The following is a 134273-nucleotide window of genomic DNA, read 5'->3' on the forward strand; positions in this document are numbered from 1 at the left end:
ATTTTTATTTATTTATGATAGTCACACACACACACACACACACACACACACACACAGAGGGAGAAGCAGGCTCCATGCACCAGGAGCCCAACGTGGGATTCGATCCCGGGTCTCCAGGATCGTGCCCTGGGCCAAAGGCAGGCGCTAAACCGCTGCGCCACCCAGGGATCCCCAGAAACATGTAATTGAAGCCAGGGACTTTCTGAACAGCTCAGAGTATTTCAAGCAGACCATGCTAGAGTAGGGATCCACGGCCCTGCTGGGTTTAGTGAAGCCCCACCACCAGCTCCTCTTGGGATGCAGAGCCCTTTCACAATTCCATTCATAATAATGCCTCCCATTTATTGAATACTTTCTGCACACCAGGGCCTGTGTAAAATACTCTATATACATGATGTCTTTCCTGTCCCACAACAGTCCTGCGAAGTATCATCTATTGTTTATAATTCTACAGAGGAGCTGAAAGCTTGTGGAAATGAAGCTCATTCAATTCCATGTGTTCTCAGGCTGGCTCCTTCTGGGTGATAGGCATCTGGTAAGACCAGTGAAGCCTATATGCATGACACCGTTGGCACACAGCTTTTGCCATAAAATGGGTCCTCTGATCCTGGTAATGGATTGAGTATTCTTTAAACTTTTGGATAGTAATGCTTGCAGACACACTATGGGTAAGAAATACAACCGGTGTTTGGAGTACATAACAATTCCAATGAGGATGAATCACTGCCTTCTCCAAAGTGGAAGGGGGCTGATATAATTGATCTGCCACCAAGTGGCTGGCTGTTGTTCTCTCTGACCTATGTTGCAATACTGAAGCCTACTGCCGGCTGGTTGGCTATATATTGGCAGTTGCTAGATTAACTTTGGTGAGAGGGGGTCAAGTTGCAGTGTCCCCTCATAGCCTCCATCTTTGCTACCATGGCCACTCTTTTATGAATCCTTCACAAAGCAATAGAGTTGCTAAGTTAGAGCCTGGTTGACATCCACAATACAGGACAAATGACCATCTGGCTGGACAAACTCCTCTGCAGTAGGTAGTCTCTGGTAAGTCTTTTTTTTTGTTTTGTTTTGTTTTTTAAAGATTTATTTATTTATTTGTTAATTATTTAATCATTTATTTATGAGAGACACACAGAGAGAGAGGCAGAGACATAGAGGGAGAAGCAGGCTTCCTGTGGGGAGCCTGATGTGGGACTCCATCCCGGAACTATGGGAGTGTCCCTCTGGTGAGTGTTAACATGAGACACAAAGATCCTCATGCCTAATGCCTACTCCTACCTATGCTCCCTACCCAGATATGCTTTTCTTTAAAATTCACATCTTTCTCTTTCCAAGCCATTTGCCACTTTTAGGAATTAGTGTCTGTCTACACCTCAGTTCATCTCTTGCAAAAGGAGACAAGAGAGCTCGCTGCTCATGGTTCTGCGCCTGAGAGGGTTTACCACTGCCCAAGGCTACCCAACTGGGGCTATAGTAGAGTAGTCCATTTCCAGCTAGTGCCAAAATATCATACTGACCTGTCTGTGAAATGGATTTGACTCCTTTCCTTTTTTATAAATCGATTGAGGGGAATCCTTCATGAGACCATAGGTATGAGTTACAGGAGTGATGTCAGATCAACAGAGATACAATGGGAGTCTGAGCTTCCTGTTCATTTACTTCTGCCTTCTGAATCCTGTGGGTCCAGCCCTGAATATAATACTTCCATCATATTGGATTGCTGCTATTCCTGTCTAATAACATCTAGCTTAAGACATTTAAGTCACCTGGTATCTGGTGGTCACAGTAGGACCTAGTTTCACATCAGGACTTTTTTGTTTATTTTTTATTTTTTTTAAATTTTTAAAATTTATGAGAGAGAGAGAGAGAGAGAGAGAGAGAGAGAGAGGCAGAGACACAGGCAGAGGGAGAAGCAGGCTCCATGCACCGGGGCCCCGACGTGGGATTCGATCCCGGGTCCCCAGGATTGCGCCCTGGGCCAAAGGCAGGCGCCAAACCGCTGCGCCACCCAGGGATCCCAGGACTTTTTTGTTTAAATGGACCATGGTTGGGATCCTTGGGTGGCTCAGCGGTTTAGCACCTCCCTTTGGCCCAGGGCATGATCCTGGAGTCTCGGGATCGAGTCCCACACCAGGCTCCCTCCATGGGGCCTGCTTCTCCCTCTGCCTGTCTCTCTCTGTCTCTCTCTCTCATTAATAAATAAAATCTTTAAAAAAAATGGACCATGGTGAGTATATCCTTGCTGTAGATCTCAGGGGTCCTCACTGAAACTCTCCTTTTTGAGCTTCCATAGGCTCCCTACAGAAACTTTATCCATCACAGATACCTCCAGCCACATTGTATCTTCAGGATCATTTCATCCACCGGATTTGGGCTAAACTCCATCTATTACCTGACCTCCATTAGTCCCTACTCTAACCAGAAAGCTGTCAGTATTTTGTGTCTCTTACTTTCTGTGTCAGCTCAGACTCCATGTCTTTAACAGTCTATGAAAATCTTGAATAGTCTTCTCTTTCCAATGCACAGTTACCCAAGCAAATGTCAGCAGATCCCTTTGGGGAAGGATTGGAGGGACATTTACTACTTGTAGCGATGATAGCATTCACTGCAGAGTTGTTCCTTAATGGGGCATGGCCCCTCCTGTTTTCAAGTGTTCTGGTTATGTGAACTTAGATCTAGGATCTGGATGAGAGATTGTGATTTTTCCATTTGCAGCAGCTAATGTCAGTCTTCTGCTTATCACCTCTGAGTTTTTTTTAATATAAAAATTGAGAGGAGCAACTGGCTGGCTTAATCTATAGAGCATGTGACTCTTGATCCCAGGGTTATAAGTTCAAGCCCCATATTGGGTATAGATGTTACTTAAAAATAAAATCTTTTAGGCTTTTTAAAAATTTTTTTTAATTTTTTTAAAGATTTATTTTATTTATTTATTTTAGAGAGAAAGAGAGAGAGCATGCTGTCCATGAGAGTAGAGGGAGGGAGAGAGGGAGAAAATCTCAAGCAGATTCCACATTGAGTGTACAGCCCGATATGGGACTTGATCTTACAACCCTGAGATCTTGACCTGAGTTGAAATCAACAGTTAGATACTTAACTGACTGAGCCATTCAGATGCTAGCAAAATAAAATCTTTTAAATAAATAAAAATGAAGATTACCCTGTCAGCTGTCCATCCATCCCATCCCCATAGACAACTTGCCATAGATCCATCCCTGGAGATCAAGGCACCCTCATTGTCACTTTGGCCTTGCTGCCCTTGACAGTAATCATACTCACCTGGCCTTGGATGCCACCTCTGCCATTCTGGAATCTCAACATTACTATTGATATTAGGGATCCCAGTTCCATGGCGGCATCTCTTACTCTTCATCTCAGCCTACCAAAGACAGACACCACTGAGCTACCCAGAGATGCTGATGCCCCCTTTCTCAGTGAACCCTTTATTGCCTTAGTAAAGAGAGTCCTCTGGGCTCTCTTAGAGAACATAGTCAGGGGCTGAGTTTTTGGATTTTACATTCCCACCTCCTTGAACTTTCTGACCTCTTCTTAAATAGTCTACTATGGAAGTTCTAGCATCTTGTAGGTCACCATCCTGCTTTAAGGAACCATCCTTGCAAACTATTAAGACCATATTTCAATTATTTATTGCTGAATAACAACCTCCCATGCTTAAAGGCTTAAAGCAACAGCAATTTATTATTTCTCACAATTCTGCAGTCTGGGTTAGACTTAGTTGGATGTCCGTATGCTTCATGTGGTATTTACAGGTATTTGTAGAAGAAATGTCTAAGATGTCCTTTCCACTTACACAAATGGCACTTCAGCTGGGATGGATAGAATACTTGGGGATTGGTCAATAATCTCTCTCTCTCTCTCTCAGATTTCTTTATTTATGAGAGAGAGAGAGAGAGAGAGAGAGAGAAGGAAGGAAGGAAGGAAGGAAGGAAGGAAGGAAGGAAGGAAGGAAGGAAGGGCAGAGGGAGAGGGAGAGAGAATCCCAAGCAGACTCCGTGCTGAACATGGAGCCAATGTGGGGCTTGATCTCACAACCACGAGATCATGATCTGAGCTGAAACCAAGAGTTGGACATGGATGCTTAACCAACTGTACCATGCAGGTTCCCCAGTCATCTTTCTTAATATGGTGTGTCCACATGGCTAATTTATACTTTTTCAAAGGATGAGGAAGTGCCAGCTTCTTATATGGTGGCTGGCTTCCAAGAGGGAGGAAATGGAAGTTTCCTCTTTTTGAAGTTTAGATCTGAAACTGGAACAGTGTCACTTCTATCATATTCTGTTAGTTAAGGCAAGTCACAAGGCCAGTCTAGACTCAAGGAGAAGAGGAAAACAGACTCCCATCTCTTGATGTGAAGAGTGGCACGTATATAAGGGAAGGGAAAGAATTGATGGTGATCATCTTTGGAAACTGTCTACCAGAGATGAGAGCTAGCCATCCTGGAAAGAATATTGGAGACTATGAGGTGTCTGGCTGGCCCAGTTGGTGGAGCATGCAACTCTTGATCTCAGGATTATGGCTTTGAGCCCTGCATTGTGTGTAGAGATTACTTAAAAATAAAATGTTAAGAAAAATATTGAAGTCTGAGCTATGGGACAGTGGTCCATGATGACATGATCCCTATTAGCTGGTCTTATATTCTGCGATGGCTGCCCCCTCACTGCCATGTCTAAAACCAAAATCTCTCCCACATATATTAGCTAGGTCTTTTGATTCCTTTGCTGTGTACCTTGTTTTTCCCAGGTAAGGACTAAAATTTTCCTACTCAGGACTTGCCAGAAACTGACCCTGGTTATTTGAGGAGGTGATGGGAGTAGGTCTTGAGGAGAATAAATATCATCTTATGAGGCACAGGCTTCATGTGAGATTATTTCACGTCTCTAGAGAAAGAGAAATTGTTCTTTCTTGGCAAGAGGGCAGGGAAACCACCCAGGAAAACAGGAGAATTTATGAGGTAAAGATTCTTAGGTTTGTCTTCCCTAATGCCCCTATTCCAGGTCTCAGGGTCCTACTCTTTCCCTGTCAGGACCTTGATTTTGACATAGGAGATCTACTAAAGTTGCACATTAAAATTTTATTTATTTATTTATTTATTTATTTATTTATTTATTTATTTATTTATTTATTTATTTTAGAGAGCATGAGTGGCGGGGAGGGGCAAAAGCAGAAGCAGACTCCCCACTAAGCAGGGAGCCCGATGCCAGGCTCCATTCCAAGACCCTGGGATTATGAACCAAGCTGAAGGCAAATACTTCACTGACTGAGCCACCTAAGAGCCCCTAAAGTTGCACGTTTAGAATCCTTTGCAACTGTGCCACTTATAACCAGCCTGATCTTGGATGTGGTTTGTTTTGTTCTGTTCTGTTTTTTACCTAGTCTTCCCTTCACCACAAGAGAAAGCTTTCATAATTGCGATGCCAACTGAAGGCCAAGGTTATTATCACTCCACTTGCTACCATCAATGAGATTCCTTATTGCTTTCACATAAGTGAGAAAAACAACCACAGAATCACATACACTGAAGGTCTGTTTTCTAGGACTTCTTCTGGTACTGAATGTCAGCCTATGTTCCCTGGAAAACGGAGCCGGTATCTAAGGTTGTATGCTAATGCTTTCTTGGGAGTTACAATCTCCAAAGCCAGGGGAAAAAAGAAATGAAACATAGAAGGAAAGAAGGAAATACAAGCTAGTGCATTACTTAGCTGGCCAGAGTCCCACAAATCTCAAAGCCAGTCTCTCAGTCACATGGGATCTCTTCAAAGAGGTTGCATAGAGCCACTATGTCTTAGAATAGTCTGTAAGAAGGTAAGAGGGAAGAAGGTGAGGAATTTATCTCTCAGCAATTTTTCACTGTCTGGTCTCAGGGTCACCAACAGGGTCTTAACAGTCTGCACTTTGGAATTGTGTGAATTCATTCCACTGGGCTGTTTCTGGGCAAGCCAGAGCCTTTATGGGTCCAGTTGGGTCAGACATGAGTGCCAAAGCTTCTGTGCTTACCACTATAGCAGGCTTCATTGAGTTCATGCCAAAGACTAGCATTTGCCTCCTGATAATGCCGAGGCAACCAGTAACATTTGGAGACAGGAAAAGATATAAACTGCCGGGAGACATCTAAACTGAGTCTGGGACAGTGAGAATAAAGACTGGCATTAACTTAGAGTGAGATGGAAAGCTACTGGAAGGATTTGAGCAGAGCGACATATCTGACAAGTTTTAGCAGGATTACTCTGCCTACCCAGGGGTCAATTGTGAAAGTCCGGGTATATCAGTCAGGGTTCTATCAGAGAAGCAGAACCATTAGGGACAATATAAAATTAGGGATTTGTTAAGGTGTCTAACCTTATACAATTATGAGGGCTGGTTAATCTGATTATGCAGGTTGTTGCTTGTGTATCTGGTGTTGGGCTAGAAGTTAACAAGGAAGTTTTGAAAGTTCTCTTTCTTTTTAAAAAATATTTTATTAGGGATCCCTGGGTGGCGCAGTGGTTTGGCGCCTGCCTTTGACCCGGGGCGCGATCCTGGAGACCCGGGATCGAATCCCACATCGGGCTCTCGGTGCATGGAGCCTGCTTCTCCCTCTGCCTGTGTCTCTGCCTCTCTCTCTCTCTCTGTGTGACTATCATAAATAAAAAAATAATAATAAAATAAAATCTTAAAAAAAAATATTTTATTAAAAAATATTTTATTTATTTATTCATGAGATACACAGAGAGAGAGAGGCAGATACATAGGCAGAGGGAGAAGCAGGCTCCCCGCTAGGAACCCAATGTGGGACTCGATCCTGGATCCCAGGATCAAGACCTGAGCTGAAGGCAGACGCTCAACTGCTGAGCCATCCAGGTGTCCCGAAAGATGAGTGTTCTGAAAGATGGCCATGAAGTGATGGATGTCAAGGTCAAATTGGACCCCTGAAGATGAGCTGGAACCCATGAGGACAAACTAGATTTCCTGTTGGTCTCTCCACCTTCAAGCCTCCAATTGTGATGACCAACAATAGAAACTGATGCCCTTCATAGACACATACTTAACCCTGGGGTTGGAGAAGAAGAAGGCGGAGAACTGGGGGTTGCGGAGGAGCTGCTGCCTTATACCAACCAGGGGAGCCAGCATATTAGTGAAAACATTCATGAGCTGCAGCAGCATCTGACCCTGTATCAGTCTTCCAGGAGTAGGCCTGACTACAGCCTCACTTCTTTTTTTTTTTTTTTAAGATTTTATTTATTTATTCATGAGACACACACACACACACACACACACACACACACACACAAGTGGAGACACAGAGAGAGGGAGAAGCAGGCTCCCTGCAGGGACTCCTGGGGGACTCCATCCCAAGTCTCTAGGATCACACCCTGGGCGGAAGGTGGGGCTGAACCGCTAAGCCACCCAGGCTGCCCTACAGCCTCACTTCTGCCTCCAAATCCTGCTTGAGTCTTCCTCTGTGGCAAATTCTCACCCAAAACTACACAAGAAATGGAATTCTGGGAAACATAGTTCCAACTTAGCTAAGTTGACAAAATATAAATTCCACCACATCAGGTAGGAAATTAGAGTAGCTTGAACCAGAGTATTGGCAACAGGGATGGGAGAAGTACTTGAAATCTGGAGGTATCAGGAATCCATGGGTGGCTCAGTGGTTTAGCACCTGCCTTTGGCCCAGGGCGCGATCCTGGAGACCCGGGATCGAATCCCACGTCGGGCTCCCGGTGCATGGAGCCTGCTTCTCCCTCCTCCTGTGTCTCTGCCTCTCTCTCTATGTCTATAATAAATAAATAAATAAATAAATAAATAAATAAATAAATAAATAAATCTTAAAAAAAAAAGAAATCTGGAGGTATCTTGAATATCCCTCATTATCCGAATCTGTTTGCTTGGAGCTTGGGTGGTGAGTTTTTTTTTTTTTTTTAAGATTTTATTTATTTACTCATGAGACACACACACACACACACACACACAGAGAGAGAGAGAGAGAGAGAGAGAGAGAGAGTGGCAGAGACACAGGCAGAGGGAGGAGCAGGCTCCATGCAGGGAGCCCGACGTGGGACTGGATCCCAGGTCTCCAGGATCACGCCCTGGGCCCAAGGCAGCGCTAAACCGCTGAGCCACCTGGGCTGCCCTGGGTGGTGAGTTCTGATGCAAAAGCAGCATGTGTTGAGCAAAAAGCAAATGCCTACCACTCACATCTACAGACCCTGGGACAAAGGTGTAAACAGAGCTGCACCTATTACATGTAAATATTTAAAAACTCTAAATGAAGACATAACTTACCATTTTTTTTAAATTTTTATTTATTTATGATAGTCACAGAGAGAGAGAGAGAGGCAGAGACACAGGCAGAGGGAGAAGCAGGCTCCATGCACCGGGAGCCCGACGTGGGATTCGATCCCGGGTCTCCAGGATCGCGCCCTGGGCCAAAGGCAGGCGCTAAACCACTGCGCCACCCAGGGATCCCTAACTTACCATTTTTTAAAAGACTTTATTTATTTATCCACGACAGACACAGAGAGAAAGAGAGAGGCAGAGGGAGAAGCAGGCTCCATGCAGGGAGCCCGACGTGGGACTTGATCCCAGGTCTCCAGGATCACGCTCCAGGACGAAGGCAGCGCTAAACCATTGGGCTACCAGGGCTGCCCTAACTTACCATTTAAAATATATTCTAGCTTGGAGTGCCTAGGTGGCTCAGTTGATTGGGCTTTTGGGTCTTGATCTAGGGTAGTGGGTTCAAGTCCCACATTGGGCTCTCTATTGGGCATGGAACCTACTTAAAACTAAATAAATAAATAATAAAAATAAAGTATATTCTATCTTTATACCTTAAATTTACCTTAATAATGACAAAACAAAAGATATGTGTAGGCCTATAGCTTTTATATGACCCAAAGTCTATCAGAATTAATGCTTTTTATTATCAGTCTACATATCTGTGTCTTAGTGATGGACTGGGAATATTTGGATAAGAAATAAAAGAAAATATATAAATAATTAATACTTTATTATTATATGTTTATTCCATATAAAAGAGAGGGAAAAAAGGGCTAGCCTGTAACTCACAGCTAGACCATGTTATTGAACATAAATGATCTCACAAAATACCAATCTCAAATGTTACACTGAGACCATGATAAAATAAGACAAAACAAGGCCACTTTATATTTTATCTTAGCCCAGACAACAACAAGGTCACTGTGCCTCCCTCAAAATATGAAGCTACCCTTTCCTCCTTAGCTAAAATGAATGACTGCTACTTCTCAACAATTAGTTTTATCTTTGTGTGAGGCTCATTTCCCTATGGATAAGATTTATGTATTGAGATTCCTAATCATAGTATTGCCCTTGCTTTCTGACATCCAGAAAGTGAGAGCAATCCCTCACTATCTTAGACTTTCTCCTGTCATTCAATCCTAGTCCAGATCCTATAAAAGGCTGTTTGTAACACCCATGATTCCCAGTGTGTCTATTTTCCCTCACCACAAAGGATAATAAATCCAATTTGTTTATCTATAGTTTTTTTCTGGTGGTCTTTGGTTAAAGAGCATTAACACACACATACACACTCACACACAAAAGAGCATTAACACACCTAGAACATGTTTTTCTTGACTTTTTTCAACAAAATTACTAACCTTTCTTTTCCTTTTTTAAAAAAGTTTTTATTTAAATTCCATTTAGTTGACATACAGTGTAGTTGCACTGCTTGTGCTTATGCTCAGCTTCTGGAAATCCCCTTGTGGCCTTTCCTATTCTGTTAGCCCTTATAGGTGGCTCTGAAGGTGTGTCTGTTAATCCTGGGAGGGGAGGAGTGTGGTCAGCATCTGCTTTATACCTCCTCCAAAATGCCTAACTGCTTAACATTAGTTTCAGGTGTACAATACAGTGATTCAGCCCTTCCATTTGACATCTGGTGCTCGTCACAAGTGCATCCCAATCTTTCTTTTTTTTTTTTTTAAATATGCTAGCATTTTTAAAAAGATTTTATTTATGTATTCATGAGAGACACACACACACACACAGAGAGAGAGAGAGAGAGAGAGGCAGAGACACAAGCAGAGGGAGAAGCAGGCTCCATGCAAGGAGCCCGATGTGAGACTCGATCCCAGGTCTCCAGGATCAGTCCCTGGGCTGAAGGCAGCGCTAAACCGCTGAGCCACTGGGGCTGCCCCCAATATTTCTTTTTTAAGTTTTATTTATTTATTTGAGAGAGAGAGAGAGCGCATGAGCAAAGGGGCAGAGGGAGAAGCAGACTCCCTACTCTCCAAAATATTTAAATCATCTATTAAAATAATCTATTAAAAATAAAAATCATCTAAAAAAGCAAACTATACACATTAATATAACATTTAAAAGGAAAATTTAAGGGGCACCTGGGTGACTTAGTAGTTGAACGTCTGCCTTTGGCTCAGGTTGCGATCCCAGGGTCCTGGGATAAGTCCCACATCAGGCTCCTGGCAGGGATCCTGCTTCTCCCTCTGCCTATGTCTCTGTCTTTCTCTGCGCTCTCACGAATAAATAAATAAAATCCTAAAAATAAATAAAATAAAACTTTCTGATATTTTAGTGTTCAATATCCATCTAAAAGCCAATAAAAAGAATTGGTACTGGGCAGTCCCGGTGGCTCAGCGGTTTAGCGCCCCCTTCAGCCCAGGGCCTGATCCTGGAGACTTGGGATCAAGTCCCACCTCAGGCTCCCTGCATGGAGCCTGCTTCTCCCTCTGCCTGTGTCTCTGCCTCTCTCTCTCTCTCTCTCTCTCTCTCTCTCTCTCTGTCTCATGAATAAATAAATAAAATCTTAAAAAAAAAAGAATTGGTACTATGCTTCACACATGTTACATCGAGATCTATGCATACTCAGATGAGTAATAAGATTTGTTCAATTGGAAAACATCCCTCAGCTGCCATGTGTGACTGTTGTGAATGCCGAGGTAATTTATGAGTATCTCCGGTTTGGAATTGAAATTGGAAGAGAAACAAGAAAATGGACACTGGGCACTACTGGAAAATGATACTTTGTTGTGCCATAATTTATTATATTCATGCTATCAGAGAGGAAAGTTTTGGCTAGGCAATTAATTTGTCTGTTCTCTTGCCTAAGCTCTATCTTTCAGTCTTCCACAGACTCTAAAGCAGTGTCTGTTCTCTGATGTTGCAGTGACACAACCTATAAACCTTTATAGCAATCAACACAATTCACTTTTGTTTTGGGAACACAGGACACAAGATTTTGGAAGCATTCCCTGGGGCCTGAATGGTGCTGGTCCTAGATGTTTATGATTTCAGGTTGTGCTGTGCCAGGGCTGAGCTTCAGATCCTGAGCCATGGAAGCATTCATGTGTTCCTTATCTGGTTTGTGTTTGTGATATGCAGGGTTCTCTAAAACACAGGGCTTAGATCTAAGGATGGTAGTAGTAGTAAGGTCTTGGATTTTGAAGGATATTCCAAAAATGTTATTTGTGGAGGCACCTGGGTAGCTCAGTGGTTCAGTGTCTGCCTTTGGCTCAGGGCATGATCCCGGGGTCCTGGGATCGAGTTCCACATCAGGCTCCCCATGGGGAGCTCCCCTGCCTGTGTCTGTCTCTCATGAATGAATAAAAAAATCTTTACAAAAATTAGAACTAATCAATAGTATTTATAGACAGATCAGATGTGATATATGAGAGAAAGTGAGGGATGACACCAAGACTTTTGAGCCAAACAACTGGGAAAATGGAACTGTTGTTAACTGAAGGTGAGGACTGCAGAGGGAACTGGACATTTTTTGGAGATACCAAGTTTGAGATGTTTATCAGACATCCAAATAGAGATGTTAAGTTCAGGGGAGAGGCCAGACTAGAGATAATTTCAAAGTCATCAGTGGTTAAAAGCCAAGAGTTACATGAGACCTCATAGGATGAATGAAGAAAGAAAAAAAGTCCAAGGGCTTTTTATATTCCCTGCCAGTTGTACCCCACATGAACTAGCCTCAACCATGCAGACTGTGGAGCAACTCACTAGAAGTCTGGGTGCCTGGATGACAACATGGATCACAGCCACCAGTTGACCTAGAACATTAGTCCTTAGACCATTATTGTTAGTTTCAGCTGCTGTAACAGAATACCATAGACTGGGTGGCTTTTAAACAACAGAAATATATTTCCCCAGTTACGTAAACTGGAGAGTCCAAGATCAAGGTACCTGCAGATTTGGGGTCAGGTGAACCAGCTTCCTGGTTGCTCTGCTCTCTTCCCCCTGTGTCCTCACTTGGTGGATGGGGAAGGGAGTTCTCTAGGACCCTTTTTTTTTTTTTTTTTTTTTAACCAGGGCATTAATTCCATTCATGGGCCTAAGCCCTAATGAACTAATCGTGTCTCAGAGCCTTCACCTCCAAATACTGTCACGCTCGGGGTTAGGTTTCAACACGTGAATTTTGGGAGGACATAAACATAGTCCATTGCAATTATATTATTTTTAAAATTTTTATTTATTTATTCATGAGAGACACAGAGAGAGACAGAGACATAGGCAGAGGGAGAAGGAGTCTCCATGCAAGGAGCCCAATGTAGGACTCAACCCCAGAACCCCAGGATCACACCTTGAGCCGAAGGTAGACACTCAACCGCTGAGCCACCCAGGCGTCCCCACTGCAAATATATATATATTTTAAGATTTTATTTATTTATTTATTTATTTATTTATTTATTTATCTATCTATCTATCTATCTATCTATTTATTTATTTATGAGAGAGAGAGAGAGAGAGAGAGAGAGAGAGAGAGAGAGTCAGAGACATAGGCAGAGGGAGAAGCAGGCTCCATGCAGGGAGCCCAATGTGGCACTTGATCCCAGGACTCCGGGATCATGCCCTGAGCCAAAGGCAGACAGACACTCAACCACTTAGCCACCTAGGCGCCCCCCCTACTGCAATTATATTAGAGGAAAGTAGACATCTAGCTTAGTCAACCCACTTTATAATTGTTCATTCTTGTTACAGCAGCCAAGTCTTACCCTAGATGGCAAAGCTCATGGAAGTCCCTGCATCCAACACAGTCCAGGAGCAGTAGACAGGAATGGTTGAAAGGAATGTGGCTCCTTATGCTGGAGAGTGGCATAGGGAGCAGTAGAACATTGTCTCCAATCTCCTTGAGCAAAGCAGCTATGGTACATATTCCTGGCAGACATGAAGATGCCTTGTGGTCTAGATGAGGAGGACATGGCAGCGAGCCACATGGACAAATGACTTGACACCAGATGGGAAAGAGGACGTCAGTATGGACAGATGACAAAGACCAGATAATCCTTACCCTGCTCCATTCCACCTGTGCTTGTGGCTCAAAAAGTTCCCAGAATTTATTTATTTAAAATTGTATTTATTTATTCATGAGAGACACAGAGAGAAGGCAGAGACATAGGCAGAGGGAGAAGCAAATTCCCCACAGGGAGCCCAGTATGGGACTCCATCCTGGATCTGGGATCATGACCTGAGCCGAAGGCAGGCGCCCAACCGCTGAGCCACCCAGGCATCCCCCCCCTTTTTAAAAAAGATTTTATTTATTTATTCATGAGATACACAGAGAAGTTCCCAGAATTTAGATGCAGCCCCTGGGGAATGTGTGGGGCAGACTCTACATTATACCTGCCGCTACTGTTCATGGCCATCTTTCAACTTGTACGCTGGATCCCATTCCCCATTTGTTTACTCAAAAGCTTTGTTCCTTCAACTTTCTCCTGCATCATCAAGTTTCCCCTTTACTGTAATAGCCCCCACTGAAGAAAAGAAAAAGATAAATCTTCCCTTGCCTCTCATAGCCTTTTAAAATTATCCTTTGTTGTTGTGTTCCAAATCCTCTAAATGCTTCTCTATAGTCATTGACTCCACTTCCTCACCTCCCATTCTCTCTATTTTTTTTTCTCCTGTTCCATCTGTCCTCAGCCTCTCTCCATCAGGGTTTTCCTCCTGCAAGCCCAGTGCAACCACTCTTGTCAGGGTTACCAAACATCCATCCTGCCAAGGCTCTTAGCAGCCTTTACTGATGATGATGACTTTTTTTTTTCTTAAAGTTTGCTTATTTATTTATTCAAGCAATCTCTACAGTCAACAGGGGGCTTGAACTCAAAACCCTGAGATTGAGTCATGTGCTCTTCCAATCGAGCTAGCCAGGGGCCCCAAATGGTCACTTCTTTCTTGAAGACCTTTCTTTACTTGGCTTCTGAGATCCAACACTCTCCTGAGTTTCTTCCTAACCTCACTGACTGTACCTTCTAGTTTCATTTGCTGGATTACCACCTCTCCCTTCTCCATCCCATCCTTCATTTGGGTGCCTGTTCATGTGCCACTTCCTCAGGGAAGTCTTCCCTGATCACTCCATCTAAAATAGAGCCTTTACCAATATTCTCTCTCCCTTTTCCCTGCTTCATTTTTATCTGAGCACTTAGCATCACCTGAGATTATATTATACATTTGTTTACTCATATATCACGTGTCTCTCCAATCCTTAAAATGGAAGCTTCATGACAGCAGGGACTTAGTTATATTTATTGCTGTACTTTTTAAGAGTAATCTCCATGCCCAGCATGGGGCTCAAACTCACGACTTCAAGATCAAGAGTTGCGTCCTCAAAATAAAATAAAATAAAATAAAAAGAGTTGTGTCCTCTACCGAATGAACCAGCCAGGTGCCCCTTGTCTATGTACTTTTAAGGCCTAGCACTGTGCCTGATACTTACTAGATTGTCAATGCATGTCTATTGGATAAATAGTATAGAGAGTAAATCCAGTTATATGTCAATATATCTCAATAAGGTCAGAAAAATAATTTAAGCCAGAAAAAATGTTTTTTTTAAAAAAAATTACAGTTTTTTAAAATTTTTATTTATTTATGATAGTCACACACACAGAGAGAGAGGCAGAGACAAAGGCAGAGGGAGAAGCAGGCTCCATGCACCGGGAGCCCGACGTGGGACTCGATCCCGGGTCTCCAGGATCGCGCCCTGGGCCAAAGGCAGGCACTAAACTGCTGCGCCACCCAGGGATCCCCAAATTACAGTTTTTTAAAAAAATTTCATTTCAGAATTTGTGGACCAAGAAGTCATACCTGCAATAGATGCTAGTTCTAATTTTTGTCAACTCCCCCATCTCCACCTCAGATGTACACCATTCTCCTTAACATGAAGATTTTCTGGAGATTGTGACTAGGAGGTAAGCGGTCAACTGGGAGAGCTGATCCAGTTGAAGCTAAGTAAGCCCTCTCTGGACTTCCATGGTCCCCTAGGCACAGCACAATTTATTCATCCACTATTTTGTCAAGAGTTATTTCCTTCTTTCTCCCTTTCCTTTTGATACTATGAACAATATTGCTAGAAAATTGTCTTCTCCTTCTGCTCCCTCAGGGGCACACCCTGCTGCTGCCAAAGACACACGGAAGACTCGATAAGGGAAGAGGGACAAGTTTTGACAGGGCAGACATTCAGCAAACACAGGTGTGTGTCCAGGTCAGTTCAGGAAACATTCATTACTGTCCTCACTTCAGTCTCCCAGTGGCTGATGACACTATTGATTAATGTCTCTAGCTTTTCTCTTGGCTTCTGTGAAATCACTCTCTCCTCTCTGCACTCTCTGGCTCATGGCTGCTCTGCAGGCATCTTCTCCTGAGCAGACCTCTGTGTTGGATGGACTTTCTCTTGACTCAGGAGGGGGAGCACTGCTCTCCTCTTCCTATGGGCTTCCAAGGTAACATCATCCAGTTTTAAGGCATTAAATAGTATATGTGTGTGTGTGTATCACACACACACACACACACACACATATATATATACTGATAACATGCCTCAAACTCTATTTGTCCCAGACCTCTTCTATAAGACATATAAAAACTATAGAATGTCTCCCCCTGGATGTCCCATAGGAATCTAGAACTTAATACAGGCGAACCTTGGGGATATTGCCAGTTTGGTCCCAGATCTCCACTATAAAGTGAATATCACAATAAAGTGACTCAATATTATTGTCTATATTCCCTATGCTGTGCCTTTCATCCCCATGACTTATTTATAACTGGAAGTTTGTACCTTTTAATTCCCCTCACCTATGTTGCCCATTCTCCCAACCCCTTCCCCTCTGGCAACCATCAGTTTGTTCTCTGTATTTATGATTCTGTTTCTGTTTGTTTGTTCATTTGTTTTGTTTTTCAGATTCCACATATAGGTGAAATCATATGGCATTTGTCTTTCTCTGTCTAACTTATTTTACTTATGTGTTAATAGCTGCTGACCAATCAGGATAGTGGGTGCTGAAGGTTGAGTGGCTGTGGCAATTTCCAAAACAATGAAGTTTGCCACATCAATTGCCTCTTCCTGTCACAAATGATTTCTCTGGAACATACGATGGTATTTGATAGCATTTTACTCACAGCAGAACTTCTTTCAAAATTAGAGTCATCTGGGATGCCTGGGTGGCTTAGCAGTTGAGCGTCTGCCTTTGGCTCGGGCCGTAATCCTGGGGTCTGGGATTGGGTCCTGCACTGGGTTCCCTGCATGGAGCCTGCTTCTCCCTCTGCCTGTGTCTCTGCCTCTGTCTGTGTCTTGTGAATAAATAAATAAAATCTTTTTAAAAAATTGGAGTCGTTTCTTTCAAACCTTGCCACTGCTTTATCAACCCAGTTTATGTGCTATTCTAAATTCTTTGTGTCATTTCAACAGTCTTCGCAGCAAGAGTAGATTCTATCTCAAGAGACCACTTTCTTTGGTCATCCATAAGAAGCAACCTGTCCAAGTTGGAACATGAGGTTGTGGCCATTCTTTCATCTCCACTTGCTGTGAACACCACATCTGCAGCTACTTCCCCCAATGAAGTCTTGAACCCCTCACAGTCATCCATGAAGGTGGGAATCAACTTTTTCTAAACTCCTATCAACGTTGATACTTTGACCTCTTTCCATGAATCACAAATGTTTTTAATGACATAGAGAGGTGAATCCTTTCCTTTTCACAGATCCACCAGAGGAATCACTCGATGGCAGCTTTGACCTTAAGAAATGTATTTCTTAAATAATAACACCTAAAAGTTGAAATTACTCCTTGATCCATGGGCTGAAGCATGGATGATGTGTTAGCATGCATGAAAGCAACATTAATCTTGATGTGGTACATCTCCATTAGAGCTCTTGGGTAACCAGGTGGGTTGTCAATCAGCAGTAATATTTTGAAAGGAATCTTTTTTTCTGAGCAGATTTCAAGAGTGGGCTTAAAATATTCAGTAAACCACATTGTAAACTGGCATCCTTTCATCTAGGCTTTGTTTTTGCATTTATAGAGCACAGGCAGAGTAGATTTGGCATAGTTTTTAAGGATTTTTGGAATGGAAATGAGCATTGGTTTCAACTTAAAGTCAACAGCTTGCATTAGCCCCTAAAACAAGAGAGTCAGCCTGTTCTCTGAAGCTTCAAAGCCAGGCATTGACTTCTCCTCTCTAGCTATGAAAGTCCTGAATGGCATCTGCTTCCAGTAGAAGGCTGTTTCATCTACACTGAACAACTTGTTGTTTAGTGTAGCCACCTTCACCAATTATCTGAGCTAGATCTTCTGGATAACTTGCTGCAGCTTCTACATCACCACTTGTTGCTTCACTATGCATTTGTATGCTATGGAAATGGCTTCCTTCCTTAAATCTCATGAACAAACTCAGCTAGCTTCTGACTTCCCTCTCTCACCTTCACAGAGAGTTAGGGCCTTGCTTTGCATTAGGCTTTCACTTAAAGGAATGGTGTGGCTGGTTTGATCTTTTATCCAGACCACTTGAACTTTTTCTAGCAATAAGGCTATTTTGCTTTCTTATTATTCATGTGTTCACTGGAGTAGCTATATTAATTTCCTTTAATAACTGAACTTTTGGGCAGCCTGGGTGGCTCAGCAGTTTAGCACTGCCTTCGGCCCAGGGCTTGATCCGGGAGACCCAGGATCGAGTCCCATGTCAGGCTCCCTGCATGGAGCCTGCTTCTCCCTCTCCTGTGTCTCTGCCTCTCTCTCTCTCTCTCTCTCTGTGTCTCTCATGAATAAATAAAATCTTTGGAAAAAAAAAAGAACTGAACTTTTCCTTTGTATTCACAACTTGGCTAACTGACACAAGAGGCCTAGCTTTCAGCCTATTTCAGTTTTTGACATGCCTTTCTCACTAAGCTCAGTCATTTTTAGCTTTTGATTTAAAGTGAGAGACATTTGGCTCTTCCTTTCACTTGAACATTTAAAGGCCATTGGAGGGTTATATATTGGTCTAATTCCAATAATTTTCCCTGTGTCTCATGGAACAGGGCGGCCTGAGAAGAAGGAGAGGGAACAGCCGGTTCATAAGCAGTCAGAACACACATTTATTGGGACACCTGGGTAGCTCAGTTGGTTAAGCATCTAACTCTTGATCTCAGCTCAAGTCTTGATCTCAGAGTCACAACTTCAAGTCGCATGTTGGGCTCCACACTGGATGTGGAGCTTACTTTAAAAAAACACACATGCATTTACCAATCAAGTTCATCCTCTTATATGAGTGTGGCTTGTGGCAGCCAAAACAATTACAATAATAACATGAAAGATCACTGATCACAGGCCACCATAACAAATATAATAATGAAAAGATTTGAAATATTGCAAGAATTACCAAAATATGAAGAGATAAGAAGTAAACAAATATTGTTCGAAAAATGTTGCATACAGACTTGCTTGATGCAGTATTGCCATAAACTTTCAATTTGTAAACATGCAATACCTGCAAAGTGCAATAAAGCCAAGCTCAATAAAATGATGCATGCCTGTATGTCAAAAATAAAACACTTGATTTTGTCTCCAAAACCTGTTATCTTTTACTGGAAATGAAACCATCATTCACATAACTAGGTATTTTGATCATAATTTTTTCCTTTCTCTTACTGCCTCCTAAATCCAATCCATCCCTAAATTCTGTTGACTCTCTTTCTAGAATATATCTTGACTCTACTTCTCTCACTGCAACATTTTAATTGTGACCTCTCACCTGGAAGAGGTAGCCTCCTCACCAGTCTCTGTGCTTTTATGCTGGTCCCCTACAGTCTATTTTCCTCATAGTAGCCAGACAAATCTTAAAAATACAAATCTGTCACTTATCTGCTTAAGACTGCCAATGACTTCTTTCCCATTATACTACATACATTGTACTTTGAAAAAAAATCCATATCCATAACAGAGTCTACAGATTCTACACATCTGGCCCCAGCCAACCCCTCCCGACTCCTCTCTTCTTGCCTTTGTCCCACTAAGCTCTAGCTATAGTGACTTCTTCTTCATTCTTGTACATGCCTAGCTCTATTCTACCTCAAGTTCTTCACTTTTCCCTCTGCCCAGAACATTCTTGGCTAAGTCGTATGGCTAAGTTCTTCTTGATCTTCACGTCTTGGCAGCTCCTCAGAAAATTATGCCATGACCTTCTCTATCCAGGTGACTCCCTTTACCTTTTCCCCTACCTCAACATTGTTAACCCTGCAATATGTCTCATCATTCATGGTCCTTGCTATTTGGCTGTCCCTGTCATCAGACTTTTGTCTTCACAAGTGCAGGATTCACATTGTGCATCCCCAATGCCTAAGCCAGAGCCTGGTATATAGTGAATACTGAATAAAGATCTGCTGAAAGAATGGATTAGTTCACCTACACTACTCGGTAAAGAGGATACAGAAATGACCTAGGTATGGTCCTTATATTCCATAATGCTATAGTCCGATGGGCAAAAAATGTATAAATAGGCAATTAGAAAGCTGGTGAAGTAATACACTAGAAATCAGAACTAGAACACAGAGAGGCCTATATGTAAGTGAGTAGAAGGGATGCTATATTTACATGACCCAAGGCACCAGGATCTCTCTAATAAGAAACACAGTTTTTTTTTTCCTTCTTCTTTTTAAAGATTTTATTTATTCACGAGAGACATAGAGAGGCAGAGACACAGGCAGAGGGAGAAGCAGGCTCCATGCAGGGAGCCCGATGCAAGACTCAATCCTGGGCCGAAGGCAGGTGCTAAACCACTGAGCCACCCAGGGATCCCCATTTTTTTCTTCTAAAAATAAACATTTGTGATCTCTGGGTGGTGCAGCGGTTTCGCGCCTGCCTTTGGCCCAGGGCGCGATCCTGGAGATCCGGGATCGAATCCCACGTCGGGCTCCCGGTGCATGGAGCCTGCTTCTCCCTCTGCCTCTGTCTCTGCCTCTCTCTCTCTCTGTGACTATCATAAATAAATAAATTTAAAAAAATTTCTTTAAAAAAATAAATAAAAATAAACATTTACCTTGTGTACCAAGTTCCATGTATGGTTTGGTTTTTACTGTTTCTTGTTTATTTTGCTTGTGTTTAATATGCCCAGAGTAATACAGCTTCTAAGCGATAGAGCTGGGATCCAAAGCCATGCAGTCTAGCTATCAAACCTACATTCTTCTTTTTTTAATGATTTGAGATGAAATTCACATAATATAAAATCAACCATTTTAAAGTGAACAATTCGGTGGCAGTTAGTACATTCACAATGTCATGCAACCACTACCTCTAATTCCAAAATATTTCCATCACTCCAAAGTAAAATCCCTTACTTTTTTTAATTTTTCAATTTTTAAAAAGATTTATTCATGAGAGACACAGAGCGAGAGAGGCAGAGACAGACGCAGAGGGAGAACCAGGCTTCAGGCAGGGAACCGGAAGTGGGACTCGATTTGGGGACCACTGGTTCACGCTTGGAGCTGAAGGTAGATGTTCAAGGCTGAGCCACCCAGGCATCCCCCTTACTTATTTTTAAAAGATTTTATTTATTTATTTGACAGAGAGAGAACTAGCACAAGCAGGGGGAAGCTGCAGAGGGAGCAGACTCTGCTGAGCAGGGAGACTGATGTGGGACTCCATCCTAGGACCCTGGGAATAACCAACTGAGCCATCCAGGCACCCCTAAAGCCCTTTACTTACATACGTTCCCCTCATTACCCTCCATGTACTGTTTTTGATTCTCATAATGATCCAGTTGTACAACTGAGGAAAGTGAGGGTCTGAGAAGTTCAGTGAGAAGTCCAAGGTCACACAGCTAGTAAACGTGGAGTGTTGATTTTGAACCTTAGTTTTCTGACCCTAGAGCCTAAACCTTTGATTAACACACATCTTTGGGCAAACCCCCAAGAAGAGGGCTGGATTTGGGTTTCAGAGGTAAATTTTGTTGGGGCAGGGATTAGAAACTCTAAGCCCGTCCTCAATTGTAAAGAACACACGTTGAAGTAATACTGCAATTAGTACTGTATAGGTGGTTAGCAGAACCCAAAACAATCTAAGCCCAAGAGCAGTTATAGGGTAGGGACTTGGAAAGGTCAGCACTGCAGGAAACTTTGCCAAAGTCTCAAGAACAGGAAGTTCATAATTCCTTGGGCAGCCCCTATAAGTGCGAAGCTGAGAGCCGAAGAGAGGCGGCGGAGGAGCCAGGAGGGTGCGGCTTGCTTTGGGGTGGGGGTGGAGTCGGCGTCAGCCAGGAAACCTCAGGTGATTGTTTTGCAGGAGAAGCTGGGAGAACACAAGGTAGGAAACAGGTCTCAGGCCAAATATATCCCACTCTGAGAGAGGCCACCAGAGCAGGAAGACTGAGGGGTGGAGGGCCTCGCCTTAGTATTCTCCTACTTCGTCCTGGAGGGGCTGTCATCACTCTAGCGGCCCTCTTCCTCAAGATAGGGGTCCTCTCTCTGGAGCTTCCCCTTTCCTCTCTGGAGGTCAAGGATCCTCGAATTCTCCTTTTTAGGGATCTCCGACAGAGAGCACACTTCTTATATTGTCTCTCATGGTTTCCTCTTCTTCCTCCCTGTGTGTTCTCTTTACAAGACCCCCACCCACACACACACCTTTTTCAGGCTCGGGATCTTGCCCGAGTTCTAGTTCAACAATGCCCAGCTTTCCGCCCAACCGCACCCCTCCGACTCCCAGAAGGCAGCTCCATGGAAACCAAAACATCACAACTCCGCGGAGGTATCGCGAGAGGCGCGATTGCGACCGCGACCGGGGGGAGGCGGGGCGAGGGCGGGAACAAAGAGCGAGGTGGGCGGAGCCTGGGCGCTTCCGAGGTCCCGGGCGGGAGAAGGTACCTCCTAGTGGCGCCCCCGCGTGACTGCGCTTTACATAATCGAGGCCGCGCGCGTCAGAAGTGGCGTACTCCAGTCCCGACCCAATCAGGGTTGTCATAACCTCTCTGTTCCGCCCCTTCGTGCTTGATGGACGTCGAGGTGAACCAGTGACCGGGCGAAGAGCGCCGCCGCGCCCGCCCTGATCCGCCCGCACTCGCCGGCCCGCCCGCCTGCCGCAGCCGCAGCCTGCCGCCGCCGCCGCCGCCGCCAGCTTGTCCCTCAGACTGTCAGATAAAGCGGCGCGCCGGGCCGGCTGGGCGGTGAGCGCGGCCCGGGCGGGACATGGCGGCGCTCTACGCCTGCACCAAGTGCCACCAGCGCTTCCCCTTCGAGGCGCTGTCTCAGGGGCAGCAGCTGTGCAAGGTGCGCGGGCTGGGGCGGCGGCCGGGAACTGGGACGCTGGAGGCGCGGCCCGGAGCCCCCTGTTCTGCGGGGCCGTTCGGCGGGGTCCCCCGGGCAGGGCGTGGCAGGCCCGCCTAGCTGAGGCGCCTCACCCGCTCCGCTGGGGGCCAGTGGGGCACGTGGGGACTCCCGGGCCCCCGCGGCCGGCGTGTCCGGCTGCTTAGCAACCGCGAGGGGATTGTTCTCGGACCCCTTGAGGTCCCGAGAGCGGACAGCGGGTCCCCTGCTCGCCCCCGACCAGCCGCACCGAGATCCATCCTGGGCTGGCTTCGCCGCCGCTGGTTGCAGACCGAGGGACCCCCTACCCCGCCGGGGACTGAACTCCAGAGTTGGGTGCTGCCTGGGAGGAGAGTCTCCCAACTCGGGCGCCTCGCGGGCACTTTCCAGCCAGTCTCAGAGTTGGAGGTGGCGAGGCTTTATAGAAAAGCCCCACAGCGAAGCGTACAAAGCAAAAGGATTTTTCAGCATCCAGTTGGTGACCTTCGCCCCTGGCCCTAACCAACTACTCTTCAGTTTTTATTCCTGAAGGTCCAAGTTCTTTTTATCGTTTGAGTTGCTTCATCCTGCTTTGCCTATTTAATAGAAGTGCTGTGAGGCGACAGTTTAAAGTCACCAACCCGGCCTGAGAGTGATTTTGAGATAGTCCCAGATAATCCAGAGTTTGTGACTCTGATGGGGTAACTCATCACTGTATATCACTATTGCCTCAAATGGCCATGATTTTGTCACTGTTTACCCTGTAGGAGAGCTCAGATTTTATGAGCTCAGATTTTATATGATCAAAATATATATTATATATATATGTATGTATATATATATATATGGCTTTTTTAGGCCATATATATATATTTGAAATATATATATTGATTTTAAGGAACTTTGTTATAGGTAAGAAATAATGATTTTAATTTAACATTTTCATTTCACAAGTGAACCTGTTCAAAAAATCAAACAGTGCAAGTGGCAGAACCACAACTAGAATCTGGGGCTTCTGATTTCTTGTCTGAGGCTTATTCATACATACTTTTGTTTTATAGTTTATGACTAGTTCCATATAAATTCTCAATTCTCACATCAGTGCAGCCTAGTAATGCCAATATGACAGAAGAGAAAAATAAGGCCCAGAAAGTTCAAGTGACTCACTCAAGCACAGTGGATATGCTGGGAATAGTACCTAGGTCTTCTGCCTCCTACTGAAGGCTGTTGCCATTTCTGACTGCCTTTTAAAATTATATCCTCATTTCATTTCAGGAATGTCGGATTGCACACCCTGTTGTGAAGTGCACCTACTGTAGAACTGAGTACCAGCAAGAGAGGTACAGTTTTTGTTGACCATGAAGATGTTAGTTAATAGGCTTTTTCCTCTTAAAATCTGTAATTAGCTGCTTTTCAGTGGACAGATCTGTAATTGATTGCATTATACACAGATTCTGCAGTTTTTCATTATAACACATTGACAAATACAATATACACATGTTGTTCCCTAGTTCTCCATTGATTGCTTAAATTTTTAAAGTTATCTTTTTTCAGATCCTTGATCATTTTACATTGTATATATAATCTTTATGACACTAAGAAACCACAACAGTAAAATATGAGTCTCCTGTTTCAGTATGTTTATATTCAGAGCTCCAAGAATTTATAAGCCAAAAGAAGATACTTTTGGAAATGTGACAATTTTTTTAAATATTTTATTTATTTATTCATGAGAGACACAGAAGGAGAGAGGAAGAGACTTAGGCAGAGGGAGAAGCAGGCTCCATGCAGGGAGCCTGATGTGGGACTCGATCCCAGAACCAAAGGCAGAGGTTCAACCACTGAGCCACCCAGGCGTCCCAGAAATGTGACAATTGTGATAAAAGGGTTTGTGAGCCCTAGTCACACTTGAAACTCATTTGCCTGATGTAAATCTCATTTTTAAAAATGTGAAAAACATTTAGGTGTGAGTAAACTCAAATCTGTGGAAGACTTTCAATAGCAGCAAAGTAATTTATTGGCACAGTAAGTTCTGTGGGACTGTAGATAATAGTTCCTTAACTCAGGGTGAGACCTATTTGCTGGCTCACACATAGACCTAGAAACCTAGTTTTAATCAGTCTTATTTCAGTTCCAGGAACATTTTCCCCAACATTTTATTATGGATGTTTTCATTTTTTTTTTTTAATTCTATAGCCAATCCAACTACCTATTTTTTTTTAAATATTTTATTTATTTATTCATAGAGACAGAGAGAGAGAGGCAGAGACACAGGCAGAGGGAGAAGCAGGCATCATACAGAGAGCCTGACATGAGACTCGATCCAGGGTCTCCAGGATCATGCCCTGGGCTGCAGGCGGCGCTAAACTGCTGCACCACCGGGGCTACCCTTATGGATGTTTTCAAACCAGAAAAGGTTGAAAGAATTAGAGAGTAAACACTCATATACTCACCACTTAGATTCTACAATTTACATTTACTGTATTTGTATCTACACATCAGTGTATTAACTTGTTTATGATGCATTTTAAAGTTGTGGACATCAGTATATTTGATCCTAAACAGTTAAGCATGCATATCACTAATGAAGTCTGATATTTGTTTATAGTTCTTTATTTTTTTAGAGGTAAAATTTGCACACAGTGAAATGCTCAAATCTTGAGTACATCATTTGATGAGTTCTGCAAACAGTATACATCTGTATAACCCCAAACCCTTTCAAATGTAGAATATTACCGTCACCCTCAGAGAGTCTTCTCATCCCTCATCCCACTCAATCCCTACCCTTCTTGCCTTCCCCATACAACTACGGTTCTGATTTTCCTTTCCACCATAGATCAGTTTTACCTGTTCTAGCACTTCATAGAAATGGAAACATACAGGACCTACTTTAGCAGCATACTCTAGAAGTTTTAGATTTTACATTTGGGTCTATGATCCATATTGAATTAATTTTTGGGTGTGGGGTGTGACGTGAAGTTTAACCATTAATTCACACCACATTTAAAAATTGATTGAAGGGATCCCTGGGTGGCGCAGCGGTTTGGCGCCTGCCTTTGGCCCAGGGCGCGTTCCTGGAGATCCGGGATCGAATCCCACGTCGGGCTTCCGGTGCATGGAGCCTGCTTCTCCCTCTGCCTGTGTCTCTGCCTCTCTCTCTGTGTGACTATCATAAATAAATAAAAATTAAAAAAAAAATTTGATTGAAGAAGAGGGCACCTGGCTGGGTCAGTTGGTGGAGCATGCAACTCTTAATCTACAGGTTGTAAGTTTGAGCCCCATCTTGGGTATAGAGATTACTTTAAAAAATTAAATTAAAAAAATGGATTCAAGATGGATCATATAAATAGTTTTTGTTTTGTTTTTTTTTTTAGATTTCAGGAGTGTGTGTGTGTATGTGTGTGTGTGTATATATATCCCACTTCTTCAGTAATAAATGTAAGTATAAACCAAAATGTTCAACATCACAGAATCACTGAAGTGAATCTTCTTTCTAAAAGAGCGTCCTTTAGGGGCACCTGGGTGGCTCAGTTGGTTAAGCATCTGACTTCGGCTCAGGTCATGATCCCAGGTCCTGGGATGGAGCCCTGCATCATGCTCCCTGCTCAGTGGGGAGTCTTCCCCTCCCTCTGCTTATGCTCGCTCGCTATCTCTCTCTCTCTTTCACTCACATGCTCTCTTTCTCTCAAATAGATAGTGAAATATTTATTGAATAAATAATGAAATATTTTTTTAAAAAGTTTCCTTTAAATACACTGCACTTCTTGTACTGCCTGCTTTTTTTTTAAGATTTATTTAATTTTTTTTTTAAATTTATTTATGGGGATCCCTGGGTGGCGCAGCGGTTTGGCGCCTGCCTTTGGCCCAGGGCGCGATCCTGGAGATCGAGTCCCACATTGGGCTCCCGGTGCATGGAGCCTGCTTCTCCCTCTGCCTGTGTCTCTGCTTCTCTCTCTCTCTCTGTATGACTATCATAAATAAATTTTATTTATTTATTTTTATTTATTTATGATAGTCAGAGAGAGAGAGAGAGCCTGATGTGGGACTCGATCCCGGGTCTCCAGGATCATGCCCTGGGCCGAAGGCGGCGCTAAACCGCTGAGCCACCCGGGCTGTCCCATAACTCACCATTTTAATGAAAGTCTCATTTTATCTGAGCTAATAAAATTAATAACCTGGATAATTAATAAAAGAGTTAGTGGCCAGATACTCAACCTTCAGTTAACCAAGTATCCAGACCACATATCTCCTTGGCACTTAGCAATGAGTAAATTCTGTGGGCTTAAGGAGGAATCAGTTTTCAGATGTTGTAAGTAAAACAAGTTTTTTCTTATAAAAGCCTCTTTTTTAAAAAAAAAGTGTCTCTTTTTTCCTTAACAGTAAAACCAATACAATATGCAAGAAATGTGCTCAGAATGTGCAGTTATATGGAACGGTAAGTAGGGTTTCTCTGTACTGAACAATGAATACTCAGGCCTCTTGGAACCTTACATTCTGTGTAATGTAATTATCATATCTTTAGTAGAACTGGTTATGGGTAAATATTTTCTCAGAGTTTATTTAGTGTTTGAGCTTATAAGCTTAGCTAATACTTCAAATTGAGTTGTTCTGTGTTTATAGTCATGATGGCAAGATTGTCATCATAATTTTCTTTGAGAGCTTCAGTAATCAGTATGAAAAGAAGAGTCCAAAGATGGATCTTACAATGTGACCTCTTTGTTTGGTAGCAGTTGACTATTCATTTTGATGAATGCATTTTTTTTCGTCTCTCAGTGTTCGGGTTCTGGGTACTATGTCCTTCCAGGCATTCTCCTAACCTATAATAAAATGATAATGGCAAAATAGCCTTTTGAGAAATTTGGAAGCACATGCTGATTTCTTCAAAGCATGGGTTCTGTTGAGTTTCTTATAGAAGTCCCAGTGTATACACTAATGGTATTTTGTTATTTTTTTGTTTGTTTTAAAATCAATAGCTGTGCAGAAAAACACTTTAAATAGTGTTAGAAATTTGACTGGTCTAGAAGGAAATGTATGAAGTTGGGAATACATTTTTACAGTGACTAATGAACTGTGTAATAGGAATTATTGCTTTTAAAAATGCACTCATATTTTATAATGTACTTAGTTGACCTTTTTTTCTCTTTAAGCCCAAACCTTGTCAGTACTGCAACATAATTGCAGCATTTATTGGCAACAAATGCCAGCGATGCACGAATTCAGAGAAGAAGTATGGACCACCATATTCATGTGAACAGTGTAAGCAACAGTGTGCATTTGACAGGAAAGATGATAGAAAGAAGGTAAATCTCTGTTTCTGTTGATTTTTTTTTTTTGGTCTTTCAGAGAAATTAAGGTGAGTCACTTGTGTCAAACAGCGGTGCCTGTTGGGCTCAGTTGGTGGAACATGATTCTGGATCTTGGGATTATGGGTTGGAGCCCCATGTTGGGTGTAAAGATTTCTTAAAAATAAAATCTTTAAAAAGGGGGTTGGGGTACCTGGGTGACTTAGTTGAGCATCTGGCTCTTAATCTCAGCTCAGGTCTTGATCTCAGGGTTATGAGTTCAAGCCCCATGTTAGGTTCCATGCTGGATGTGGAGCCTACTTAAAGCCTACTTAAAAAAAAAAAGAAAAAAAGGGATCCCTGGGTGGCGCAGTGGTTTAGCGCCTGCCTTTGGCCCAGGGCGCAATCCTGGAGACCCGGGATCGAATCCCACGTCGGGCTCCCGGTGCATGGAGCCTGCTTCTCCCTCTGCCTGTGTCTCTGCCTCTCTCTCTCTGTGTGTGTGACTATCATAAATAAAAATTAAAAAAAAAAAGACCTATAATAGAGAATTCTCAGTTCTTCTAGGTTTTATTGACCTTGAAGATCTTCAGCCTTTGTTTTCTTCATTTACAAAATGTGGACAATTATATTCTTTTTTTAAAAAAAAATTTAAATTCTTTATATTTTTATAAAATATCTATGTCTATGTTTAAGTATTTATTTAAGTAATTTCTGCATCCAAGGTGGGGCTTGAATTTATGACCTTGAGATCAATAGTTGCATGTTCTTTTGACTGAGCCATCCAGGCACCCCTGGGCCATTATATTCTAATATTTTGTAAGTTAGTATTTCATAAGAATCTAAATTACAGTGGTCAATATCCCATATAAGTGAAGTGGTGATTCACAAAATTTTATTTAATTCTATAAAGGAGAGATTGTGACTTAAGCAAGATACATTACCAGTTTCACTATATGACTCTTTAAATGTTTCTATTTGTTGAAGTTAAAAATCACAAGATGACATAGAGGAGAGCCCTATGTGGAGTGATGATATGTTGGTAGAATAAAAGTGATATAGATTTGTTCTGTTAAAAACCCTCCAGTGGCTTCCAGTTGCACTTAGAATAAAACCCAAACCTCTTTCCTGGCCTGCATGGCCCACACCTGCCTCTCAGTTTCATCTGACATCACACCTCCCACCCCTTGCCTATTTCGGCCACACTGACTATCTTTCAGCCCTTCAGGTGTGCCAGTGTCATTCCCACCTTTGTGCTAGCTGTCGTTTTGCCTGATAACATCATTCTCTAAAGCATCTTAATTGGTTTCTCAAGCTCAGATGCCACTTCTTCACAGAGACCCTTACTAACTTACTCACCCCTTGTTATATTGCCTTCATAGCATGTAACATTGTGAGAAATTATCTTGTTTATTTGCTTCTATGTTTGTCCACCTGCACTAGAACATGAGCTCTTTGTCCATCTTGTTCTCTGCCACATTTCCAGTGATCTGGCACATAGAGAGTTGCCCCCTTGTATTATAGTATATATATTATGTAAACAAATTTATACATGCATATTTAGATTGATAAGAGTGATACTTTTATTGAGAACTATTTCCTCTCCCTTTTAGTTGTTTTACCAAATATGGCCAAAATGTTAATCTGAAATATATCTCCAACTTGCTGTTATTTATTGTGAAAATTTGTTTTTTTTTTTTTTTATAAATTAATTTTTATTGGTGTTCAATTTACCAACATACAGAATAACACCCAGTGCTCATCCCGTCAAGTGTCCCCCTCCGTGCCCGCCACCCATTCACCCCCACCCCCCGCCCTCCTCCTCTTCCACCACCCCTAGTTCATTTCCCAGAGTTAGAAGTCTTTATGTTCTGTGTCCCTTTCTGATATCTCCCACACATTTCTTCTCCCTTCCCTTATATTCCCCTTCACTATTATTCATATTCCCCAAATGAGTGAGAACATACACTGTGAAAATTTGTACTTCCACTTTTTGAAAAGTGACTGAGGGAAGCCTGGATGGCTCGGTGGTTTAGCACCACCTTTGGCCCAGGACGTGATCCTGGAGTTCCTGGATCGAGTCCTGTGTTGGGCTCCCTGCATGGAGCCTGCTTCTCCCTCTCCCTGTCTCTGTCTCTCTCTCTTTCTGTGTCTCTCATGAATAAATAGATAAAATCTTTAAAAAAAAAAAAAAGTGAAAAAGTGATTATTTTATATATTTTTAAATTTGAGGTATAATTGACATACACTAGCTTCATATATATAGCATAATGATTCAGTATTTGTATGTATTGGAAATTGATCACCACAATAAATCCAGTTTACATCTATCACTATACACAGTTATAGAATTGCTTTTCTTGTGATGAGAACTTTTAAGATTTACTCTCTTAGCAACTTTCAAATATGCAATATAGTATTATTAACTATAGTCATCATACTGTATATTATAATCATTTTGTAAGTAGAAATTTATACCTTTTCACTACTTTCACTCATTTCACCTATGTCCCACTCTCCACCCCTGGCAACTATCAATTTGTTCTCTTCAATAAATATTCTTTTAATGAAAGAATATAGTACAGAAACTTTTTCAGTGTCCAGAGGTACTCTTTGGAGATGCTTAGGCTCACAAGAGCCGATTCTTGCCAACCATATTCATTAATTTACAATGACTCTGCAATGATCAGAATACTTTTTTTTTAAAGATTTTATTTATTCATGAGAGACAGACAGAGAGGCAGAGACACAGGCAGAGGGAGAAGCAGGCTCCATGCAGGGAGCCTGATGCGGGACTCGATCCCAGGACTCCAGGATCACATCCTGGGCTGAAGGCAGGTGTTAAACCTCAGAGCCACCCAGGGATCCCGGATGATCAGAATACTCCTGCCTGACAACCAGAGCACCTTTCCCCTGAATCCTAAAAGCTGTATTAGGAATCAGGAGGTAGCATATTATATTCATTGGAATATAAACTTTGCAGTCCCATAGCCCTGGGCTAGCAAAATGATCCTGGGCAAGTTACTTACTTTTATTATGCGTCAATTTCATCATTTTTCCAGTGGGAAATAACAGTAACTGCTTCACAGGACATAGGGAGATTTAATTGAGGTAGAAGACTTGCCTAAGTTCACATACCACATAAATGACAGAATTGGGACTTAACCCAGAGGTTCTAACTCCCAGTACCTATATTCTGTAGTACCCATGTACTACATTCCCTCTTCTTTATCTTTATCTTTGTCTCTTTGTCTCTCAGGTAGATGGGAAATTGCTGTGTTGGCTGTGCACACTTTCATACAAACGGGTCCTTCAAAAGACCAAAGAGCAGAGGAAACATCTGAGCAGCTCTTCCCGTGCCAGCCACCAAGAGAAGGAACAGTATCGACTGAGTGGTGGGAGCCATTATAACAGGTAACCCCAAGATGCGTAAGATGGGGCTAGAGGTACTGGTTGGTTGGATAGAAACACAATTAGCCGGGATGATGCCATTTGGTGTACATTTTTCTGGTCTTTTCTCTCTAGTTACTAGCCTTAGGAGGAATCTCCTTACCGTAATTTACAGTTCATGTGTCTTCCAAGCACCAGTGAGATTCATAAGATATCAGGATTTCCTGACTTGGTTTGTATTGTGTCTAAAAAGTTTATGGAACTTGTTCTACTTTCTCTGTGATGTTCTCCTCACCCTTGGAGTGGGTTATCTCCTTAGAGGATTGGACATTTCACTTTCTGAGGGATGCAGCTTTTTTTTTTTTTAAGATTTTATTTATTCGTGAGAGACAGAGAGTGAGAGAGAGAGAAAGAGAGAGAGAGAGAGAGAGAGAGAGGCAGAGACACAGACAGAGGAGAAGCAGGCTCCATGCAGGAAGCCTGATGGGGTACTCGATCCCGGGACTCCAGGGTCACACCCTGGGCCGAAGGCAGGCGCCAAACTGCTGAGCCACCCAGGGATCCCCTGGATGCAGCTTTTTTAATGCACATTTGGCCAGGAGGTTAATATTCTAGGTTTGTCCTGATGAGATCTAGTCAAAAAGATGTCCTTTCGTTGCAGTCTTAGCTTCCTTTCAGAGTATCTGAAGTTTTTGTTAAGAGTTCTGGCTCTGAATTGAATCCCAACTCTACCAGGTTCTCTGTGTGGGATCTTGGGCAAGCTTTTTCATCTGTAAAATAGGGAAATAAGAATATCACCTGATAGAATTGTTGTGAAGATAAATTATATAGTACGTGCATAGTGGTTAGTTTTATCACTGGCATAAAGGAAGCATTCAGTATATATATATATATATATATATATATATATATATATATTTTTTTTTGCATTCAGTATATTTTAGTTACTGTTTGTTATTGTTACCATTATGATTTTGTTTGTTCATTTAGCAAACATTATTAAGTACTCCCATGGGCCAGGGATTCTGCTAGGAAGGCAGAGATGAATAAAAGAATCATGCTGCTTACCAAGAGTATGCAGTCTGGTAGGGAAGACAGGCCTGTAATCAAATCATTGCAATATAATTCAGTGAACACCACAGTGGAACATCAAGATACAGGAATGAGAGGCAGTAGTAATTAACTGCCTTGGGAAGTCAGGCAACAGACAGAGGCTCAGAAAAGAGCTGGTGTTGGAGCTAGATTTTAGGATGAGTTGGAATTGTCAGACGGAATGGGCAGAGACATCCTAGGCTGAGGGAATAGTGTTTGCAGAGACATGGAGGGCATGAGTCCATATAGAACCCTGGGGAACTGCAGTCCTTTTATGTTGCTGGACCTTATGTTTGGGAGCCAGGGAATGGGAGTAAAAAGGATTCTGCAGATGTGTTAAGGAGCATGAACCTGATTCTGTGGTCCATAAAAAAAATAACTCTGATTATTGTAGTGAATACATTGGAAGAAAAAGAGACTGGGGGCTAGTTAAGAAGCTTTTTTGTAAGAGTCCAGGGTAAGAAATGTTAATACTAGAATCTCAACTCAGGCCATAGCACCAGAGGTCAAAGACACAGATTCAGGAAAATAGTTTAGAGGGAAAATTATGAGAAATTTAGATAATTTGATGAATAGGTAGATGGACAGGAGCTGGGTGAGCAAAGGATAATTCTGAGGTTTTTTTACTTGGATAAATAGTAGATTCCTAACTGAGAGAGAATATAGGAAGAAGAGAAGTTCAGTTTTAAAAAGTTGAGTATGTGGGGCACCTAGGTGGCTTAGTCAGTTAAGTGTCTGACTTCAGCTCAGGTCATGATCCCGGGGTTCTGGGATCGAGCCCCACAAGGGGCTCCCTGCTCAGCTGGGAGCCTGCTTCTCCCTCTCCCTCTGCTCCCCACCCCACCCACTTGTGCTTTCGCTGTCTCTCTCTCAAATAAATAAAATCTTTTTTAAAATTAAAAAAAATAAAAAGTTGAATTTAGAGGATCAAAAATTATTATTTTGTGGGAGCTCAGCTTAGAACTCAGAAGAAAGATTTGGATATGGCCCATTGGTAGCACATAAGAGTCGGTGGGAATAGAAGTTGTTATAAAGTGTGGATTCCTGCTGCTCTACTCCAGGCTTTAAATTCAATAGAATCTAGGATAGAGTCCATGAAACCACATTAAGGGAACACCCTTTCCAACCCATGTAAGTAGTTGTTAAAACCACGTTCTTGGATGATATAATTCAAGTTGGAGGCTGAGAACAGAACTCCAGAAGCACTCAAGAAGGATAGAGTATTTGCAAACCATATACCTGATAAAGGGTTAATATAAAAAATATATGAAGAATTCATACAACTCAATAATAAAGTGAATAACCCAATTTAAAAATGGACAGAGGACTTGAATAGACATTTTTCCAAAGAAGACATACAGATAGCCAATAAATGCATGCAAAGGTGCTAAACATCACTAATCATCAAGGAAATGCACATCAAAACCACAATGAGATATCTCACATCTTTTAGGATGGCTCATTCGGTAGAACATGTGACTCTTGATCTGAGTCATGAGTTTGAGTTCCACTTTGGGTGTAGAGATTACCTTAAAAAAAAAAAAAAAGGAGGGAAAAGATAAGAAATAACAGATGTTGGTGAGGTTGTGGAGAAAAGGGAACTCTATATACCATTGGTAGGAATATAAATTGGTACAGCCATTGTGCAGAACAGTATGATGGTTCCTCAAAAAATTAAAAACAGAACTATCATTTGACCCAGCAGTCATTCCTGGGTATATATGCAAAGGAAATGAAATCAGTATCTTGAAGAGATATTTACACCCTATGTTCACTGCACCTTTATTCATAATAGCCAGGAGATGGAAACAATGTAAATGTTCTGCAGTGGTTGAATGGATAAAGAAAATATATTCACCCCACCACCACACACACACACACACACACACACACACACACTCTGTGTGGTATCACTTCTACGTGAAATCTTTTTAAAAGGCTAATTTCAGGGACACCTGGCTGGCTCAGAAGTTGGGTGGCTGCCTTTGGCTCAGGTCGTGATCCCAGGATCTGGGATTGAGTCCCACATCGGGCTCCTACGAGGAGCCTGCTTCTCCCTCTGCCTGTGTCTCTGCCTCTCTCTCTTGCTCTGTGTCTCTCATGAATAAATAAATAAATCTTAAAAAAAAAAAAAAGCCAATTTCATGGAAACAGAAACTGGAATGGTGGTTGCCAGGGGCTGAGGAAAGTGGGAAGTGGGGAGGTTAGGTCAAAGGATATATAAACTTTCAGTTATAAGAAGAAAAAGTTCTGGGAATGCCTGGGTGGCTCAGCGGTTGGGTGTCTGCCTTTGGCTCAGTGCATGATTCTGGAGTCCCAGGATCAAGTCCCACATTGGCTTCCTGTGTGGAGCCTGCTTCTCCCTCTTCCTGTGTCTCTGCCTCTCTCTCCTTGTGTCTCTCATGAATAAATAAATAAAATCTAAAAAAAAAATAAAAAGTTCTGAGGATCTAATGTATAGCAGAGTGACTATTAATATGGTATTATAGGGACCCCTGGGTGGCTCAGTGGTTGAGCATCTGCCTTCGGCTCAGGGCATGATCCCATGGTCCTGGGATCAGGTCCCACATTGGGCTCCTCACAGGGAGCCTGCTTCTTCTGCCTATGTCTCTGCCTCTCTCTGTGTATCTCTCATGAATAAATAAAATCTTTTAAAAAGTGGTATTATATATTTGAAAATTGCTGAGAGTAGATTGCTATAAAAAACAAGGTAACTGTTTGAGGTGATAGATGTGTTAATTATCTTAATCTTGGTAATCATACCATAGCATATATGTATATCAAACTGTCGTGTTATATACCTTACATATATAGTTTGTCAGTTATTCCTCGATACAGTTGGAAGGGGAGAAGGTTAGCAAGGTCAGTGGTATCAATTATTGAAGAGATCAAGTAAGAAAAGGTCTTACTTGAGGATGAACTCACTGGGGCCAAAATGATTTTTAGTGGTGTTGTGGGACTCATTAGATTCACAGAACTGTAGTGAAGAAGAATTGGACTAGGAGTTCAACCTGGTATCTAGTCCCAGCTTCACTGTTGACTAGCTGTATATCCTTGGGTAGTTCAGATAACCTTGATGAGCATCAGTTTCTGCAGACTAGAAATAGTACCTTGTATATACTTCACAGAATTGGAGGTGCATATGAATCATTAAATGTAAAAGTACTATTTAAGGGGTGGCTGGCTCAGTTGGTGGAGTGTGTGACTCTTGATATCAGGGTCCTGAATTTGAGCCACACTTTGGGGATGGATCCTACATAAAATTAAAAAAATTTAAAAATGTTTTAGAAAAAAAATGTTTTAGAAGATTACTTTTTAACTATAAAGTAGATTATACTTCTTACTAAAATTTTAATAGGTTGTTAATAAAGTAGGTAATATTTAATTAAAGCTAAGAATTTGGAGGGGAGCCTGTGAAAGTGAGCTGCCCATGCACCTATAAGACATATGAAATCAGGGAACCCTGGGTGGCGCAGCGGTTTAGCGCCTTCCTTTGGCCTGGGGCGCGATCCTGGAGACCCGGGATCGAATCCCACGTCGGGCTCCCGGTGCATGGAGCCTGCTTCTCCCTCTGCCTGTGTCTCTGCCTCTCTCTCTCTCTGTGACTATCATAAATAAATAAAAAAATTTTAAAAAAAAGATCTATGAAATCAACACCGTGGTAGATTTTAGTAATCAAGAATAACTGTATGGAAGAGCTATGATATGTTGGTCCCATTTAACAAACTTTTATGGTGGTGTTTATAAATCTTTTATTTCTAATGTGTATCTCTCTATTTTTGCATTAAAAGCCAGAAAACACTTTCTACGTCTTCAATTCAAAATGAAATCCCAAAGAAAAAATCCAAGTTTGAGTCAATCACAACTAATGGAGACAGGTAAGCCAGTTGGTGTGTATACATCCTTCCATTTGAGGTGCTGCATATACAGTTCCTGAAACAGGGTATGCCTTGGACCTTATCTAGGATTGTTATTGAGGCTCTGAGGAACATTACATTAGCCACTTGATAGCTTATGAATAAGCAGCGCCGATATTTGTTTATAACTCTAATCCTGTCATTAAAAGACAAACACATATAACTGGATTTAACAGCAACTGAATTCTATAGTCCACAAATAACTCCCCCACACTAATTCTAAGAAGTTAGGAGCTATATGCTTTTTACTTTGATCTGTGCCTGTGGCCTCCTCCAGGAAGGGCAGGAATTAGTCTTGAGAGGTGGAGCAGTGACAATTTGGAATTGAGGCAGTATTGCTTAGTCTGTGAGTGCAGATACCAAATCAGCAGAGAACAAGATGTATTTAAATATTTTTACTTATTTTTAAACCTGTTTAAATGTATATTTTTATTTGTTGCTTTCCCCTCTCCTTCTGAGCAACGCTTTCTCTTGTAAGCTACTTTATCCCAATATCTAGAGTGCCCCATCCATGTTGGTGCAGTGACTGCTTCCCAACCAAGTCTTGGGGCCACCCATTTTTCTGTTTCTGCATCCCAGGCCCAGTGAGACACTGACATACTCTCCCCCAAAATCCTTGGAATCATCTCCATTCTGAAAACTCCCAGTGTCAGTTCTCCTTCCCAGCCAGTGGTAGGTATGGGAGTAGAGTAGCACATAGGCTTACCAGGGCTTTTGTTTAGGGGAGCACAGAGCACCTGTGAAATTTATTCTTTCCTGTTACCTTTTTTCTTAACTTGCTTTCAGATTCTACAAGGTTTCTTTCTTTCTTCCTTTCTTTCTTTCTTTCTTTCTTTCTTTCTTTCTTTCTTTCTTTCTTTCTTTCTTTCTTTCTTTCATTTATTGATTTACTTGAGAGAGAGAGTGTGAAGTGAGGAGGGGCGGAGGGAGAGAATCTTCAAGCAGACTTCCCACTAAGCACAGGGCCAACACAAGACTCAATCCCAAAACTCCTGAGATCATGACCTGAGCCAAAACCAAGTCATGTGCTTAACCGACTGAGCCACCCAGTCACCACTACAAGGTCTTTTTATCCTCTAGTATCATTGATTTGTATTTCTTGAAATGAACCTTCTGGAAATGTTGGACTTATGTATTCAAATTATATTGGGGAAGGAACTATGAAGACCATCTTTTCTGGTCAGCTTCAGTGTTCTCTCAGTAGATATTCTGGCCATTATGAAGATTGCCATCACTTCTGCCAGGGTGCATGATCCTCCAAAAACCATGTCAAAGGGTGAACTTTTTTTTGGGGGGGGGGCGTGGTGAACCTTTCTGAGATTCCTGCCTTTGTAGAGGTCTAGGCCAAGACCCAGAGCATTTAGATTCATCATTTCTATTTTGTGCTCATTTATGACCCAGACAGTATATGAATGACCTGAAAAAAACCTTTAGTTGAGCCAATGAGCCCTTAAAGTTTACCTTTGAGCTTTTGTTCTTAAGATACTGCCATTATTCTTGCTGTCTGTTGCTTTGGATATACAAAGCTAAACTTAAGTTTTCTTTTTTTTTTTGAAGATTTATTTATTTATTCGTGAGAGACACAGAGAGAGGCAGAGACATAGGCAGAGGGAGACGCAGGCTCCTCACAGGGAGCCCTGTGTGGAGCTTGATCCTGGATCCCGGGATCATGCCTTGAGCCGAAGGCATATGCTCAACCACTGAGCCACCCACGCGTCTCTGAAAACATTTTTTTTAAAGATTATTTTAGAGAGTGAGTGTGTGCATACACATAGTGGGAAGTAAAGCGGGAAAGAATCTCAAGCAGACTCCTCACTGAGCATGGAGCTCTGCATGGGGCTGGATTCCACAACCTGAGTGGAAACCAAGAGTGGGACACCCAACTGACTGAGCCACCCAGGTGCCCCTTACTTTGAAAACATTCTGGCAAGCCTTTTTTGATGGCCCCTTTGTAATGTCATGCAAAGCCCTAGTCTTTTTTTGAGTATCTGTCTTGAATTCACTTCTGTACCAGATGTAAACAGGCTCGCTTCTGAGCGCTCCACTGTAGCTGCCTCCCCATTTTCAGTGCATCACAGTCTACTTTCCTGGCCCCACTTTTAAAATATCCACATATAGGGACGCCTGGGTGGCTCAGCAGTTGAGCATCTGCCTTTGGCTCAGGGTGTGATCCTGGAGTCTGGGGATCGAGTCCCACATCAGGCTCCCTGCATGGAGCCTGTTTCTCCCTCTGCCTGTGTCACTGCCTCTCTCTCTCTCTTTCATGAATGAATAAATAAAATCTTTTAAAAAAATATCCACATATGCTCTTTTCTTTGCCCTTGTCATCCCCTCCTGTCTTTTGCAGGCTTTTCCCTGACAACTTTCCATTCACCTCGCTGTTCTCCCACATTCTCCTCTCTTAGTTAGTAATTTTTTTTTTTTTTTTTTTAGTTTGTAAGTTTTGAGGCATGTTTGATTTTTTTTCTCTTCTTTTTACTTATCCATTAGCCTTCCATATCATACAGGAAGAATACATTGCTTTAGGTTGGTTTTCTTTTTTTTTTTTTTTAAGATTTTATTATTTGAGAGAGAGAGCATATATGAGCAGGGGGTGGGACAGAAGGAGAGGGAGAGGAAGAAGCAGATTCCACAGTAGCATGGAGCCTGACATGGGGCTTGATCCTAGGACCCTGAGATCATGCATGACCTGAGCTGAAGTCAGATGCTTAACCAATTGAGCTACCCAGGCACCCCTAGGTTTTTAATAAAACCTTTAATTGAATAGTTTTATTTATTTTTTAAAAGATTTTTATTTATTTATTCGGGAGGCAGAGGGTCCAGAGGGGGAGAGAGTCCTAAGCAGACTGCATTTAGTGCAGACTTTGACGTAGGGCTCAATCTCATGACCCCGAGATCAGGACCTGAGCTGAAACTAAGAGTCAGACACCCAACCAGCTGTGCCACCCAGGTATCTCTTGAATAGTTTTGTACTTCTAAAATGGCTTTTTGCCTTTTTTTTTTAAGTATCTTGCAGAATTCATAGCTTCCCTCTCATATAGTCTAGTTTGTTACATTGTAGGAAAACTTCAATTTGAGGAAAATCTGAGTTCATTTCTATCTTTCCTTACCAGAGAAAATATACCAGCTACTTTTTTTGTTTGTTTTGTTGATGATAACCACTCTCAACAATGGGGCGCCCAGGCTCACCTTGTGGTTTATAGTTTCTTTTTTTTTTTTTTTAATTTTTTAAATTTATTTATGATAGTCACACACACACAGAGAGAGAGAGAGAGAGGCAGAGACATAGGCAGAGGGAGAAGCAGGCTCCATGCACTGGGAGCCCGACGTGGGATTCGATCCCGGGTCTCCAGGATTGCGCCCTGGGCCAAAGGCAGGCGCTAAACCACTGCGCCACCCAGGGTTCCCTGGTTTATTGTTTCTGAAGGACATTCCTTTCCTTTACTCATAATTTTTTTAAATTTTATTTATTTATTCATGAGAGACAGAGAGAGCGAGAGAGAAAGAGAGAGAGAGAGGCAGAGGCACAGGCAGAGGGAGAAGCAGGCTCCATGCAGGGAGCCTGACGTGGGACTTGATCCTGGGTCTCCAGGATCAGGCCCTGGGCTGAAGGTGGCGCTAAACTGCTGAGCCACCCGGGCTGCCTAGATTTTATTTTAAGTAATCTCTACACCCAGTGTGGGGCTTGAACTCTCAACCCCAAGATCAAGTCACATGTTCCACTGTCTGAGCCAACCAGGCACCCCTCTTCATTGTTTTATTTCATTCTGCATTTGAAGTATGCCTGAAAGATTAGCCTTACTTTGCGTGGTCTTTGAGGTCTTATATTAAAAGGTGTAGAAAAAACAAGAAGCTTCCTAGAGAAATAGTGAGTTCCTTCTCATTAGAGATACTTGGAAAGAGACTGAATCTGATTTTCTGCCTTGATAACCTAGCCATCTGTTTTCATTTGATTTCCAGAAAAAAAAAAAAAAAGGCTTAGAAAGTTAGAAAGGTCAGGCTGTAACACAGGATAAACACAACTGGTCTTGTCAGTAACATATTGGTATGGAAAGAATCCTCTCAAGAAGCAAATAGAGAAGGGCATTTTTGGGACCCCAAGATTTATACTACCCCATTACTCCGTTTCATTTTCATTCTGGTTATGGGTTTAAGTAAATTCTTTTGGATTGAGGGAAGAAAGTCCCTTGGCAGGTATTGAAATTGGTGGAGACTCTGATGGGTTCCTTCAGTATTTTCTCCTGAGTGCCTTGTTTTATTATATGACATTTATTACTTTTTGTCACCCAGTAATTCTGGACATTCATCATTTATGAAAGCACTGGTACATTCTTCTGACATTCTCCTCGTGTGCTTCATGTATACCGAGAGAGAATATTCTTTTTTTTTTTTTTTTTAAGATTTTATTTATTCATGAGACACAGAGAGAGGCAGAAACAGGCAGAGGGACCCTGATGCAAGACTCAGTCCCAGGACCCTGGGATCACGACTTGAATCGAAGGCAGACGCTAAACCAATGAGCCACCCAGGCATCCCAAGAGAGAATATTCTTATCAACGGACTGTGTCTTCTAGTCATAGAAATGTTTGGTAACTATGAGGATGTCCAGTGATTCTGCTTGCTCTTTGGAGTTTCTACCTAAATAGAGAAATACTGGTTATTAGATGTAGTTCAAGAAATAGGAACGAACCAACAACAAGGGGGAACTAGTGTCATTGCTATATTGATATAGGGAGCTGGGAATTAATATTCCAGTATCTGCTTAGGAAAAACAGGTTTGTGTTTTACTTTAAAGGTTGCCCTGGGAAGAGTAAGAGCCACCTTTGGGAAGACTCTGGACACTGACAGGATATGACTTTCATGGCAATGATTCCTTAACTTGTTTTGAGTTTAAGACATCTCTGACCAACCGGGAAAGCTATGGAGTCTCACCCTAGAAAACACTGAATTATATGTATACACTGAATTACATGTACAGTTTCAGGGTTTTACAGGTTAGATTCCCTGGCACTGGGCCTGGTTAGAAGACACTGCTAAAAAGACAGAGTTCACTTGGCACTTTGAAAAAATGAAGTGCTCAGGTACTGTTACTGAGAAGAATCTGTTGAAAATCCAGGTTGTGGTGTGACTCTGGGTTTGCCACCTCTTTGTTCCTTTTCTAACTAAATATCACTGAATTCTTGATGATACTGGAAGTGGTGGTCAACAGGCCAGTTGCAATGTAGGGGAAGTTGGCTTCCTTCCTGTTAATTTAAAAGGGACTGACTGCTCCTGGTATGGAATGCAGTAGGTGTGTGTGTGTGTGTGTGTGTGTGTGTGTGTGTGTGTGTGTGTGTGTGTTTATTTATTTGAGAGAGAGAGAAAAAAAATGAGTTGGGAGAGGGACAGAGGGAGAAGTAGACACTCCACTGAGCCAGAAGCCCAACATCAAACACTTAACTGACTGAGCCACCCAGGCACCCCATGCAACAGGTTTTTAGCAGTTGTACCACATCATAAAGCTTTGGGACAGAAAATAACCAAAAGATGAGCTCTGTGGGGAGCTCTAAAAGAAAAATACATGAGCTTACAATTGATAACTTAGCCAGATTCTAGGGTAATTATTTAATTACAAAAAAATGACTGTTTCACCCATGAATAATTGGGGATTTTTAATGCACCTGAAACAAAATGTCTTTGGCTTTTGGAAAATGCATTTGTTTTCATCTTGAACGTGAGAGGAAATGCTGCAGAAATGCTATGGGTTTTGATTTGGTTGGTGTAGTCATGATCACCTTACCGGTACAGTTTAGCAAATTCTGTTGAGTCTGGCATATATGGAGCATTGTGCTTACCACTGGGAATTCAAATAGTTGTTCTTACCCTTGAGCTTGTAGTCAAGTGGCCTATGGTGTGTCCTCAAGTAGAAAAAGGTTTATCCCTCCAAGTTACTATTTTTTCCCCCTCTATATTTCTACTCAGCTTTTCCCCAGACCTGGCTCTGGACTCACCAGGCACTGACCACTTTGTCATCATTGCCCAGCTGAAGGAAGAAGTGGCCACTTTGAAGAAGATGCTGCATCAAAAGGATCAAATGATTTTAGAGAAAGAGAAGAAGGTACAGTTTTGTTAATACCGTTCAGGCCAGAATGATGCAAGGGTAAGCATGTGGTGCAATAGGGCACGGTGCTAACTCTTGTTTAACTGATATTTATTTGGTACTGACCAATTAAAACGACAGTGCCCCTCTTAATTCACAGTGGGGGCATAACTCACTACTACTATTCTCAGCATGAGTTGCTTTGGAAGGTTGTAATCAGAAGGTGCTGAATAAGCATGAAGTCGGGACAAGAGGAGGTAGTTATATAATTGGAATTTTTAATGCTCTCAGGCTAAGAGAATCTGATATCTCCATCTCTATTATTGGGATGGCCATATCTGTGGGACAATAATACTCAAAATATGTGGGCCAGGTCTCCCTCCTTCCTGGACAATGTTCAGGTAGGCCTTCCTCCATGACTCTTACATCACTTTGCTTCCATTACTGACAACTCCCTTCCTGAGTGACCCATTCTTTAAACTCATTAGTATCTTCAGTAAAGTCTTACTCTGGTCTAACAGTTATTCTCCCTCTTTAAGGGAATTTTTTTAAATCCTTCTTCTATTCAGGTCTATTTATCTTATTGGGTTCGTAAAGAATATCTTATTTTTGTCTTAATATTAATAACAATAATAGCTAACTTTTATTGGATACTTAACTGTGTACCTAACACTTCTGCATACTTTCCATGTATTAACTCATTTATCCTCATAATAGCCCTTTGAGGGCAGCCCTGGTGGCTCAGTGGTTTAGCGCCACCTTCGGCCCGGGGTGTAGTCCTGGAGACCCGGGATCAAGTTCCGCGTCGGGCTCCCGGCGTGGAGCCTGTTTCTCCCTCTGCCTGTGTCTCTGCCTCCCTCTCACTCTCTCTCTCTGATGAATAAATAAAATCTTAAAAAAAAATACCCTTTGAGAGAGGAATTATTGTTATCATGTTATAGATGAAGGGAGCCTCCAATATTTTTCCTCTTAGGCTTCCTTCTCCTAGTTGTGTTTTCTTCCTTGAGGCTGTATGTTTTCTTGCTAGGATTCAATCTGAATGGCTAGCCAAAGGCATTTATAATATTAAAATATTTACATGCATTCTTTCAATCTAACTTCTACCTCATTTTACAGATGAGGAAACAGACCCAAAGATTTTAAATGATGTACCAAATCACACAACTAGTAAATGGCAGAACAGAGTAACTTCAGTCTTTCTGACTACTGCTCTTTCTACTAGCCTGTGCTTTCTTCTGCTGGTAAGGTGGAGATTCATGGGGAGAGACCAGTATTCTTTCCACTTTACTACATGACTGTTAGATGAAAGTGGACTTAGATATATTTTCTTCATGGACTAAGTCAAAATGGCACATAAAAGGATTTTGCAAAATAGAGATAAAATGAACACTTGTTTCTATTACTTTACGAAGTTTGGGTTTTTAAAAGGAGCAAAAACAAATAGGTTGTTTCTCATCACTTTCAGGATCAAGGTCACACTCCTTGGCTTGGAACATAGGTCCTGCTACCTCATGCCTGCTTATCTGTAGCATCATCACCTGCCACTTTCCATGCTCATTAGTCATTCGAACAAGTTGTTGGTTACCTCAAACCTTCTGGCTACGCCCATATAGTTTCTTTTGTTTGGATGCTCTTCTTGTCTTATGTACCAGTTGTACCTCATGTACCTTAAAACTCAGCTCACACTTCTCAACATAGACATCTCTCGGGAAGCCCAGGTGGCTCAGCAGTTTAGCATCTGCCTTCATCCCAGGGGGTGACCCTGGAGACCCCGTATTGAGTCCCACGTCAGGCTCCCTGCATGGAGCCTGCTTCTCCCTCCGCCTGTGCCTCTGCCTCTCTCTCTTTGTCTCCTCTCTGTGTATTCTCATGAATAGATAATAAAATCTCAAAAAAAAAAAAAACAAAAACAAAAAACCAGAAACCTAGACATCTCTCTTTGCTCCTTGAATAGCATAGTCAATAGAAGAAGGCCTGGGGTTTGAATTCTAGCTCTGCCACTTGATAACATGTATGATCTTGGCCATGTTACTTAACCCTTTCTAAGCCTCAGTTTTCCCATCTATGAAATGGGAAAAATAATATTGCCTCCCCAAAGGTTTATCATAGGATAGAATGAAATAATATAATCAAACAGTTTAGGGCACCGTGGCTGGCTCAGTTGGAGGAGCATGCAACTCTTGATCTTGAGGTCATGAGTTCAAGCTCTATGCTGTGTATAGAGATTACTAAAACAAACAAAAACTACATGTATATATGTATATATAGTATATATTCTCAAACATTTTGCCTAGAATAGGGTAAAAATTCAATAAATGGCAACAGCTGTTATTCTCCTGGCTTCTCTCAAACCGTTGGTCATATTGTATTATAATCACTGATATTTTGGAGGATTATTGGCATGTATTAAATACATAAAGTCTTTAAAACCTTCCAGTGATGAAGTATGAGAAATGATATGTCAGGATTTTGTGTAATTTTCAGGAAATCTTTAGAAAAAATAGGATACAGAATCCCCTGGTTTTGATGTAGTTCTGGATCTTCAGGAGAGCCCTGGATTTCATTCATTTGGAAAACCGTTAGTTCTTTGGTATCAAAACATTTTTTGTTGACATTCTCACAAGTGGAGCCATGCACAGAATTGGACACAGAGATTTCTTCTGGTCACTCTGCCTTTTTTGTTTCCCCCTCAGATCACAGAGTTGAAGGCTGATTTTCAATACCAAGAATCTCAGATGAGAGCCAAAATGAACCAGATGGAGAAAACTCACAAAGAAGTCACAGAGCAATTGCAGGTGAGTCTGCTTATTTTATGTGATAACCCTGGTGTATTTAGCTGATTGTGTTTTAAGTGATTATCTTTCAGACTTCTTTATCTCAGGGTATTGACAAATTCACATTAATCCACCTTGTAGCTGTCTTTTATTGTTTCATGGTTGGCTGTATTCTGATCTTTTTCCCTCAAAAAACAGTGGAATTAATAAATGTGTGTTTTGATTTTTGGGTAAGCCAGATGTGATTCCAGATGTCTGGATTATGAATTCTGTTTATCCAGCACGTTAAGGCACTCTGGTTTGTTTGTGTTTCATAAAGCACCCTTTTGTAACAGTGGATCCCAGGAGATTGAAGTGTGCTGATTAGCCTCCAGCAAACACTGTCTTCCCCTGAACCAAGCCCTAGAGCTTTCTGTTGTTTTCTATCTCTAGAACTTGTTCTCTTCCTGACCCTCTACATTGTATGCCTTAGCATCTGCATGAAAAACATGTCCTGTCCTGTTAAAACATCCTTCTTTTTCTGATTTTTTTGTTTGTTTAGGCCAAAAACCGAGAACTCCTGAAGCAGGCAGCTGCCTTGTCCAAGAGCAAGAAGTCAGAGAAGTCAGGAGCTATAACTTCTCCATGAGAGACCATAAGGAGGCTCCCAGCCACAGCAAAGGGGTTTCCTGGGTTAGGGTTGGTGGCCTGGCTGTTATCTGGGAATTGCAAGCTTTCTTAAGAAATCTCTATTTTATTACAGTTATCCTTCTTTGTGGGATTGCAGTGGGCTGAATGGAAACACCTGGTTCATGCTGTGTCATGACTGCATGCTTGGATGTTTGGGGTTCCAAGCTCTCTGTCTCATACTCTCACTCCTCCCCCTGCCCACCCCCATACTACTCTGTCTCTCTCTTTGGGTACTACTCTTTATGTGTGTGTGTGTGTGTGTGTGTGTGTGTGTGTGTGTGTGTGTGTGTGGTGGTCACTGCTCAGTGTTATGTGCAGAATAATTTTTTTTTTCTGGTCCATCATTGCATCCTGCCATACCCATGAGCAAATCGTTTGGCATTAATTACATATCACTGCCATCCTCTGAACTTTGAAAACTGCCACCTTAAGACTTGGTACAAGAGAAGAGGCCTTCTCTCTCCAATAAATCTTTTGCTTCAGGGTATACTCTTGGGTTTTTCTCCAGGTATATTATGTATCAACTTTGTACTATGTATAGCCAGATTTTTATTTATTTTTTAAAAAAAGAAACTTTTTCTTGATAAAGGAATAATGATTAGCCTAGCTTGTTCTTGTAAAAGTAATGCCTCTTTTAAAAAAAAAAAAAAGGTTCTACTCTCTACCTTTTAGTAAAGGAATAAGACCTTGTTACCTTGGAGTCTTAAAAACTGATTGCTGAGGTGAAATAATTCAGTGCATAAGTATGAAGTAAAGTGCCTTTTGGAAGATTTCTTGGAAGAGCATTTAAGAAGATACTAAAGGGAGATTTGAACAGTCTGTCTTTTTAAATAAGGGCAGAAAGAAAGGTTGTCCAGGTTTTACTGGACATTTCCCTCCTCTACCCCTTTCTTGATTGTTTTATGTGACTGATTTTAAATTCTCACACTGCCACTTCTTTTTAAAAAAGAAAAATACCCTTTACGTATATCAGTTGTTATATTGGGCTGTTGTTAGAGAACATTTTTTTTTTAATGAGCAGATCAAAATGAGATCATATTTGAACTACAGAGCATTTGGGGAGTCAGTACAAGCTGCTCAAGTATGGATTCTGAATCTGATTGGGAGAAATAATATCACTGTATCTTCTCCCCACTCCTCCTCACCCACCCCAGCCTGTACACTCCCTGCTTTTAACGAAAATGTATTGAAAACAGGTGCTTGTCAGAAGCAGCTTGGCCTCAGCTAGAATTGTTTGTGTCCTGTTTTCCCTTCTTGACCCAGTAGGCACATGGATTTACTTTTCCAGGAGAGGAGATAGATTTACACTTCTAGCCATCCTCTCAGGTCCTCTATGGGATGTTTGTGAAAGAAATGAGAGATGTGTAATGTGCCACAAAACACAGTAAAATCAACTACCTTGGAATTAGTGCACAGGGGAGGGGTACTACGGCTGGAGGTAACCACGAGGGCAGATGACATTTGTACCTCAGTGTACCAAAATTGTAAGCAGTCAGTGTAATGTGCTAGGCATTTCCTAGAGGCAGATGCTTATAATTTGTGATGACATTCTCACAAGTGGAGCCATGCACAGAATTGGACAAAGATGTGGAAATAGGTAGCTTCTTTCTGAGAAGAAACAATGGACCATGTTGCTTCAATCTCACTCTAGTAGGGGAGGTCATTTTCCCTTCTAAGCAAGGGAAATGGCAGTGCTAAATAGTTTTGTAACTTTTTGAATGAGAAACTTTTAGGTAAAGATAAACTGTCAGATAATATTTTTCAGATGCATTTACGTTTAACTATGGGGAAATGATTGTGGAAAAACATTAACAGTCATGGTTTTTGGGGTTTTTTTAATTTGGAAGACTTGAGAAATTCTGTTTCATGAAGTGACAGTATAAAAACACATACTTAGTTTTATACTAAATCTTTTTTTAAGGTCTTGGCATTTAATATAAAGCAGATTCACACATTTTCTAACTTTCCACAAGTTCCAAAAGGTGAAGGAAGAAACCTCAGTCTTGAAATTTTGGTTTTTAAAAATCATGACACTGTTTTACCATGAAATTGAGTAGCTAACTTTTGGTAACACCTTTTGTTCATTTGTATGTTTGTATAATGGACATTTTGAAACACAGGAATGTTTTGGTTTGTATAAACTTTGAAAAACGTGTGTTAATAAAAATATTGACTCAAGTACAATGGTTCGGTGATTGATTGCTGGTTTACCAATGGACATATCCCATTATGTCCTTCAGCCTAGAAAACATTTTGTCTTGTAGACTTAAACAATTAAAAGCATAACTGTGGCAGCGCCTGAGCGGCTCATTTGGTTGTGACCGCCTTTGGCTCAGATAATAATCCCAGGCTTCTAGGATTGAGCCCTGCATGGAGCTCCCTGCCTGCTGCTTCCTTTCCCTCTGCCTGCTGCTCCCTCTGCTCGTATTCTCTCTGTCAAATAAATAATTAAATCTTTAATAAAAAATAAGGGGCAGCCCAGGTGGCTCAGCAGTTTAGTACCACCTTCAGCCCGGCCTGATCCTGGAGGCCTAGGATCGAGTCCCATGTCGGGCTTCCTGCATGGAGCCTGCTTCTCCCTCTGCCTGTGTCTCTGCTTCTCTCTCTTTCTCTCTCTCTCTGTCTCTCATGAATAAATAAATAAAATATAAATAAACAAAAGAATAAAAGCTGAACTGTGGTAATAGGGAATTTCATATCCATCAGAGAATAAACTCATTCTCTTTTTCTATGATTTTATTTTCCAGTTTAAGTGCTTTGTTATAAACCCTATGCTAGGCAGTGAAAATACAGAAGTGAAGAAAATTGACAAATTACTGTCCTCATGGGGCTTCCATTTATGAAATACTGGACAACACCATTGTTCCTTGATTTTGTATTAATTTTTTTTAAGATTTTATTTATTCATGAGAGACACAGAGAGAGAGTCAGGCAGAGACATAGGCAGAGGGAGAAGCAGGCTCCAATGCAGGGAGCCTGATGTGGGACTCGATCCTGGGACCGTGGGATCATGCCCTGAGCCGAAGGCAGATGCTCAACTGCTGAGCCACCCAGGCGTCCCTCACCATTAATTTTCAAAATATAATACAGGATGAATCTTTATAAGGTATATATGAAAGGATTTTGAGATGCCATCTCAAGAAGGAGAGGAATGTATTAGTTTGAAACTTTGGCACTGGTAGGTTTTAAAATTAATAATGGGTGTTCTCTCAGTGTCACTGTCACATCCTGGTCACTCTATAGACTCTTTGACAACTTATTTTCTCTAAATTGACAGTTTTATTTTGTAGGTACTATGGTCTGAATATTTGTGCCCCCTTAAACTGATATGCTGAAATTTTAAGCCCCAAAGATGATAGTGTTAGAAGGTGGGGCCTGCCTTTCGAAGGTGCTTAGGCTCTATCCTCATGAATGGAATTACCTTACCTCTCTGTGAGGACACAGCCAGAAGGCACTGACGGTGGCCTAGAAAGAAGGCCATCACTAGAACATAAACATGCTGGCACCTTGAACTTCCCAGCCTCCAGAACTCTTGATAAATTTCTGTTGTTTATAAGCAATGCAGTCTGCAATATTTTGTTACAGCAGCCTGGAAAGACTAAGACAGTAGGCTATGTTTATGACCATCTATTGTGTGAATTAATTTAGCCATTTACTCTGCCTTAAAAACCAGTGTAGGGGGCAGTCCGGGTGGCTCAGTGGTTTAGCACCGCCTTCAGCCCAGGGTGAGATCCTGAAGACCCGGGATTGAGTTCCATGTCAGGCTCCCTGCATGGAGCCTGCTTCTCCCTCTGCCTGTGTTGCTGCCTCTCTCTCTCTCTCTCTCTCTCTCTCTCTCTCTCTCTCTCTCATGAATAGGTGAAATCTTAAAAAAAAACTGTAGGGGAAGTATAAACAGTTCTTCAAAAGGGTCTCCAACCACTTGAAATAACCCTCAAAATTTAGAACTTTGGTTCCATGTTTTTTGCAGTTTAATATCATATGTTACCTGTAGTATAGCCGTCTTCAACTGATGGCCAACTCAAGGGTCTTGGAGGAGTGGCCACTTCCGGGAAAGCCAAAACTGTCAGGAGTTGCAGAGTATCCTTGTTATTATTCCTACAAAAAAAACTACCTCCAAATTTAAATATGCCCACAGACCCTGTTTATCAAGTATTTGGACAGGGCACTGTGGGGATGACTGGTCTTTGTTCTATAATGTCTAGGTCCTCAGTTGGGAAGATTCAAAAGCCAAGGAATGCTTTCTGAGGCTAGAATCATCCCTAAAGCCTGTTTACATATATCTGGTGCCTGGGCTGGGATGACTGGAAGTCCAGTAATACTGAATGTAGCACTGTATGGGACCCCTCCATATATAACAGCTTTCTCCAGCATGGTGCTTCAAAGTAATCCGACTTCTTCCATGGTGGCTCTAAACTCCAAGCACAAGTGATCCAGTGAAAAAGTTGAAGATGCATTCATTTTCTGAACTATCTTCAGGGGTCACATCACCTTATGTGTGTAGTATTCTATTGGTTGAACAGTCAGAAGCCCATCCAGACTTGAGGGGGAAGGGGACATAGATCCCTTCTCTTTATGAGAGGATGACCAAGTATAAGAGCAATGTTGGATGGAAGCTATTGTGGTAGCTAACTTTAAAAATATAATCTGCTGGGATCCCTGGGTGGCGCAGCGGTTTGGTGCCTGCCTTTGGCCCAGGGCGCGATCCTGGAGACCCGGGATCGAATCCCACGTCGGGCTCCCGGTGCATGGAGCCTGTTTCTCCCTCTGCCTATGTCTCTGCCCCCCCCCCTCTCTGTGACTATCATAAATAAAAAAAATTTTTTTAAAATATAATCTGCCACATAGGGAATAGATTCTGCAACCAAACCAAACCCAAGAGAGCAATGAGCAGAAGCTGTAAGATTCTTGATGGTCTACTTTCAGATGTGGCTCTCATGTCTGCAATACCTTACTGGTTACAGAGGTCAGATCACTGATACTATTCAAGGTGGAATGGTGCCACCCATGTGGGTACATGCCAGGAGGGAAAGATCATTGGGGTCTGTCTTGTAGAATGGTTACCACATTGCCCTTCAGCCTATTGGGTAAAAATGATGTGAAGCCAGAAATGAAAGCTGTCAGTTTGGGGAAAGTAGTTCATATACTTCAGCTCTTCCTGGAATCAATGACTACCTTCCCTACCCCCCCCCCCCAGTGTTTGCCAGTTGTCACTGCAACTGATTATCACTCTACTTGAAAAGTGGCACTGTGTCATGCCATGGTTAGTTCTGAAGTCAGACTGCCTGGGTTTGAGTTGGGTCTCTTCTTACCTTATGGTTGTTGTGAGGATTAAGTAACATCTGTAGAAGTCATTAGAACAGTGCTTGGCACATAGTACATGCTAGATTTTGTAAGCAATTTTTATGCGTGACTTCTATAGAAACTACATTTTCTGTTTCTCAAGAGGGAAAGTAATAGTTGCAAATTAGAATAAACATGGATGTTCACTTGTTCTTGGCTTCATTATTAATTTATCCCAAGATGACATTTAGGCCCTCAGAACATTCATGCAACCCAGAACTGACATGTCCTTTTTTTTACTACAAACTACCCACCTCATGCATGCCACATCACACTGGTTCTTAGACTGTCATTAAAAAAAAAAGTTTAATAAGATATAATTTGCATATACTAAAATTTACCCATCTTTATTTTTTTATTATTTTTAAATATTTTATTTATTTATTCACAAAAGACACACACACAGAGAGAGAGAGGCAGGCAGAGGGAGAAGCAGACTCCATGCAAGGATCCCGAAGTGGGACTTGATCCTGGGACTCCAGGATCACGCCCTGGGCCAAAGGCAGGCGCTAAACTGCTGAGCCACTCAGGGATCCCCTCCATCTTTATATATAAGGTTCGATTTGAAGGTTTTGATGTATAAACAGTTGTGTAATCATCACAATCAATATATAAAACATTTCCACCAACCTTAAAACTTCCTTTATGGGGGCACCTGGGTGGCTCAGTGGTTGAGCATCTGCCTTCGGCTCAGGTTGTGATCCCAGGGTCCTGCGATTGAGTCCCACATCAGGCTCTCCACAGCAAGCCTGCTTCTCCCTCTGCCTATGTCTCCGCCTCTCTCTCTCTCTGTCTCTTGTGAATAAAAAATAAAATGTTTAAAAAAAAGAAAAACCTTCCCTTCAGCCCCTTGGTAATTAATTCCGCTCTCCCAACTCCAGCCCATGGCAACCATTAATTTGATTTCTACCCTGGTAGCTTTGCCTTTTCCAGAATGTCTCATAAATGGAATCATACAATATGATTTTCGTGTCTGGCTTCTTTTCATTGAGCACATGCTTTTGAGATTTGTCCATGTTGTTGCATGTCCCAGTAACCAATTCCAAGGTTTAAGTAGTGTGTTGCTTTTTATAGCTGAATAGTTTTCCACTGTATGAACATACCACAATTTGTTTATTCAGTAGCTGTTGGACATTTGAGGTATTTCCAGCTTTTGGTCATTATGAATAAAGCTGCCTTACACATTTATGTACAGATTCTTTATATAAGCATGTGTTTTCATTTCTCTTGGGTGAAAGCCTAGGGATGAGATTGCTGGATTGCTGGATTGGACAGTAAATTTGTTTGATTCTCTAAGAAGCTACCAAACTATTTTTCCAAAGTGGCTCTACGGTTTTGCATTCCCACTAGCAATGTACAATGAGTGCTAATTTGATTGCAGTCTTCATTGCAACGTAAGTGAATTGTCTCCATTGACTCCTCCCTACCATTCCCAAGAAAGCTTTACATATTGGTGATAATGATACTTTATTTTTAAAATATGAAATTTATTTACAGACATATAGTATACTTCAGAAGAGGACACATCACACATCACACGTATATGACTTGATGAATTTTCATAAAGTAAACACACCTATGTAATCACCATCCGCATCAAGAAAGACTAATATCAGCATCCTAGAGGCTCACCTCATGTGCTCATTCCTGGTTACTATCTCTGTGAAAACTAAGTACATACTATCCTAATTTTTAATAATTATTTGGCTGGTTATGAATCTAATAAAATTATTAATACAGAATGTACTCAATTTTTTCTACCTTCTTCTGCTATGCATTGTGTTTGTTATTTTCTATTTTTTAAAGTAGGCTCCATGCCCAAATCGGACTTGAACTCATGACCCCAAGATCAAGGGTCACATGCTTAACTGACTGAGCCAGCCAGGCACCCCTCTATGCATTATGTTTGGGTGATTTCACCCACATTGCTCACATAGCAGTAGGACATTTATTTTTGTGTTCTATAACATTACTACAATCCTATTGTTGATGGACATTCAGATTGTTTCCAGCTTGGAATTAGTAAAAATAAATGCTGTTCTGGTCTTCATTATAATAGCCTCAAACTGGAAACAATTCAAATGTCCATCAATAAGAGAATGGATAATAAAATTGTATATTCATATGATAAAATAGTACACAGCAATAAAAAAGACCAAACCACTGATTTATGCAACATGATGGATAAATCTCAAAAATATTATGTTAATTGAAGTAAGCCAAGCACTAAACAACACATAAAATATTATTCCATATCCATGAAGTACAAGATTAGGAAAAACAAATACGTAGTAATAAAAATTAGAGAGTAATTTCTGGGGATGAAATAAATTGATTAGAATGGAGCACAGCTTGATACAGCAATATGTACAAACCTGCAGGTTATAGGGGTTTTTGTGTAACCCTGACCCACTTGCTACATTCCTTCCCCCCTTCCTATAAAATATGTGATAAGAAGGGGCACAGTTCAAGGAAATTTCCCTGGGTGACGATGAAATGGTCTATATCTTGATATCTTAGATGTATAGAAGTGTCAAAATTCATTGAATTGAACACTTAATATCTGTACATGATGTTGTCAGTTATAAATCAATAAAAATAATTAATACAGAAAAACCCTGCTTAGGCTTAAAAATGCTATTATGAACATTCCTATGCTCGTTTTTTAAAAATATTTTATTTATTTATTCATGAGAGACACAGAGAGAGAGGCAGAGACAGAGGGAGAAGCAGATTCCATGCAGGGAGCCCAATGTAGGACTCGGTCCTGGGCTGAAGGCAGGCTCCAAACTGCTGAGCCACCCAGGGATCCCCTTATACTTGGGTTTTTGGAACACATAGGCGTTCATATCAGTCGAGTACTTAGGGGTAGAATTGCTGGGTCATAGAATATGTATGAATCACGGCTCCGCAACTTAATAGCTGTATAGCATTGGGCAAGTACCCAGAACCTCTAGAGAACACCAGATTCCTTATCTGTTACCGAGGAGCTAATCTCACGTTGATGGATGCAAACCATGAAAACTGCTTTTGTCAATTAACAAAAGGACATAACGCTGAGAAAAATTACAGATTTTCAGAATATTTGCTATTTGAAATATCAGCAAGAATGGAATATTCCTCTCCTGCCTGGAGGATTTGAGTTACTTTGACACAGAGGAGCAGCCTTAATTTCCAACCCAGGTGCAGAGCTTCAGATAAGGGGTTTCCAGATACAACATTCCACATTTATCTTCATGTTGTAGTTTCCAAGGAAACAAGATCCTGAATCCTCTTGTTAGCTCAGGACTGATGATAATCCCCTTACATGTAGCTTCATGTGCTTTGAGGCTATCAAAACACTGCTTTTAAATTTTACCTATACTCCATTTTTTCCCCAAATCCTAGGATAACTCTATCTCCTACTGTGCTTGGTGAGATGCCCCATGATTCCTCTGGTGTGCAGTCTCCCTTGTAGTATTAAGTTAATAAGCCTAATTTTGTCAGACCACAGGTGGCCTTTATCAAATAGGCTTTATCTTGGGGGGTATCGATAAAGTTTGTAAAAGGTGTTCACATTGCCTGGATAGGCTTTTAAGAAATGGTAGTTATTTTCTATTATTCATGTATAAATATAATAAACGTTCATTTGACTTTTAGTATTTGCAAGACATAAATGTATTGCTATGACAGCACAAGATATCACAAGGCACAGATGGAAAACCACTTTTTATTTTAGATAAAGAAAACAACAATAACAAAGCCCTATGTCTTCAATTACTAGGAGAAAAATACATTTACTGAACTTCACTTTAAATAGAGTCAAATGTAAATGAAAAAATACTCAAGGCTATTTTAGAAGTAAAAAAAAAATACAATTTACATGATTAGCCATAAGATTTTACATAAAACTGGGATCCCTGGGTGGCGCAGTGGTTTGGCGCCTGTCTTTGGCCCAGGGCGCGATCCTGGAGACCCAGGATCGAATCCCACGTCGGGCTCCCGGTGCATGGAGCCTGCTTCTCCCTCTGCCTGTGTCTCTGCCTCTCTCTCTCTCTCTCTCTGTGACTGTCATAAATAAATTTAAAAAAAAAGAAAAAAGATTTTACATAAAACTATGGATTCTAAGAAATAGTCGTGTTTTAACAACCAGAACAAGAGCCCCCAATGTCATCTGTCCCTTTCTATAGAGAAATAAATGCGCTTATAAATGCCGAAAGGAAAACAGAAATAGCTTTTTAAATAAAATCTTTAAGGCTGAATGCAGGCTCATTCACTCATTTCGGGTCTCCTCCCAAACAGGCAAACAGCTTCCTCTCTTGCCATTCCCCAGAGATTGCAAAGTAGGCTGGGGTGGGGTTGGGTGGAGAACACATGAAACACACATGAAACAAACACTGCCAGTTTCCCCTTCACTTCTTCCTATCTTTTTTTTTTTTTTTTAAATCTTTTTTTTTTAATTTTTTTTTTTTTTTATTTATGATAGTCACAGAGAGAGAGAGAGAGGCAGAGACACAGGCAGAGGGAGAAGCAGGCTCCATGCACTGGGAGCCCGACGTGGGATTCGATCCTGGGTCTCCAGGATCGCGCCCTGGGCCAAAGGCAGGCGCCAAACCGCTGCGCCACCCAGGGATCCCCACTTCTTCCTATCTTGATCCCTTCCCAAACCCAAATCCTACCCACGTCTGTCCCTTTATGATAAGCTCACAAAATGCAGTCTTCTGTGGGAACATTGAGGTCATATGCTCAAAATTAGGGAATGATTTTTCTCCCATCCTCAAGGGAACGTTTTTTAAAATTTGAGAGTCTAGTTCTCTAAAAAAAAAAAACCCTGGTTTGGGATATACAGTAAATGAAGAGGCTGTTTGGGAAGGATTTAGATGGAGAATGAATTTGGGAATATGAGAATGCGTTTTAGGGAAGTAGCAAGATGAGGACGTAGTTAGCTTAGTGTTTGGGTTTTGCAGTCAAATCTCAGAAAAGCAAATTAACCACTCTGGCCTTAGTTTTCTCCGTTTTGTAAAGGGGTTACTTTGCTTCAACATTAAAAAAAAATCGATTTTCCATTATCTATTCTGAACGTAAAGATAAAGTTAGAACATTGTCCCTTGTCTATGAACAAGTGAATTGCAGTGAAGATTGATACATAGTATGTGCTCAATAACTATTATTATTATTATCATCGCTTTATTGTTTGGATTAGAAGAGGGGTGGAGGGAGTAATGAAAGCGACCTGTACACCTTAGAGGTGCTCCGCAATTACTACCAAAGCCCTACAGGATGGAAGCAGAGTGGAGAATTTCAGGAGTTTGGTTACCGCTCTGAGTTTCAGGGGTGTGGAATTCTCCCATATATGGGCCCGACTTCTCAGTATAGAACAGAATAGGATGTTAGGGCTGAGGTCATCTGGTACAGTATTATGCTAATCAAAAATCCTCGCCTCCCGTCACCGTGCTCTCGGCGAGAAACAACACGGTCACACCGGCTCCTCCAATCCGAGCCCTAACCGCGTGACGTCATCGCCCCGCCCCGTTTCCCCAAGGCCCAGGCGGCCAGTCTCTAAGCTACTCTCCGCGGCACCAGTTCCAGCGGCGCCTGCGCACTGCGCGGCGGGGCGGGGCGGGGCGGACGCGTGCGCGCGGCGTGGGGGCGGGGCCAGTGCGCACGCATCCCGAGCCCCTTCCCCCGCCCTTTCTCTTCTCGGTTTCCCCGTCAGGCTGCGGGTTCAGTCTGGCGGCTGCTTCCGGTAGGAGCGCGGTGCCGGGAGAGTCGGTCTCAGTTCCTCGTCATGTCCTACGGTCCCTTAGACATGTATCGGAACCCGGGGTCCTCTGGGCCCCAGCTCCGGGACTTCAACAGCATCATACAGACGTGCAGTGGCAACATCCAGCGGATCAGCCAAGCCAGTGAGCTGGGGGACGGGGCTGGGGGGCGGCGGCCGTCCCGGGGCCGGGCCTGGGTGAGGTTGCCGGGATGCGGAGCCCGGCCGAGGCTACGGGCTACGGCCAAAGCCACACCTGAGGCAGTCTCGGGCTCTCCACTGCGGGGGCGGCGGCTGTCATCTTTGAGTGTGTCAGGCCCAGGCTCCCCGAGGGTCCCCAGCCCCAGCTGAAGCTTGAATTTCTTCTCAGGTGTCCTGCCCTCATGATATTGGGGCCGAAGCAGCAGTCCTGACAGCCCTGGGGTGGGAGGGGTGTGTGTGTCATCTCGGGAGTAGTGAGTGAGTTGACTTGGCGCAGTGGTCAGCCGAGTTTTTCCTGTCATTTGCCTTACCCCCACCCACCGCCCTTTCCTCTTTGGCCAGCTTGGATCAGGAGTTGTTTACTGATCTAGACTTTAAGTTTACATTCTGCTCAGCTTTTTGCTCCTTGGAAATCAGCTTTCAGTTAAGGGAAGTGGGGAGTGCATGTATTTGGGTGACTTAATACCCAGATCTTCCTCTAATGAATTTGGAAATCAGATATAATGACTTGTATTTGAGGAGTGAAATGACTTATGTTTTAATAAAGAGAATTCACCGAAAACATTCCCCTTGACATGGTTTTGTCTTTTGTAGCAAAGATTTGCACATATATTTGGATTTCAAGCAGACGAAGCTTCTGCATTCCTTCCCTATTTAACTGCTTTTTTGAACAAATCTCATACACAGAGAAGCTCAGGGCCTTGTCCACAATCACACAGGAAGTAAGACATGGTAGAGTTAGTGGTGGATTTCAGAATGTCGTTGCTTGTCTTAAAACTACTCCCCCACCCCCATCATTGGGTCTGAGTAAGACTGAGCTGATTGAGACAAATACAGACAGGTTCTTGTGCCTGAAGATCATTGCAGAGAGCCCTATAATCAGGTTAGTGGCACAACTTTACTTGGAAAGAATGGTGATCAGCATCCTTTATTATTGTGTTTTTGTGAGCTTGGCTGTACTCTGTTGATAGAACTCAGTTGGTCCTAAATTATAATTATGTTCTATATATAAAGAGGGGGAAAGTTTCTGATGAAAAGAGTGTGAGACCAGGTGAATTGGAAGTGGAAGGAAAAATATGTGGCCTGTTAGGATAGAAATTTAAAAACATTAATATGACCACTGATTTGAAAGTGTAGTACTTTGTGTTCCAATGTCTCCTTTTGTGAGGGAGCTGTAGTACCAGTTAGGTCAGGAAGATTCTGGTTCAAGGCTGAAAGTTTATTGTTGAGGCTAAATCTAACCTTAATGTCTGTTTGAGAAATTTTCATTCTACAAATGTTTGTTTGACTATTAGATATACTCATATTGAGTATAGGAACTGTCATAGCCCGGATCCTTTCAACAGGGAGCCTATGGAGTACGTAACAACTGAAGTATAAAGTTGAAAGGGTTCAGTACTGAAGAATAGGTATAACAACATTGAGTAGGTATTCAGGGGGAAAAGATACCAATTTCACTTGGGAGGGATCTGGGAAAAACATTGTGGCATTTGAGCAAGTCTGGAAAGTAGTAGAAAGGATTTGAACTTTTAACAGTGAGGAAGGGAAGAGGAGGGAATAAAATGAACAAGGAGTGGTAGTGGGAAAGCATGGGGTGTATATAGAAAAGTAGAGTGATTTACTTTGGCTAGAAGGGATTCTAGAAAGTTGTGGAAAATTGCTTTGGAAAGGTAAGTTGAGGGCAGCCCAGGTGGCTCAGTGGTTTAGCGCTGCCTTTGGCCCAGGGCGTGATCCTGGAGACTTGGGATCGGGTCCCACGTCGGGCTCCCTGCATGGAGCCTGCTTCTCCCTCTGCCTGTGTCTCTGCCTCTTTCTTTCTCTCATTAATAAATAAATAAAATATTAGGGGAAAAAAAAGGAAAGGTAAGTTGGGGCCCAAACATGAAGGGCTTTAAGCGCTAAACTAAAGGGGGGTGGATTTAGTCTTTTTTTTTTTTTTTTTTTGAGTATTTATTTGTGAGAGAGAAAATGAGTGGAGATGAGGGAGGGAGGAAGGGACAGAAGGAAAAGCAGACTCTCCACTGAGCAGGGCCCCTGACCCAGGGACCTTGAGACATGAACTGAGCCAAAGGCAGCTACTTAATCAACTAAGCCACCCAGGAGTCCCTTGGATTTAGTTCTTTAGGAATGTATAAATTGAATTGGAAGGGAAAATCTGGAATTAGAGACACCAGTCAGGAACTGTGAAAATGACAAGGAAGGAAAGGATAGGCTTCTGTGGTGACAGAATTGATAAGATTTAGCTGTTGGTTGGGTATTGGGCTCAAGGGATTATTGGAGTCAACCATTAATAACACTAATAGCTAACATTTGAGTACATTCTGTGTGCCAGGCAATTTGAAAAGTGCTTCATATGCATTATCTTACTTAATTTTTTAACAACTCCGTTTAAGTAATTACCAATATTATTTCTTTTTATAGGTTAGGAAACAGATTGATAAAGTTTGTTTGTTTGTTTGTTTATTTATTTATTTATTTATTTATTTATTTATTTATTTATTTATTTATTTATGATAGTCAGAGAGAGAGAGAGAGAGCGAGAGAGAGAGAGGCAGAGACACAGGCAGAGGGAGAAGCAGGCTCCATGCACCGGGAGCCCGATGTGGGATTCGATCCCGGGTCTCCAGGATCGTGCCCTGCCAAAGGCAGGTGCCAAACCGCTGCGCCACCCAGGGATCTCCCCGATTGATAAAGTTTAAATAATTACCGAGCAAACAAATGGCAATTTCTGAATTTGAAACCAGATCTGTCTCTTATGACCAATAATCAGCCTTTTTATACTTTTTTTTTAAAGATTTTATTTATTTATTCATGATAGACATAGAGAGAGTGAGAGGCAGAGACACAGGCAGAGGGAGAAACAGGCTACATGCCGAGAGCCCGACGCGGGACTCGATCCCGGGACTCCAGGATCGTGCCCTGGGCCAAAGGCAGGCACTAAACCTCTGAGCCACCCAGGGACCCCCTCTTTTTATACTTTTTAATTAATATTATATTTGTAGCAGTTAGCACTTTTAAAAAATATTTTATTTATTTATTCATGAGAGAGAGAGGCAGAGACCTAGGCAGAGGGAGAAGCAGGCTCCATTCAGGGAGCCCGATGTGGGACTTGATCCGGGATCCCGGGATCACACCGTAAGCCAAAGGCAGACGCTCAGCCGCTGAGGCAGGCATCCCAGCAGTTAGCACTTCAAGTTACAAGTGACATTTTTTCCTCTCGATAGAAAATTGGGGAATGCCTGAGGCTGTAGAACTTTCTCATGTGGTGTGTCTAACCTCCCCTGCTAGATTGTTATGAAGAAACATGGGGCATGACTTATTCATCTTTATATTTCTAGTACTTATCTCAGTCCCAAATATCTGATAGATTCATACATTTACTATTAACAAATATCCTTTGAACCACCCTCTGTGCGCTGGGATTGGAATGATGAATAAGACAGACGAAATCATTGCAAAGAGAACGTGTGTGTACATATGTGTATGTATATACACATGTATACATATCCAGTAATGACAAATGGTGTGAACAAAATGGCAGGTTAAGGGGACGGAGGTGAGGAGACACAGAGGGTGGATGTGCTATATTATAGATCAGATGGTTAAGGAAGGGCTGTGTGAAGAGGTGACATTTGAGTAGACTCCTGGCTGAAGTGAGGGAGAAAGCCATGTGAGTAGCTTGAGGAAGGCATTCTAGGCAGAGGGAATAGCAAGAGCAAAGATCTTAGTGTGTTCTTTTTTTTTTTTTAAAGAATTTATTTATTTGTTCATGAGAGACACAGAGAGAGGCAGAGACACAGGCAGAGGGAGAAGCAGGTTCCGTGCAGGGAGCCTGATTGGGACTTGATCCCTGGACTCCAGGACCACGCCCCGAACCCAAGGCAGGGACTTAAACCGCTGAGCCACCCAGGGATCCCCCCCGCCCTTTTTTTTAAAGTAGGCTCAGTGCCCAGTGTGGAGCCCAACACAGGGCTTCAACTTAACGACCCTGAGATCAAGACCTGAGCTGAGATCAAGAGTCGCACGCTTAACCAACTGAGCCACCCAGGCACCCCTAAAGATTTTATTTTTAAGTAATCTGTATACTCAATGTGGGGGTCAAACTCACAACCCTGAGATCAAGAGCTGCATGCTCCACCAACTGAGCCAGTCAGGTACCCCCCTTAATATATTCAAAGAATAGCAAGGGGGATCCCTGGGTGGCGCAGCGGTTTGGCGTCTGCCTTTGGCCCAGGGCGCGATCCTGGAGACTCGGGATCGAATCCCACGTCGGGCTCCCGGTGCATGGAGCCTGCTTCTCCCTCTGCCTGTGTCTCTGCCTCTCTCTCTGTGTGTGTGACTATCATAAATAAATAAATAAATAAATAAATAAATAAATAAATAAATAAATAAATAAATAAATTCAAAGAATAGCAAGGAAGCTAGTGTAGCTAGACTGTAGTTAAAGAAGGGGAGCGTAGTAAGAAGAGAAGTTAGGGAGGTAGCCAGGGATCATATCATTTAGAATCTTGATGCTTAATAAATAGTACATTTGAATGAATGAGGTTTTTCTACCATATTTAAAGTCTTCCTGCCCCGTTCTTGTACTGTGTGGTACCTACCACATCTTGTGACCCTAGGTAGTGTCAGTTGGAATTCTTCTCTTAGCGTTGTTTGATGAGGAATTGGGGATTTGAATTTGCAGGGTAACACTCTTCCTACCCTGTTACCATAGGTTAGTGACTTTCCCCAAAATCTTCTCCAAGATGTGACAGGCATACTAAGTATACACTCTGCATGTGAGCTCACAGACATATACCCATGTCCATATAGTCTTGCAAGGACTGTACCCATTGAAAATTTGAGAGAATAGTTGTTGTTTTTTTTTTATCTGCTGTTCAGCCACAGATGTGGGTTTGGAATTGCCAAGCATATCAGCTGAAATATGGCAGGGAACCACGTGGGTTGTTATAGATACAGCGAAGGTTGACTGCCTGGTACAGAAAGGGTTGTTATCAGTATGTGTAGGGTACAGAAGAAATATACTTGACTCTGCCTATTATGGAATGGAGGGTCTGGCAAGTATTGCTGTGTCAGATATAGGAAAAAATCTAATAGCCTCCAAGTTATCTCTGAAGAGATTAAAGAACAGCATTTCTGTTCTTTCTTTCTTTCTTTTTTTTTTAAGATTTTGTTTATTTATTCATGAGAGAGAGAGAGAGAGAGAGAGAGAGAGAGAGAGAGAGAGAGGCACAGACACAAGCAGAGGAAGAAGCAGGCTCCATGATGCAGGGAGCCTGACATGGGACTCCATCCCAGGTTTCCAGGATCGCACCCTGGGCTGAAGGCGGCGCTAAACCACTGAGCCACCCGGGCTGCCCTGCATTTCTGTTCTTTAATGTTACTTATTTATTGCTATGGCTTTTTAAACTAAAAAAATGAAAGACAGTTGAATTTGTAAAGCCAATTATCAGGAAATCCCATGCATTGTTCTTTCAAAGTTATTTTCAGATTTGCCATTTGCTTTTAATTTCTCTGCCATCTCTTAAATCTTCATGATCTCAACATCTGTATCACAGCAGCATACTCTCTGTGTCTCTGTTTCCACTCTTGTTCATCCTGATAATAGTATCAGTGGTATGTCTAAAATTCTGTTTTGATTATACCATTCGCCTTCTCAAGAGCCTGCAGTGGCTCTCTCTTGGCTGTTGCATCAGATTGTAACTTTCTACCTTGTTTTCACTCTCTGTCATTTTTAAAAAAAAAATATTGTAATTTTAAGATCTCTCTATGCCCAACATGGGGCTCAAACATACAACCCTGAGACCAAAGGTACACTCTACTACCTGAGCCAGCTAGGCACCCCTTACTCTCTGTCATCTTAACACAGATTAGCTGTATTGTCTACTTCTCTTCACCCTTCATTGTAAGCAGGCTGTTTTTCTTAACATCCTTAAACACTGGTTTTTCCTCCCAAGTTTTTGCTCATTCTGTTCCTCCTTTCATTAATATCTTTACCTAACTCACTAGCTATCTAAATTTACAAATCCTCTGAGTTGTGCTTAAATCCTGTGTCTTGTAATTCTGTATATCTTAGCTTTTGAAAGAAAGTGAAGTCAGAAAGAGATGGGCTTTAGGGTCAGTAGTTCTGTGACTGAGTTCTTGCCCCTCTATGCACTGTTAACCTTGGACAGGTTATTTCCCCTTTTTGTCTGTAACTCTATCTGTAAAATGAATATAATTTTTTTTAGATTTATTTATGTATTTGAGAGAGAGCCAGAGAGCACAAATGTGTTGTGGGATGATGGTGAGGGGGAGAGAATTCCAAGTAGACCCTCAGCTGAGTGTGGAGCCTGACTTGGAGCTCGGTCCCAGGACCCCAAGATCATAACCTAAGCCAAAATCAAGAGTTGGCCACCAAACCATCTGAGCCACCCAGGTGCTCCATGAATAGAATTGTTAAAATGTGATGTTTGAAAGTAGAGTGACTAGCATATAGGAGACATTCAGTAACTGGTGATACTGAGTCTCTGGCCCCACTATGGTTTAGTGATTAGGTGAGCAGGCTCAGGAGTCAGACTGTCTGGGTTTGAATCTTAGTCTGCTTCTTACTACCTGTGTAAGCATACTGCTTTACTTCTATATTTTTCAATTTCCTCATCTGTAAAGTTCAGTTAAAAATGATACCTACTTTATAGAATTGTATATAATTAAATGAGATAATTATGCAAAGTGCTTAAAACAGTGCCCGCAACATAGTAAATGTTTAAGAAATGTTGGTTATCCTTTTGTTGTTTTCTCTTTGTTTTTTTTTATTTCTTTTATTTATTTATTTATTTTTAATAAATTAATTTTTATTGGTGTTCAATTTACCAACATACAGAATAACACCCAGTGCTCATCCCGTCAAGTGTCCCCCTCAGTGCCCGTCACCCATTCACCCCCACCCCCCGTTGTTTTTTCTTTGAATTTGCAAGCACTTTAACTCACAGTTTAGCACTTTTATTCAGTATTCATTAATTTTTTTTTACCTTGTCATTGTAACTAGAGAGATTACTTTTAGTTTTCTAGGGATAGAGATAGCATGCATTGTATAGTTCTCTTTAGCTCCAGCACCTGGCACAGCAATGGATATGTAGTTGGCATTCAATATGTACTTAATTGATATTATCATTGCTGAGTATATTGTTCTTGGTCTTGAGTTTGATAATTCTAGCTATCCTTAATTGAGTTCTTTTATATGCCAGACACTGTTCTAAACTTAGCTCTGTATTATCTCATTTTATCAGTTCAAAAACTGTATGAGAGTTCTCTTGCTATTCCCATTTTTTTAGATGAGGAAACTGAGGCACAGAGAAATGAAGCCTTTTGCTCAAGATCAGAAAGCTAAGTTGGGGTGCCCAGCTGGCTTAGTCAATGGAGCATGCAACACATGATCTTGGCGTTGTGAGTTCAAGCCCTACATAGGGCATAGAGCTTACTTTAAAAAAAAAAATCATAAAGCTAAGAAGTAGTGGAACCAGGAATAACACACAGGCAGTCTTAATTCAGAGTATGCTCTTAACCATTACATGTTCTGTCTCTGGTAGGGTAAATGGAAGATTGTACTTTTGATATTTAGCACTCATGTTCAGTTTAGTTTAGAGCTTATATTATAGTGGCTACTTTTTTAAAGTCAAGTAATTTTCATTGTAGCTATATGAAAACAATATAAACCTGATTTTCAGAGTAGAACACTGGGATGACTTCGTGGACATAATCACCACATAGGCTATCATTTGGTATAAATAATGTTTTTTTTCTTTGAATTTATTTATTTATTTATTTTTAATATACTATGATGATAATTGCTTTGATATGACTAGACTTTATTTGGATTAAGGTTCATTTGGAGATTCAGGGGTGCCTGGGTGGCTCAGTTGGTTAAGCATCCAACTCTTGATTTCCATTCAGATCATGGTCTCAAGGTGATAATGTTAGGGTTGTGAGACTGAGCCCTGCATCAGTCTCCATGCTCAGTGCAGAGTCTACTTGATATTTTCTCCCTCTGCCCCACTCCAAGTAAATATGTAAGTAAGTAAATAAATAAATAAGTAAAAGCTTTAAAAATTTTATTTGGGGATTCAGATTCTTCTTAAAGCTGATATCAGCTAAAAGCACACAAAGAGTGTTCAATTTTGAGTAGTTGATAATGTGCATATCAGCTGTAATGTACAATAAATTGATTTGTTTTGTAGTCTTCATAAAAGTTTTAGCCAGGACATGTTTTTAAAAATAGGAGGTTAATGATAGAAATTGAAGCCTAGTTTTAAAAATAACAAAATTGCTTACACAGAATTTTTTTTTTAAGATTTTACTTATTTATTAGGGACACACACGCAGGGAGACAGAGAGAGAGAGAGACAGAGAGAGAGAGAGACACAGGCAGAGGGAGAAGCAGGCTCCATGCAGGGAGCCCGACGTGGGACCCGATCCCGGTTCTCCAGGATCACGCCCTGGGCTGAAGGTGGTGCTAAACCGCCGAGCCACCTGGGCTGCCTGCTTACACAGAATTTAAGGACTTGTCTTTATGTTTGGCCTAGTCATCTGATTTCCAGGATATATAACATTTCAGAGACTATTATTTTCATCCAAAATGTTGTAATAAGTCAATATAAGGGAAAGATTTTATTTACTAGAATGCTTATTAGAAAAGGAGTTTTTGGGATCCCTGGGTGGTTCAGCGTTTAGCGCCTGCCTTCGGCCCAGGGCATCATCCTGGAGTCCCAGGATCGAATCCCATATCAGACTCCTTGCATGCATGGAGCCTGCTTCTCCCTCTGCCTGTGTCTCTGCTTCTCTCTCTCTCTCTGTCTCTCATGAATAAATAAATAAAAATCTTAAAAAAAAGAAAAGAAAAGGAGTTTTCTCATTAACCAAGTTGACCACAAAACTCTTAGATTCAACCCATTTTTGTAAAAATTTTTCCAAAAAGTATCACTTCACTTCATTGTAAGTACACTCCAGTTAAAATAACTGTGTATGGGAACATTCTGTTCCTTTCTGTGTTTTAGGTTTACTAAGAGATACAATTCTTAGATATAAAATAGATGGGTCATCGAGTCATTATTTTTGAATAAATCCCTGGTAGTGGTGGTAATGGAGGGCAGTATACAAAAAATTCTGTTTCTTTGGATTCCAGTAAAGTAAGATGCTACTGTTCTTATGATTTGAGTTTTGGGGTATCTGATACTTGAATCTGGCTGGAAACTTTTAGGAAAATATCTTAATATTCAGAAATTTAGAAAAAGTTGATGGAGCCTTGGATTAATTCTGGTGTTTAGCTAGCAAATGACTCTATAAATCCCTTTCCCCCACACTTCTGTAACTCCCCCCCCCAACACATTCAGGTAACCTCAACAAAGTCAGAAAAGTCTAGATGAAAAAAATTCTCAGCTGAGAACACACAAAGAATAGCTGATTATTTTAAAAAAAGATCTCTCTATCTGAGCACAAGCAGAGGGAGTGGGAGGCAGAGGGAGAGGGAGAAGCAAGCTCTGTGCAGAGCAGCTGCCTGAAGTGGGGCTTGATCCCAGGACCCTAGGATCATGACCTGAGCCGAAGCCAGATGCTCAACTGACTGAGCCACCCAGGTGCCCCAAGAATAGCTGATTTTTAATAGATTTTTTCCATGTTCTATAAAATCTCCATTGTTCTCTGGGGTATTTAATAAACTTTTTTTTTTAAAGTTTATTTTATTTTATTTTTTAGTAATCTCTACACCCAGTGTGAGGCCCGAAATAACACTGAGATCAAGAGTCACATGCTCTTTCAACTGAGCCAGCCAGGCACTCTGGGTATTTAATAAATTTTCATAGATGATTAATACCTTGATACTTTGACATATCTCTAGAGTTTCTAAGGAGAGTTCTTTATAAAGACAGTCAATAAGATGAGATCTGTTTCCTTGAACTTTTTGTAAGATCTACCTTAATGTGTCTTCGTATATTCAACTATTTTTTGGAGGGGTGTGTGTGTTGTTATACAAATTCAAAAATGAATAGAATGTGGTCCTGGCCCTTCTGAGGCATATACTCTGTCCAGTCCCATTTGTACACAGGTGGAACCTCTCTAAGCCAAACTGTGGTTTGCAAAAAACATTCCTTGGTTGCATAGCATCATTCTGGTACTAGAGCTTATTTATTGTTAAATTTTAGCATTGAGCAGTTATGGGAGAACATTTATTCCTCATATAAAGATTTAATGAGGAAAAAAACCTGAATCCCACAAATTCTAAGTATAAAAATAGTAAGTACTCAGTTTACATTAGTTAAACCTGAATATCACATGTAATTGGTGAAAAGAGACCCAACAATATGAAATGAGTTGCTTGGTACCATGCATCTAGTTAGTGGTCAAGTGTGGCTTAGAAGTCAGGTGTCATTATTCTTAGCACATGTTCATTCATATTTCTGCTTTAAAGAAAATGTCATTAAATAAAAGGAAGGTTAGTTCAACCAACAAGTGATTTATGTACCTATTGGTTGCCTGGCACTCTGCTGGACTCTGGTAAGTACACAGGAATGTTCCCAAAGGTAGGAGGGAGTTGGGGAAGAGAGTAGGTTAGAGCAAGGACGTCAGACTACCCCATGGCAAAGAGCTATTAAGTTAGGGAGGTAACAGATAAGCAGGGTGGGGCTAAGTGGAACACTGGAATTGAGGCCTGCCCTGTGTCACTACATTCTATTTCCTTAAAGTGTCAGCCTTTTGAGAAAACATAACGTGGCACAAAGAATATAGCCATTGGAATTTGACCTGGGGTTGAGTTCTGGTTATTATGACACTTTGTGGCTTCTTATTTCATTACAATTTGAAGTCCTTGCTCTAGCTTAGAAGGCCCTATTATAATCTGGCCTCTCTGCCTCTTCAGCCACTTCTCTTACCCCTCTCTTGCTTGCTCTACCGTAGGCACAGTGGCCTCCTCACTGTTCCTCCTTCAGAAAAAGAACTCTCTCTTGGGACTTTGACTTCCTACTCTGTTAGAAAGCTTCTCTGCCATTTATTTGTATGGCTTGATCTTTCACTTCCTTTAGATCCCTTCTCTATGTTACATTCTCAGAGAGGTTTTCTCTAACCACATTATGTAAGCTAGTACCATCTGCCCACCCTGGTTTTCCAGCCCTTACCTGAATTTATTTTTCTTTATAGTGCTTATCACCACCAGATATATGTTTATTGTCTATCTCTTTTCTTTAAAATGTTAGCTTTTTTTTTAAAAGATTTTATTTATTTATTCGTGAGAGACACACACACAGAGGCAGAGACACAGGCTGAGGGAGAAGCAGGCTCCCTGCGGGGAACCTGTTGCGGGACTCGATCCCAGGACCCTGGGTCATGACCTGAGCCAGAGGCAGATGCTCAACCACTGAGCCACCCACGTGCCCTAAAATGTTACCTTTTTAAGAGCAGTTGTCTTCTATAGCACAGGACAATGTAGAGTAGGTACTCTGAATGAATGAATGAATGAATGAATGAATGAATGAATGAATGATAGAATGAGTTCTGTAACATTCATGAGCCTCAGTGTGTCCATCTATAATATTGAGATAACAGTGCTTATTTAGGGATGCCTGGGGCTCAGATACCCTCCAACAACCTCTCTGTATCTTTGCCTGTTGACCAACCCAAAAGCTCATCAGATGTAGTTCAAGAGTTTTTATAGTGCTTAATCTAAATCTGCAGTGCCTATCATTCTCCATCCCCACCACCATTTCTCTGAAATCAGTGTGTGGGGCTGAAAGTTCCAGTGTAATCACTTGGTAGTTCTGATGACTAGCCCCACCCAACTTAAGGCTATCTAGCTCTAACTCACCCTAGGAGCATAAACTCCTTGTGCTCAGAAGTGGCTCCTTGTGGGGCATCTCAGCAGCTCAGTCTGTTAAGCAGTCGACTCTTAGCTTTGGTTCAGGTCATGAGCTCAGGACCCTGGGTTCTAGCCCTGCATGGGGCTCCCTCCTCAGGGGGCAGTCTGCTTGAGGATTCTCGTTTTCCCTCTCCCTCTGCCCCTCCCTGTCACTTGTGCATGTGCACGCTGTCTCTCTCAAATATGTAAGTAAATCTTTTTTTTAAAAAGGAAGTCTCTATGAATAACAAAAGACACTCTTATTGTACACAAAATTCCAAGGGTTTTAGGTGCTTTTTGCCAGGAACTGGGGACAAAGACCAAATACATTTTTTATTATATCATGTCAAGTTCCTAGCCCAGTGTCTCTCATGTAATAAATGCTCAATTAATGCTAATGTCTGCCCTCTAATAAATTATTTGTATGGCTAGCCAGTTGATAGCTCTAGTGGTATCCTGATTCCAATTTGAGATAAGAGGGGAAATCCCACATGTTAGTGATGAAAAATTGTTATTTATATCTTAAAGAATGCTGTCTTAGCAAAATGCATTCATTATAAGGCATACATGTTTCTGCAGAACCATGAAGCTAAAAGTAACCCTCACTTAATAAAAATAACTGATATATTTTAGGAAAATGGGTAAAAAGACAAAATTTTAATCACTTGAACACTGTATTTCCATTATAAAACAAAACAAAGCATGGTCTCAAAATAAGATAAAACCATAATTTGAGATGCTACAAGTTTATATATTTTTGACTTTGGAATTTTTGCTTTGTAACACCCATGATGCAGTAATTTTGGCTAAAGGGAAATAACTTGTACATATTTCTAAGGATTAGGTTGTTCAATTTATTCTTAGTAGAGTCACCTAGCATTCAATTATATTTTGCTTAATCGTTTATCAGACTTAGAAACTGTTAGCTTGTGAGTGTTTTGGTAAGGTAACTGGTACTTAATAAACTTCAGCTTGCCTTTTTACTATCTTTTTTTAAAAGATTTATGCATTTATTTTAGAGAGAGAGAGAGCATGAGTGTGGGGAGGGACAGAAGGAGAGGGAGATAGAAGCAGACTTCTCGCTAAGTTCAGAGCCCATTGTGGGATTCCATCTCAGGACCCTAAATAAGATCATGACCTGAGCCAAAATTAAGAGTTGGACTCTTAAATGATGCCCACTGTTTTACTACTCTTGGTGACCAAATTAGGAACAAGATTATGATTGAACCTCAAATTTTGTTATTTTAAAGAATATCCTATCATAAAGAACTAATTTTTAAAGTTCAAAGTTCTAAAAAGTAAAAGTTTATTTTTACTAGATAAGGAAGCATTGTATGTATGTTGTTTCCTTAACATATACACATGATGTTACATAATATCCATCAGTTTCCTTCTTATCTCCCAGTAAGCCAGTCATTTGGCAGTCTGATTTCACAAGTGAAATTTGGCCCTTTCCAAGGAGACTGTGTTTTGGCTGGAGGAGTCATATACCTATTGTGTTATCTCTTGAAGTTCTGGTGAAACTTGAAGAATATCCTGTTTCCTCTGGGCAAGGAGTATTCTATTATTATTTTCTGTATTCTAGCAACTTGGAATAGAAGCTGGTGAATGGTCTTAAAAAGCAAGCAAGGGCAGCCCCGGTGGCGCAGCGGTTTGGCGCCGCCTGCAGCCCGGGGCGTGATTCTGGAGACTCGGGATGGAGTCCCACATCGGGCTCCCTGCATGGTGCCTGCTTCTCCCTCTGCCTGTGTCTCTGCCTCTCTCTCTCTAGCTGTGTCTCTATGAATAGATAAATAAAATCTTTAAAAAAATGTTAAAAAAAAAAAAAAAAAGCAAGCAAGCAGGGGTACCTGAGTGGCACAGTCAGATGAGCATCTGACTTGGTTTCAGCTCAGGTCGTGATCTCAGACTCAGGAGATCAAGCTCTGCGTCAGACCCCATGTCAGACTCCGAGCTCTTCACATTCCTCCCAGAGTCTGCTTGGAATTCTCTCTCCTTCTGCCCCCCACCCCCATATGCACATGTTCTCTCTCTCTCTCTCTCTCTCTCTCTCTCTCTCTCTCTCTCTCATAAATACATTTTTTTAAAAAAAGCAAAGATCAACAAAAAAATACAACAAAATTCCAACCTCTATAAATGAATGAATGAATGAATGAATCTAGCTCCTTCATCGTTCTGCCAACCAGAAAAAGAACAGAAAGCAGGACACAAAAGAAATCAAAAAGTCAACTACACTTTTAAAAAAGCCCAGAAAGCCCAAAAATATTTAGACTAAGGAAAAAAAAAAAAAAAAAAGAAATCAGTGCTCTATTTGTGGTGCACAAATCAGTGAGGTACAGGACTATTTATATTCCCAGGCAGGCTGGTGTTAAGAGTGTTTCCCCTTATTGATAGATGATCAGTTCCTCTGGACCTCTGCTTTCCTAGTCCAGGGCTTGATAGATGATCAGTTCCTCTGGACCTCTGCTTTCCTAGTCCAGGGCTGGAGGCCTAAACATCTAGAATTGAAACATGACCATTTCCAGTCTTAGCAAAGTATCTAGGAAAAGACAGAGAATGTTATCTGAATGAAGCCATGTATATGTAGACAACATAGTTAAAAGAACATGGAATTCAGTGTATTTGGGATTGAATTTTTTACCCTGTTACTTATTGTGTACCCTTACATAATTAACTTATGTAAATTTAACTTATGGAACTTATTTAAATGTATTTCTTCATCTGCAAAATGAAGATATACTTACTTCAGACTGTTGCTGTGAAAATTAATAAAATAATGTATTAAAGCTCCTAATATAGAAGTTCCTGGCAGGGGCACCTGGGTGATTCAGTCAGTTAAGCATCTGCTTTTGGCTCAGGTCTTGATCTGGGGTCCTGGAATCAAGCCCCATGTTGGGCTCTCTGCTCAGCAGAGTCTGCTTCTCACTCTCCCCCTCCTCCTGCTCATGTTTGTGAGCTCTCTCTCTCTCCCACTCTCTCTCTCAAATAAATAAAATCTTAAAAAGAAAAGTCTCCTGGAACATGGCAGTGCTCAGTTAATGGTAATTTATTATTTTTAATGGTAATTTATTAATAACAAATGTACATTGTCTTTACAAAAGCATTTGCTATAGAAAAATTATTGTATATTATGAATTTAAATTTTAATTGTAATGAGTTAATATTTGGTAGTAAGGCCCTTCCAAAGGTGTTGAAATTTTAAGCCAGCACCATGGGAAATCTGGAAAATTTTGGAAGTTCTTTGGGAATGATGAACAAAACTGCCATCCTCTACTTGGTGACATAATTATCTATAGCAGAGAAGTGAACCTTGTAATTAGTTTTAGAAGGGAATATATATATCAAATTTTTGGTCATAACATGCTTTCTCTTAGTTGCATGAACTTATACAGCATGTGCAGAGAGACTAGTGATCTGAGAATTAGATGCTCATGATAAATGTATTTTTATTTTAAATAAATCTTTCCCCCCCTCTTCCCAGCTGCTCAGATAAAGAATTTGATGAGCCAACTAGGAACTAAGCAGGACTCAAGCAAACTACAGGAAAATCTGTGAGTAGCTTCCTAACATGGTTGCGTTTTATGAGGGCCTTTTGAGGACAAACCTACTGTCTTTGCTGTGTGGCAGCTTGGGTTTCCAGCCTCTGTAGTCAGAATGACAGGCAGTAGGCCATGAGGTAATAGCTGGATCTAGAAGAGGGGCAACAAAATATATTCATGGGTTGTGATCTCTGCTGCCTTTCAAAATCCTTGAGCTCAGATTCTTTCTTCCCGTGGGCAATTTAGCAGAACACTTTGAGGAAGTAGAGAAGGGAACTCCTACCACTATGAAACTGTATACTGCCTAAATGAGCCTCCTTGTTGGCACAGGACTCTAGATGATCTGCAGACAACATCTAGTCTAGTGGGATTTCCAACTGTAAATATTAGCAAAACGTATTCAGAATGACATGAGGGGCGTCGGAGGGAGAGGAGAGTGGACTGGTAGTAGGGACTCATAATTCTTTTTATTAGATCCTTCTTGACCCCATTTCTGCTTTTAGAAGTTCTATTCTTCATCTTTAAAGTATCCTGAATGATATTGTTTCCTGTCCTAGACAGTGTGAAGTGAGAGAATGACTTACTACTTGGAGTTTTTTCCAGGGATATGTGAAAAACCTTTGGATGTGTTAGTAATTTCTGGGAGGTACAGGTCCCTGATTGATTCCCTCTTGTTTTTGACTCCCTCCCCCCCCCCTTTTTTTTTTATCTGGGAGGCCTCTTTGCAGTGGAAAAATAATAATGATTAAGTAGTAGTTTCTCTGTCCTCTCTTTAAAACCTTTGTAGAAATGGCCACAGAGTGGAGAAAACCATGACTAAAAGGGGCTCTTTTGTGTTTCCACTACTTTCCAGTCCCACTGAATATAATGCATATTCTTCCCTCTTTCATTTTCTTCCCCTTATACTCCTTACGTGTTTTTACACAGTACAGGGCTTCTTTGTTTTGGAGGGAAGAGCCAGAAAGTCAAGCATGAAGGACGATAGGGAGCCAAGAATAAAGCTGAAAAAGCTCCAGCTTTAAGCAAGAATGTGGGAGTAGATCTTTGGAGGCTGTTCTCTAGGGTAGAAGCTGTGCTTTTAATGCACATTTCATCCAACTCCCAGTGTCTGGATTCTGTCTCTAGTCAGTGGCCTGTGACAGACAGCAGCTATGCAGAACTGCCAAGCAATTCTACATGAGTTTTGTGAGACCTCAGTGTGTTCAAACTATTAGATTTAGATGTGGGGGCAGTTGTTCTTATATTTCTATCAGAATGGCCAACAGGCATTTCTTTTCTCCCCAAGGTTAAAATACCTAATCAGATTTCCACTGAGGCAGGTTCTTTCTGCTGAGTAACATGAAGTGGGTTTGACGGAGTAGTATTTCTAGAATTTTTTTTTTGTGAACCTGTGCCTCTGGGAACCCATTCCTTGAGGTACCCCTTTTATTCCTTGCACTGTGAGGCACTCTGAGAACAAGCTAGTACTCACTGTAACAGCTCTCTAGCAGTGGGGATATCCTGAAACATGTCTTTTCTCTCTTAGGCAACAGTTACAGCACTCTACAAATCAGCTCGCCAAGGAAACAAATGAATTACTGAAGGAATTAGGGTCTTTGCCTCTTCCCTTATCTGCTTCAGAACAGGTTGGTATTTTCTGGTGTGTGTGTGTGTGTGTGTGTGTGTGTGTGTGTGTGTGTGAGAGAGAGAGAGAGAGAGAGAGAGAGAGGAAAGGACTTTGTTTTAATGGGAAGGCAATGTGTGAAACAAAAATAACTTGGTCTTTGGTGCTCGGTAGACCTTTTGTGATGCTCAGTTTCCTTATCTGTAATATGCAGTTACGTGACTGTTGTGACAATAGAAAGACTGCATGCACCAGATCTTGCAAAGTGCCGGGAATTTAGTAGGTACTCAGTATCTGCTGCTATTGTTAATAATAACTTACTAACATATTAATAAAATGAGTTTAACTGGTAAAGAAAGTTTGCATCTCTGGGGTTTGGTCAGTAGCTTATGTTTGCAGGCTTGATCCTAGTTTGTTTTGTAGTCAGTTTCTATAAATTACAATAAAATATTTTTGCTTTGTATTTTGTAGTAACTTTCATGTCCCATCATGAGTCATTCATAGGTCTCAGATTGAAGAAGTGCTCAGAGGAAAAGATTTCTCTTTTCAAGTTGTTTTATTCAGTGGTCATTGAAATCCTTTAAGAACACACAATTTTGGGATCCCTGGGTGGCGCAGCGGTTTGGTGCCTGCCTTTGGCCCAGGGCGCGATCTGGAGACTCCGGATCGAATCCCACGTCGGGCTCCCGGTGCATGGAGCCTGCTTCTCCCTCTGCCTATGTCTCTGCCTCTCTCTCTCTCTCTCTCTCTCTCTCTCTCTCTGTGTGTGTGTGACTATCATAAAATAAATAAAAAATTTAAAAAAAAAAAAAAGAACACACAATTTTTACCTGGAGTTGATTGTTCTCTTGATGTGCCAGGGCCTTTTCTTCACGCATTCCTGAAGTCTGTGTGCCTCCTCCTTTATTGTGGCTTGACCTGGTTTACTTATCATTCATGGTCTATCTCAAATCCTCTCTCTTCCAGAAAAAAAGCCTTCTCCATCTACTTTAGGCTACTGTGATTTCATTTTTCTTTTAGCTTCTCTACCGTTTCTGGGAGTGCTTGACTCATTTTGCTTTTTATTATTGAGTTTTTTTCTGTTGATGTTCCATCTCTGATGGCTTTAAAGACGAAGCCTACAACTTCCCAGTCTGGGTTGTTTTTCATTCTGCAAGTTGTGGCTAGTTGGAACATGAAATAATTTTAGTGTGCTGTGATTATCATTTAAAAAAACAGTAGGAATATCAGAATGTACACCATGTAACAAAGGGAACTATTATGACAGAAAGCTTTCGTTTCATACCTTTGTGTATATATGGTACTAGGTCAAGATGTCACATTTGTACTGCATGCCTCTATCAAAAAAAGTGTGAAAATGCTAGTTTAACCCATACCTGGCAAGCTGTTTAGTGAAGCATGTTTTGCTTGGAGTATTTATTTATTTATTTATTTATGATAGTCACAGAGAGAGAGAGAGAGGCAGAGAACACAGGCAGAGGGAGAAGCAGGCTCCATGCACCGGGAGCCTGATGTGGGATTCGATCCCGGGTCTCCAGGATCGTGCCCTGGGCCAAAGGCAGGCGCCAAACCGCTGCGCCACCCAGGGATCCCGTTGCTTGGAGTTTTGGTTGGAGTTTTGGCGCCCCCTTGCACAAAAGAGAGGAACCAAGACTCTATACTTTGTCGTCTTACAAAGTAGCTATGATAAAAAGTTGTCTTAATGTACTCACCTTTGGCTGTCCATATATGTGCTGTTGTTCTTCATGCTGATATTTCACAGTTTTCCTTGACATCCAATATCTCCAATAAAAATTACCCCTTTCCTCCTCTCAGCTGGGCACTTAAGGAATACACACTTGTGGATGGTTTTAGTAGTAATAAAAAATGAATCTAAGGGTCTTGATGAAAGCAGAGTGTTGAAAGTCCTTAAGAATTAAATAGTAGCCTAAGCAAAAGGACTCCAGGATCATGCCCTGGGCTGAAGGCAGGCGCTAAACTGCTGAGGCACCCAGACCCATATATTCTCTTTTCAGTCTTTTTTATATTCATGTGCTATTATCCATGATCTTGTTGCCAAATCCAAAGGGGTTGAGGTTTTATTCACTTTTCTGTCTCATTTGAAACAGCCCATCCTTTCTATTGAAACTGTCTTCATTCCGAGATCCCCTTTCAGTGTATCTCCCAACTCTGGTATCCCTTGCTAGCCCCTTTCTCTCTGTATGTGGAGTCTCAGCCTCCTCCTCTGACTCTTGGTCTTCCTAGAAGTGGGTGTGTCCCAAGGCTCTGCCATTGACCCTCTCATTTTCTTTGTCTTTGCTTTCTCCCTTAGGAGGCTTATCTATTTCTATGAGCTCCCTGTCACCTTTAATTAATTAATTAATTAATTAATTTTATTTTTTATTTTTAATTAATTAATTAATTAATTAATTAATTAATGATAGTCACAGAGAGAGAGAGAGAGGCAGAGACATAGGCAGAGGGAGAAGCAGGCTCCATGCACCGGGAGCCCGATGTGGGATTCAATCCCGGGTCTCCAGGATCACACCCTGGGCCAAAGGCAGGCACTAAACCGCTGCGCCACCCAGGGATCCCCTCTCCCTGTCACCTTTATGAACATGACCCCCAGATCTTTTCCTAGCCCTAGCCCTAGCTGCTAATCTCTAAGGACTAGGCCCATATTGCCAATTCCTACTCTAATATCTCCTCTTGAATATACTGCCTTCATCTAAAATTTAATGTGTTTTCTTGTACTGAATTCCTCCCATCTCATCCAAACCCCTTAACTAAGCAGATTGATAATACTAATTGTCATAAAAAACTTTGTGCCTTGGAATGCTTGAGTGGCTCAGCAGTTTCGTGCCTGCTTTTGACCCAGGGCATAATCCTAGAGTCCCAGATTGAGTCCTGGATTGAGTCCAACATCGGGCTTCCTGCATGGAGCCTGCTTCTCCCTCTGCCTATATCTCTGCCTCTCTCTCTCTCTCTCTGTGTGTCTCTCATGAATAAATAAATAAAAACTTAAAAAAAAAGTTTGTGCCTTTTGACCTAATATTCCCATTCCTGCAGATTTGTCCTAAGGAAAAATACTAGTCTGGAAACAAATTTCCTGTATTTAAATTCCACCCCTGCCCCTTACTGTGTGATCCTAGGCAAATTACTTAACTTCTCTGTGCCTCGGTTTTCTGATCTGTAAAAATAGGGACTATAATAGTACCTAATTTATAGATTGTTGTGTGGATTAAAGTGAATTATTATGTTAAAGTGCTTATAACCATACTGGTACATGGTAAGCACTGTATTAACATTAGCAATTATAGTGGGACTCACATTAGTTTTATTTACGATAGTTAAAAACTGGGAACAATCTAGAAGGAATGTTGACATAAAATTTACTAGATCAACTTGATAGAATATTATGTAACAAAGACCATAATTGTGAAGAGTATGATAACATGGAAAATGTTTATGATATACTTAAAGATAGTATTTTTGTAGGGCACCTGGCTGGCTTAGTCAGTGGAACATGCAACTCTTGAGCTCAAGATTGTGAGTTCAAGCTCCACACTAAACATGGACCCCTACTCAAAAAAAAAAAAAAAAAAAAAAGATAGTGTTTTTCAATAGTGAGACTATAGAATGATGATTTTTCCTTCTAATTGTTATGTTTATGTGAAAATAAAAAATCCCAGAAAAGGGGGAAAAAGTTCCTCATCTAAATTTGCTTTCAGTATCACTATAATTCTCCCAGGTGTGATATTTAAGTCATTCTTGACTTTAGTCCCCTTGCAGCTCTATAGCCAGTCACTAAGTCATAATGTTTCTTAAATTCATGTCTTTGTGTTCCCATTACTGATACAGTGTCCTCCCAACCTTTAACCTAGAATATTGCAATAGTCTTTTTGACATATATCTTTCTTTCATCCTGTTCTGTACATCATGACAGACTACTTTTTCTAAATTAGCATTTTGTACCCATCATGTTTCCTTCTCAGAAATCTTTGTTGCTCTTTGTTCTTTAGGGGTTGAATCCCAAACTCATTAGCTTGGCATTTAAAGTCTGCTCTGGGCAGCCCCTTCTGTGTCTTTCCAGTTCTGTCTTTTAGCCATTCTCATGAAAAAACCTTTGGTTCTAGCCAAACTATCTCCTTATAGATCCTCTTCAAATTTTTATTGCCATGACTTTGCTCACACTGTTTTCTTCCTTGGATTTGCGTTACTCCTTCCATCTGCTTATTCAGATCTTTTTCTTCTTTCGGTGTCCACTTTCTCTTGAGGCCTTTTTAACCACTTGAGTTCTTACTGATTATATTTGCCTTTGAACTCCTGTAGTACTGATTGGATATAGCAGTTATTTATAATGACTTGTAACTTATGTGTCTATATCCCTTATCTATAAGTAGTTGGTAAGCTGTTTGAGGTCAGGGATGAGTTTTTACTTCTGTGTTCTTAGCAGGTGCTCTCAGTGTGTGTTTCTTTGAGACATAGAGTCAGTAAGTTTATTAAAGATAGCCTGTAATAGTATTCAAGTTCTCAAAAACTTTAAACCTCACTACAGTATAAAGGGAAATGATTCTGCAGTTTTCAGGGAAGCTATGAGCTCAGGGTAGATGAATAGTTTTATGTTAAATAAAACGATCTATTTGGGTTTCAGTCTGAGCCTAAAGTTATTTATTCTGCTTTTAGGTACTCCAGGGAACCAAAATTCTCAATTGCAGTTCCCTCTGAGATTACCTTACAAAGTAAATGACACAGTTCCCAGGTTTGTCAGAATGAAAGAAGGAAAATTCAGACTTGGCCTATGACACTAATGAGGGGTTTGAGTTAGCAAAGAGCAAATTTATTGATTTAAGAAAGAGTCTATTTTATAGTAATTTTCCTGGTTAGAAATCTTTAGGGAGAATAATTTTGCTTTTAATGGAAATTAAAACTAAATTATTCAGGGTTAATATGAAATTTCAAGTCCTTGTTTATTTCTTTAGCGCCAGCAGAAACTTCAGAAAGAACGCCTCATGAATGACTTTTCTGCAGCCTTAAATAATTTTCAGGCTGTGCAGAGAAGGGTATCTGAAAAGGAAAAGGAGAGTATTGCCAGAGCAAGAGCTGGATCTCGTCTCTCGGTAAGTTTATTCCCAAAAGAAGATGACCATTGCAATTTCAGTACATTCTTTCACACATTGTTGGTTTTTTTTTCTTCCCCTCCTAATTCTGACCATTTTGACCATTAGCTTTTATTATCCCCCCCATAATAACAAACATAGACATTAGCTGTTGTGAAGATGCCAGATTGGTACAACCTATATAAAAAAGTATGTATGCAGGGTGCTGCCTGGCTCAGTTGGTAGAGCATGTGACTCCTGATCTCAGGGTCATGAGTTCAAGCCCCACATTGGGAAAGGAGCCTACTTAAAAAAAAATTTTTTTAATAAAAATAAATTTATTTTTTTTTAAATTTATTTATGATAGTCATACAGAGAGAGAGAGAGAGAGAGAGGCAGAGACACAGGCAGAGGGAGAAGCAGGCTCCATGCACTGGGAGCCCGACGTGGGATTCGATCCCGGGTCTCCAGGATCGCGCCCTGGGCCAAAGGCAGGCACCAAACCGCTGCGCCACCCAGGGATCCCGCGCCACCCAGGGATCCCATAAAAATAAATTTAAAAAAATATGTATGCCTGTGGTCTAAGACTAGAAAGGAATATGCACAAAGGTTTAAAAAAGTGACAGGTAGGAGTATATGTAATTTCTTTATTATTATTATATTTGTCTTACATTAAAAACAGAAACAATGAATCTATTTCCTAGAATGTAGCAGGCTAGGTTATTTGGACTAGACCTTCGTGTGAAACAAATTAACAAATGCTAAATTTTAACAACCCAACTTCTCAAAAGTAGCAAAGAGCCATGAAAATACTAAGGTCAGGGATCCCTGGGTGGCGCAGTGGTTTGGCGCCTGCCTTTGGCCCAGGGCGCGATCCTGGAGACCCGGGATCGAGTCCCACGTCGGGCTCCCTGTGCATGGAGCCTGCTTCTCCCTCTGCCTGTGTCTCTGCCTCTCTCTCTCTCTCTCTCTCTCTCTCTCTCTCTCTCTCTCTCTCTCTCTTTCTCTGTGACTATCATAAATAAATAAAAAAAAGTTAAAAAAAAATTTAAAAAAAAAAAAAAGAAAGAAAATACTAAGGTCAAAATCTAATAGAAGATGTGAACTCCTAGAGAGTTAAGCTGAGCAACTAAAAACTTTATGGATAGATGATTTAACTAGAAAATGTACTTCAGGCAGAAGGAAGGTGATCCCAGATGGGAAGGCATAAAAGCAGAAAAGAATGAAGAGCAAAGAAAGTGGTAAATATGTGAAAAGGCAAACTACAGACCTACAGACAGGGAGAAGATACTGCTATATATATAATTGACAAGGGACTAGTATATATAAAGACTTCCTATGAATCAGTATGAAAAAGATACAACCCAGTAGAAGAGTAGTTTCTAAGATTTTCTATCTCAGGACCCTATTACACTTAAACATTATTAGGGACACCAAAGAGCTTTTACTTGTACGAGTGGTATCTATTGATATATATTAGAAATTAAAAGTGTGAAGTTTTTAAAATGTTTATTCATTTACAAATAATAATAAACCAGTATATATTAACATAAATATATGTGACATTTTCATTAAAAATAACTACTTTTCCAAAACAAAAATTTAGTGGGAAGAGTGGTATTGTTTTCATTTTTGCAAATATTTTGAAAATTTGGCTTAACAGAAGGAAGCTAGATTTTCATATAGGCTTCTGTATTCAGTCTGTTGTGCTATGTTGTTTTGGTTGAGGTATCTGAAGAAAATCCAGCCTGACAGCGATCTGCAATTAGAAAAGGAAGGAGTATTTTAATTAACCTCTTCAGATCATTGTTTATATTATTCTTTGACGCATCAAAATTTGACAAAAGTTAGTGGAATTGTAGAGTCTAAAACCATGTTAATGACTTTTTCATACTCTACTATATCCAAATCTGTTGATATGTCTTATATTTTGATTGGATCTTTTTTCCATGTATGATTTTTATATCATGTATCTATCATTTGGAAAATATTGATTCCCTGAGTTATGAAGGTCTTCCAAATGTTGATATATTTCATTATACAATATCAAAAGGTATAGTATCTTTAGTTTTATCAGAAAAGTCTTTTGGAGACTTAAAGAGAGTTGTGAATTTCTTAAGTTCACAAGTGATAGATAAAAGTTTTCCAGCATTCTGTTTTTTAATTTGAAAGCTAGTTTTCTATCACTGGCAACACACACTGTCCATTGTTTTCCTTGAAGTGACAGGCTTACATTGTTTATGTTCAAGAACTTATCTGCCAAATACCCATTTGAATAACCATAGGTTGTCAGTTATTCCTTATATGTATCATACATATAGGAGTTTGTGTGTGTGTGTGTGTGTGTGTGTGTGTATAAACAAATTTTTTTAAAAATTTATTGATTTATTTATTGGAGAGGGAGAGAGAAGGAGTGCACAGAGGGAGAAGGAGAAACAGACTCCCTGCTCATCAGGGAGCCTGATGTGAGGCTCAATCCCAGGACCCTGGGATCATGACCTGAGCCGAAGGCAGACACTTAACCAACTATAGCACCCGGGTGCCCTAATATAAACAGATTTTATTTAAAAAGCTTACGTGTTTTTTAAAGCTTATAAAAGTTTTATTTATAAACTATATTAAATAAGTAAAATTATGTTCCCTAAAAGAAAGTAGGTAGTTTACCCAGCAACTCAATTACATGCATTCTTTTCTTGGAGATAAGCTTTGTATTTCTGTAGGCAGCAGAAGTGCTTTATGTGTATTTCCCATCTCATCATACAGGACTTTTTTTTTGAGACCTGTATTGAAGTGTTGAGATTTACTTAATCTATAATTTTAATGGCTTCGTTAAGGACAAACTGGCTTTTTCACCCCTTGTGTATAGTGATGAAGAATATAATAACCCTAGAACAGTTTGGTGTCACTGCCTTGGATTTGTGTTAAAATGCCAGCAATTAGGAATGCCTGGGTGCCTCAGTTGGTTGAGTATCCAGCTCTTGATCTCAGTTCAGGTCTTGATCTCAGGCTCTTTTTTTTTTTTTTTTAAGATTTTATTTATTTATGTGAGAGAGAGAGAGAGGCAGAGGGAGAAGCAGGCTTCATGCAGGGAGCCCGATGTAGGACTCGATCCCGGGACTCCAGAATCACGCCCCGGGCCGAACGCAGGCTCTAAACCATTGAGCCACCCAGGCATCCATTTGATCTCAGGCTCTTGAGTTTAAGCCCCACACTGGGGCTTGACATACTTTAAAAAAAGTTTTATCCACCATTGCTGTGGTTTGTTTGTTTGTTTGTTTTAAGTAGGCTCCATGTGATGGGGTGCCTGGGTGGCTGAGTCGGTTAAGTGTCAGACTCTTGATTTCGGCTCAGATTGTGATCTCAAGGTCCCAGGATTGATCCTTGCATCAGGCTCTGTGCTCAGCAAGGAATCTGCTGGAGATCCTCTCCCTCTTCCTCTGCTCCTCCCCCTGCTCATGTGTGCGTTCTCTCTCTCTCTCTCTCTCTCTCTCTCTGAAATAAATAAATACGGTCTTTAAAAAAAAAAAAAGTAGGCTCCACACGGAGCCCAATGGGGGCTTGAACTTATGATGCTGAGATCAAGAATCAGACACTCAACTGACTGAGCCACCCAGACAGTCTTCCACCACTCTTTGTTCCATGAATGTAAATATCAACACAGTGAAAACGGCAGATAACATTTTAGTATTATTTTGAGTAATGGTCAAACAGATGGAAAAATACTCAACTTAATAGTCATGAAATTGCAAGTTAAAACCACAGTGAGCTACTATTTCATATCCAAATGTAGGGCAAAATTTTAAAATTCTGTGAACACTAAGGGTGGTTGTTATGATGCAACAGGAACTTTCCTCCCTGGATGGTTATAGTGTAAATGGGAACAATCACTGGAAAACATTTTGCTTGTAACTTCAGAACACGTTAGTTTTACCCTAGAGAAAACAGTAAATGTTTATATCAGGATATAAGAATGTTTATAGCAGCATTATTTGTCTAGTCAAAAATTGGAAGCATTTGAATGTCCATCAGCAGAATAGATAAATGTGCTGTGATATATTCACATACTATAATATTATACAGCAAAGAAAATAAATGACCCACAGTTACATTCAGCATCAGGGATGGATCTGGCACAATCAGGCATGATCCAGTCAAAGCATGAAGGAATACGGACAGTATAATTCCACTCACGTGATGTTCAAAAGCAGGTAAAGTGTTATAGTAAATAGGGATACATATATCACTATATTAAAAATACAGGAAAATGATCACTACAGTCAGGGTAGTGGTTACTTTAAGGGTGCAGGAGGGGGCATTGTAATTGGAGGAGAGCAGAGGTAGACTTGACGCTAGCAGTGTTTTGTCTCTTGATTTGGGAAAAAAGTAAAAGTTAAAAAACAACAAGAAAACCTCATGGTGTTCCTCTAGGTGGGTAAAATTTTGAAATTTTCTTCGTTTTGCTTGTTTTTTTAATTACTGCTATTATAAGGAAGGAAAGACTTTTTAATGGGAATAGATTGCTCTTTTAACTTCTTTTAATACATGCATTAGACTGATTTTTGAAATGAGTCTGCCACTTTAGTGCCTGATATGCCATAAATCTCCATTTTTTAATGTTTACATATTCTGAAAATTTATTTCCTTGCAAGTTTTCAACTCTTTCCCTTATTTTACCCCCTGAAGATTATAAAATAAGTTATCACTATTACTGTTGTTTACTCCTCTCTCCTATCCATGTTATCTCCATCCTATTCAGTAAGGTTACCATTCTGAGCCCAGATTTGATTTCAACTACTTCACACCCATTTTCTAGTTGAGACAGATTGCCAGAGCCCTGTGTCATCTTACAGATCCTGTTGGAGCCAAGGGAATGTTGCTTCTTTATACTGTAGCGAAAGGAAGCCATTGTTTTATGTGTCTGTCTGTGGCATGTTTCTGGATAACAGCAGCAATAATGCCATCTGCTTTCTAGGCGGAGGAGAGGCAAAGAGAGGAGCAGCTCGTCTCATTTGATGGGTAAGGAATTTTCCGTACAACCTGCTGGCTAGTTGAGATGGGATTCTATACTTTCTACTTACTTCTAATTTTCAAAATCATGTGGAAAAGAAGGAAAAATAAAGGGAGACCTGGGGTGGGTGACTTATAATCCACCAAATAAAATAAAAGTCAAAACCTTGGGCTTTTCCAAGATATTTGAATAGGGAAGGAACAATTTCAAGGTGAGTAAAAAAGCCAGGGAAATCCCCGATGTCTTTGTGTTGGGGGGAGAGCTTGCCTCACTAGGAATAAGTACAAATACACAAATCTACAGATTAAGATTTTACCTCTAATTCAGAAGTAAGTTTTTCAAAGTTCTTGGATCTCTGTTTACCATATCCATCCAAAATGGAGGCAGCTCGTTCTTTTAGGAGTAGTACAAGACAAAGCAAACAGTTTGCATCTGAAAGACATCTTCTTTCTTAATTTCTCCAAACTGAATTAACTAATTCCATAGAAATGTATTGGTGATATTAATTCAGAATGTAAATTGCTTTATCAAAGATACGTATCTCTCTCCCCACTACACTGTGAGCACCTCAAAGGGGTGCCTACAGGGTGCTGTCTTACTCCGTTTTTGTTTTTTGTTTTTGTTTTTAAAGATTTTATTTATTCATTCATAAGAGAGACAGAGAGAGAGAGAGGCAGAGACATAGGCAGAGGGAGAAGCAGGCTCCCTGTGGGGAGCCCAATGTGGGACTCGATCCCAGACTCGGGGATCATTTGACCTGAGCCAAAGGCAGAGGCTCAACCACTGAGCCGCCAAGGCACCCTCTTAACTCCGTTTTGTATCTCCAGCGCATGGAGGAAATACTGTGGAGATGATGTCTGCTTTATGAACATTGTTGGGAAAATGCTTAATACTGGATTTTCAAAGTGTTGTCTAGCATCATAGCATTTCTTTTAAATATGGTACCTGAAAGAAGAGTTATAACATTTCAGTAGCTTTTTATTTTAGTTTTCTCTTAAGAGGCATTTAACCAAAAGCATACCCTCAAGGAATGTTCTGAAAACCAGAAGGTGTAAATCTGTTAGACTAATTGGAGATGCATTGACAGGTCGCTTAGCCTGCTCTTCTCCACTCATTTAGTACCCAAGAGACCATCTCAGCTTGCACTTTGAGAGTGCTCTAGAAGAGGATGGACCAGTATGTTTCATTGACTTCAAATCTCTGTTTTCCTTGTCTAGCAAGCCCTAGCAAGATTGCAGAGTGCACCCCTAACTGGAAAACCGCAAGGAGTCCCATCCCTCATAATCCTGCTGCATCTCAGTTTAGCCCAGGGAAGCTGAGACTTTGTTTTCTAGCTATTATCAACTCTTTGCCTCCAGTTATGAAGAATGTGGCCCTCAAGTACTTTGTATTGATACCAGAGGAAGTGGAGCCCTGTAATGTCCTTGGATAGGCCCTGCTGGTAGTAGAAATGTTGTAAAGTGTCTCATGCACACTTTACAGAGGAAGAATCAACTAGTATGCTTGTCTCCTTGCAGCCATGAGGAGTGGAACCAGATGCAGAGCCAGGAGGATGAGGTGGCCATCACTGAACAGGATCTGGAACTTATTAAAGAGAGAGAAACAGCCATTCGGCAGCTGGAGGTGAGAGCCAGGTTGTGTCTTTTGACTCCATGTATCTACACTCTAATCCACCCGGATTTTCTCTCATTTATTATGAAAAAGCATGAAATGAATTCTTATTGATTTACATATTATATCTTAATGTAATTATGGTGAATTTGAACTACTCTTATGATGGTACTGGTCACGGTGCCCGAGAAGACTCAAATCCTTTCCTCAGTTACCATATCTTACATGGTTTCTGTGAGAATATGCATGAAGAACAGAGTAAGGCAAACAAATATTTTATTCCTCATTAAGACTTTGACCCCATGGCACCTGGGTAGCTCAGTTAGATAAGCATCTGTCTTTGGCTCAGGTCATGATCCCAGAGTCCTAGGATGGAGCCCCTCATTGAGCTCCCTGCTCAGCAGAGGGTCTGCTTCTCCCTTTCCCTCTGCCCCGCACCCTATTCATGCTCTCTCTCCCCAGCTCTCTCTCTCTCTCTCTCAGATAAATAAATAAAATCTTTGTTTTTTAGGATTGTATTTATTTATTCATGAGAGACATAGAGGCAGAGGGAGAAGCAGGCTCCATGCAGGGAGCCTGATGTGGGACTCAACCCTGGCAATCCAGGATCATGCCCTGAGCTGAAGGCAGGCTCACATAACCACTGAGCCACCCAGGCATCTCAATAAGTAAAATCTTAAAAAAAAAAAAAAAAAAAAGACCTTCCCCCCCAGACCTCAATGCCAACTTCAGGTGGGATTCTATGGAGAGAGCCTCTTTGCTTTGTCTGAATAGCTCAGAATAAAGGCAGGCCAAAAAGTCGACTTAATTTTTGTGCATCCCAAAGTCGAATCCCAAGTTGTGGATATGACTTTAGAGCAGAGAAACAGGAACAGTTTTTGAGGTGAGGGTGAAGGTCTTGAGGATTTTCTTACCTGATTTTCCAACCTTTAACTTTACATAATGACTAGTATATTCTTAAATCTGAGGAATTTAATCCTCCATGCAGCTAGAATGTCATCCTTGAGGGCAGTGAGGAGAAGGGGCTTGCAAAGGGGAGAAACTTGGAGTTCCTCAATGACCTTCATCTGTGGCAGTGGCTCTGAACTCTGAAAATGCCTTAGAGTCACTTGGAGATTTATTTTCCAGATACTCAGCTGTTCTCCCTCATTTATCAACTGTTATTTTAGGCTCCTATTTTTGTAGGTTAGAAATGGACAAATAGCGGGATCCCTGGGTGGCGCAGTGGTTTGGCGCCTGCCTTTGGCCCAGGGCGCGATCCTGGAGACCCGGGATCGAATCCCACGTCGGGCTCCCGGTGCATGGAGCCTGCTTCTCCCTCTGCCTGTGTCTCTGCCTCTCTCTCTCTGTGACTATCATAAATAAATTAAAAAAAATTAAAAAAAAAGAAATGGACAAATAGCCATAAGTTTTTTTTTCTTAAGATTTTATTTATTTATTCCTGAGAGACACACAGAGAGAGAGAGAGAGGCAGAGACACAGGCAGAGGGAGAAGGAGGCGGAGGCTCCATGTAGGGAGCCCAATGTGGGACTCGATGGATTAAATCTGGCTGTTGGTGGTTGATTCAGCCTCCAGCCCTCTGATAACAGAGGTCTCCCTGGCCTCCAGCCCCCATCCTGAAGGGCTTTCCAAAAGCCTTGTTCTTTAACTTCAAGTGTGGTTGAACAGGATTTGTTAGAAGCACCAAAAGATAGTTTCCTTTCTTTTACCACTTAGGAAACTTCAAGGGATTTAGGATCTTTGCTCCAGGAGTGGGATGAAGACTAAATATAGATTGATTATTTATTTATTTATTTGAGAGAGAGAGAACCAGGAAGAGAGCACGAGCGGGTTGGGGGTGGGGGCAGAGGGAGAGGGAGAAGCTGACTCCTTGCTGAGCAGGGAACTCTATGTGAGGCTTAATCCTAGGATCCTAGGATCATAACCCAGGCCAAAGGCAGATGCTTAATTGATCGACCCACTCAGGTGCCTTGTATATTTCTTATAAATCCCAGTTTCACATGCATGTTACATCCAAGCTGGGCTGTTTGCTCTTTAACTCAATCATCTGCTTGTTTATATGGCTTCTCTTTTGCTGTGAGGTATACCTCAAGTTGTACCTCTCCTGCAAGCCTTCCTGTGCACACTTTCCTTTACCATTTACCAGTCACTTCTATATTAATGACTTTTCTTATTTATCTTGTTGTGTACTGACTCCACCCCCCCACCTCCTATCCCTGTTAGTCAGCAAGCAACTAGTAGACTGTCCTGACTGACTCCAGCAGACTCTTAGTGGGTAATTGACGTGCTGGTAAGCTCTTGCCAAGTTATGGTTTGGAAGCTGTGGCTTTCAAGGCATTGTTTTTATCCTAGCCTTCTAAGAGGCAGTGTATTTCAGTTGCAAGAGCAAGTGCTTTAGAGATACTCTGGCTGCAATGCTTAGTTTCTTCACTGACAAGCGTTGTGACTAGACAGGTAGATAACCTCCCTGAGCGTTATTATCCTCAAAGATACTTGACTTCCTAGAGTGGCTGGTTAATGTAACTTCAAAGAGGCATAGTAATGTAATGAAAACATCATGAACTTTTCATTCTGAGCTCTGCCACTTGCTATCTTTGAGACCTTGGGACAAGTCATCAAACTTCTCTGAGCCCCAGTTTTCTCTTATTCTTTTTTTTTTAAGATTTTATTTATTCATGAGAGACACAGAGAGGGAGAGAGACAGAGACACAGGCAGAGGGAAAGCAGGCGCCATGTGGGAGCCTGACGTGGGACTCGATCCTGAGGTCTCCAGGATCACACCCTGGGCTGAAGGCAGCGCTAAACCGCTGAGCCACCAGGGCTGCCCCCCAGTTTTCTCTTGTGCATGATGGGGATAATATATGTCTCATTGTGTTGTCATGAGGACCAACTAATGATTAGTAATAGCTGACACTTAGGAAGTGCTTATTGCACAGTTCTAAGAACTTTAAATATATCAATTTATTTAGTGCTTCTGTGCTTTAGTATGAGATAGGTACTATCATTGTCCACATTTTAGAGGGGGCAGCCCAGAGAGTTTCTTAACCTAAGATGGTACAACAGGATGGTGGAAGATTAACTTCACACAGCAAGACTCTGGATCCTCTCTACTAGGCTCCAAAAATCTGTGCTTAATTACCTACCTGGTATAGTTCTTGGCACATAATAGGCATTTAGTAGCTATTAATTAACTTTATTTTCATTTTCAGTTTATGGAGAAAGGGTGATTTATAAGCCTTAGAAACATCTGTGTTATGTTTACAGCCAAAATTTTAGCTAAGTAGAAGGAATTGAATTGTCTAACGTGTTGCTTAATGTTAATTGTTTTTTGTGTTCTTTAGGCTGATATTTTGGATGTCAATCAAATATTTAAAGATTTGGCCATGATGATCCATGATCAAGGTGATCTAATTGGTATGTATTGTTGATACTTTTAACCTCAAGGTGAGTTGATAGTTGGTACTGAAGAAGTACCAACTTCTTGGTGTGAAGAAGTCAGTTAGACATGTCTTAGGAATTTAGGAATGCCATTTAAAAATTATTAAATTCATTTTTTAGTCCCCTTTTTATTGTCAAATATAGACACTAGTGAGATGGGCATGATTACTCAGCTCACTTGCCATAGCCTCTTTTTAGGTCTTTGGCTGTTTAGGGAAATAGCTGTTGTCTTCCCAGCTTTTATCTCCAGAAACTTGCACAATTTTGGGATTAGTAACCTTTTTTTCTAAGCTTTTTATTTGGAGATGATTTCAAGGTTAGAAAAGTTGCAAAAATAGACTACAAGGAATTCCTTAAAACCTTTACCCAGATTTACCTCTTAACATTCTACCCTCATTTGGTTTAGATTTGCCCTCTTTTTCTCCAAATATACATGTGTATACATAATTTTTCCTGAACCATTTTGTGGTGAGTTGCCTACTTCATAATCCTTTATTCCCAAAGAACAGAGTTATTCTCTTACCCGGTTAGTAATTTTGATTACATGGCTGGCTAGTTGGAATGGTGGTGGTGAAACCAGGACCAATGACATAAGGAGTATGTTTAATTTACAGTCTTGAAACATCAGTTATGATAAAAAATATCCACTGCCCTTCTTTGTTTTTTGCAGACAGCATAGAAGCCAATGTGGAAAGCTCAGAGGTACATGTAGAGAGAGCCACTGATCAGTTACAGCGAGCTGCTTACTATCAGGTAAAAGCACTTATCAAAGAAAGTCATTGTGCTGTATACTTCATGAGCTGTCACATCTCATTGACACATTGAGAGCAGCTGCAGCCTTTGGCTTAGGCTTAAGCTGGAGGCAGGTGGTCGTAATTGCACTCCAGTCCATTTTTAATATTTTCTTCTGCAGAGAAATCTACAAAAAGATATCAGTCCTTGAATAAATTTACAGGGAAGTCTCAGCTACAAAGCTAACCCCGTAAGCTGGCATAGTACCTAAATCTAGGAGAAGGCTAATTTTATATTCTTAACAGCTAAAATTTGTTTCAATTAGTATAGGAATAGGTACAAAGTATGACTTTGCAGGTACTTTATGTTGACTACAGCCGTAGAGGATAGACATAAAATCAATTCCAACTGCTATTGTGAATAAATAGGGGGTTATCCTGTGGAGGTTATTTTTCTATGAATAAATGGAAGTTAATTGTTCTACATTGTAAGAAGTGATATTCTTTTACATATTAGATGAAACTCTGGTTTTATGACCCTTACTTGGGTCTTTATCTCAAGTATGCAAATATTGTGAATGCGGTCCTTTTCATTTCCCATCTCTTTGGTGCTATATGGCTTTTTAGAAATAAGCAGCATTTCAGTCATTTCCCATGTTCCTAGGATTGTTGTATTTTACCTGGAAATGTTCTTGAAGAAATTTGTATTTAATAATAGTGTTTCCTTTTAAAAAGTGAGTGATGATGTTAGTGTCAGACAGTAAAGGAATTATGAAATAGATTATATACATTCACTCAATATTATATTATGCGGGAATTATAAGAGATGTTTATGAAGAATTTATAATATTTTTATGCTAAAATGTTAAGTGAGAAAAACATCGAACATCATACATACAGTATGATACCAATTCTGTCAAATAGCAATATGCATAGATAAAAGATGATGAGAAAACACATTCAAAATGTCAACAGTTTTATCTGTAGGTGATTATTTTCTTTCTGCATGTCTGTATTTTTTATAATGAACATAACATTTTATAATAGATATAAAACCTTTATTAAAATACACATGAACAAATAACTTATTTTGTTACAAATACTGCCTAGATAGGGTTAATGCTGAATTACAAGGAGGCAAATTTATGAAGCACTCTTGGAGTCTTAGATATGAGAAATTTTATTTGTTTCATGAGGGTCTTTTTTATATATTTTTCTCCTCAGAAAAAATCTCGCAAGAAGATCTGTATCCTGGTGCTTGTCCTGTCCGTGATTATTGTAATCTTGGTATTTATTATCTGGCAAATTTATAAATGAAGTGATTGCCTCAGAGCTGCCTTCTGCTGAGCTGTTTTCAAGGGCACGTGCTTATTGGAGTCTTGCCAGAACAAACTGATCACAAGAAGAGAGCATACACCAGAATGTCCTGTAATAACTTAGTTAGAAAATAACTACTAACTAGTCCTTGGAATTAGTGACCTATGGAGACAGTATTTATCAATTTATGTATACATTTTATTGATTTCTCAAATTAGGAATTAATTTATGTGGATTTTGCTTTCTCTTGTATTCTGATTGCCCTTCATCTCAAGTGTTTACTGAAAATTCCATTCTTGATATTCTTGTTTTGACAGGTGACACTACAGTCTTGTAATATTGTCATTTTATGTGTCTACTAGATTCACCTTTTTACTAACAACTGAGATAGAATTACTTTCTCATGGCCAGCACATTGGAGTCTGTCAGAAACTGTATAATAAGCTGGTACTTTTTATTATTTAACATTTTAATTTGTATTTCCAAGGAGCCTATTCTCTATCTGCTTTGAAAGATTTTGGCAATGTATTTAACTAGAAAGTAAAAAATTACACATTTGATCTGGATTAAAAGTATCTATTAGAGCTGGCCATTTGTCAAGGTACCTGTTAACAGGGTTTAAAGTTTACTTTATTATCCACTAATGTCATCCACGGCAGTTCATCTGTACAGATACTAAACCATCTTCAATTTTTTTTTAAGAGGTTAATTTAATTAACATTATTATGCTCTCTGGGGTCCCTCTCCCCCTGTCTGTATAGAAAGGGAGAATTAGACAAAGCATGCTTTTGGAAAGCAAATAGGAATTGTTTGGAATGATTTAAACTTTTTGTTGTTGTTCACTTGTGGTTCTACATTCCTGGTGAATGATGAATATTGCTGTCAAAAGGCTGCCCCTTCCCCATAAGGGTTGCTGGGCATTTGATGGCAGGAAGATTTGAAAAGCTAGACTGAAGTTGGTCTAAAATTTAGTTCTGTGAACCTGGTGATAAAGCAAAGAAAAGGTTCATTTTTGTAAATACTGCTGGTTTGGAATAGTGATGTTAGACTTACCCTAATTTATGAACAAGAGATTAATCTCTATGCATAGTTTTAGACAAAAAAGATGTTTCAATAAAATATTGTTGTCTTGTAATAGAAATGTTGTCCACTTCCCTTTTTCACACAGGTCTAGAGCAGTTAAAGGCAATGTAATTTCTGTAGGCTCTCACATAAGTGTGAATTGGGCCAATAATTTCAGTTCATCCTTTAGTGAATTCGAGGACTGAGCTACCCTGGATATATTTATATTCATTTCTTCCACTCCTTTTAATGTTACTTAATCTCCTTTTTCCCTAACTAATGTGAATAATAGGGAAACAAGGGCCCAAATGCCTATGTTTCTTTGTACTCTTGCACCATTCCACTCCTTAATACAAATAAACATTTTAAAAGCTTTTGTAGTAAGTTTTTATGAGTTAACATGCAGCAGCTATTAGATAATGTGCTGTCCTGGGAAAAATTGAGATCGGCAAGAAGGCTGGAGATCAGGTGAGGATTGGCTTGGGGGTGGAATAAGGGCGCTGCTGCCCTTTCCTTGAAAAATAGGATGGAGCTATTGGGGTGTCACAGTGGCCTGTGCAGCAGCTTCAGGGCTAATTCCTTGGTTCTACAATCATGGCCCCTTCAGCTCAAATTATAGACAGGCTTGGATACATCATTTGTAACATTCAAGAAAAAATTCTTGATTGTGAAAAACTATCTCAATCTGGGTTAAATGCAGCTATCAGAATTCTGTTCTATAATACTGTGTAGTCCAGTGGTGGTGATAATAGTGGTCATGGGTAGCAAATACGACCTTGGCTTAGAATTTGAATGGCCTGGAGTTTACGGGGTTGCCAAGAGGTTCTGCTAGATGATCTTAATAAACCTGCTCACAGGGATCCCTGGGTGGCGCAGCGGTTTGGCACCTGCCTTTGGCCCAGGGCGCGATCCTGGAGACCCGGGATCGAGTCCCGCGTCGGGCTCCCGGTGCATGGAGCCTGCTTCTCCCTCTGCCTGTGTCTCTGCCTCTCTCTCTCTCTCTATCATAAATAAATAATAATAAAAAAATTTAAAAAAAAATAAACCTGCTCATAGAATCCTCCTTATCTGTGCTATGGTTGTCTTTGGTGGGAGGGGCACCATGCCCTAAGACAGTGGTTCTTTTTTTTTTTTTTAAGATTTTGTTTATTTATTCATGAGAGACACAGAGAGAGACAGAAACACAGGCAGAGGGAGAAGCAGGCTCCACACAGGAAGCCCAATGTAGGACTTGATCCTGGATCCTGGGATCATGCCCTGAGCCAAAGGCAGATGCTCAACTGCTGAGCCACCCAGGCATCCCAAGGACAGTGATTCTTAACCATGGCTTCACATTAGAAGCTAAAAAAAATACTGATACGTATGTGCCCCTGCCACAAGATTATTTTTTTTTAAGATTTTATTTATTTATTCATGAGAGACACAAGCAGAGAGACAGAGACATAGGCAGAGGGAGAAGCAGGCTCCCCTTGGGGAGCCCAATATGGGACTTGATCCCAGGACCCCCGGGATCATGACCTGAGCTGAAGGCAGATGCTCAGCCACTGAACTACCGAGGTGTTCTGTGCCACAAGATTCTAATTCAGTTAGTTTGGAGTGTAGGCTGGGCATTTAAAAGCTCTGGATAATTCTCATGCGTAACCATGGTTGAGAAGCATTAGTTTGAAGGTCAAAAACTAGACTGGAACACAGAAAGCCTGAAGAATCTTGGCTTGCCATTAACTTGAGGTAGATATTTGGACAAGTCATTTAACCTGAAGGCCTCAAGTTTTGTCAGTAGCTGTCTTCTAGCTATAAAATTTTCTGATTATAAAAGTCACGGGGGAGGGGAGGCGGCTGGGTGACTCAGTTAGGCGTCTGCCTTTGGCTCAGGTAATGATCCCAGGGTCCTGGGATTGAGCCCTGCATCAGGCTCCCTGCTCCACAAGGAGCCTGCTTCTCCCTCTCTCTCTGCCTGCCACTCCCCCTACTTGTGGGCATGTTCGCACTCTCTCTCTCTCTCTCTCTCAAAGTCTTTTAAAAAAAATCACAGGAGTTTGGCTTGAACATACAAATTCTGTTTGCCTCTATATTCCTTTCCTTTTCTCTTCCCCTTTATCCTTCCTTTATGGAATGTTCTAGAAGGACTAAATCTACCATTCTCTCAAGTGAATTAAAACCATAGTACTATAGAAACGTCTGGGTGGCTCAATGGTTGAGTGTCTGCCTTCAGCTCAGGGCATGGTTCTGGAGTCCTGTGATGGAGTCCCACATTGGGCTCCCTGCAAGGAGCCTACTTCTCCCTCTGCCTCTCTCTGTGTGTCTCTCATGAATAAATAAATAAAATCTTTAAAACAAAACATAGTACTATATAGAGTAAAGCAGAAATGTCATTCTGGGCCCTTCCTCTGGGAATGTTCCAGAACAAGAACTTGTAGCTGCTAGACTGTTGCTTCCAGGGCAGGTTTTGTCTTATTTGCTAAGGGATGGTGATACCACTGCCTTATACCATTGGGCAAACATATCAAATTGGAATTGCCATTGTGTCAGTGCAAAGTAAAACACCCTAATCCTCCTCCATTTTTTTTTAATTTTTAGATTTGTTTATTTATTCATGAGAGACACAGGCAGAGACATAGGCAGAGGGAGAAGCAGGCTCCTCACAGGGAGCCTGATGTGGGACTTGATCCCCGAACTGGGATCACGCCCTAAGCCAAAGGCAGTCGCTCAACTGCTGAGCCACCCAGGGGTCCTGCTCCTCCATTTTTAAAATTTAAGTATAGTTGACATACAATATTAGATAGTTTCAAGTATATACAACATAGTGATTTGATATCTATATACATTATGAAATGGCCACCACAGAAGTCTTGTTATCATCTGTCACCAGAGTTTTTACATTATTGATATTACCTATGCTATATATCCCCATGAGTTATTTTATAAGTGGAAGTTTGTGCCTCTTAATCCACCTATGTTGTCTGCCTCTGATCCTTCCTCACTTTGATAACCAGCAGTTTGCCTCCTGTATATATGAGTCTGTTTCTGTTTTGTTTGCTTTCTTCATTTGTTTTGTTTTCTAGATTCCATAAAAGTGAAAAGCATTTGTCTTTCTCTGACCTAATTTTATTTTTTTTTGAAGATTTAATTTATTTATTCATGAGAAAAAGAGAGGTAGAGACATAGCCCTGATGCGGGACTCGACCCCAGGACCTCCAGCATCACAACCTGAGCCAAAGGCAGATGCTCAACCACTGAGCCACCCAGGTGCCCCTGACCTATTTTTATTTAGCCTAATACCCTCTAAGTCTGTCCATGTCAAAATAGCAAGATTTCATTCTTTTTCATGGCTAATATTCTATTGCATATGTATATGTACCCCATTTTCTTTTTTTTTTTTACCCCATTTTCTTTATCCATTCATCTATCGATGAATACTAGGGTTGCTTCCATGCCTTGGCTATTGTAAATAATGCGATGAACATAGGGGTGCATATGTCTTTTTGAATTAGTGTTTCCATTTTCTTCAGATAAATACCCAGAAGTGGAATTGCTGGATCATATGGTAGTTCTATTTTTATTTTTTTCTATTTTTAATTGAGGAAACTCCGAACTGTTTTCCATAGAGACTATGCCAATTTACATTCCACCAACAGTGCACAAGGATTCCCTTTTCTCCACATTCTCACCAACACTTGCTATTTCTTGTCTTTTGATACTTGTCTTTTGATACATTCTGACAGGTGTGAGGTGATACCTCAGGTGGTTTTGCTTTGTATTTCCCTGATGATTGTGATGTTAAGTATCTTTTCATGTGTCTATTAACCATCTGTTTCCTTGGGAAAATGTCTACTCGGGTCTTCTGCCAATTTCTTAATTGAATTTTTTTTTATATTGAGTTGCATGAGTTCTTTATATATTTTGGATGTTAACCCCTTATTGGGTATATCATTAGCAAATATCTTCTCTGCCTGCCTCTCTCTCTCTCTACAACTTTAGACTCTCCATTTAACTAGGATATAGTGTGAAGGGTTTTGATACCCAACACCTGATCTACTTTTAGGCCAATTGAGTAGTTTATTTTAATACTGAAGCAAGGGCAGCCCGGGTTGCTCAGTGGTTTAGCACCGCCTTCAACCCAGGGCGTGATCCTGGAGTCCCAGGATCAAATCCCACATCAGGCTCCCTGTGTGGAGCCTGCTTCTCCCTCTCCCTCTGCCTATGTCTCTGCCTCTCTCTGTTTCTCTCATGAATAAATAAAATCTTTTAAAAAAATAATACTTAAGCAAAATGAAATTTGGTTGACTACAATGTAGCACTTAATTTTTAAGAGGTAAACTTGAAATGATAGGATTTTTTTAATGTTGGATTCTGATTATGGACTAAGTTTTGACCAGCCCATGAAGAAATGAGAAAACTGTAGTGGGCTTTTTAAAGTACTGTCTTGAGTCTGAAATAATTTGACCTTCCAACTTTTTAAAAAGGACATTTCAAGACTATAAAAATGAATAGGTGGTGATGTCAGAAGTCTTCATTTTTAAATCTCCTTAGTTGACAAAATAAAAGTTGGCACCACTGTATTACTTTTTTCCCCCTGGTCCATGACATCTTTAATGTCTATGAGACACTCATTTAGACTAGCCCATCACTTTACAATTGAAGCAGCTGAGGCCAGGAATGGTAGTCTAATACAAGAATTTAAAGGCTAGAGGAAATGCTCTACATGTGCATGGTCATTTGTGAAAATATTTGAGCCCTTACTACCAGTAACTTACTATGTTAAATATAAAATTTATATGTTCCTGCCTCCTTTTTATGAATCAGGAAAATGAGGCATAGTAAGTAATCTGCCCATAGGGCCACACAGTTTAGGAATGATGGAACCAGGATTTGATCTCAAGCACTCAGACTTTAAATCCACACCTTGAGACATACTACACTGCATTTTTGCATCACTGATAGAACTGTCCTGCTCCCCCCCTCTTTCATGAAGCATTCTCTAAAAACCTGGAGTAGTGACAATTTCTGCCCAATCTTTTCTTTGGTCAGCACCCTGTGAACTTTTCATTCACCACCCTGCTAAATGAAGCCTCTTGTTTGTAGTATCCATTTACAATCACAATTTTTTTTCAGCATCTCCATTTGATCACTCATAAATAAAAGATGTTTTAAGAAAGTTTTCTGACATCAATATGCTTCTAATATTTCTAGGTTCTCTTCTACAGAGGTCTCAAAGTCGAAGAAATTAATCTTAGTTGAGATACCAAAATCCCAAGGCAGCTGGCCCATCAGGCTTTCCATTTCAGGGACTGCTGCCCTTCAGTTTGCTGATCTATACTGACATCATTGGCGCCCAAACAAAGAGCATTTTGCTTTATAAGACCTAGGTAAATGTAAGGTGCCATTACATCAGAAGCCAGTGTGAATGTCAGCTGTGCTGGAAACAAGAAACATGGCCAAGGAGTGAAGAATTATAAGGGTAAGAATATAGCTTTAGGTTTCTTAGGTGTGTAATCAGCACTAGAAGGAATTAAATAATGGACTACAGACAGAAACTGAGTAATTGAAAGGCAGAGTTGATAAGATGTTATGCCACTGTTACCTAGAAGTGGCTTCAGTACCACCTTATGCCTGAAAAGGGCATGGAACCTAAAAGTCCTGGACAATCTCTGTAGATAAAAATACCTCATGATTTTCTGTACACTCAAAACACTTGAGAATAATTCCTTCTCAAGAATCATGTACTTGTGCTCAAAGGACGACTGATAGCCTGTTTTCTTGAAACTAAGTTTAGAATGTGTATTTTTCTTATAAGCCTGGTTTTTGGAATCATGTCTGGAAAAGAGGGTATTAACAGGCCATTTGATAAGTGATCCAATCAGCATCCTTGCTGGATAAGTTTACTGTGCTTTTGAAGGTCAGAGGAAGAGATGAGTCTTCTGCCTGCCTAAGAATTTAAAAATCCAAGTTAATATAATGCTGCAGTTAAAGTTTGATGCCTTGGAGATGTCAAAAGGGCAAACATCAGGCTGATGTTTGATTTAAAAATCCAAAGGACCAGTGGCAGGGAATCAAGAAAAGTAACTCCATCATAAAGATAACTTGTGGTGCAGTGCCTGTTTTTGGGTGAACAATAATTTTGCAATTGGTGTCTTTAAAAAAGGCCAGGTGATCCTCTCATGTTTTCTACAAAAATGAAAGTGTTGGGAATCAGTTGTGTGCTAATAACAAATCTAACTGTACCAACATCTAAGTATAAGAGACAGTGGTGATTTAAAAGCATCGCCTTTGGCATCATACAGATTTAGGTTCGAATCCCACTCACCACTTGTTCTAGGGTTAGACTGGGTAACTCAATTTCTCTGAGCCTCCCCTCAGGAATCGTTATGCCTATCTCAACAGTGTTTGAGAATTAAATGAGACGATCTATATAAAACATCTACTTGAAAAAAACAAGAACAAAAACAAACACCTACTTGCCCAGCTAAGTCAGCACTCCATAAAGCCATTACAACCAGACACCCTGCTACTGGTCTCTTTCAGACAGCGGTAGGCCTAGGGCAGGCCTGAATCCCAGCGTTTCCTTGCATTATCTAATGACTATGACCAAAATTTTAAAATCCAAAGGGGCCACAGTTTAACTATTTCATTCATGCACAGTTAAGATTTTGACGTCTTCCTTCTAATAGGATCCTTTGCTGCAGTTTGTCCAGTTTTCATAAACTAGATGATCCCCTAAAGTGGCCTCCCAGACAATCTACAGAAATCCTCAGACCCAGATTTGCATTAGAAAGGGGAAGAGCGTGCATGCAGCTCTGCGGAGAAGGTCCAGAAGAAGAGAAATGATCACCCCATTCTCTTAAATTCTGCCCTCTAGCTTCTCTCCAGATTGGGGTGGAAACGCTGATGGTGCAAGGGCAGGGTCCCAAGAGTTTAGAGCCCAGGAGCGTGTCTGGAGAACACAGGGAGACTGATCCACCTTCTTACAAGCCCCTTTCCTTAGACACCTCCCGGCCAAGGAAAGCCCTAGCCTGCCAAGACTTTCAGAGAAGGCCAGCGATCTCAAAATACCGAAAAAGAACTTAAAAGTCAGTCCCCAGCCTCCACTACCACTCAGACACGTCCCGTGCGTGCGTAGGTGTACGTGCGCGCGCGCGAGTGCGTCCGCACAGACTGATGGGATGCCGCCTCTCCCCTCTGGGTCTTCCAGTTTCCCGGCGTGCTTAGGGCCCGCCAAATGGGAGGGGGAGACGCAAGATGGCGGCAGCCGCGAACTCCGGCTCAAGCCTCCCGCTGTTCGACTGTCCGACCTGGTGAGTGGCGGGGCGGCCAGGGCTGGAGTGGCCTGGCCTGGCTTGGCCCGGACTGGCGGGGCTACTCATTTCTCGCAGCAACCCGAACGGTTCAGAGACCCTGGAACTGATTGAGGGAGAACTGTCCGTCGGGCCGGGCGGCGTGTGGAGGAACCGGGAGCCTGGAGCCCGGGCCCAGAAACTGAGGAAACCCGGACTTGGGGGCTCTGAGGTGCTCGCTTAGGCAGTCCCTTGGGCGACCAGCCGGCTGCCGGGGCGCTTCGGGGCCTTGGCCGCGAACTTACCCCAACTCCTGAGTGCCTGGTGCTCTTGTGGAGCGCCGTACCTGCCCCGCTGCTCTCCGTCCCGAGCGCGCCCGAGCCAGCTTCCCGGCCCCAGCCCAGGCTCAGTGCCCCGCATCCCTCTGTGGTCGCCGCATCTCCCGTGCGGTACTTGTTTCCCGCAGACTAGAAGCGCCCTGAGGGCAGGGACGGCTCTGACCCACCTCGCAGCCGGACACAAGCGGGCATCAGTAATTGTTGGGATGAACCCCTTTCAAGCCCTTTCAAGCTCTCGGAAATAATGGGACGATTTAATTTAGTCTTTGAGCGGAGTATGAGGTGAATAAATATGAATTGCCCTACAAGGAGACCGTCCGAGTTAGAGCTATTTCTGCTGTAGCTCATCACAGTTTATGCATTATGCGTTTCCCTTTCCCACTATATTTGAGATCCTCAAGGGCAAGGGCTGTCTGATGCATCTTTGTGTTCCCAGCTCCCAGGCCTAAGCCAGGCACATAGTAGGAGTTCAGAAAAGCATGTTTTGGATGTAACATTTAACATTCCTTTCCCTTTTCAGGACAAAATGGGCTTTTGTCGAATGCACTGTCCTTTCAGCAGCTGCCATAGAGGAGTTGGGGCAGGATTGTGAGATTATTATGTTGCATCTTCAGTTAGAGGATGAGGATGCGTATTGTGTGTGTGTGTGTGTGTGTGTGTGTGTGCGCGCGCGCGCGCGCGCGCGCACGGGGCGGTGGGGGGCAAATGTAGGGACTCTGGCAAGATTGTTCTTTCTTCAAACTTAAAAGGAGCAAAGGTCAGAAGCAAGTGAGAGTGTGGCTGTTTTCTGGGTCCCTCTGCGTTTTTGGTTTTTGGTTTTTGGTTTTTTTTCCACCCAGTTGCTTCAGTCTACAAATTGTATGTCCGTTTTGGTCCCTTGCTGCATTGATTTCAGTAGTTAGACCAGATCCGTAAACTTATATTTGGGAGGGACTATTTGAGAATCACCTACCATTTCTTTAGAGTCTGGTATGTACCAGGCACTGTTTGGTGCTTTGACATATCATACAATACCTTGAATGGTATTATAGAAATATAGAGAACAGTTCCCCTTAAACATGCCGTTGTAGAAAGACCTGTTCAAGGGTAACAAATATCTCTTGTATTTATTGGTGCCTGGTTTTATGGGCATGCTTTTGGATTGCCCTAGCCCCCTAAATATGCACCTCTGATTTGGTCTCAAAGCTCAGGATAGAACCTTATGTTTATTCTGTGATGAGACTAATCTTGATCAGCCCCAAACATCAACTGATATATTCTACCTTTATGTGGTATTAGTGGTCCTGGTAAATCAGATTCAAACTCTAAGTAACCAGACTACCCCGGCAATAGTACTTGGACTCTCTGTGCTGCTTTTTCTCTGAGGCAGATACTCAGTGTTAAAATATAGGTTTCTTTGGTGCTGCTCTAAATACAGATCCAGTAAAGTCTGTTTTAGAGCAATTGAATCACTGGGGAAGTGTCAAATGTAGAAAGGAGCTGTAATAACAGTGAAGTAGATGACATTTCTGCTTGAACATGAACTAATTATAGGCTGGTAGGAGAGCTGCATTGTTGAATGGGACAGTGATTGTAAATGGCATTTACAAACTTATGCTGAAAATACTTTTCTCACTCTTATTTTTCAGGGCAGGTAAACCCCCACCTGGTTTACATCTGGATGTAGTCAAAGGAGACAAGCTAATTGAGGTATGGAAATACATGTCTTCTTTTTTTTTTTCTCATCACACTAAACATTTTTGCCAATGACTCACTTTTCCACCCCCTCTCCTGTGCTTTGTTTTCCAGCAATGCTACTTTCGTTCATCCCGATTTTTTTTTTCCTATTAAAAGCACATGGTGATATAACACATTCAAACCTGGTATCTCCCACAGACACTGAGTTTTTTGTGACTTCTCTCACCTTCCAGATGAAGGATTTTAATTGATCATAGGCTTATACATCCCCATCACACTGGACTTTGTGAATTCTAACTCTGAGTATATGGAGTTGTATAGAAATTCCAAGATATGCAGTAACTGAAGAAGAAAGAATGATGTAGATTGTGTTTCACTTTTAAGTTGCATTTATGCAATTCAGGCCCAGGCCCTTCAAAGAAGTATAGTAAGCTAAGATGCTTGCTCAAAAAAGAGAATGGCATGGTGATGAAACTGATTCATTAATTCAAAACACTTATTGAATGAATGCTTACTGTGTGCCAGTCATTGTACTCAGCAGAGGGACTACAGCAGTTAACACATCAAACATGGTTTCTATCTTCAGATTATCTGGTAGGAAACACAGTCACACAAAAATTACACGATTATGATTGAAATAAGTACTAAACAGGAAAAGTTTAGCAGGATTCCAGCTTTTATACAAGTTTTTAGAATGAACATCACATGGAACTTCATGTATTTTGATTAGCTATTAGGTTGTATACATTTTTTTTTTAATCCTCATGGTACCATTTACTTACCAAGAAATGGAGATTAAGCCCAGTATGACCATGGAGTTGTGAGTCTCCATGTCTTAGAGCAGTTTTATGTTTACTTACTCAGAATTCAGGTTCAAGGCCCTGTTATTTAATGCAGTTGTTTTTCTTTGGCATGTATAGCAAAAATCAAGATATTCCATGGTTAAGCCATCTGTGAGATCTCCTGAAGGAGACCCAGATGTTTTGTAAAGTATTAAGGTAGGAGTTGTGAGGAATTCTGTTAACTCATCATGCCCTTTGCCAGTCTCTTTAAAGAGGCCTTTTGTCCTGGATACTTTTATCTTAAAGGCTCTAAAACATCCAGGTTGTTCAAGGAAATAATTATCTAAAATGTCTGTAAAATCTTTTTTACTATAAACTATTCTATAAAATATGGTTGCTAAATAACATGAAGCTTTGAAGATGTATAGGGATTTGTTACTAGATTAAGTAAATCTTTAATTTGCAATAGAAGGAAGCAGACAATGAGGCATAGCCTTAATGCTAATATCACATTCCTTTGTGAAATAATTTATATTTTCAAAGCACTCTAATTTGTCAGACACCCCTCTGATTACTGGTTTCCATTAACTGATCATGTTTTCTTTTAGTGCTCTTAGGTATGCTGAATTGCCATACAATTGTCAAGTTACAATACTTAGACATCACTGTATTGCTTCTGAGAGGAATAGACATAAGATGTGCTTATTTTTAAGGATTTAGGCAGCACTTGATACTAACCGAGCTATCTATATCCTAGCCTTGTGCCAAAGGCTTGTGATGTGTTGTGATAGCTGGGTTTAAGAAGTGCAATATTAAAACAAAAGCCATGAGTCTTTTAAGCCCAGTGTGTAAAGACACACTCTGAGTTATAACTCAGAGGCACAACTGGATAGTGGTATTAGCCATACCTAGTGAAGAAATTGTGGTGTTAGTGACTTTTAAAGGCCAGTGCATTATTTCATTCACTTGACATTGTTGAAGAATTAACACATTTCCTTCTTTTTTTTTTTTTTTTTAAGATTTTATTCATTTATTCGTAAGAGACACAGGGAGAGAGAGGCAGAGACATAGAAGAGGGAGAAGCAGGCTCCTTATTATAGGGAGCCCGATGTGAGACTCAATCCCCCGACCTGGGATCACGCCCTGAGCCAAAGGCAGGTGCTCAACCGCTGAGCTACCCAGGCGTCCTCATTTCCTTGTTTCTAAAACATACTATTATCCTCATATATTTGAACATTTTGTAATTGAGGTGTCTTTAGTAATGAATGTATATATGTATTTAATTTAGAGGCCCTTTCTCCTCTTTCCCCTCTCTTAATACTTAAATCTCTGGTATGTCTTTGGCTCTTTACAATTATAGAAATTTGGTCAGTATTATAGTAGAACCCAGGAGTGGGTGATCTTATACATTGTTTCCTTGAGACTAGCCTATGAGCGATGTAGTTAGCAAATCTAAGTTTTTGCAGACATAATCTGCGTGCATATAAATATGAATGAGTAATGCCATGAGATTCAGCCTGTGTAGACACTAGCTGGAGAGAACAAAATGTTGAAATTTCAGGGCTCTCTCAGTTCTAAATTAATGTCTTATTTTTAACCCAAATCTTAATTTGGAGATGACATGGGGATGTTTGATTGAGCTGTCAGGCTGTTGTTAAATCTTGGTGCTCCATAGTGGTACGGACCTGGGACAGGCTCTGCTAGCAGCATATGGGCACTATGGGACAGTTTCCCAAAGGTGACCCACATACCTAGACTAGCTTGAACCAATTGAGCCTTAAGGCTAAACTTGAAAGAGACTAGATAAGTGATAGGTAACAGAAAAATTAAGAATGTGACCCATAGTTCTTATTCATTTCTTAAAATGTTCCTTGCCTTATGGTGCATTTTTTTTTATGTAGGTAGAGTGAAGAAAATCTATAATGTAGTGCTTAAAAGAGCTTGGACTCAAGTAAGACAGACCTGAGTTTCTAATCCAGCTTACAAATACAATAGTGTCCCCCCTTATCCAGTTTTGCTTCCCATGGTTTCAAGTACTGACACAGATGATGATCCTCCTGACATGTTGTCAGAAGGTCAGTAATGGCCTCATGCTGTGTCACAGTGCCGGTTTCATTCACCTCACCTCATCTCATCACATAGGCATTTCATCATCTCACATCATTACAAGAAGGGTGAGTACAGTACTATAAAATATTTTGAGAGAGATACCACATTCACCTTAACTTTTACTACAGTATATTGTTATAATTGTTCTATTCTATTGTTAATTTCTTACTATGTCTGATTGATAAATTAAACTTTATCATAGATATGTATGTATAGGAAAAGACCCAATATATATAGGGTTTGAGATTATATGAGGTTTCAGGCATCCACTGGGGATCTTGCAATGTATCCCCCATGGATAAGGGGGCAACTACTGTGTTTAGCTGTGTGAACTTGAATATGTTACTTACTTTCTTTGTCGAATTTGCCTCAATTTCGTCATCATAAAAATAAAAGTATGGACCCACCCCACAGAGTAGTTGTGGAGATGAAGTGACAGCAGGAAACTTAGCATAGTGTATGGCACTTAAGTGCTCAGCAGTTGTTACAGTATCAGTTTGAGGTATATTTCTGGATTCATAAGGGGAACACTAAAACATAGAGGAGAATAGTGGCCCACTGCGAGTTCAGTGACACAGCTAGGAATGAAATCTAAGCCTCTTGAGTCCTAGCCTGGTACCATACTAACTTGACTATTTCTTTCTTTCTTTTTTTTTTTCTAAATTTTTTTAAAGATTTTATTTACTTATTCATGAGAGACATCGAGAGAGAGAGAGGCAGAGACACAGGCAGAGGGAGAAGCAGGCCCCATGCAGCAGGGAGCCTGATGTGGGACTTGATCCCGGGTCTCCAGGATCACACCCTGGGCTGAAGGCGGCCCTAAACCGCTGAGCCACCCGGGCTGCCCTAACTTGACTATTTCTTTACTCAGCTTTGTGCTATCTTCTCTTGGGGATTTTAGGAGGAGTGTAGTGTGAAATATGAACTAGAGCTTAAGGAGACATTGTGTGTAAAGGAAAAACATAACATATTCTTGAGTGGTCAAGTTGTAGATTTCTAGAACTGGGAGAAGTGTTAGCAATAATTCATCTAGAATCCTTCATCTATAACAGCCCAATCTACAACCAATCAGCAAAGGCTTTACTGATCCAGGATTAAAAGAAAAATAAGAATGGGGCACCTGGCTGGCTTGGTGGTGGAGCATGCAACTCTGGATCTTGGGGTTGTGAGTTCAAGCCCCATGTTGGGTCTAGAGATTACTTAAATGAATTTTTTTTTTTTAATTAAAAGAAAAATAAGGACAATATTGTGAGTGTTCCATAAAGCTAAAATGAGCTCAGAGAATGTCCTTTATCTTTACTCTTCCTACTTATCTGGTGTTGAAATGACCTTTCTTTTATAAAATGATTATGATGATACTAATTGGTGACAGTTTTTTTAATGTCCTTATTTGGCAAAATAAAAAGTTAACGATGTTACATCAGCTTCTTCTCCCCATATAATTTTTTTACTAATAGTCTGCTGGTCTGTGAAATCCTCCTTTCTGCTATGATATTGGGGCATTCTATAGTTTTGGGTTCTTTTTAGTGGCATAGCAGTGTCTAGAAACATTTTAGAGCTCTTAGAATTGTTTTAGACCCATTGCACATTGTTTAGAATAATGGCATTGCATGCAGGTCATTAACACTTGAGTTCAAATCCCAGCTCTGCTACTTAACCAGCAGAGCCATCTTGGATGAGTGACTTCATCTCTCTCAATCTGTTTTCTTGTCTTTAACAGTAGAGGTGATACTTGTTTCACAGAGATGTTTTGAAAATTAGATGAGTTCATGCTTAAAATGCCTAGCAGTAGGGATCTCTGGGTGGTGCAGCGGTTTGGCGCCTGCCTTTGGCCCAGGGCGCGATCCTGGAGACCCGGGATCAGATCCCACGTCAGGCTCCCCGTGCATGGAGCCTGCTTCTGTCTCTGCCCCCCTCTCTCTCTATATATATATATATGACTATCGTAAATAAATAAATAAATAAAATTAAAATAAAAATGCCTAGCAGTAAATAGTCTGTCAATACATGTTAACTCCGATACGTTTCTCCCCCAAACCTAGACAGTCTTTGCCCCATGAAGTAGTTCTCTGTTTTGACACAGCAGATACTCATGTAGAGTTAACTTAGAATAATATTTTTTTGTAGCCAATGGAGTTAGATTTAGGTGCTCATACAATGATATCCAATGTAATTGCACTTTCTAAAGAGGGTTCCGAAAATACTTTGGGGCTATGGCAGCATGATTAAAATATGCATAAGTATTTATACCCTTTTCCTTTCCTAATCAATTGTTAATACTCATTTGAATGTAAATTTTCTAAACAGCAGTTTTATTACTTTGTAGACATGCTTTTTTTTTTTTTTTAAGATTTTATTTATTCGTGAGAAACACAGAGAGAGAGAGGCAGAGACACAGGCAGAGGGAGAAGCAGGCTCCATGCAGGAAGCCTGACGTGGGACTTGATCCCCGGTCTCCAGGATCATGCCCTGGGCTGAAGGCAGCGCTAAACCACTGAGCCACCCCGGCTGCCCTGTGGACATGCTTTGTACTTGTTTCCTGGTTGACCTAAAATTAAGATCCAGTGAAATCTTAAATTCCCAATGGATAGAAGATAGCTACTCCCACAGGCCACATTCATCTAATAGAATTAAGAAAAGTTCTTTTCATACCAACACAAGACATTAAACCACTGCATTTGGGGAGATTAATTGCCATCCATCCCCCAAAAATGCTAGTAAATTGTTCTGAGCTCTTTATCTTGAAGAATAGTGGGAAATAGTTTTGTTTTTACCTTGGTAAGAAATTTTATCTATTCAAGATTCTCTGCTTACTAGATTAGAAGAATTTTTGTTAAATCCTGTTGAAACAAGATTTAAGTAATATTTAATTTAATATTTATTTAGAAACTGATTATTGATGAGAAGAAGTATTACTTATTTGGGAGAAACCCTGATTTGTGTGACTTTACCATTGACCACCAGTCTTGCTCTCGGGTCCACGCTGCCTTGGTCTACCACAAGCATCTGAAGAGAGTTTTCCTAATAGATCTCAACAGTAGTAAGTAACTCACATCCTGTCCTTTTTTCACACATTCCCTTTGGGGTAATGTGAAAATGCTCTTTGGGTTCTTCAGTTTTGAAATCATGTTTTATTGTTTATCAGGGAAGAAGTTTATGTTTGATTTTTAAATCAGCTCTTCTCTCTTTCTGGGGTATCTCTTATTTTCCTGAAATAATTGATGACTGGAGAGAGAAGAGGGTTTTGGGGAGTCATGTCCTGGAAAAGGTAATAGGTATATTCAGAGAACCCAAAAAAAGATACCCAGGAACCAGGGGCTATGGGAATTCAGGTGTTTATAGGACTGCAGTAAAACTGTCCAGTTAAAGCAGAAGCTAAGGAGGGCTCCATTAATGTATTAGAATTAGTGGTGCAGAACATTAAAAAATACTTGCTTTCAGCAAAATTTAATTTTTTTATGATGGGTTCTTTATTCCAGCTACATTTTGCTTTGACTTGCTAATAATACCAATTTTCATTCCATGAGCATATTCCAAGTTAAGATTTTCAACTTAGCCAAAGATAATCCCAGAAAAGCAATTGAGACTTAACTGCATGGGGCTCTAAACTTTGTTCATTCTGCCCATGTATCAATAGAGTGTAAAATGTAAAGGCTCAGGAGGTGGGGTGTAGGGGGTGGGGTAACTGGTGACAGACATTAAGGAAAGCACGTGATGTGCTGAGCACTGGTTGTTACACACAACTGATGAATTATTGAACTCTGCATCTGAAACTAATGATGTACTATATGTTGGCTAATTGAATTTAAATTAAAAAAACAAGTGTAAAGTCCCCTGCTCCTGGGCTGATCATGTGCTGCTATTTATCCCCTCCTCTAACACACACACACACACACACACACACACACACACACACAATCTGCTTATATAATGGCGCCTTGTCTCACAAGTACTTACTTGCAAATTTATCTCATCTTTTCTCTCCATTTTATAACATGCAGAATGCAGACATGGAAAAATATTCACACTCTCCAGTAGGAATTTGGCTTTTCTTGGCATTCATATTGGGCCTGTTTTAGCCAACATCCTTTATTGTCCTGGAGAAAACCCAAATATAACTGCCACCAGACCAGAAGTTCTTATATTCCTTATACTTGGGGCTGGAGAGGTCAGAGCACAGCAATGTCTGTCTTCTGCCTTGTGGGGCATGGCTGTTGCTGGGTTGGAGCCATTTCTCCTGGACCCAGAATGAAGCCAAAGCTGTCTGGCAGCAGAGAGCAAGCAGTGGTCTTTGTTATATGGGGTAAGGACAGGTCCGAAGATGTGTAAGAAATCCAGTGAAGAGATTTAAGACTCAGTGAAGAATTCCCTTTTCATTGTGACCAATGACAAGAGATGCAAAGTGGACCCAGTGCTATTTTCATTTAAAAAAACAAAACTAATGTGCTGGGAGGAGCTACTCACCCTCCTACAACTCCGGTTGGTTTTTGTTTCTGTTTTCTCTCTTATATTTCTGATTTGATTATTCCCAGCACACGGCACTTTCTTGGGTCACATTCGGTTGGAACCTCACAAGCCTCAGCAAATTCCCATCGATTCCACAGTCTCGTTTGGCGCATCCACAAGGGCCTACACTCTACGTGAGAAGCCTCAGACACTGCCGTCAGCTGTGAAGGGAGATGAGAAGATGGGTGGAGAGGATGATGAGCTCAAGGGCCTCCTGGGGCTTCCAGAGGAGGAGACCGAGCTTGATGTAATTCCACATCCGTCTATGGCGTTATTTTGTCTTTTGGGACTCTGTTTTTTTTTTTTTTTTTTTTTTTTAAGATTTAACTTTTTTTTTTTTTTAATTTTTATTTATTTATGATAGTCACACACACAGAGAGAGAGAGAGAGAGGCAGAGACATAGGCAGAGGGAGAAGCAGGCTCCATGCACCGGAAGCCCGACGTGGGATTCGATCCTGGGTCTCCGGGATCGCCCCCCGGGCCAAAGGCAGGCGCTAAACCGCTGCGCCACCCAGGGATCCCCTGGGACTCTGGTTTTTGCAGTATGTAGCTATTCTGCGTAGCTTGAAATACCAGTGACTTAGGATCAGGAGGTTTTCTTGAGCCCAGTAGTGAGCTTTGCCATTTTGCCAGGACATTGTGGCCTGATGTGACACACCTGGAACAGCTGTGCTGTGTGCACTTGGCTGTGTCCAGCCAGACCTCACAAGGAGTTCCTAACAGTAGACCTTCATGGTCGTTTCTGCATCCTCACTGGATATTAGAAGCCAAGGCTGGGAGTTACATTTCTAGAGCTGCACGGTCCGATGCAGTAGCTACTAACCACACTTCTGGTACTCAGTAGTTACATGTGACAGGTGACTACCATATTGAATGGCAAGGATATAGAACATTTCCATCACCCAGAAAGCTTGGTTGGATAGCACAGGCTTAGAGAAACTGAAGCTTTCATTCAATTACATTGTTTTTGTTTTTGTTTTTTTTTTGATATGGTTCAAATAACCTAAGAATCTTCTGAATAGAACTAGGCTGCTTTTGGTCTTAGAGGCCTGGCTGCCCTCAAAGGCCATGAATTTTATAAGATGTAATTTTAAAGTGCTAAAGTTTTCCTTTTCTAGAGGCCAGCCCCAGTGGTTTGTGATGCGACTGTTGTCCTTTACATGTCTGTCGCTACACTGGTGTGATTGGTCTATTCAGGTGGACCAAATGCCAGCATGTCCTTAATTTTCCTCATGAATTTACCTGTTGTTCATCAAGGCAGTTTCCCAGCTCTTGGGAAGAAAAGTACAGCAGAATTGTTATAATTTAGAAGTTACTTTATTCAAAAGAAGTAGCCTCATAGCAGGGCACCTTGCTGACAGTCACTCTTACCCATTTCTCCTCCAGGTTGCTTCTGTGCTTCCCTGTCTTTTAGGTTCAGTTTGTTAGGTCCTCCCTGGGTCTTGATTCTCAAGACATTTGGAATGTCTCTGACTGCAGTGCAGATTGGAATAAGTCCAGAGGTTTGGGAAGAGGCAGGCGCAGTGCTGAGGCCAAGTTAATCATTGAAATAGATAGGTGGTTATGAATAGAAATGGGGCCATATACAGGGACAGGGAGTGACAAACTATTAGTGCCAAATATTAAATGCACTGGTCCTGTACTTCTGAGCTTTAGTGGGGAGGGCTGCCGGGAAAGAACCTGTCAGTTGCCCTCTCTCATCTCTGTTTCATTACTTGAAGGCAGTTCAGGGAGTTCATTCTGGTCACATTCTTTAATTCGCAGCATGAATACATGATAGTCTTTCTTTCCCCCCAAGACACAGAACCTCAACTCAAAGATATTTGCACAGACAACCTATTCTCAATCCAAGGTTCTTTTTCATCTCTTTGTGACCATCACTGCCCCTACTAGTCAGTGAGGATGTTCCATAGTCTGTCAAAAGAGGCTTGTTAATAGTATCCTTCAGATTTCCTGTGTACTGACTCCTGTCTGTCTTGTGTGAACCCTGGCCCAGAACCTGACAGAGTTCAACACTGCCCACAACAAGCGGATTTCCACCCTGACCATTGAGGAGGGGAATCTCGACATTCAGAGACCAAAGAGGAAGAGGAAGAACTCGCGGGTGACTTTCAGTGAGGATGATGAGATCATCAACCCAGGTGAGGTGTCTTCCTAGTTTCTTCCAATGAAAAGGTTGTGATCTCAGAGAGTAGTGTGCACAATGTGTAGGTTAGTTGTAATGTTTCTCAACAAGGTGTAGGATAACTAGTGCTATATAAAGGGGAGAGGATTCTTACAGGTTGTTGATGGAGTACCCTCAAACACTCAAGCATTATCCAGTTGCCTTTTGAAAGGAAGGACCCATGTAATTCAGCAGACAGTGCGAGGCTGTAATTCCCATCTGCTGATCCTGCAAGTCTGTGTCGTAGTGGAGGTTGAAGTAGAGTTGTTTGTTGTCTTTTACTCTCTGGAGTTCTGAGTATGATTGGTAACTCTAAGATTGGAAAACCTGTCTCCATCAACCGCACTGAAGACTTGCCTCTCTGTAAGGATTTAATGCATAGTTTGTATGGAAATGTCAGCAAACTGAGAGAGCATCTGCTTATGGAAAGGTCATCAAGTTCACCAGTTTGTTCCATCATTCAACATCCATTTATTGGGCTCACATAGTATGTCAAGTTCTCTGGTAGGTAGATGACATCAAGCCAGGAGGTATCGTTTGTATGATGAGGATAGAATTGAGATTCCGAAAACCTTGTTTGAAGTCAGTCTCATTGGATGGAAACAAGGATCCCAAACTAACAAGTTGTTTTACTTCCCAAATGAAATACAATGAGAATAACTTTCAGGTCTTGCATTTAGGTTCAAAATATCAATTATTTAAATGCAGAAGATCCATTCCAGTGATAGCTCCTGGGGAAAAAATGATCTAGGGAGTTTAGTTAATTGACTGAGTCATCAGGGGGATGTGGAAACTAATCAAGTGCAGTTTAAAGTTGCATTAATAGAAGAGTAAAGTTGCATTAATAGACAGTAACCCCACTCACCTATGTTCTGGGCAGACTTCACCCAAATGGGTTACCAAATGCAAGTGCGGCCTCAACTACCAAATGTGTTATGTAGTCCTGAGGGAGGAGGAAACTCACAGCTATGGAAAACCATCCCCCAAATGCTGAGAATGTAGGGGAGCCATGCTTGAGGAGGCACAGCCACTGTAGTTTGGATATTTGCAGGACTGACCTGAGAGGAAAAGGAATAGACAAAGACAAAGCCAGTGAGTAGAAGTATTTAGCTCAGCATAAAAAGCAACAAGGGCAGCCCCAGTGGCGCAGCAGTTTGGCGCCGCCTGCAGCCTGGGGTGTGATCCTGGAGACCCAGGATCAAGTCCCATGTCGGGCTTCCTGCACGGAGCCTGCCTCTCCCTCTGCCTGTCTCTGCCTCTCTCTCACTCTCTCTGAATAAATAAATAAATAAACCTTAAAAAAAAAAAAAAAGGCAACAACAAATCCTTCTTATATTTAGAAGAATTTAAAAGAGTCCTATGAAAGATCAAGGCGTTCCTTCGTTTGGTGTGTGGATAGAGAGGATTACTCTCCAGGCAGTGAATGCCCAACGGAAGTGTTTAGGCAGGGGCTGAGTGACCTATTGGGGAAATTTATTCCTGGGCCCCAGAACCTATTGAATAAGAATTCCCAGGGGTTGGACCTAAAAATTTATAGTTTTAAACAAGCTCTTATTTGTACTGATGAATAGCCAGCAATTTGGGAATCACTGGACTGGTCAATCTTAAATATGTTTCAGAACTCAGAGTCTGATTTGCTCTGTTTTTCTCTTTGAGAATTATTGCCCTGAGGGAACCTGGGTGGTTCAGTCAGTTAAGCATCCTACTCTTGGTTTGGGCTCAGGTTGTGTTCTCAGGATCGTGGGATCAAGCCCTTTGTTGGGCTCTGTACTGAGTGTGGAGTCTGCTGGCATTTCTCTCCCTCTGTCCCTGCCATCACTGTGGTTACACTCTCTCCTCCCTTCAAATAAAAATAAATACATATAAATAAGTAAGTAAATAAATAATCATCTATCTTTTTTAAAAATTAAAAAAAAGAGGGATCCCTGGGTGGCGCAGCGGTTTGGCGCCTGCCTTTGGCCCAGGGCCCGATCCTGGAGATCCGGGATCGAATCCCACGTCGGGCTCCCGGTGCATGGAGCCTGCTTCTCCCTCTGCCTGTGTCTCTGCCTCTCTCTCTCTCTCTCTGTGTGTGACTATCATAAATAAATAAAAATTAAAAAAAAAAAATTAAAAAAAAGAAAAAAAATTATTGCAGAATGGAGCAGAATGTGTATTCAGACAGAGCCTAACATAGCCGTTAAGAGGACCTGAGTGTGAAATGGACCTTTCCACTTAGTAGCTCTGTGACCTTGACCAAGTAACTGAACAGATATTGGCCTCACAAGATTGATGAGGCTAAACGATTAATATATGTACAAATGTACAGATACTTTAGATCAGTGCTCGGCAATCTGTAAGCCCTTGGCAAATGTTAGCCATTATCCCCATTGTCCTCAATTACCACTTTTGTGTTTTATCCACACAACCTTTTCCTATACCAGAAGTAGACTTAGCAGGGAATTTGTCAGTAGATCTTTGGGGGGCAGACATCTCATGAAATGGGTGTATCCTCTTTCTTGGAGTGGAATGACTAAACATGAGGAGAAGGTGAGAAGCCTAAGCACCATTCAGCCAGCACGGCACAGGACAAGGAGCCCTCAGAGAGTTAGCCCCACCTCTCCAGAGGCCTGCTGAACATGTGGAGTGCATACTCCATTAGCCACTCCTCTTGGGCTCCGGTTGCTATTGTGCTTCATTTAGCTTTCCTTGCTGAAGGGATGATTGGAACAGGGCTCCTATGGGGATGAGAAAAAAGGTAAGGATGCCTTTTATAGAAACCTCATCTCTTTCCTAAGGAGCCTGGGTCTTCTTTCTTCATATAAAAGTCATTCATTTGTTCATTCACTGAACAAAGATTTGTTGTGAATGTAATGCCAGGGTATATTCTTTGGAGGCATCCTAATATGTGAAAAACCAGACTTATTAAATAAGCCAGGGATTAATTATTCAAATAATGAATCTTTGTTTTCCAAAGGGATTCGTAGGAGTGTTTCTTTGAATAGCAGACACCCTTTCTGCATTTAAAATAAGATCTACAGCCCCTATAAGGGAAACTGCTCCTTTCCATCACTATATTAAGACAAAGGGGGCTTGGAGTAGTTTTTAAATTAATGATAGTAATTTTACCTGCCCGTTTCCACGATTTCAGCCTTCATCGAGAAAGGTCCTGGTCATCCTAGGTGATCCAGCCCAGTTGTCCCCTCTGTACTCCAGGAACACTTTTGCCCCCTCCATTGTACTGTAGCCTGCCCAGCTTTTCAACTGTAAACTCCTTAAAGGCAGGACAGTATCTTGCTCTTTATTCCTGTGCTTGATGTGCAATAAATGAGGCATGAGAGAGTTACAAGCATGTCCCTTTCTTCCTGCAGTGAATGAGGCTAGAAACTTTGTAGGACACAATAACGTGTGTGTAACTTGTGAAAAGGAGCTTCTCCCCATTCTGCCCAGACAGGGGGCTTCAGATCCCCTGTCTTGATTGTATACAGTTGTTCAGGTCGGAAGGCCAGTTAACTTGGAAGCCCTGGGTCTGAATCTCAATTTCTATCGTTTGGTAATGAGCAGTGGGCATCGTCAAGGTGCGTGGTATGTGACTGCTGCTCATGTGTCACATGTCATTGTTTTATCACTAACATGGGATTGATGAAATCTGCTCTTTGGTTTCTTCCTTCAGAGAGGGACATATACGGAATAGGAAAGAACTTGGGAAGGCAGTACACTGCAGTGGTCCAGAGCCCAGGCCTGTTTCTGACTGCTTTGACTCAAATCCTGGTCTGTCCAGTAATCATACTGGGGAGTCTGCTGGGGAGTCATGCTGAATCTTGCATGGTGACTGGACCAGGCACTTCACTCCTCCATGCCTGAGCATGTCTGTTAGATGTTAGATGTTGACTCTAGTAGTCCTCATCTTGTGGAGTTGTGAGGATTTAATGCAGTGCCAGCACTCAGTAAGCACTTGAAGTGTTAGCTATATTTTACTGTTTTAATATGAGTTGTGATTACTTTGTTTGCAGTGGGCCCTATTGCCTTAATCTTCCCAGCAGAGTATCAAACTAACCCACCTCTTGTGTCTTCTTCAGAGGATGTGGATCCCTCAGTCGGTCGCTTCCGGAACATGGTGCAGACTGCTGTGGTCCCCGTCAAGGTAGGAAGCACATTGTAACAGGATTTGAAATGCCATACAGTCTAGTTTAAAAACCCACTCTATTACATGTAGGTAAATGTTAGTTTTAAAGCACGTTCTCTATAGGGCACCTTGGTGGCTCAGTTGGTTAAGCATTTATCTTCAGCTCAGGTCATGATCCCAGGGTCCTGAGATTGAGCCCTGTATGGGACTCTCTGCTTAGTGGGGAGTCTGCTTCTCCCTCTGCCTGCTGCTTCCCCTGCTTGTATGCACATGGGTGTGCACTCTCTCTCTCTCTCTCTTTCTTTCTCTCTCTCTCTCTCAGTCAAATAAATAAAATCTTAAGAAACAACAACACACATTCTTTGCTCTTCTCCTATTTTTCATCATGTGGAAATACTTTCATTCCACCTGAATCTAGGGGATCTGGAATGCCATAGAAAGACTGCAGGTGACCAGCCAGCTTTATGCTGCGTGTAAATTATGGTGTGCTGGGAGTCTCAGCTTACCTCCCAGCAGGGTGCAGAGAGGCCCACTTTTTTTTAAGCCTTCCCTTCTGACTCCAAGTAAGCTATTAGGCGAGGAAGAGGCATTGTTGCATTTCTGCACAGCACCTCCAGCTTTGGCCATGCCTTTGTGTTGTGATTGGGAATGACACAGATAGGAAAGGCAGCCCAGATCTGGATTAGGCTGAAAGATCAGGTGTGTTGAAGAACCAAGAGGTGGAAGTTACAGAGATGGTCTGATTGCTCAACATGTGGAGGAATTATGTGACAATGTAGACTGTCCAAAGGGAGCAGATGGCCCATTAAAGTAGTGAGATCCTTGGGAATTAGAGATATTCAGGAAGTGATTGGAAGATGCTAGTCAGATGTGCTAGTCAGATGTACTATAGAAAGGTTTATTAAAACAAAAAAACAAAAAACAAAAAAACCTCAGGGGTGCCTGGGTATCTCAGTCAGTTAAGTGTCCAACTGTTGATCTTGGCTCAGGTCTTGATCTCAGGGTTGTGAGTTCAAGCCCTGCATTGGTCTCCATGCTGGGGGTAGAGCCTAGTTTGTTTGTTTTAAAATTAATTAATTATTATTATTTATTTATTTATTTATTTATTTATTTATTTTTAAAAAGATTTTATTTATCCATTCATGAGAGACAGAAGCAGAGACACAGGCAGAGGGAGGAGTAGGTTCCATGCAGAGAGTCCTATGTGGGACTAGATTCCATGACTCCGGGATCATGCCCTGGGCCAAAGGCTGATGCTCAACCACTGAGCCACCCAAGCGTCCCTAGAGCCTACTTAAAAAAAAAAAATCTTTATGGACTGTATCAAACTAGATTGATTAACTATGTCAAATTTTTGGTTAGTCTTTTTTAATCCAAAAGGGGTAGAGGGTGGAGGGGGATCTTGTGTGAACATTCATAAGGCAGTGTGAAAAAGTACAGATGGAATGTTTTCCCATCTTCATAGCATTCATGTGACATTTCTCCTAGAGCTCTTTTTCTCTTTTTGCTTCTTCCTTTGAAATGTTCTGTTGTCATTAAAGTATAAAACCAGGGCCTCCTGGGTGGCTCGTTCAGTTAAGTGTCTGACTCTTGATTTCAGCTCAGGTCATGATCTCAGGGTTGTGGGATTGAGCCCCTAGTCGGGAGCCTGCCTATGATTTCTTCTCTCCCTTGACCCCTCTCTCCACCAACCCAAAAAAGTATAAAACCAGCATCGGGGCAGGCACCTGACTGGCTTGATCAGTAGAGCATGGGACTCCTGATCTCAGGGTCGTGAGTTTGAGCTCTACTTTGGGTGTAGAGATTACTTTTTTAAAAAAGTATAAAACCAGCAGATATTTTTACTTGTTTGTAAATTTTATTATGATATAATTTATATACAATAAAATGCATACATTTTAAGTTTATAGTTTAAGTTTTGACAAATATATACATGTGGATAACCACCACTATACTTCATATATAGATTTACATCACCCCAGAAAGTTCCCTTATGTTCTCTTGCTGTCAGCCCCCGGCACCCAATAAACTACTTCCCATCACTGCAGATTTGTTTTCGTTTCAGATTAATGTTTAAAAATCAGGCAGTCAACAAGGTACTTTTTATTTAAGTACTTAACTATCACCTATTATCACCTCTGCTTCCTAAAAGGGTGTTTTAATGTCAAAAGGAGAGGCTATGACCTTAAGATAAAGAGCAATCACTTAAACTGGACAAGTTTTATGAAAAGCTTATACATTGTCTTCATTTTTCTCAGGATGGTGAGCCCTTTGTGGGGAGCAGTGTTTGGGGGCCACCATGTTAGACAACAACTGTCCCATCTCTTCAGACCCTGAGATTTCAGGATAGTGAAATAAGTTGTCCTGGGAAGAGCAAGCCAAGGGATTGGGGCCTTCTCCCAAGTTTCTAGGGCTGGCTTAAAGAAGGCTAACTAACACCCTCTTGTGCCTCACCTCTTGCCTCCTTTGTTCCTTCTGAACCACAGAAGAAGCGGGTGGAAGGCCCTGGCTCCCTGGGCCTGGAGGAATCGGGGAGCAGGCGCATGCAGAACTTTGCATTCAGTGGAGGACTCTACGGGGGCCTGCCCCCCACACACAGTGAAGCTGGCTCCCAGCCGCATGGTATCCACGGGACAGCACTCATCGGTGGCTTGCCCATGCCATACCCGAACCTCGCCCCTGACGTGGACTTGACTCCCGTCGTGCCGTCAGCAGTGAACATGAACCCTGCACCAAACCCTGCAGTCTATAACCCCGAAGCCGTCAACGAACCCAAGAAGAAAAAATATGCAAAAGAGGCTTGGCCGGGCAAGAAGCCCACACCTTCCTTACTGATTTGATATTTTTGGTCATGGAGAAGGGTGGGATTGGGTGGGAATTGGGTGGAAGGGTGAGGGGGGAGCTAATGAACTAGGGAGAAAAACTTTCCATGTGTGCGGTCTCGTCTTTCAGAATGTCTCCTGGGGCCCTAACCATGTACTATTAAAGCTGGGGGTGGGTTGAAATATCCCATAAAGACCTGTCTTCAGAACACTTTGAGTATAGAGCAGTATTTCCTGTTTCCTGCTAGGTAGGCTGCCCTGGCTCTTTCCCAGTCCTTCCATTACCTCCTTTTCTTTTCTCCCTCGTTCTAGGGTCATTTTGATTTAAAGTCACGTAGCGTTGGGGGAAACTCCAGGCCCTCAGGTGGGATCTAGAGCCGTGGCGGTGGCAGCAGCATCAACCAGCCTGTGGGTCCAGCAGCCTGATTTCTGTTTATTGTCCCTATAAGTCCCAGAATAGCGAAGGGGGGGTTGCCATGGATCCCAGGTCGGTCAGAAGAGGGTTTTTAGAATTCTTTAGTTAAACTAAGGTTTCGACTCTATGTTTGCCTAAGTCACTGGTTTTGAGGTCCAATAGTTAGGCTTTTTTCTCTTTTGTCCTTTCTGTTGGAATGAGAACGTTTTGATTTTCCTTCATCTGTGACCAGCGCCCATAGACATGGGTGGGTAGTTTGAAACTTGAGTATTGTTGGCACTTCACCTGTTTCTCTTGTCATACCTGAGTGCTCTACTTGCCGAAGTTTCGTGTTTGATCCCAGAGTACTGTCCTCTAAGGTGTTGCTTTCCTTTTCAAGTGTGTTGTGAAGGCAATTTTTTAAGGATATGACCAGTTAGAGCAGCAATTCCAATTAAAAAGGAAAAGATTTTACTTTGCAGGTAACTGATGTCTTTAAGAGGACATTTTTAAGTGTTGGTTCAGAGGCTCTCCCCTCCTCTACTGAGAGCTCTCCTAACCCAGAGCTCCAGGACTCGGCCCAGCTAACAAACGTAGGAGACGAAGGTAGCAAACAGTGATATGAGCTTTGTACAGAGATTTGTACATTTGTGTAATAGGCCTTTTCACGCTTTATGTGTAGCTTTTTACCTGTAACCTTTATTACATTGTAAATTAAACGTAACTTTTGTCATTTCGTGCAGTCTGTGATTTGTCGACATCAAGGATTCCCGCTACCATCAGGGAATGTTTGTCAGAGGTACAACTAATCGGGCTTGGGAGGTGATGCTCTGGCCCCATTTTATTGCCACAAATAAAGATGCCCCCTGCTGAATGTGGAAATTCTAATTAGAGATTCCAGTCCCCAGACTGAAGCCTCACTGAGCAAAGTGGGTTAAGAGGTGCCTGGTGCCCTTCACCAGGAGGCAGAGCTGCAGAACTGACACCAGGAGCCTGGGCTTCAGGGCGCCCGTCCCAGGTGGGCATTGCATGAGTCGCCAGCTCTCTGCCTCCGGCTGCTCTGCCCACCAGCTCTCCAGCTCAGGAGGCTCAAGTTGTGTAGGTTTGTAGGGGTTTCAGCCAGAGTTTGGATCACATGTGTGTGTCTTGCACAGCAGGACCTCATAGGCAGGGAGTGGCTTTGTGGTGAAGATGCCAACTAGCTTCCAGATCACTTGGGCTGAGAGTGTGGCCTTGGGGCCGGAGCAGCCAGCGAAGAAACAGGGATCCATAAGGTCTGAGCTGTGTAAGAAGTTGACTTGTTATCTTCTGTAAAGATGAGGGTCCCCATCTTACCAGGACACCTCCCTTGTACTGTAGTGAAGGTGATGTGTTAGTGCTCCCCACAGTCCTTCACCCAGCACTTGTCCACCCTGCCCACCATTTACAGCAAGTCATTTAACTTCCACAGGCCTAAGGGGAAGCCTATTTTTATCCCCACTTTACAGACGAGAAACAGATAAACTTCCCTGTGATCCCACTGCAGCAAAACTTTAGTCTGAATCCAGAGCCTGAGCGTGGGCTTCCACAACTTCCGGGAGGTGTGAGGGTGAGGGACGTGCTTGGCCTAGGGGTAGCACACCCACCATCGTGCTCAGTAGGCCGGAGCTCCTTCTGTGCCTAGGTTTGTTTTGGAGTTAAAGTTTTCTGACCTGAACAACTTACTGCAAGTTACATGTGGGCTTAGATCTAGTTTAAATAATAAAGTAAACCCTTCCTGGTGAGGGAGCCTATAGTGTGTGTTATTTGGTTTCAGAATCTGAGTCACAGAGGGAAACTTGCAGTGTTGTCTCAAAAACTCAGCAGAGAATATCCACACCTGCCAAGTTCCACCTTTCCCTGCAAGTGCCCATTTGACTTTAGTGGAAGCAGGACTTTGGTAGTTCCGTGACACAAAGGAGTGTGTATGTGTGTAGGGCTCACCTGGCACCATATGTCCGATTCATCCCAGTCATGTTGTAGTGCCTCTCAAAGATGAGCACTGCAGACGGGCTCAGCTGCCTCTCGCCCTTAATGCAGCTCTAGATGGGACCTCTGGTGGATAAGCCCCTCCTGTTCACCACAAGGCCTGGCAGATGGTTATCACTCTAGTGAGCACGACACTGCTGTGGGACACAGTATCTCCCAAGCCTGGGACACAGACCTACTCTGGAGGAGAAGCAATTGCAAGGTTTCCCCAGAGGCCTGTGCCCACTCATGGGCCATCCACTAAGGAGGGAGGGGATGACCTTTGTTCCCTTTCCCAGGGTGAGAGTGGGTGGTGAACCCTGTGGTGAAAGACACCTGTGGACAGGAGGCAACCTACCCCGGGGTGCCTGGGTGGCTCAGTCAGTTAAGCATCTGCCTTTGGCTCAGGTCATGATTTCAGGGTCCTGGGATCAATCTCCACATCAGGCTCCCTGCTCAGTGCTCAGCGGGAGTCAGCTTCTCCCTCTCCCTCTGCATCTCCCCCTGCTCTATCTCTGTCTCTCACAAATAAATAAAATCTAAAAAAAAAATTTCTCCAGGTGTTTCTGGCTTAAAATTAGCTTTTGGTGACAGCTTGCTTAAAATATGTCCTCTAGCTGCAAATCAGAATTCTAGAGTCCAAAGGACTTATGAGATCCTGTCTGGATCCTTCGTTTTGCTTGTGAGCAAACCATGACAGTGGGGACCCACTTCTTGCAACTAACATGGATGGAAATGTGGGACCAGGCACGCAGAAGTGCACCACCCTGTCTGCAAGAGGCCTGCCTTCTGGAAGGAGGCACTCATGTGCACACACACTAGTGGTGCTGTCACCGGCTGAGCGCTTTAGTGGAAGGACAGACAGGGTGAGGACAGTAGAGAAGAGCAAGGTCAGGGGTCAGGGAGACGGCATTTGACACGTTTGAGCTGAGCACTGAAGAACTAGTAGGGAATTGCCATACGGAGGAGTGTGGATCAAGCTTCTCCAGGCAGAGGAAACTGCGTGAGAGGGAAGGACTCAGAACTGTGGGGGTGGCCGGTAGGGGTAGCAGGGAATCAGAAAGGCGGAGGCCAGATCCCACCCCTAAGCTTCGCTGGGCAATTGGAAAGTTTCAAGTTACGCAAGGTGTTTTTTTCTCCTCCTCCTTTTTTTAAGGTTTTATTTATTCATGAGAGACACAGAAGGAGAAGCAGAGACACAGGAAGAAGCAGGCTCCATGCAGGGAGCCCGACGTGGGACTCGATCCCAGAACCCCGGCATCACGACCGAGCCAAAGGCAGACGCTCAACCACTGAGCCACCCAGGTGCCCTTCCGTAGATTGTTTTAAAAAAGAAAGAAGAGAGAAAGGAAGAGGAAAGAAGGAGAGGGGAGGAGGGAGGAGGGAGGAAGGAATAGCAGAGTTAGTAGAGACAGGCTCCTGTAGAAATACTAGAAAATCCAGAGCACAGGCATCTCGCCCCACCCCCACCCAGAGTCCGGGAGGGGCTTCCAGCGGCGGAGGGGAGGGGGGGAGGGTTTCAGGATTCGGATGTTAGAAAATGCCTCTGGCCGCAGCTGAATAAGGCTGTCCCCGAGCACAGGTGAGTCTCCCTGGTTCTAGTGCTCCCTCGCTCACGGTTTAGCAAACCGAAAGTTAAGTCGGAATGTTGGGAAAATATGGAGGAGAGAGTTTTGCCATAATTGTCTCCGCAGGGGCGGCGGGGCTGGGGGGGGGGGGCGAGAAAGCTTCAGAGGGGCGGCGTTTGCTGCTGCCCGGAGGCCGCGGGGAGGGCGCGCCAAGCGGGGGCAGCCTCGGGAGCAGCGGGGGCGGGTGATTAAAGTCCCCAGCACAAGATGGGGGTGGCGAGGGATCCCTGGGTGGCGCAGCGGTTTGGCGCCTGCCTTTGGCCCAGGGCGCGATCCTGGAGACTCGGGATCGAATCCCGCGTCGGGCTCCCGGTGCATGGAGCCTGCTTCTCCCTCTGCCTGTGTCTCTGCCTCTCTCTCTATCTGTGTGATTGTCATAAATAAATAAAAATTAAAAAAAAAAAAAGATGGGGGTGGCGGGAAGGCCCTGGGGCGCTCACCCACGGAGCCGGGACGGAGATTGGAGTAGGAGGCGCCCCTCTGACCCCGGGCGAGGTGCAGTCCCGGAGTCGGCCAGCAGGCGGGGCCCGCTCGCCTCCTTGGAGCGGCCGTGGGCGCGGGGCGACCTCCCGGGGCCGGGGGAGGCAGCGGGAGGAGGAACCGGCTGGCCCGTCCTGCGTCCTGCCCGCGCCTTGTCTTCGTTATTCCCCCTAACTCTCCCAACAGCCCCGAGAGCAGGTCGGCGGTGCGCCCTTCACAGCTGGGGGCGTCGAGGCTCTGGAGAGAGAGCACACAGGCCAAGGCCAGCGCTGACCAGTGGCGGAGCGGCGGTCGGAGCCGAGCCGGGGCCCCGTGTTTGGGGCTGTGACCCGCACGGGGAACCTCCTGACCTGGGCGGCGCCCTGCCCGCGCCGGGGGTCCGAGAGGCACCGGAGCCTAGTCCCGTCCTAATTTTTCTCCTTGTCAATTTCCTACTGTAGCCGGGACACGGGGGCACCTGGCTCGGGGGCTCCCAAACAGGCCAGCTTCGGCCCCTGGCCACTGGCAAATCCAAAGGTGGAGGGAGGAGAGGTGGTGGAGCAAGAAAGGGGTGCATGTCGGTGAGGCCCACCCCGGGAAGACGCCGCCCGATCCCAGAGCCCCGCTCCCCGCTCTGAAGTACTGAAAACACGAGGAGAATGAGCGACAGAGGTGGGTGGGGCCAGGCCAGGGGGCAGCTCTAAACCTTCTCGTGGTTCCATTTCCCACCAGCTACCTCAGCTTCCTTCCACTTCTCTGCTCTGCTTTGCCATCCACCGCCTGGAAAGAATTGTCTTACCTTGCCGTCTCAGCTGCTTCTCCTCCACTCGCTCTTGCATCCACTCCTGGCAGGCTTTTGCCCCAACACTCCATCAAGACCTCGCCTGCTTATACCCCGGTCAGTCGTGTCACAGTCCCTGTGCCACCCAGAATACTCCAGAGCAAGAGCCCATCTTTCCGCTGCAGGTCTGGCCCTACTCTGTCCCCGCTCCCATTACCTCTCAGCTTTCCTACCACACAGGGTGGGTGGCTGGTCCCCCAACCCTACCCCCATAGCTAGGGCGCTTCCCCAGATGTCAGCATGGCCCCTCCTTCACTGCCTTCAAGTTGTGGAAGAGAGAAGCCGGCCTTGACCTCTCAGAGCTGGCCTGGCACTCACAGCTGGGCCTCGGTGTTCTGTGGAGCAGAAACAACTTCACAGAACATCACCATGGGACAGAGCCGCTGGGTGTCAGTGATGAACGCAAACAGGACCACTCTGTGATTGTGTCTGAACACAGACCAAACATGAACATTGCCCAAACCACAAAGACCAGCCATCATTATCATGGGTTGACTTGTGGTTCCAAACGGTACGTCCACCTGGAACCTCAGAATGTGACCTTATTTGGAAAAAGTCTTTGCAGTGTAATCGAAGGATAAGGTGAAGGTCTTGAAATGAGATCATCCTGGATTAGAATAGGCACTGCATCCAATGATGAATGTCCTTATAAGCGACAGAAAGGAAGAGACAGGACACAGAGGGGGAGGCATACGAGGATGGAGGAAGGGGTTGGAATGGTGGGTCTACATGCCAAGGGCTGCCAAGGATTGCCAGCAGCCCCCAGGAACCAGGAGAGAGGCATGGGGCAGGTTCCCCCGCAGAGCCTCCAGAAGCCCTGCTGACGCCTAGATGTCAACCTTCTGGCATTGGGTCTCCAGGACTGTGGAAGAATACATTAGCGCCCCTATAAGCCATCAAGTCTGGAGTGGTTTGTTATGGCGAACCTAGGGAAGGAAGGCAGTCTCCCTTGCCAGTTAGTAGGAGAGACTGTTGCCTCTTACCAAAGACAGCTGTAGCCTTGGCCTGGTCACCTCTCCTTCTAGATAGAATTTAGTAGGATCCCCAAGCATGGAATTGGCCTGGTTTCCTGAAAGCATCCAATCTAGAGTCAAGCCCTGCTTCGACCAGCCCTCCCGAATCCCCTGCCTCAGCTTAAATCCTACATAAGGCCTTCCTAACACTCTCACAGAGTCCTGGTAATCCCTCTGGAGCGCGCAGTCCCTCACTACTGCATCATAAACCCCACTGGCCTCCTGCCCTGTGTTCCTGGAGGCCTTTGGCTGGAGGGCATTGACGAAGTCCACCTGGAGGCCATCATCTCCAGCTAACATTGCAGCCTTCTCACCTCCCCTTCCCTACCCCGCCGTCCCCCCCCACCTCTCTGCTCTGCTCTCCCCCACCTTACCCCCACCTGAACGTGAACTCCACGGGGGGCAGGGATGGTTTGTCTATTTTGTTTCTGGACCTATTCAAAATGGCAAGAACCCAGCTGGTGTGGGCACTCAGTACATTTTGTTGAATGAGTGAATCAGTGCTGGGACAGGGGCAAGCCCAGGGAGCTCCTAACCAGTTTGGCCCTCTGGGAAGCTTCCCTGGAAGGGGCCAGGAGGGCTGGGGTCAGATGGGTAAACAGAGGCGATCCAGGTGCGAGAGTGTCTCGGCCTGTGCAAGAAGCCTGGGGAAGTGAGGACTTCTTTCAAGACTGGGAGAGAACAAGCACTTCATGGTGGCCGAAGAGGAGGTTCTGTTAGAATAAAGCAAGAGCTGGGGCTGAGAGTTGTCAGGGGCCAGGACACGAGGGGCCAGGTCATCCAGGACGGTGCTGTAGACCAGGTGAGATGAGGTGGGAAGGCCAGCGGCAAGGCTGTCAGGGGTGACATGACGTGACTGGCTCAGTGGCAGCTGGAGAGAAGGGAGTCCAAGGAGAAGGGGGAAAGCAGCAGGAATCCTGGGTCTCTGGCCTACGCATCTGGGGGTTCAGAGGTGCCATTCAGTGCAGAGGGGACCACGGAGGGTGGGTTACAGGGAGAGTGCTGAGTTCGGGGCACTACATGCCATCGAACTTCAGGGCAGATGTCAAGGGCGCAGTCGAACACACGCCTGCGGCTCCAGGTTGGGCTGGAAGGTGGACGCTGAAGCAATGCAGAGAGGGGATTCCGAGGACTTCCGCCTGAGAAGCCAGAGCAGAGCAGCGGAAGGGCTTCGGGGGAAATGGGGGAGGCCCACTTCCCTCTCTCTGGGGCCCCGGGGGCTGGAGTCATTCGCTGGGACAGAGGTCTCCCAGTCTCTGCTCCTTTGGAAAGCAGAGGGGAGGTTCCCCATTGCAGCAGCTCCCACAGAGGCAGCGGTGGCCCCTACGGATCCAAAGCCCCACCTGGAGGGGGAGATGGTAGCCTGGCCCTGGGACTCCCCCAACCCCCCCCCATACCCCGCCACTCCGCTATTCTGGGAAAGCTCTTTACTGGGCTGAAGTGGGCGGTCCCCAGAGGAAGCCCAGCCACCTGCAGCAGTTCCCAGGCTGCAGGGCTGGGGGCGAGGCTGGCACAGGCTGGCACGCTCCCTCCTCGTCCCAGTGCCTCCCCGCCAGTCCAGGTGGGGCTCCCTCCCCTCCCCTCTGGGCGCAGCAACAGCCCCCCAGCTCCCCTCCCTGCCTTCCCCTCCACCCTGCCCACCTCCCCCAGAATCTTGCTGAAGTGCAGTTCCCCTCATTCAGTTAATCGGGGAGCATTCCCAAAACCTTTGGGTGAGAGGCCAAAGTCCCTTTGGGGGATTCTCGGGGACTGTTCTTACTAGAAGCTTCTCTCAGTTCCTCCTGCATCCTCCCCCTGCTCTCCTCCTCCTCTCTCCCTCAGCTCCCCAGCACTTCCTCCCTAGGCAGCCTTCCCTGGCCTCCAGGCAGCAGAAGGGTCTGCTTGCCTAACCCTCACCCACTGGGTTCCCACCAGGACCTCGAGGGCAGACACTGGTGGCCTTGTTTACTGCGGTTTCCCAGGAAAGCCACCGTGGGCCAGAAACAGAGATGGCCTCCGAGGTCTTCCATCTGCCCTCCCTCCCCAGGGCCTCGCAGCCTGACCTGCGGGGAGCGTGTGCCCTGGGGTGAGCAGAGGTCGGTAGGCTCCTTCCTGGCTAGAAGGAACAGCTTGAGTCCAGAGGCTGTGCCCCCCAGAGGGTGTCTGCCCTGAACCCGGTGACCTCGGACCCCCCAGAGGGTGTCTGCCCTCCTCCCCATGCTGGGGAGGAGTTGCATTTCCACAGGACTCCTAAACCTTTGGGGAAGTAAGGGAAAGAGGAGGCAGGGCACGGGTTTCTGTGGAGAGGAGGCACGAGGGCCCAGAGGCCAAGGGAGGGAACTCTCCCTGCTCTGAGCAGCACAGAGGGTTGCTGCGAACCTGGGACCCTGGCTCAGTCTCGTCCTGACTGTGGGCACAAGGCTTCGCCTTTCCAGGTGGCAGTTTCCTGTAAAATGGAAAGCAGGACATAACCTGCACCTTGGGGTGTTTGCAGGCTTAAGGCAACAGTGCACAGAAAGCACTTGGCCCAGTGCCTGCCTGTGGTGAGCCAAGTTCCCCTTCCTGGGCCTTCCCTAGGCCTGCACGAATGCAAATTCAAGTTTGTGCTCTGCCTGGAAGCAGGGAATGGGGAAGACCCAGCAGAGGGGAAAGAGGACAACTATCTGCTGTGGGAGACAGGGTCCCAGGGCTGTGGAAGATGGAGAAGGGGGTGGGGACTTACTTCAGTCCCCTTTCATTACAGCTGAGGAAACTGAGGCTAAGAGTGCCCAAGTATAACTCAGAGCCGGGTTTGGTACCACAGCTTCCCTGTACTTCATGCGCTGAATGCAAGTTTCGCACCTCTCCGGACGCCAGGCCAAGACAGTCACGGTGGTGAGGCCACATGCTTTAGACTCAGACAATTACTTGGCTCAAGATTACGTGCAATAGGCTGTTTCGAGAAGACCAGGAACCTAGGGCTACAGACTCCCCAAGACTCTTTCTTCTGCCCCAGAGAGTGTCACCTTCCCCGATCTGGAGGAAGGGGTTGGGGGTGGGTGAGTGAGGGCCCATCCCATTCTAAAATCTTCCCATATCTGTTCAAAAATGCCAGGCTCTGTGGAAAGAGGCAAAAAAGAAACAACACCCTGTGGAAGTAGCATTTATATCCGGAAATAAGCCTGTGATGGTAATTGGCTATCTTCACTGATAATTTGATTTGTGATAATTATATTTCAATTGTCATCTCTTAGTTACTTATAAGCCTTTTTATTTGGAGGCTAGGTCAAGGCAGAGGACAATCCTTGGCAACTCCCTCTCTCTCATATGATATGTAATACCTGTGAAGAACAGGATGAATCAAAAATACATTTTTTTAGATTCTATTTTTAAGTAATCTCTGCACCCAAGGTGGGGCCCTCACTCACAACCCCAAGTTCCAGAGTTACACTCCACTGACTCAGCCAGGCACCCCTCAAAAATACAGTTTTTAGAAAGTTCTTGTAGATTAAAAATATAAAAGCAGAAACTATTAAAGGTAGAAAAATGGCTAGAAGATAAAGTCTGTGAAATTTCCTAAAAATCTCCTGGAATATAGAAGATGAGGACAGGGGCTGAAAAAATGGTCCAGAAGATAAAACATATATTTAAAAAGGCTCCTGGGATTGCTGGGTGGCTCAGTTGTTCAGTGCCTGCCTTTAGCCCAGGGCGTGATCCTAGAGTCCTGGGATCGAGTTCCACATCAGACTTCCTGCATGGAGCCGGCTTCTCCCTCTGCCTGTGTCTGTGCCTCTCTCTCTCTCTCTATGTCTATCATAAATAAATAAATAAATAAATAAATAAATAAATAAATAAATAAATAAATAATAAAATCTTAAGAAAAAGAAAAAGGCTCCTGAAAGAAAGAAAAACAGAAAAGCAAGGATGTTTCTAGAACAGAGGGGTTTGAATTATCAGATTGAAAAGATCCACAGATGTCCAGAAGCAAGAATGGGAGACCCACAGATGGCTGAGCATGTGAAATGACAATCGGGGACTGAGAGAAGACTCCCAACCTTCAATCACAAAAGTCTAGAATACGAATGACATTGGACTTTCCAACAGCAAACATGTTACTACGAGATCATGGAGCCATGCTTCTACTTTTGGGGCAAACATTGTTTACAACCTGCACCTCAATACCAGCCAGACCACTGTTGAAGAATAAACAATGCTGTACGTTGGATTTAGGCTTAGATCTGAGATAACTTTTTTTAAGATTGTGATAAAATCCATATAACATAAAATTGATCATCTTAACCATCTAAAACAATGTATAAAGAGCACAAGTGTGTGGCGGGGAGGGACAGAGGGAGAGGGAGATGGGAGATTCTTTAGCAGGCTCCATGCTCAGTGGGGACCCAGACCTTGGGCTTGATCTCACAATCCTGAGATCATGACCTGAGCCGAAATCAAGAGTCAGATGCTTAACCGACTGGGCCACCCAGGCACACCTAAACAAAAAATTTTAAAGTAATCTCTGCACCCATCGTGGAGCTTGAACTCCTGGCCCCAAGATCAAGAGGCACGTGCTCTTCCAACCGAGCCACCCAGTCACCTCCCACCTCAACCCCCCAACCCTTTTTAAAGGTTTTATTTATATATTTACAGAGCGGGAGAGAAGCAGAGGGAGAGGGACAAGCAGACTCTGTGCTGAGCGTGGAGTCTGGCACGGGGCTGGATCCCATGACCCTAAGATCATGACCTGAGCCAAAATCAAAAGTTGGATGCTTAACCAACTGCGCAACCCCGGCGCCGCTCAACCATTTTTAACTGCATTTCCGTAGTGTTTAAGGACCTTCACGCTGTTGTATAGCTGATCTCCAGAAATTTTTCATCTTACAAAACTGAAACTTGATCCTCATTAAACAACAGCTCCTTATTTTCTCTCCCAGCAGCTCCTGGCAGCCACCATTTTACCTTCTTTCTCTTTGAATTTGACTACGCTAGGTACCTCGTAGAAGTGGAGTCAAACTTCGTCTTTTTGTGACTGATCTATTTCACTGAGCATAAAGTCCTCAAGGTTCATTCGTGTCGTAGCATGTGTCAGGATTTCCTTCCTTTTTAGGCTAAATAATATTCCATTGTACGTTTATCCAATCATCTGTGGATGCGCCCTTGGGTTCCTTCCACCTCTTGGTTATTATGAATAATGTTGCTGCGAGCCTGCGTGCAGGAATATCTACTTGAGTCCCTGTTTCCAATTCTGTTGGATATATACCCCGAAGTGGGTTTGCTGGATCATATGGTAACTCTATTTTTAATATTTTGAGAAAGAGACCACTTTTCATTTAACGCCTGCTAAAGGAGACAGCAGACCCAGGCTGCCCCCCTCAAACCCAGGAAGGGCACGAGGATGTATAGCTTCTGGAGCTCAGAGCCTCACCCCTGTCCCAGAACCGAGACGGCTTCCTTCCTTCTGTTCACTGGCCCTGCAGGTGCCACAGCCCCTTCGCAGGGAGGAGAGGAGCCTCTGACGTAACTGAGTGGTGATTTGGCTTCCATCCAGTCCCAGCTAAGAAATATAGGGCCCAAAAGCCCTCTGGGCCCAAACCCACTTCCCCAGGCTGGAGGTCAATGGTTTCACTTTCTGGTCTGTTCTTTACCCGGCTTTCTCCCCCAGCTTGGGACCTCTGCAGTTCCCAGGCCTGGGGAGCTCTTGCCCAGGCCTCCTCAGCTCCCCTCCTCGCTACCCCGCCCTCCACTCCCTCTCCCCCTCTGCCCTCTGCCCCTGCTGTCTCCTCCCCTCGTTCTCTCTTCTTCCCTTCCCTTTCCTCTCTCCTCCTTTCCCCTCCTTTTTTCACCGCCCCTCCCCCTCTCACCTCTCTCACCCCCTGCCCTTCCTCACCTTCCTCCTTCCACCAGAGGTTGTGAAATTCCCTTGTCTGCTCCCTGCTCTTACAAGGTCTAGAAGGCAAGGCTTGAAGTCCTTTCTCATCACATCTGAGCACGGCAGCCTTTGAAAGCTTCACCGCCGCTGCGCTGCCTCATTGAGGATCTGTGCACAGTGAACCTCTCTCTCCAGCAGTGACTCCCCCACTCTCCTGGAAATCTGCAAGGGGGGAGCCTCCCTCCAGCATGGCCCTCGCAGTAGCCTCAGAGAATCCTTGGCAGGGAGCTGTTCATATTATTCTTACAAACCGTGTTCTAGAAAATCTAGAACACAGGGAGAAGACAACAGATGGCCCTTCCGGGCCCTGTGGCTCCCGGTGCCGTGAGCGGCGCTGGTTTCATCCGTGAGTGCTAGGCACCTGTCTCTGCTGAACCCCTGGAGCATGACAGCTTCTGAGCAGGCATGAGGTTTGAGTGGTTGTGTAACTGGGCTGGCACGGCAGGCGCCCTCGAGGCCTACAGGTGCCTCGGGACTTGTGAAAGGGCCACCTGGGAGCAGCTGAGCGGGGCCTGTGCCAAGAGGCAGGAGTCCATAGCACCAAACCCTGACCGCTACGGTGTTTTCCACCGGCCCCCTCCTTGGCCACTGTGCCAGGCTGGTGGCTGTAAGTGGACGGCAGGGGATGCTGTAACACCGCCCCCCCCAGATGCTGCGTCCCCCTCCTGGAGGGGACCCTGCCCCTGTACAGGCCCTGTGGAACAAAGCGCAAGAGTGGCGCCAGCACAGCAGGCAGGGGCCCAGCCCCACACCCTCTAGTCACCCTGAGTCACCCTACTACTGTGACCACAGGAAGCCTGGAGCCATCCACCGTTTAGATGCTGAAAATTGTGAGACTTAGGGTAGAAATGAGGAACTACAGTCTGGGTTGTGCTGGGCCTTTCGCCTCCTCCCCCACTTCCCCCTACCAGCCCTCCTCTCCCCTCCGGTCCTCTGCCCTCCTCCCCCACCCTCCCCCCACTGCTCTGCACCCCACTCAACTCCTGAGGAGACCCCAGCTGGTGCTCCCAGGCTGGGAAAGGACAAAGGGCTGGGGCCATGGCTACCAGAGGCCCGGCCCTGCTTCCAATCCTAGTTCCTCCATTGGCATGCTGTGTAACAGCCAGGAGGACAGTTTCCCGCTCAGAATCTCATTTTCCTAAACTAGAAAGCAGAGAATTAAGAGAAGTAAATGAGATCTGAGATCCCTGAGAAATGTCAGAGGCGCAGGAGACCCTCAGAAAACAGTAATAATAACAGATGTTGAGTGCCTGGCACATGCCACCTGCACGGTCATTTCCACCAAGACCCTGCTCCCGCCAGTGCCCATGGTATACAGGGGACCGAAACTCAGGCTAGGGAACTTGCCCGAGGTCGCACAGCTAAGAAGTGACAGAACCAGGCTTTGAGGCCAGTTCGATTTTCAAAGCCCCTCTTTTTATTCTTCATCCTCTGCTGCGATTCTAGGCCAAACTAACCGAACGGAAATCCTTCAGACTTCTTGGTCCGCTGAAACACGTGAGGAAGAGGTGACTAATTGGCCTCCTCTCCTCCAGGCTGCCTTGGAAGTCCTGGCTTCCCTGGGGCGCCTGGTTGGCTCAGGGGGAGAGCATGCGGCTCTTGATCTCGGGGCTGCAAGTCCAGGGCGCCACGGGGGGGGGGGGTAGAGATTACTCAAATGAATAATTAAAAACTTAAAAAGAAAATTCCTAGCTTCCCCACTTTCTTGTTGCATGATCTCAGGGAATACTTTTCTGAGCCTCGGTTTCCTCACCTGCAGAGTGGGAATGAAAATGTCTGTCTTGGGCAGCCCGGGCGGCTCAGCGGTTTAGCGCCGCCTTCAGTCCGGGGCGTGATCCTGGAGACACGGGATTGAGTCCCATGTTGTCAGGTTCCCTGCGTGGAGCCTTCTTCTCCCTCTGCCTGTGTCTCTGCCTCTCTCTCTCTCTCTGTGTCTCTCACGAATAAATAAATAAAAATCTTTAAAAAAATAAAATGTCTGTCTTGCTTGTAGAGAGAATTTTTTTTTTTTTATGATAGTCACACACAGAGAGAGGGGCAGAGACACAGGCAGAGGGAGAAGCAGGCTCCATGCACCGGGAGCCCGACCTGGGATTCGATCCCGGGTCTCCAGGATCGTTCCCCGGGCCAAAGGCAGGTGCTAAACTGCTGTGCCACCCAGGGATCCCTTATAGAGAGAATTAGGTGAGCATATGTTTGTGCTGAACCTGCTCAGAGTAGGTGCCCACAGAATCACACCTGCCAATGTTTCTAGAAACACAGAAATGCCCCCTGTGTCCCATCTCCTCTGCTTAGCATACCCTCCCCTTGGGCCCGTGGCCCTGTAGTCCCTGGCATACATCTGCTTGCCACTCCTCTCAGCTCTTGCAATGGGTCTTCTCCTTCCTTATCTTATTTGCCCCATTGGAGGCTCAGCAACATTTCAACATGACTGAAATACACCCTCAGAAGCTATAAACACCAGCATACCATTTCACCCAGAGATTCCACTTAAGGGATCTATCTCAAGGAAGCATTTTCCACCCATTCATTCAGTGAGTCATTAACAACAGTGATTTATTGAGCACCTACTGTTTGCCAGGTCCTGTGATACACTGGGGAGCAAAGAGACTGGTACTCCAACCTCTGACCACCAGAAGCCAACTATTTTCTTTTTCTTTCTTTCTTTCTTTCTTTTTCTTTTTTTTTTTTTTGTAAGTTCTGAGTTTAAAAAAATGTTTTTTAGGGCAGCCTGGGTGGCTCAGTGGTTTAGTACTGCCTTCAGCCCAGGGTGTGATCCTGGAGACCCGAGATCGAATCCCACATTGGGTTCCCTGCATAGAGCCTGCTTCTCCCTCTGCCTGTGTCTCTGCCTCTCTCTCTCCTGTGTCTCTCATGAATAAATAAATAAATAATCTTTAAAACAATGTTTTTAAATTTTTCTTTTAAGTAGGCTCCACATCCAATGTGGGGCTCGAACTCACGACCCCAATTAACAGTCACATGTTGTACGCACTGAGCCAGCCAGGTGCCCCCACAAGCCAACACTCTAACTGCTGATGAGACATTAAACAGTTACACATATATAACTGCAAATGATGAAGGCAAGAAAATATTTCAATATGTTGGTTGTAGTAGGCTTTTGCTTACTAATTTGTTAAGTCCACTTCGGCATCCAGGAATCCGGGAACAGATAAAGGCAAAGGGAAAGGGAGGATTTTAAAATTTTCTGTTGAGTGTTATCATTCAGGAGCTTCTCCTTGAAGGTCAGGCTGGACCTGATGTCAGCTGGGTCATGGGGTGAGCAGTGGTGTCTGTAATGTTCACGCAAAGAAAGAAAAAAACAAAATAATGGGCAACCCAGTGGCATGGAGTACTCTGTGACCGGATCGTGGATGCAAAATTCACGTGAATGCAAAATGCATTCTCCAATAAAAGGAACCAGAAATGGCTGCGTGTAGGGATGGGGCAGAAAAAAGACAAGATGAGCCTGGAGTTGGGACACCTGGGTGCCTCAGCGGTTGAGCGTCTGCCTTTGGCTCAGGGCGTGATCCTGGGGTCCTGCATCGGGTTCCTTGTGGGGAGCCTGCTTCTCCCTCTGCTATGTCTCTACCTTTCTCTGTGTCTCTCATGAATAAAAATAAAATAAAATCTTAAAAAAAAAAAAAAAAGATGAGCCTGGAGCATCTTGTAGCACTGGACAGTAAGGAAGTGCTCAGAGAGAACAATGAAGGCATGGCAAAAGGACCCCAAGAGCCAAGGAAGTAAGTCCTAAAGGAAGTCTCAAAGCTGGAACAATTTGAGCAAGAACAGGAATAGCGTAGTATTACATTATAAGTCAAAGTATAGAGTAAATACCCATCAGTCCATACTGACATAAATAATTGAATTAATAAATAAGTAAATGGGGGAAAGAGACACGTCTCTCTTACAGAGGACTCCCAAGTACTTTATTTGGATGTTCCTCACTCTGGAAAGTGGAGCTTAGCTTCCCCGGCGACTTGTTTCCAAAGAACAGAGTTTGGACAGTGGACAGTAGCAACTTTACAGTG

At 42.6% G+C, this 134273-nt stretch overlaps 3 protein-coding genes and 1 non-coding gene across 4 annotated transcripts; all 4 read left to right on the plus strand.

Annotated features, from left to right (window-relative positions):
* The first annotated feature begins 22330 nt into the window (after positions 1-22330).
* On the plus strand, positions 22331-47905 carry FAM76A (family with sequence similarity 76 member A). The gene is made up of 9 exons (XM_055332506.1): positions 22331-22509; positions 23800-23864; positions 26905-26959; positions 27672-27824; positions 31066-31220; positions 36080-36166; positions 42167-42302; positions 44978-45079; positions 45600-47905. Exons 1-9 carry the CDS (start codon positions 22429-22431, stop codon positions 45684-45686), a joined length of 921 nt encoding a protein of 306 aa, XP_055188481.1. The 5' UTR covers positions 22331-22428; the 3' UTR covers positions 45687-47905.
* Positions 47906-56738: 8833 nt separating this feature from the next.
* On the plus strand, positions 56739-92633 carry STX12 (syntaxin 12). The gene is made up of 9 exons (XM_055332379.1): positions 56739-56955; positions 72353-72422; positions 73936-74035; positions 78975-79112; positions 84064-84107; positions 85617-85722; positions 89053-89125; positions 89820-89902; positions 91105-92633. The coding sequence occupies exons 1-9, from the start codon at positions 56838-56840 to the stop codon at positions 91195-91197; spliced, it is 825 nt and encodes a 274-aa protein (XP_055188354.1). The 5' UTR covers positions 56739-56837; the 3' UTR covers positions 91198-92633.
* Positions 92634-99435: 6802 nt separating this feature from the next.
* PPP1R8 (protein phosphatase 1 regulatory subunit 8) lies at positions 99436-118067 on the plus strand. Its single transcript, XM_055332601.1, has 7 exons — positions 99436-99551; positions 101497-101557; positions 107323-107476; positions 108969-109189; positions 110940-111084; positions 115166-115230; positions 117699-118067. Exons 1-7 carry the CDS (start codon positions 99496-99498, stop codon positions 118050-118052), a joined length of 1056 nt encoding a protein of 351 aa, XP_055188576.1. The 5' UTR covers positions 99436-99495; the 3' UTR covers positions 118053-118067.
* On the plus strand, positions 103049-103214 carry LOC129514328 (small Cajal body-specific RNA 1). The gene has a single exon (XR_008665399.1). It is a non-coding gene; the product is annotated as a small Cajal body-specific RNA 1 (non-coding RNA).
* Positions 118068-134273: the final 16206 nt, after the last annotated feature.

The sequence above is a fragment of the Nyctereutes procyonoides genome, unplaced genomic scaffold (assembly GCF_905146905.1).
Source record: "Nyctereutes procyonoides isolate TBG_1078 unplaced genomic scaffold, NYPRO_anot_genome, whole genome shotgun sequence".
Taxonomy (NCBI): Eukaryota; Metazoa; Chordata; class Mammalia; order Carnivora; family Canidae; genus Nyctereutes; species Nyctereutes procyonoides.

What these genes read in the sequence shown, in the direction of transcription:
- STX12 (XM_055332379.1), top strand. Translation starts at nt 56,838, where the DNA reads ATGTCCTACGGTCCCTTAGACATGTATCGGAACCCGGGGTCCTCTGGG. An exon ending in TGATCAAGGTGATCTAATTG is followed by an intron (nt 89,126 to 89,819) that starts GTATGTATTGTT and finishes TGTTTTTTGCAG; the next exon opens with ACAGCATAGAAGCCAATGTG. An exon ending in AGCGAGCTGCTTACTATCAG is followed by an intron (nt 89,903 to 91,104) that starts GTAAAAGCACTT and finishes TTTTCTCCTCAG; the next exon opens with AAAAAATCTCGCAAGAAGAT.
- FAM76A (XM_055332506.1), top strand. Translation starts at nt 22,429, where the DNA reads ATGGCGGCGCTCTACGCCTGCACCAAGTGCCACCAGCGCTTCCCCTTC. An exon ending in GGAAAGATGATAGAAAGAAG is followed by an intron (nt 27,825 to 31,065) that starts GTAAATCTCTGT and finishes TTTGTCTCTCAG; the next exon opens with GTAGATGGGAAATTGCTGTG. An exon ending in GGTGGGAGCCATTATAACAG is followed by an intron (nt 31,221 to 36,079) that starts GTAACCCCAAGA and finishes TTGCATTAAAAG; the next exon opens with CCAGAAAACACTTTCTACGT.
- PPP1R8 (XM_055332601.1), top strand. Translation starts at nt 99,496, where the DNA reads ATGGCGGCAGCCGCGAACTCCGGCTCAAGCCTCCCGCTGTTCGACTGT. An exon ending in CCTAATAGATCTCAACAGTA is followed by an intron (nt 107,477 to 108,968) that starts GTAAGTAACTCA and finishes GATTATTCCCAG; the next exon opens with CACACGGCACTTTCTTGGGT. An exon ending in CTGCTGTGGTCCCCGTCAAG is followed by an intron (nt 115,231 to 117,698) that starts GTAGGAAGCACA and finishes TCTGAACCACAG; the next exon opens with AAGAAGCGGGTGGAAGGCCC.